We start from the raw sequence: 144,179 nt of genomic DNA on the forward strand, positions 1-144,179 counted from the left end.
CCCAGCTGTCAGCCCACCCCCCCTGCATTACCATATGTATGGCTCGCTCCCTCCTAATTATGCTAATCACCTGTCCGGCCCGGCACAGCGAAAAATGGGGATATTTAGCAGTCTGCTGCATGCGAGGCCGGGATGTGCATTCAGCCAGGCCTCAATGGGCTGATTTTTCCACGTTGCTGGCTTCATTCAGCTCCCTCTTTCCCCCCAAAAAACCCTATTCAAGTCAACTGGGCTCTGCCAGCAACAAAGAAGAAGAAGAAGAAGAAGAAGAAAACTGGGGGGTTGGGGGGTGGAGGTTTTTTGGTTGAGGGTGTGGGGGGGGGAGGGGGCGGTCCGACTGCACTCGCGCTCCAGCGTTCGGCCGTCGAGCGAAATGATAAATCAATTGGTGTGAGAAACAACAAAAAAAGAAGAGGGGGGGCGGAGGTGGAGGGGTGTGGGCTGGAAGGGGGGTTTATGGGATAGAGACAAGATTTTGTTTCAACAGATTTGAAACAGTAGCTTTCTTTTTTTACCCCCCTCCCCCCCCTCCTCCATTCCCGTGTGTGCGACAGGCCTTTCCTGTAGCAGGTCGGAGACTAGACGCGCTGCGGTTCGTACGCGTTGTGGTTCGTACGCGTTGTGGTTCGTATGCGCTGCGGTTCGTACATGCTGCTCATATCACCTCATCACACACAGAGGACACTGGGCAACAACAACAACAGCAGCAACAGCAACAGCAGCTGTTGGCCAGGGCCTTTCCGTGTGTTTGCATGTTCTCCCTGTGCCCGCGTGGGGTTCCTCCAGGTACTGCAGGTTCCTCTCGCAATAGAAAGTCATGCAGGTCAGGACATTTACGGGGCATTTCTGCACAAGAGCATGCAATGCTCAGTCAACCTGCCCATTAAAAATGAAGTCTAATAAATAAAACAACCACACGAGACCGCATTCTCCACCTCCTAATTGCTGCTACAGCAACTGGTTTCCACAGGTCAACAGAGTGGTCTTACACAATATTATGGTAGGAGAGCACGGAAGCAAGGTCTCACCACCCCAGATCTCTTACTATGCCTGGCCAACAGTGCGGTCTCTTACCATCAGCACAACAGCGTGGTCTCTTACCATCAGCACAACAGCGTGGTCTCTTACCATCAGCACAACAGTGCGGTCTCTTACCATCAGCACAACAGCGTGGTCTCTTACCATCAGCACAACAGCGTGGTCCCTTACCATCAGCACAACAGCGTGGTCTCTTACCATCAGCACAACAGCGCGGTCTCTTACCATCAGCACAACAGCGCGGTCTCTTACCATCAGCACAACAGTGTGGTCTCTTACCATCAGCACAACAGCGTGGTCTCTTACCATCAGGACAACAGTGTGGTCTCTTACCATCAGGACAACAGTGTGGTCTCTTACCATCAGCACAACAGTGTGGCCTCTTACCATCAGGACAACAGTGTGGTCTCTTACCATCAGCACAACAGTGCGGTCTCTTACCATCAGCACAACAGTGTGGTCTCTTAATATATTATAAGACAGTACTGTGGTCTCCCACTATCAGGACAGCAGCACGGTGTCTCACTAGTACAGGACAGGAGAGGCGGTCTCCCATTATAAGGACAGCAGTATGGACTCACTATAGGATAGCAGGATATGGTGGCATTACCAGCAGAGTGCTCTCATTATTCGGAGATCCCCCTTGGCATAGCCACACTCACCTCCCTCACATGGCCAAATCAACAAAAGGTTACACAAGTAGAAAAAAAAATGTTGATACGTTTAAAGGTCTACATTTGCTGGATTCCTGTTTAAACCAATATGCTACCTCAACTATAGTCAAGATGTGCTTTTAAAGACAAAGATTCAAAAGCAGCCACACAGCCATACTGTGGCCAGTATAAGTCAGGGAAATCACAGAAAGGCACCATATGATGGGTAGTACAGAGCAGACAGCTTCAAATGCACTAAGAGATACAATGATAAGGCGTTTCACTGAATCTTTAAAAAAGACAAATAATCTATAAAATAAAAACAGGCAAAATACGATGTGAATGTGTCACTGTCGAGATGTCAAATCTTATAAGTTCCAGTGCTGTTGGAATATGTTCGCTCAGTGTCGCAAAGTTTACGTTTAGAAAAGCATATTTTAGAAAATAAATTCAAAGTGAGACCAAATGGCGCTTTTCTCTTCCGCTCTTAGCAAAGCATTTTGAGGAATGTCAATTTGTCAGTTTGTCAGTTTGTCAGTTTGCCTTTCAGCACGCACACAAGCAGACGCCTATGTTATCACTCGAGAGCAGACCAAAAAACTAACTATGTCCATATCACAACCCCACTCAACTGTCAAAACCGGCACTGGAAGAGCACCAACACTTTTAAACATGAGCCTATGACAATCACCGCAAAAGGGAATGATTACAACATATTTCAGTAACTGTTCAAAAGGCCAGCTCCTTCCCTTAGTAATTTTCCATGGTGCCTCAGCATTCACTGTTATTTTAGTCAAGCACATCACTAGCCACCTATGGAGTACCCAGGTGAGCCCTGGACATGATAAGGACCCCAAGGACAGTTGTGTTTATGTGCTTGGTACATGTGCTGTTTCTCTCTGCAGATTGCATACGTTTTTCTTCAGTTACTGTGTGTTGTGCTTGCAGCAAATTGTAAGTATTTAATATTTTGTACTCATTGTTGGCAGTGTAACTATTTTGTGATCTGTAAGCAATGCTGCTTGCATTAGTTCATTCACTAATGACGTAATGTTGTTTAGCATTAGCAATAGCATTAGAAGCTAACATTATATATGCTTTTGTATGGTTATAGTCTTAGTAATAGGCAGCATTGCAATGAGCATTACTGCTAGCATGCTATTGTTAGGTTTTCTTTGGTGTTAGCATTAGCATTTCGGTTAGCATGCTAACTAGGTTGTTGCAACATGTTCATTACACTTAATCTGTGTTACATTTGCACTTAGTTTTCTTTCTGGGACTGACAGCTGGGGTGTTAAACTTCGTTCTCTGTTTGAAGAACCACGCACACAAACTGCTTAATTGGGACATGCCATTTACTGATCACAGCACACACTGACTGACTTGTTTGGACATCATCCACTGCATTCTGTTCTTATTGGACAATCTGTCCTGTATATAAACCTCCCCTCTCATACAGTCCTGTTTATAAATCTCCACTCCACACTCAGCCATATGCTTCCTTAAAAAGAAAATCACAACAACAAAACTGTTAGATCTGTGTAAAAGTGTTAAGATGATAAAGTGTTAAAAAATGCCAAGGTTTTCTGCACAGTTCAGCTTTAGGACCAGGACTCAGCCAGTCTGCAGCGCTAATCCACGAAGAGATCCAAAACAGGAATAACAGTAAAACTACTATGCTCTCCCTCCCCCCCGCCCGCAGAGCCAGGGAAAGGGAGAAGGAAGAGGGGAGGGAGGGAGGGAGGGAGGGAGGGAGGGGCCGGGAGACCACCCTGCTGTCCTGGCAGAGGAGAGTGTTTACCCTGAGTGTGCAGCTCAGTCATACATCTGGCACTTCTGGGAGAGACTCCCAGGAGGGGGGAGGCGGAGAGACCTTCCGCAGTCAGCCAGGAGGCTGGGGGGGGGGGGGTGGAGTCAGAGGGTTAGGGGGTTAGGGGGCAGACGGACGGAGTGCTGGAAGAGACCGCTCGTTTGCTCGACGTGCTCTGGTTTCCCAAAACAGACAGACCGCCTGACCCCACCGAGACGAGGGACACGAACGCAATACCCCACCCGGGAGCTACGGCAACCGCTGCCCCGCGGAGCAGCGACTGACCCTGATTTACCCACGGCTGGCCATGGCTGGCCATGCCGCTTTTACACAACGCAGCTCTGTACTTATGCTAGCTACCACACACACACGCACGCGCACGCACATACACATGCACGCACACATACACACACACACACACACACACACACACACACACAGAAACATGCACGCACGCACACACACACAGATGCACACATGTGCACACACACACACACACACACACAGACACATGCACGCACACACACACACACAGATGCACACACACACACACACACACACACACACACACAGCCAGCAGTATGCTAGCATGCATCCATATATCTTAGGGACCTCTTGCTGTGGTTAAATACGCTGGAATTCCAACAATTAAGCAGAATTGGGAGTACAACAGCAGCCAATCCAGAAAAACCAAAAACAAAGAAGAACGTTTGTTTTTATAGGACCTTTAAAAAGTAGCACATTTCCTTTTTCCATCGGATATGAAACAAACAATCAGACCATTCAGTGATGACTCTGCTGTATTTCTGCTTTCTAAACTTTATTTCTCCAGGCACGGGGGGGTGGGGGAAATATGTATTGGGGAAACTCTCTCAGCCAGTTTCCCCAGTACATCAAACCCAGGTATAATTCAATCAGCTCCCAGCCTCCCTCAATCTAGACTGCAGCACAAGTAGCCATGCTCTACAGAGACACTCCATACACCCACACACATAGTGTGCATGTGTGTGTGTGTGTGTGTATGTGTGTGTATGTGTGTGTGTGTGTGTGTGTGTGTGTGTGTGTGTATGTGTGTGTATGTGTGTGTGTGTGTGTGTGTGTGTGTGTGTGTGTATATACAGTGTAGGGATGGGCACTTAACCGAAACAGCCAATGTCTGAAACGTTTTTTTATTATTTTTTTATCCCACATTACAGCATTATAATTATCTTAACTTTTATAAGAACATTTATAAAAACATTCTATATTTTGATTGAAGTTGGGGTAGCCTACAGCAGTGGGGTCATAGAATTTCAGAACAGCCAAATTAACATTGCGGCACCACCAACTCCAAAACATAGCAGAGTAGGTCATGGCAACATTTTGAATAGGATAATCTTCAAAAACCTTGCTGTAAAATATGCAGAATCAAACTTAGTTTGCCTATAATATACTATATACATATAATGCGCAGCAAAAGCATCATTACAAATCTCTAGATAAACGAAAATGATAGCGATCCTCTAAATGAAAGTTAAACCCGAGTGTGATTCAACCAGAAAAGAGCATATTGCACAGCTTGTATGATTAGACAATAAGGACACATGCCTCTTAATTTTGTTAAACAAAATAAAGGCGACCATATTTCTTAAAACCAGCTGAAAACCACAAACCTGTGACTTCCCTTTCATCACTTTCAAAAAAAACAAGTCACGTAGCCTGATACTAGGCAACTATGTCTACCAGTAGCCAAGCTGTTGTTCTGTGCCATTCCTCAGCTAGTGCCTGTTGTCTTTTGTGCAACCATCAATTAATTTGAATGAAATTCAAGTAATTTTTGTCTTCCCCAAGTTTTTCCTGAAATGATGCCCCTGTTGTGCAGTAACATATCGAATGTGCTTATACTGAATTGTATTGTTTTGTCTGTGGTCCAGCCTATTGAACCCTACTTGTACAGCCTATTACCAGGGTTCTAAAGTTTAACTGGTTAATCGATTCGCCAGTTAACCGCAACATGAAAAAACTGAACATGCCCATCCCCAGTAGAGTGTGTGTTTGGAGGAAAAGATGGGACTCAGCCATCCTTTCCCCAAACCACCAAACCACTGCGTTCCAAGCTGGGGCCTGTATCGCAAAGCAGGTTAGCCAGATAACTGCACGACTAAAACCCGGAACAGGCCATTTCACTTCAGTCCATGTTCCAGATTTGGGAGTGGGGTTCTGGGTGTTACTCAGTGTGGTTATCCAGCTAAGTCAGTAATCCTGCATTGTGATACAGGCCCCAGGTCATCGAACACCCTGGATGGTGAGAGGCCTGTGGCAGGCCGGGCAGGAAGACCTCAGTAGGGGCACGGCAGAGAGACCTTGTCAGCTGTGCGATTCAAACTTCTTCTTTTTTAAGCCATTTTCAAAGAGCTGATTTACAAAGCCATGGAGCAGAAGGTCGGGTTTCTGCACCCCGAGTTACCAAACGGGAGCCTGACTCAACGAACGGAAATATGTTACAATATCATCTCAGGCTTTCTCTGGGTTACTTGGTGAACACCAACAAGTATTTTCTTTCCCCAACTGGAACCATTTGTATTTAGTAACAGACAAGGCAGAGGAGCTGCTATTGCCCCCAGGAGCAAAGGTACCGAATCCAAATTCCGGTAATGTTGCGAGAACATTTTGCGTTAGCTGGGCAAGGTAACCGATTCGACCATCTTTCCAGGCATTTACACAGAACTGGCCTTTTTAACCCTTTAAAGAAACCATGAAAGACGCCACCGCATGAAAGCACATTGTTTGGAGGAGAACGGAAAATTGACAAGACAGTTGATGGACACACGCGCTCACTGGTACACGATGACGTAAAATCTTAATTAAAATCGTTTTCCAGGAAGTGGATGAAAAAATAAATAAATAAAAAACTTTGGTGTGAAAATACTCGGGTATTACAATTTTATTAACTTTATGGAATATATACTTTAAGAAGTGTTGGTATGGTAATGAAGAATTTTCTAAATTGATTTCAGCTTGTCTTTAAGGTGTAAGATCACAAAATATATGATGAGAACTTGAATACAAAGCATTTGAGTTTTCAAACAATGACTTTCAAAAAATATTCCAATAAAACCTACTCTTCAATGGGTTAATCAGGAGGAAGCAGTCGGAACGCAGCAGAAACATCTACAGTGTTGACGTTAACGCTAAAAGACGGCGTCTGCTTTCTCTCCTTGCCTTAACAAGGGCAGAGTGTGAGATCTCCAGCGCACTCCTTCAAACGCGCCGATGAACGGGACGCGTTGAACGGGCATCTTCTGGCCTGTTCCTGGCACCGGCCCTCCCCATAAGTAAGCACAACGTCCCAAACACCTTTTACTCCACTTCCTGTGATCAAGTGCAGTTTACATTCCGGGTGTACGGCTGGTCAACTGAGCGATTTTGTCTAGACGGGTTAAAGCTCTCCATCTGGACCGCCTGAAACATTTTCCTCGGAATCCCCACGCCTGGAACTTTTCGTAAAATCCCAGACCTATCCCGGCCCAAAAATGTGCCATTATTCAATCGCCATCACTGCCCCCACCCCACTTACTCCTACAACTAAAGCACAGCACTTCTCACCTTCACCTTACTCTTACAGTCAAAAACACACACCACCTTCCTCTTACTCTCAAACTGGATAATAAGACACAGTGGGGGGAAGAAAAAAACTAATGGCGGAGCAGGGCTCCACTGCCATAGGGATCATTTGGAGGTCAGCGCCAAAGGGAGAGGAAAAGAGAGAAGAAGGGAGGGAGAGACAGAGAGCGAGACGAGTCCAAACTAAACATAAACATGTTTCCTGGAGGAAGCTGGGGTGTAAGTGGGACGAGGCCAGTGAAGCGCACCTCCCGGCACAGACACACCAACCAGCCCAAATCTAACCCTCTGCAGTGCAGTCTGAATCCAAACACACCAACCAGCCCAAATCTAACCCTCTGCAGCGCAGTCTGAATCCAAACACACCAACCAGCCCTAATCTAACCCTCTGCAGTGCAGTCTGAATCCAAACACACCAACCAGCCCAAATCTAACCCTCTGCAGTGCAGTCTGAATCCAAACACACCACCAGCCCAAATCTAACCCTCTGCAGCGCAGTCTGAATCCAAACACACCAACCAGCCCTAATCTAACCCTCTGCAGTGCAGTCTGAATCCAAACACACCAACCAGCCCAAATCTAACCCTCTGCAGTGCAGTCTGAATCCAAACACACCAACCAGCCCTAATCTAACCCTCTGCAGTGCAGTCTGAATCCAAACACACCACCAGCCCTAATCTAACCCTCTGCAGCGCAGTCTGAATCCAAACACACCAACCAGCCCTAATCTAACCCTCTGCAGTGCAGTCTGAATCCAAACACACCAACCAGCCCTAATCTAACCCTCTGCAGTGCAGTCTGAATCCAAACACACCACCAGCCCAAATCTAACCCTCTGCAGCGCAGTCTGAATCCAAACACACCAACCAGCCCTAATCTAACCCTCTGCAGTGCAGTCTGAATCCAAACACACCAACCAGCCCAAATCTAACCCTCTGCAGTGCAGTCTGAATCCAAACACACCAACCAGCCCTAATCTAACCCTCTGCAGTGCAGTCTGAATCCAAACACACCACCAGCCCTAATCTAACCCTCTGCAGCGCAGTCTGAATCCAAACACACCATCAGCCCAAATCTAACCCACTGCAGTACAGTCTGAATCCCGACAAACCAACCAGCACTAATCTAACCCTCTGCAGTGCAGTCTGAATCTCAACAAACCAACCCCGTTCCCCCACCAGAGAACTCTATACTCTACCTCCATGCCTGGGAAACATGCTGGGGTGTGTGTGTGTGTGTGTGTGTGTGTGTGTGTGTGTGTGTGTGTGTGTGTGTGTGAGAGCACAGTTTCATGGGTGTGTGTTTGTGTGTACATGTGTCCATCTATGTGTGTGCATCTGAAACACACACACAAGCAGAAGAGACATTCATAGGCCTATAGAGAGCAAATGATTACAAACATACGTTTCAATGTTTGTATTTCTTCATACTGTAAAAAGTAGACCAAAATACTAAATACAAAACCGATACATATTAGCATATTTTATAAAGAGCAAAGCTCTTGAGGAACGAAAATATCAAACAGTCTCTTTTTACTGCCCAATAATGCGCTATCCAGGCAAAACAGAGAAAGCACGAGGTGTGGTTAAGGTTCATTTATGCGGCGTCCAAATCCTGGACCGGAACTCCGTAATCTCCCCTCTCCGTCAGGAACACACACACACACCCCTGACTCCCACACCGCGGGGGGAAGGGGGACCTGGCTGGGGCATCTCTGCGTCCAACACTGGCAACCCTACGTGCTCTTTTGCGCCTGCGCACCAGGCGAATTAACACACGCTCTCTCACGGAGGTTTCAAACGTGCAACGGTAATCTAGCAAAACCTTCAGTCCCACGCCACATTGCATTTTCTTTCATTATTATTTTCCCCCCAAAAGCAACCAATATAAACTCGCCATTTCCACTCCGAATAAAGCTGAAAAAGAACACTTGCCAAGTGAGTAAAAAAAAAAAAATATGCTCAATTCATGCACGTGCTGTTGTTAACTAGTCCAACTAGTACTCCAGTACCGCTTTACAAGCTCGATCAAAGCCAGAAAACTTAATTGGCCCCTCCCTAGAAAAAAAAAACTCCCCCCACAGTCTGTTTACTTTTCTCCATAAAAGTATTTATTTTATAAAAATGTCCCAACCTCTGATGTACATTTCAACAAACGCAGAGTGCGTAATAATCTACTTTTGTAAACATGCCTTTCAGTCAGTACTTCAATTTTTTTCTCTTTACCCAGAGACAAATCTTTTTTGGAAAGTTGAAAGTCGTCCAAAACAGGACCACACACAGTTAGAGCTGCGCGGATCAGATTCAACTGCTGGGGGCAGGCAAGCAAGCAGGCACGCACACACACACACACACACACACACACACACGCACACACGCACACACAAATGGCGGCATTGACAGAATTTCCTTTAATAAGACATACCCTCATTTATGCAATAAAAATATGCAACAAACAATCACCAAATGAAAACTATTCCGACTTGCTTCCCCAGTCGACCCTCTCGCATTCACCTTGAATGTTCACAGGAGAGCAACGCAAAAAAAGAATCGCAGTAAATTCTTTTCAAGTTTGACCTGGCCCTTTGCCAGACTTCTATACAATAAACAATCCCTCCAGCTTCCAGCTTGCCTGGATGACCCCCCTCCCTCCCTCGCCTCCCCGCACTTGGATTATTCTTGAAAGAAAAGCAAATGTCTTAAAAGTAAAAGCGGAAAAATAAATAAAGGAGCCTCTTACCTTCCACCCAAAGCTTCTCCACATCGGTCTCTAGATTAGCTGCCCTCAAACCAACAGCGAAAGCTCCGAATATCAAGAGGCCGACAACGAAAAACTTTCCACAGTTCCTTTGTATGTAACATCCCAGTCTAAATAAGAGTCTTTGAAATGTTGCTCTTAGCCACAGCGGTGCCTTTCTCCCGGTCGCGTTCCCCTGCGACGAAACAAAACAAAAGTCCAACCGTTACTGGTGTAAATATTCACTTGATGCGTCAAATGTTGGCATTTAATTTAAATGTACAAGCAACGCCTTGCTACGGACTCGTACGTTTTATTTAGGGCTAAGTGCGTTTCGGGGTTAATTGTTCAAACACAGGCCACTAAAACACGAATTGCCAGTCGAAATGTGAAAGAAAAGTATTGGCATTCAGAATGACAGCTATAACGGGTGGGCTAATGTTTTTTATGGCTGGGATTTCGGGTTTACGTTTAACTGCGCTCGGAACATATCCTATAGCCTAACTGCTCGTGCTTATTTCCACAAAAATACATGCTTTTCGGAATAAAATTTAAAAAAAGTTAGAAGTGTACATTGTGTTCTTTATACTCGCTCATGAGGAAGGCAACATCTCATTTTTAGGTTTCCCCTAAAAGGGGACGTGGACCTCCTACGTGGACAGGGTGGGGGGGAAGGATGGTTAGCTGGCTAACTACACACGAAGCGGTCTCGGAAGGAGGCTACGGTGCTTTGCCGATTCTAACCACATGAGAACTATCCCATCGTGTAGAGCTATCACGGTTATGTTACAGTGTCGCATATCGCGTGTTCAGGACCGGACGGGATCACAGCCGAAATTAAACGCTAAAGTCCACGTGGTTTCGAGAGCCGCTAGCCCTCAAATTCATTTCCATAGAGCTGAGAGACCCTGTGTGATCTGAATTGCGAACGGGGGCAGCCATCACAGAGGGAGTTACGACAATATTTGTGAACGGAAGAGGGCAGCCACATGGATTTTTGCTTTAGCAGAGGGAGAGGGGAGGTAAACTACTCCCCAAATGAAGATACTATCTTTATATTTTTAAGAAAAGTTTAGCTGCAACAATCCCGCATGCCCAGAAACGGTGAAAACATGTTTTAAAGAATTTTGAGACACCGCCGAAATGCGAACAAGTCCTCGGCAAACAATACCGTTCGAAACCCGGGGAGAAACGACAACACTGTTTACTACTGCAATCTGCACATCAGATTGTTTTTTGCACCTTAAATTAATTTACGCATGGAAAATTAAGCACAATGCGTGGTGAAACGACCCGATCTTAAACTGGTGAGAATGGCAAATACATGCTATATCACATATTTGTTTTTAGAACGCGTAACTAGTTGTAAGTAGTGCTCGCAAGACGGTCTTCCCCCTCCCCGTGCCTTATGTAGCTATCCCGTTACCTAGCGACTTGACGAAGTTGGTCTGTTTCAGGCTAGCTACATTCACGTGCTCATTATTCCATGAAAAGATGTCAAAGAACAGGCACCTGTGATATTTGCTCCAATGCAAAAGCTGCATCACAATAACTCGGCCGTTGCAAATATTCCAGATCCGTTGCCGTTGAGCGATAGTTCCCCCTGTTCCTCCGAGTTATCCTCGGCCGATCGGGGTGCCTGTTTTCCTGCTCCGAGGAGTCATTAACAGCCGAGGCCATGTTGAGGAGACTGGGCTGTGTGTTTTGCTATCCACGATCTTATATTCCTCCGTTTTTTGATATTCCAGGGCGACAAGTTTTGACTCTCGGTGATCTCAATCCCGCGAAGTACTTCATATTCCTGTTTAGTACGGCGAGTCGAAGTCTGCGCCTTCCATCGCAACATTTCGCGATCCGTGGTTCTCCGCTGCTTCCAACATTCACTGTTTTTTCCTCAAGAATGTTTCTTTTAAAAGACAAAGGGAGAAATAGGCTCTCCTTGTACTAAACGGCAGCTTCGACCGATAGGTTGCTGTATCATTCTGCGTGCTATATAGTCGTCCTCAGGCCGCGGGACTCGGCGAGCTCCGAGATTCAATAGCTGAGAAAAAAGAACTCTCTCCATTTGGAGACAGAGGAGGAGGGGTAAGGCAGAAAAGAATCGAAATCCCGCCTCCAGGGCTGTCAGATGGCCGCAGTTTCTTGCATCTGATTGGTTCCAGAAGGGCAAAAATTACTCAGCAAACACGACTATTATTAGCTGCTTAGCAACAGCTCACCAAAGTAGAGAGACCACCCAAGCAGAGAGCTCTGTTGTGCACCTCAAACTTCAGGGGAGCCTTAAAGTAGCCCGGCCCTCTCTCGCTTTAGCGCGCGACTCGAGTGGAATTGTAGTTTTCCTTTTCATTTTCAGCACGATCTTCTCACCGAGTTTTTTTCCCCCTCTTCTGCTCCAAAGCCGAAATTGCATTTCATTTTGGCCACTGGGTCAAAACGGGCTACAGGAATTCCTGGACTGCAGTTCCACCCCCCACCCACCCTACTCTCTCTCTCTTTCGCTCTCTCACTTCTTAAAAAAAAAAGGAATTGTGGTCGCCTGGCCTCGGGTTTCACTGAGTTTGGAGGAGGTCCCAGTCGAGTCCTCCGTCTTAACACAAATGACAGCTTTGGTGGATAACAGGAGAGAAAGTGTCCATTTTTACGTCGAATAGTTTTTTCCTTTTTTATGATCTCATTGACAATGTGCTACCTAATGCTATTTTTTTAACGTAGGCTTATTATATAGTATTATATATTATATATTATATATATATATATATATATATATATATATATATATATATATATATATTATATTGCCATAATATTGCCTAATCATTTAGCCTGTTTTATCGGCATTTATACATTTATTTTCTCACAATTTATAAGAACCAAATTACAAATAAACCCGAACTAGAACTACCAAAATAACATTTGAAATGATCCCTTAGATGCATGAACATTAGAACGGGTGTTCACTGTGTTATGGTGGAATACACAATATTGGAGGTATCTGATTGTGATTTAACAAGGAACATTTTACTGTATACATTCGCTGAACGCACACTGCACTGTTGACCGCAGATTTTATCCCATATCATTTATTGGTGTCTCGAAAAAGCCAACATTAGAATTTTGAATTTTTCTGTGGCGACTATAAACAACACTAAAATGTAATGCTAAAATGTAGCCTTTTGTTATGTTGTGTTATTTTGAAATGATTTAATTATGATGATTGTGGTGGTGGTGATTCTTATTATTCTTATTCTTATTATTATTATCACCTAGTAGACGAACGCTATAGCTCAAAATGTTCATGTCTCCTGGTCCGATTACTCGTGATGCCTGTCTCCTTACTGAACTGCACGCAGAGGTAGTTGTGGGAGGCGACCATATATGTTAAAGGAGCGCCACCTAGATAAAGAAACTGTATTGCAGGGTAAGATCAAACCATTTTTACCGCACTCGGCTGTCCGAGCGCATTGACCAATGTGATTTAACATTTTATTTTACAAATATGTTTTTAGTTATGCCACCCCTGCTTAATATGTCATTCGCCGACTACAAATTGCAACGTGTATTTCGATGGCTGATGTCTACTATGCGCGCACAGCGAGGGAACATTCCTTACGATTATTTTATGCATATTAAGGATTAAAGTAGCCTACACTTGCAATACAATGAGTCCACGTCTTTTTGTTTTGTTTTTCTATAAAAGCTAGTTGTTCTATTACACTCAAATAAAGAGGAACAAAGAGGCTTGGGCATGAAATACACCATGCTTAGAGTATGAACGAGCTTATGCTTTGGGAATCTTAACTAAATTATAGTGAATATTTTTGATAATGGCCACTGAACCTACATTGTCAAAACGTAAGCCTATTTTTAGGCTTTATGCTAATGCATACCTAGCGATTATGTTGTAAAAACAAACGAAGCAGACATTATAGCTGTGTATTACACACAAGAAAATAGCCTGGTTTAGACCTGAAGTGACCACACACACATAGGTCATCAAAGTTAATCACTGCTTTCCAAGTTTTCAGAGTGGTAAACTACGGAAAATGAAATTCCACATAAGCAGGTCACTGCTCGGAGTGCCACATGCTCAGTGTAAACCTTTTCTCTTTGTTATATTATTATTATTATTATTATTATTATTATTATTATTATTATTATGTATTTATTGGCAGTACAAGAGATATATTTTTAAGGGGTATTAACTTTGGTAATGTAGCCTACTTTCTAACGGAATTCACCACCGAATATGGACGGTTTGCGTCATAGTTGTCCCACAGTGGTGCGTCATTGCAAGGGGTAATCGGGGCAATTTGTTTCCAAGTAAAACAAAACCTTTTTTGTGCTGGCCTATGTGAATTTCTTAGGATTGGTTCCGTTGTTCGTATCAATTTGTCTGACAGGATACCATCATCGTTGTTACTGATGGACTGATGATTCATACACAGTCCTTCGGAGATTTGACAGGCATTCCCAAGGAGGCCTCTATGGTTGGCTGACGTTATTTTATCAACTGGTACCTACAACAGTAATATATCTCTATAGATGTATAAAACCGATGTGGAAATGTGTTTCTTCGTAAATCGTTAATAAACGTGAATAATTCATGAATTGGCTACATTTCCATAAGAAGGGGTTTATAACATTGTACTGCCTGAGTCTAGCCACGACAAACCTATTTAGGTCACAAAACTAAAACGAACGAACTTGGGGTTCATCGTTCCTGAGAAAACACAGAATGTTTGCTGTGGTCTCCAACTGACAACCACCTGCTTGTGTGGAGGCAAGCTCAGACAAAATACAATTTACTGCAATTGACAGTACTCTGCAATGGGCTATGAGGTTGTTTGCGCTGATCCAGGATGATCGGGCAATGAATACGGGTAATGTCAACGTAGCCTAAAGTCCAATATGCCTGCAACGTTCATTAGTTCATTAGGAGCCAAATAATGGGTACAGTGGCGAAATGGCACGGCAGAACGTCGAGATGTTCCTAATGGTGGTGGACCCATAGAGACTAAACCGAAACAAAAAGGCAATGCATGTTTCCCTTTGTTGCAGTGTTTATCACGCGACGGAAGAGCCCCAGGAGACAGCAGTGTACGGACAAGTAGCCCTGCGTTGGAAATATCCTTCGTGACCCCGAACAACTCCGCATGCTCTTCTGTGGACGCCCCACTACTTGCCCCCGGAGTGCCAAAAGGGATTTTTAACAAATGACAAGGATACGCAACAGAGAACCGTCCCCTGCTCATCCCTATTCTTGCCGTAATATTGATATGACGAGCGTCGGAAGGACATAACGGACTGTCACTGGCAGTACAGACGAATACATCAATTCGCAACTCTCAAACCATAGGCTATATTTTTCTGGAACATTGAACTCACATCTCCACGCTTGTCTTTTTATTTGAATTTTTCGAAAAGAAAGTGTGATGGATCACACCGTTTTGCGAATAAAGTATAAGTCAACCGTCACATTTCCTATATGTATAGGAATGTACATGTATCTATATTTAATACACACGACATGCATGGAATGATAGCGTACAACAGCGATAGAAGATATAACGATTGCTGTTATTATACGTCTAGTTTAATAGTCTGTTTCAATAATGTGGACCCGGTTACATGTTTACGATGTCGGAGCTCTCTTTTAGGATGATTTTAGTTTGCCTTAGTTTGGCTCTGAGACATGAATCTGCACTTCTGCACGGTTTCGCTTTAATTTTATTAGATAGCTGCATTGTGCGTAGTTATCAAGCGAAATGCATGTTAAATTCCTGTCTGGAGTTCCTTTGTAACGCAAATTCCATTTTATAATAATGTATATGTGCATACACATCGATGTACATTAGCTGAAAAGGCAAGTCTAAACATCTTTCGGATCTGTAGGTGAAATGTTGTCACTATACCGAAAATATAACCGCGTGATTATTTCTTTATTTACAGTGCAAATTAATCAACATTTTCAGTTTCCACATCAATGTAAATGTGCCAGAGTTAGCCAATGTGAGAAGTCTTATCCTAAAGCCTACGCATCCGACCAAATTGGCACGGGTAGGCTACTATTTGAGAAATAAAATAATGCCATTCCATTATATGTGCAGACTAGCAAGATCATTGTTGCCCGTCACAACGTGTTACTTGTAATAACAACGCAATTAGTTATAGCAGCCACTAACTGAATTAGCTATATCGTTCTGCACAGGCGCGGTTGCGTTGCCAAGATATTATACCTGGAATATCAAGTCGTTTGTCCTATCGTAGCTCGCTGGTCACTTACCATCTTCGTCTGTCCGGGGTAATCTGGAAGTATGAAAAATGTGAAGTATCCGCCCCGCTTTCGGAGGGTTGTCACTTACGATAAAGAAGAAACGATTGACTTTTTTTTAAGATAAAACGGGACTTGGCGCGCTATAATCCTCCTCGGTTGCAGGCATTCTGCTAAGTGTTGGAAGGGTTCACAATTACATGCCTGTATTAAGCAGCTCCATCGTGTCCACGTGGGTGGTCCGATTCTCAATAGGCAGGACCTCTCGGCACCACGTGACTGCCCTAAAACTTTAAACACCCGTCCTCCCCACCCCCCTCGCCACCACCACCCACCCCGTGAACTACAGAAGAAAAGATATGTATACCAGTCCAGCGCATTATACTTGTAACAGGAAAAGTAAACACGATGAACATCAGCTAAAATTTCAGATGGAGTTAAAACTTGCATGTCGGCTTCTTTGCTGTAACTTAACCCAACGCAGGCAGCAGCTGGGTGCTTGGAGCTGAAAGTTATAACTATGTTATATCCGTTCTGGCACTTTGCTATCTTGCAATGAGTAAGCCCTTTAATCAAGTTGCACAGTTATTAAATAATCCAGTTATGCAGACAGTTCATTTCCTTGCTGTCTCTCAACTCTTTAGGTACGACTCAATTAAAATGTGTTTTATATTTTAATTACACACGGGAAAACCAGCCATTATAATCCCTTGACAGTAGCCTAGGTGTAACCTCGATTTAGGGAACCGAAATGTTATTTGGGAGTTTTTATCTCTCTAAAATATGGGTTATTGTTTCGATGCATTCTAAAAATCGGCTCGACATGTGTCAATGCTCACCAGCGTTTAATTCAGGTATTAACGTCACCAAACCAAAGTGTGGCGCTTCAACACGTTTCGATGTTGTCTTTCCTAGTTTTCATTCAATCGGGCGAGTCCTCGCACCCAGCTGTCTCTAACTTACTGAAATCTTGTCTTCGTTCTGTCACGTAGGCCTACGAGTATTGGTCTTCGCTCCTCTGAAGGACCCGCTAGGGTGTAGAGTCTGTCAGAGAGGCGTCACAGCCCTGTCTCATTATTTATGATGCCAATAGCAGTGTCTTGTTATTTCTGTATTTTCACTTTATATAAAGCGGGGTCGAGTCAGATTTGTGGGAACTTGACCAGGGCACCTGGGTTAACAGCATGAAATAGCACTTTGGATTAAGATGTTGGCTGTAGGATGCACTTTGTAGGCTATAGCAGTGGTTTTCAGCAGGGGGCCCGGGGTCCAAAAGGGGATGATAGGGAATTATTGAAAAGTTTGCTCCCACAACGGCAAGACATAATAATTATTTAGCTAAACAAATAACACAAAATAAGTAACAAATAACACAAAACAAATTAATGGTTTAGAAATTTACCTCCCTGTTGATGTCACATTGTCATGTTTGCTATGCATGGGGAAAAGGAAACAGATAAAGATTTTTTACATTGCGAGTATTGGACGATCATCCCATCAAGTGTTGGCGGGCCAAATATATCCCTTCAATTTTGTTTAACCTTTTTTTATTTATAAGGGTAAAATTCTGACTGCATGTCGGAAATAGCCAGTGTGCATTAGTTTCAGTATCACAATCTTTGGCTCCATTCAGAAAAGGGCAAACGGATGCTATTATGCGAGACAAATTCTGCACATAATTTTCCCATGATCCCTTCATTGAAAGAGCAGTGTTGTGCACTTGATTAGACAAAGGTGTTTCTGCATCAAAACAGGTGGCAGTCCCTTACTCACCATATTGTACAACATCGTATCACACTTTTGCTGGCATGGCAGCAATGAAGTAACGTTTTGAAACATGGAAAATGCAGTTCTCGCGGTTTGTTACAGATGGTTTCATGTGGGCAGTGCCTGGTTCAGCAATGTATTCCATCAAACCCCCCCCCACTTTGGATTCAAAGCGCTATCACTTTGAGTTCAGATTGCCTTGTGGCCAACACTTGGGCACCTTATAGGAGATGACAAATGTTGCTTTAACAGGATAATTCCCTCACTCATATTTTCAGCCTGCTGGCTTCTTGCCAGAGGTAAAAATCCCTGGCCTTGGGTTTGATATTTATGATTTGCAGGTGGGTGAGAGATTTCATTTAGCTGATGCCAGGGCAGATAGACTTTCTCAAGCCTGACACATGCTCGTCTTGCCTGTTCAAAAAAAAGCAATTTTGCTTGTGACTGTCTTAACAGTTCAATCTGGTTTTAAGAGGAATAGCCATGCTGATCATGTTAAACAGAATGATTTGCTGATGAAGAATGCATATTTCATAAAAATAGGCCCAGGTCGGTTATTTGGAAACATCTCTTTTGATTCTCTCAATGTCTACCATTTATCCTTGTCCTCCGATTAAGTGCTTTTAGAATCTTCACGGGTTTCCTTGACAACCAGTACTATCTCTCCCTCTCAGGGATTCTCTCAACTCACCAGATGTCCAGCTCCTGCGTTCCTTACGTCCTCTCTGCTTCTCGGATACAGGAGCTTCCTGTTAGTAACTGGTGCTGTTTAACACTCCAGAAAATCCCAATTCCACAGTATTGAACAACCGCTTAATGCATTTTCAGAGAATGGAATCAAATTGGAACGTCCCAGCCAAAAACAATTTTCTCACAATGTTGCTGGAATGTTCTGAAAGTTACAGTTATGACATTGCCACTGCATGGCAGCAATATTGTGAGAACACTTTGCTTTAGCTGGGTTTGGGCTTGTAGGAAGGATGAATGTCAAGCCATGTACCTGTTGGCTATGTAGAATCTGTGGCAGAGTTCAGTGGTCTTCCCTGCGTTGGTAATGCTGAGGCAAGGGATCAAAGTGGGTCATCATATCCAGGATAATTCAACGGCCACCATTCAATGACTTACCTGTGTAAACAGAGACAACCGTGTCATGCTAGTCTCTACCTACAACATTTGAAGTTAATCAGCTGGATGTCCACTGGGGAAGGTGCAACAGCTGGGCTTCCTCACTGTACTGTACTGGGGGGAGCAAGGAGACGGGGGCGGGTGGGGGGGGACCTTGTGTTCAAGGAAACACGAGGAAGAAAACAAGAATGAAGAAAGAGCACACCTCTTTATTGAAAACAAATGCATTGAAAAGCTAATTAAGTAAGAATGTAGGGTGGGTACAGAGGAGGGGAGAGAGCAGAGAAGAGAGAAGCTTAGCGGCGAATTCAGACGAGCCTCCGCTATGAAAAAAAAAAAAAAAAAGGAGGTCACATGATGTTGTTGCTCACCCAGGCACAAGTGTGGCTTATAAAAGCCTCATTCAGTTGCTTTCAGAAGCGCGTCATGCTAAGAGACATGCGGATGCACACAGTCAAATGCTCAGTCTTAATTCAACTCTTACAGGGTGCATATTGTCCCTACATTGGTTACATACTGGACTCATATGTACTCTGTAAGAGCTGAATTAACACCGGACACTTTTTTTGCTATAAGCTTGGGGGGGGGGGGGGTCTTTTCCCCCCCCCCCAAAAAAAACACCCTGTCATCATTATCATCTGTATATACCGATCTGTCAATCGGAGCAAAGTGAGGAGTGCGGTTTGTTATTAGTAACTGCTTAAAATGTGGGGTGTGAACCTTCAGACCTTCAGGCCGTATATGGAGCAGAATCTTGGGGTGGGTGGGTGGTGGTAACATAGGTTGTGATTATTTTCATTGGCCATACAAGTGTGGAACCATCTCCAGTTCCCCCTTCCTAAATAAAAGCTCTTTAGTTCTGTAGGATCGGCCCGTGCTATGGACATTCACATACCTATACACTCACTGAGCGCTTTATTAGGTATTTAATAGACACATTTTTTTAGACTTCTACTGCTGTAGCCTATCCACTTGGAGTTATGATGTGTTGTGTGTTCAGAGATGCTCTTCTGCATACCACTGTTGTAATGTGTGGTTATTTGCCTTACTGTCACCTTCCTGTCAGCTTTTACCAGTCTGGCCGTTCTCCTCTGACGTCTGTCATTTACAAGGTGTTTCTGTCTGCAGAACTGCTGCTCACTGGATTTTTTTTTGTTTTTTTGCACCATTCTTTGCAAACTCTAGACTAGTGTGCGTGAAAATATCAGTTGTTTCTGAGATAATTAAACTACCCTGTCTGTCACCAACAATCATTCCACGGTCAAAGTCACTTAGATCACATTTTTCCCCATTCTGATGGTTGATGTGAACATTAACTGAAGCTCCTGACCCGTATCTACATGACTGATTTCACTGCCACACAATTGGCTGATTAGAGAATCACATGAATAAGTAGGTGTAATAAATTAAAAATGTTCCTAATAAAGTGGTAGGTGAGTATAGGGCGTGAATGTACACTCAGTGATCACTTTATTAGGTAGACCTGTACTCCAGCATCTTAATGCAAATATTTAATCACTGCACTCCACCAGCACTGTTTCAGCAATTCGTGAATTGAAATTCGATCACTTTTGTCTAATAATGTCTGTTTAGTCCTCTCAAGGCTGTGTGTAATCACACTGGGCCTGTTTGACAGTTCCCAATCACACAGAGTTTACTCCTCTCTGTTTTCTCTGAGAGAGAGAGAGGGGGAGAGAGGGAAAGAGGAGAGGGAGAGAGAGAGAGGGAGAGAGAGGGAGAGGGAGAGGGAGAGGAGTGAGGAACGAATCCACAATAGGGACTAAAAAACAAACACCAAAACAAGCAATGAAAAGCAGTCCAGTTCTCAAACTGTGTGAATGTGGTGAGTGTGCGTGTGTATATCTGTGCGCACCTGTGTTTGTGTGTAAAACATCTGTTTGTTTATGTGACCGTGCATGTGTGTGTGAGTTTGTAGGTGTGCGCATGTGTTTTTACTGTATACTCATGAGTATTTTTATGCATCTGTGTGCGTGCATGTGTATATGTAAGCAAGACTGTGTGTCTGTGTGTTTGTGTGGTCAACCATCTGTGTTTATGAACTGTATATATGTGTGTGTGTGTATGTGTCTGTGTGTGTGTGTGCATATGTGGTGGTGAATCGGTGTGTATGTATATGCATATCTGTGTACACACATTTATATTCAATTACATTTTATTTCGATAGTGCCATTTAAAGAATGCTGTCCCACAGACGCTTTACAGAGAAGCAGAATGGCAAACAGGAAAGGGGCACAGCAAATACTCTCCTGGGGAGGGATCCCATCCTCCGCTGGCTGGAAAGATGTAAAGGAAGGATGGATAAAACAGAAATGTAGCAAGCAATAAAAAGGGTTGAACAAGTTACAGTTAAAGTGGGAAAACTAGCTAGAAAAGGGCTTTAGAGGGGCAGGGTGATGCAGTTGTAGCCTCTGGATGTGACAGGACAGGGGCATGAACCAGGGGAGGAACAGGGCTGCAGCAGGCCATGACCTCAGAGCGGGGGGTATGTGTATGTGAATGTGTCCGTGCGAATGACCAAACTGAACACGGTCCTAATATGGTCCCAATAGCCGAATAGCATTAACTACAGCGCTTTAGGACTGACAATGGCCGAAAGGGGTGGGGATTTGAAGACGAGGGTGTGACCTACTGTAGCCTTGGACGGCAGAACCATATTTTCTTGGATGTAAATCCCTGCCCTCTAACGTTAACAGGAAACGCGCACGGCTTTGAACGCGTACACGTGACATTTGACAAACAAATACAGCGATACAATATGGATGCTGTTTCCCTGGGAAGTTTTGGCCGGGGTTGTGCGTGGCTCCGTTCTGCCAAATGCCATAAAGAGGAGGGAATGTGGCTTTCCAGGACTAAATGTGTATTCCTGTTTTATTTACATCTGCGCTCGAACACTGTGTTCAACAGATTCCCCTGCAGGAGTGAGCGGACGGAGCCAAGTGTCCGAACGCCAGCGTACGGAAGATCCTCAGCCAGTAAATCATTTATATTTCAGCATTTAGCTGAAGCTCTCTTCCAGAAATCCGCTAAATGGCTAAATATAAATGTTTTATACATTGAATTATATTTTCACATGTATTTTCAAATATATTTAAATGAAGTTACTCTACTCAAGGGTACAGTGGCTATGGCAATCTCTGAGTGAAAAGCCACCTTTCCTAACTGTTTACATCGCCACCATCTGAACGTAGAACCGTCAAAGCCTGATTTAAAAAGTGACTGTACGTACAGGGGCTGTTGAGCGGCTAGTTCTACCACACAGCCTGGAAACAAATCTTCACCGTCTTGGTACACGGTGTTGGTAGTTGTGTGGTGGTGTGACATTGGCTCAGGCGGTAAGAGCAGTCGTCGGAGGGTTGCCGGTTCGATCCTGCTCTGGGTGTGTCGAAGTGTCCCTGAGCAAGACACCTCACCCCAAATGCTCCTGACGAGCTAGTTGGGGCCTTGCATGGCAGTCAATTGCTGTTGGTGTGTGAGTACAGTGCTTTGGATAATATCACTATACAGGTAGTCGTCAACTTACGACCGTAATTGGTTCCGACCGACCGGTCGTAAGTGGAACTGGTCGTTAATCGGCCTATGTTATAATTACCTTACATATATTATACTGGCCAATGATATTTTAAGGATATTATTATAACTTTAAGTCATATTTTATCAATATTTCCTTTGTTCATTATTGTTATAACCATTGCATCGTCAGTCTTAGTACTGTTATCATCTTTTTACATATTTTAACAGCGTTCTTTTTGTCCATTATTGTTATAACCAATATACGTACTGTACAGTATCATCTTTCTACACATATAAAAATTCACCCTTTTTCAGACATTTTTCTTCCGACATTGTTCAACCTTTTTTGAGTTAGTCAATTTAACAATCTTTTTATCTTTCTTTAGATACTATCATATTCACCTCCAGCCTCCAGCTTCTGGCAGCGCCAGCCGAAACTGTTGTACCGCGCAGTCGCAGTCGCAAAGGCGAACGGTCGTAAGTCGACGACTACCTGTATGAATGGCAACCATTTAACATTTACCATGTAGTGTCACTCAGGGAGGGAGGTTTTGGTTAGCGGGTGTGTCTCTCTCTGTGTGTTTGGTTAGCGGGGGGGTCTCTCTCTCTTCGTTTGGTTAGCGGGGGTCTCTCTCTGTGCATTTGGTTAGCAGGGGGGTCTCGCTCTGTGCGTTTGGTTAGCGGGGGGGTCTCTCTCTGTGTGTTTGGTTAGCGGGGGTCTCTCTCTGTGTTTGGTTAGCGGGGGGGTCTCTCTCTGTGTTTGGTTAGCGGGGGGTCTCTCTGTGTGTGTTTGGTTAGCGGGGGTCTCTCTCTGTGTGTTTGGTTAGCAGGGGGGTCTCTCTCTGTGCGTTTGGTTAGCGGGGGTCTCTCTCTGTGTTTGGTTAGCGGGGGTCTCTCTCTCTGTGTTTGGTTAGCGGGGGGGTCTCTCTCTGTGTGTTTGGTTAGCGGGGGTCTCTCTCTCTGTGTTTGGTTAGCAGGGGGGTCTCTCTCTGTGCGTTTGGTTAGCGGGGGTCTCTCTCTGTGTTTGGTAAGCGGGGGTCTCTCTCTCTGTGTTTGGTTAGCGGGGGGGTCTCTCTCTGTGTGTTTGGTTAGCGGGGGTCTCTCTGTGTTTGGTTAGCAGGGGGGTCTCTCTGTGTGTTTGGTTAGCGGGGGTCTCTCTCTGTGCGTTTGGTTAGCAGGGGGGTCTCTCTCTGTGCGTTTGGTTAGCGGGGGGGTCTCTCTCTGTGCGTTTGGTTAGCGGGGGGGGTCTCTCTCTGTGTGTTTGGTTAGCGGGGGTCTCTCTCTGTGCGTTTGGTTAGCGGGGGGGGGGGTCTCTCTCTGCCCTGGCTACTCCAGCTGTGGTGCTGGAGAGAGTGTGCAGTGAAATAAAAGTGGCTTATTTCAGGAAAACTCACTCGCGATATAAAACGCAAGATGCAAGAAAAAAAAGTCTTCCCTCCCCCCAGATCCCCTGAAGAGGAAATGAGGAAATAACCAGTGAGAGGGATGGGGAACAAAAATTAAAAGCCCTCCCCCTTTTTTAAGACCCTGTGTAAAACTAAAACAAATTTTTACCTCCCGCATCTGTACAGTACATGTTGTGGCACACTGGAGATGGATTCCCCTGCCTATGGAGAGTAAAAGTAGCCCTGTAAAAAAAAATCCCTGAATTCCTCACCCTCTTTTAAGTCTGTCCAAAGCCAGTCCGGTCCAGGTGACCCTGTGTGACTTTCTAATTCAATTAGAAAAGTCCCAGATAAGACTATTCACTATTGTCATTTCCCTCTACAGTCGTGGAATCTGTGAATACCGCACGTGGGCGTGTTAAGATGAAGGCCTGCAGCGGCCCAACCCCTAACCCCATCACCTGTCTCTTACTTTGCCTCCCTAAGAGTTACTTCAAAGATTGCATAAAATGGTGTCCATCTTCATTTATTCTTTGCCTACGGCACAGGTTGATTGTGGGTAAATGTACCTCAATACTATTTGTTAAGTTACTGCAAAAATACTTTATAAAGTTTGACAGTGTACTGAACCAGAAGATGTTCAGCGTTTAATCTGCTTTGATGGAGTGTTCAAATAGATAGACAGAATTTATTGGAGTAAAACTATTTGACCCAATTGGACACATACATAATTATTAGGTATTCATACAACTTTTTTTAGTTTCTTGTTTTCTGGTGCTGTAGCCTATCTACTTAGAGGTTTGATACATTGTGAAAATGCTCTTCTGCATACCACTGTTGTAATGTCTGTGTTATTTGCATTACTGTCACCTTTCTGTCAGCTTTGACCAGTCTGGCCCTTCTCTGATCTCTCTCATTAACAACATGTTTTTGCCCACGCAACTGCTGCTCTCAGGACGTTTTTCGTTTTTCGCATCAGTCTCTGCAAAGTCTTGAGACTCTTGGGTGTGAAAATCCCAGGAGATCAGCAGCTTCTAAGATACTCAAACCACCCTGTCAGTGATGTCATGGTCGAAAATCTAATTTTTCTCCCATTCTGATGGTTGATGTGAACATTAACTGAACCTCCTGACCCATATCTGCATGATTTCGTGCATTGCACTGCTGCCACACGATTGGCTGATTAGATACAGTGGTGTGAAAAAGTGTTTGACCCCCTCCTGATTTCTTTTTTTTTTTTTTTTTTTGCATGTTTGTCACACTTAAATGTTTCAGATCATCAAACAAATTTAAATATTAGTCAAAGACAACACAAGTAAACACAAAATGCAGTTTTTAAATTTTATTATTTATAATATTTCATTATTAAGGGAGAAAAAAAATCCAAACCTACATGGCCCTATGTGAAAAAGTGATTGCCCCCTAAACATAATAACTGGTTGGGCCACCCTTAGCAGCAACAACTGCAATCAAGTGTTTGCGATAACTTGCAATGAGTCTCTTACAGCGCTGTGGAGGAATTGTGGCCCACTCATCTTTGCAGAATTGTTGTAATTCAGCCACATTGGAGGGTTTTCGAGCATGAACCACCTTTTTAAGGTCATGCCACAGCATCTCAATAGGATTCAGGTCAGGACTTTGACTAGGCCACTCCAAAGTCTTCATTTTGTTTTTCTTCAGCCATTCAGAGGTGGACTTGCTGGTGTGTTTTGGATCATTGTCCTGCTGCAGAACCCAAGTTCGTTTCAGCTTGAGGTCACGAACAGATGGCCGGACATTCTCCTTCAGGATTTTTTGGTAGACAGCAGAATTCATGGTTCCATTTATCACAGCAAGTCTTCCAGGTCCTGAAGCAGCAAAACAGCCCCAGACCATCACACTACCACCACCATATTTTACTGTTGGTATGATGTTCTTTTTCTGAAATGCAGTGTTACTTTTACGCCAGATGTAATGGGACACACAGCTTCCAAAAAGTTCAACTTTTGTCTCGTCAGACCACAGAGTATTTTCCCAAAAGTCTTGGGGAACATCAAGATGTTTTCTGGCAAAATTGAGACGAGCCTTAATGTTCTTTTTGCTCAGCAGTGGTTTTCGTCTTGGAACTCTGCCATGCAGGCCATTTTTGCCCAGTCTCTTTCTTATGGTGGAGTCATGAACACTGACCTTAACTGATGCAAGTGAGGCCTGCAGTTCTTTGGATGTTGTTGTGGGGTCTTTTGTGACCTCTTGGATGAGTCGTCGCTGCGCTCTTGGGGCCGGCCACTCCTGGGAAGGTTCACCACTGTTCCATGTTTTCGCCATTTGTGGATAATGGCTCTCACTGTGGTTCGCTGGAGTCCCAAAGCTTTAGAAATAGCTTTATAACCTTTTCCAGACTGATAGATCTCAATTACTTTCTTTCTCATTTGTTCCTGAATTTCTTTAGATCTCGGCTTGATGTCTAGCTTTTGAGGATCATTTGGTCTTCTTCACTTTGTCAGGCAGGTCCTATTTAAGTTATTTCTTGATTGAGAACAGGTGTGGCAGTAATTAGGCCTGGGTGTGGCTGGAGAAATTGAACTCAGGTTTGATAAACCACAGTTAAGTTATGTTTTAACAGGGGGGGCAATCACTTTTTCACGCAAGGCCATGTAGGTTTGGATTTTTTTTCTCCCTTAATAATAAAAACCTTCATTTACAAACTGCATTTCGTGTTTACTTGTGTTGTCTTTGACTAATATTTAAATTTGTTTGATGATCTGAAACATTTAAGTGTGACAAACATGCAAAAAAATAAGAAATCAGGAAGGGGGCAAACACTTTTTCACACCACTGTAATTGCATGAATAAGTAGGTGTACAGGTGTTCCTAATACGGTGCTCAGTGAGCGTATAAACACTGTTGATGTTCAATGTTGGTGTATCAACATGACTGGCTGAAGATTTTTTTACAGGCAAGTCATGTTGACCTTGATTGGTGGTAACCACATTTGAAAAAACAAGCTATCACATATTTTATATTTTAAAAAGTAAGCCACACATGCAAGTAGACAATACTTAGCTACATAACTCCCTGAGATAAGAATATCTGATATTAAATCTAATCTCACATTATTCTCTGTGGTAGTTAAAATGGCTGACTGTGACATAGCACAGTGTAGGTACATGGTGCTTCAATGCAGCCTTGGACCCATTCCAGGGCTTTGTTTACGCGAGCGGTCTTTTCAGATTACAGTGGGCTGTAGTGCTAAAGGTTATTGTTGAGAATGGAATTCAGCATCGTAAACCTGGAGCCTAAACATTTCAGACAAAAAAAAAATAGACAAAGCCCCTAAAAGCTGCTGAAGCAAAAAAAACAAAAAAACCCGGTGTAATCTGTACACAGTATCTCCAGAGAACGAGATCCCAAGACACAATTCGACACCAGAAAAAAAGAAGAGAAAGTATCTTGTTTCTATGTCTCAAAATGTACGATTACTTCCAAATAATTGTGTTTATGTGTTAATACCCTAACCCTAACCCTAATGGTGAAGTAATGACATTTTAACAGGTTTTTAATAAAAAATGTTTAAAGACTACAAAGACCCCAAACTGAAATTTAGTGTTTTTGCAAGTGGTTGTCTCTCATGCAGTTGAAGTTAAAACTTGCTGTCGAAGGCCCGAGAAGTTGAGTGTCTGGCAATGTACTTCATTCACTAACATAATCACCCCGGAGTTCAGTCAGTATAATTTCTGTGTGATCCAAATGGAATTTAACTGTTGTGTACATGTAAATACGCCGGCACTTCAGGGTTTGTGACTGGCAGTAGTGTAATCACAGCCGGCCTTGTCCTTTCATTTACTGTGCCCACATTTACTGGGCTTGTGGAAGGGCACACGATTGGCCAACATTTAGCCTGGGGCGGGAGAAGCTTCAGTCTGCTGCATATTCCATCCCTCACTGCCCAACAGCGCCTCCTGTGGTCAAACCGGCACCTGCAGCTAGTAATGCGGTACGGTTTAGGACTTTGCCAGACCTTACCCTTTCTGATGAATGTGGTGGTCCTGCAGCTCACTAGGCCTCAAAGCGGCAGGAGAAAAGAAAATTTGGTGTACGAAAAGCTTTTTTTAATAAAAAAAAGAAACAGAAAAGCAGCAAGCATGAAATAAAGACGCAAGAGAAAGAAAGAAGCCTAAAACTTTAACCCTTGACCCCTCCAAACCCCAAAACTCTCTCAACCTATTAATCTACTTCTGAGAATTATCAGGAGCTAAGAGCAGAACAGAACAACAAGTGATAAATAAAATGAGGTCAACAACTCCTTGTTGGCGGTGCTGGGTGGAGGCACCTTGATTTTCAGAGATGGCGGGAAGGGAAGGGGGGAGTAATTACTGAATGAAGAGAACGTGTGCCAGGTTTTCAACAGACGGATATCGAGAGGCTGAAATCACCGTAAACCAGTCACACCACAAACTAGCCCAGAGCCATCACAAAACTGCTAAAAAATTCCTCTCATTTGTTGAAAACACGTTGCCTCTCTGGAGTGGTGGGGTGGGGGGGAGAGGAAGGGAGGGGGGGGGGGTGAGGGATAGCATAAACACAGCTGGCTGTAATATAACTTCATTTATTGACTGGATCTTAATTATTGTTTGCCCTAGCGTCAGTTGCCAAAATCAGTTTATATATACAGAAATATCCACATGTTTGGCGGGTGACGGGCGAGCTGGGCCTTGCGTTGATTACGAATCATATTTAAAAATGTTTAAATACAGTTAGGCAGGTATTGGTGATATCTGAGCGCCTGGATTGAAAGAGTTGCTCTGATTAAGATGAATGAACTTCAGTGCATGATGACATGGTTTTCGTACACCACCCTGTATCTGCGTCCAAAGGATTTTTTGTTGCAATGCCCAGCATATCACTCAGGACCTAGAAAACCTGTTAATCATGTAAAATACCCCTATACGTTCCCTCAAGTAGTTTGTATTAACCCAAAGTGGAACATTTCATCATGTTTACATGCTGTGTACACGGGATATGTCAGGACGTATACACTCAGAAAGACAGAGAGAAGGGTGGAGAGAGGGAGTTATAGAATGAAAGAGAATGTGGAGGAGAGAAAAAGGGAAACAGAGGACATTTCTGATGTCATTTTGACTGACGTTCACAAATATGACGCTTGTTTGTTGCAGTACTTTCAGCTGTGTGTTTGCATTGGAAAAAGGGATATTGGGAATATGCCAACAGAATTTGTTGAATTTTGTTGTGCTGAGAGACAGACTATGGCTGGAACTCACATCTGTTCAGTATATAGAATATCTGTGCCTTATTGATCATATTAGCACAAATATTCTCATCTGCCCCAACCCCTTGACTCCTTTTACCTGCTTCCTGTTAATTAATTTCACATGTAATCAATTAGCATGCTCGTAGATTAAACACTGAGGCCGCAAATGAAGCATGCTAATAAACCGCTAACAGGCCCTTTTATTGACCACATGCCAGCATTTCAATAATTACTTTCACACACTAGCAGACGGATGACATGTATTTAGCAAAGTCAGAAATGGCGAAGGATGCTGTGTAAGGGTTTTGCTGCATAATTCTCATGAGTAGTAATTAATGTGTTATTAAGTTCTTATAACTTCTGTATGAATGGTTGATTAATGGCTTATTGTCAGCCCTATTAAAATAGCATGAACAATTAGCCGCTAAGTCACTGCAGGCAGTATGTTCAATATATAGAAGACATGTTTACACCTTTAGCCAAACTATGTTATGTAGGAAGATATCTGATTCATTTGACAGGGGTGGGGTTTTTGACATAAAACCCCACAAGGGGTAAATGAAGAGTAACAGGCAGTAGGTCTGCTCCGGTTTCAAACTGCGGCCCTCACCCGCCTATCCCCAAAAAAGAGCTACAGCTAGCCTGCTGCGCTAAAGACCAAAGCTCCCCCAACCAAGGGAACATACAGCACATTTATTGGCTCTCCCAGCAGTGATGTCACAGTCTACAGAAAAGCCAAACCGATCACTGTAAAAAAAGAACCTCTTACATGTGCCATGTCACCTTGTTTAAAATGACTTTCTCTCGGAGGAAAGGGAAATTATTCCAGAAGTTCTGTTTCTTGTGATGTCTGATTCCCTTAGCAGATCTCCCTCCCTCCCTCTCTCTCACTCTCTCTCTCTCTCTCTCTCTCTCCTCCTCCTCATCCATCTCTCTGCCACCTGTGTTGAATTATGCAGTACATGAAATTGTCAGTGTTCTTAAAGCAAATGACTGTCGACATATGTGGCCTGCCAGTATGAGTTGCCTATGACTACTAACAGCTAAAGTTCCTGTGTGTGTGCGTATGTGTTTGTGTGCGCGTCTGCATGCATGAGTGTGTGTGCGTATGTGTGTGCTTGAGTGTATGTCTGTGCATGCGTGAGGGCATGTGTGTGTCTGTGTATATGTGTGCATGCGTGAGTCCATGTGTGTGTGTCTGTGTATATGTGAGTGCATGTGTGTGTGCCGGTGTATATGTGAGTGCGTGTGTGTGTGTCTGTGTATATGTGAGTGCATGTGTGTGTGCCGGTGTATATGTGAGTGCATGTGTGTGTGTCTGTGTATATGTGAGTGCCTGTGTGTGTGTCTGTGTATATGTGAGTGCATGTGTGAGTGCATGTGTGTGTGTGTGCGTGTATGCATGTGTGAGTGTGTATGTTTGTGCATGTGTTTCTGAGTATATATGTGTGTTTGTGTGTATGCGTTTGTCTGTGTGCATGCGTGTGTGAGTATGTATATGCATGCCTGTGTGTATGTGTGTGCATGTGAGTATGTTTATGTGTGTGCATGCATGCCTGTGTTTGTGTGTGCATGTGTGTATGTATGTGTGCATGTGAGTATGTGTATGTATGTGTATGCATGCCTGTGCGTCTGTTTGTGTGTGTGTGTGAAGATGCGTATGTATGTGTATGCATGCCAGTGTGTGTGCATGTGTGTGTGTATATGTGTATGCATGCCTCTGTGTGTGTTTTTGTGTGTATGTGTATGCATGACTACAAAGACCCACATGTGTGTGTGAATGTGTGTGCGCGTATGAGTGTGAGTGTGTGTGAGCATTTGTGTGCGAGTGTGTGTGTGTGTGTGTATGAGCATTTGTGTGCGAGTGTGTGTGAGCATTTGTGTGCGAGTGTGTGTGTGTGTGTGTATGAGTGTGAGTGTGTGTGAGCATTTGTGTGCGAGTGTGTGTGTGTGTGTATGAGTGTGAGTGTGTGTGAGCATTTGTGTGTGAGTGTGTGTGTGTGTGTATGTATGAGTGTGAGTGTGTGTGAGCATTTGTGTGCGAGTGTGTGTGTGTGTGTATGAGTGTGAGTGTGTGTGAGCATTTGTGTGTGTGTGTGTGTGTATGAGTGTGAGTGTGTGTGTGTGTGTGTATGAATTTCCACCTTCAGCTATGACCACAAAGCGCATGTGAAACTCTAGATTATAATTGTATTTATATCCACTCATATCGTTTATCACTTCTCACAGAAAAACCATGGGGGATTTTCGGGAAAAGCTTGAGGGTGCTGTCCTATGGCTGCATATCTACACGTTTTGTTTCATAATTAAACAGAATTATCCGTGACTAAGTGCATTCTGGCTCATTAAGGTGTCTGACACAGCCCACCGGGAGCAAGTGAAACAATCACTCAATCATCAAAAAATGTATTTGTTGTGGTGTGCTTAACTATTGTATCTGAGCAACACGTTTTTCTCAGCAAACAAAGGCAAGTGGAGCAGCCAGCTGGATGGAAAGACCCCAATGACAGAAGCACTGCATCCCTGCCTTGTGCAGGTACACCTACTGTGCTCAAAAAAACCAATAGTTGGATCTATCTCATAAAATTAAGGAGTTTGCACACAATATTATTAACTGACTTCAGCTTGTATTACTTGTATTAAGGACTTAATCAGTTGGAGTCAGTAGTACATGACTGCAGTATTAGTACACCACTCTCCAATAATGTTTCAATGTAAATCCAATGATGCTTTTAAAAATTATTATTATTAATATTATTTTGTTAGTTATCCATGTATTTATTAAAATTTTTTGTTATTTACAATTATTATTATTATTTTAATGGTTTTCTTTTTCTTTTCTTTTTTTTTTTACTATTCTTTTCTTTTTGATATACATATAAGTAATATTTTATTTTTTGATGATGTCCAACTGCCTGTTTTTGTGTTTGGCCCAGCACATTTTCTTAAAGTTTGTATACAAAAATCAAAAACAAAAAAACAAATCCAAAGATTTTTTTGAGCGTGTCTTTTTTGAGCAAATCGCACGGATGGTGCTTTCTAGAAGCGCCAGTCCGATCCAATCTGTCTTTCAGATGAGGCAGTTAAACCCAGGTCCTGACTCGCGGTTGTCATCCTGAGATCCCGCCAAAATCACAAACCGGCCTCTTTCAGCCTGGCGATAAACATCCCTGCGTTTCATCATAAACGGCATGATGATCAGGAGAAATGTTTCCTCCATCAAGGCTGGCTTCAATCAGGACAAATCAGGAACAGTACAAAATGACGAAGACCGTTCATTGATAGAGATATCATAGCCTGTGTCCCCGAAATGAATGAAGTAGCAGATAGATAAATAGCAATATAAACACAGCGCCAACCAAAACAAACTTTCCCCAGCGCGACCCCCCACAATGCAACAGGGCACTCGGCGTGAGCCATCTGTCGTCGGCCCGCCGCGTGCGAGAACGACAGACAGAAAGCTGGTGCTCATTATCCTCCATCTGAGTCCGCACAGACGCTTCGGAGGAGCGGAGAGAACGAGAGCGAAAACACCCTCGTATTTGTGCAGGGACCTTCATTCCTCAAACTATTTACTTTCCCCCAGATAGCGAGCCTAACCGTGCTTGTTCCCGATGTGAGCCACTAGCGTCCAGCCCAACGCCGCTATCCTTTCCCCTGCCGGGAAAAACAACGAAGAAAAAAGAAAAAACGTGTAAACATTGAAAAACACGCACGTGAATATGGAAGTCTCCTCAGAATCGCTGATGCCTCAGTTAGACGAATGGGTTTCCTGATCGGGTTCTGTGAAAACAGCAAAGTCTGAATTACCGCGCGAGTCTGCGCTGGTGACATCGCGAACTATAAGTGCCTGGTGCGTCTGTCCTCTAACAACGAATGAGAGGGGAAGCGGAGAGGGACGGATGAATGATTGCTTCTCTGGTGATTTAGAGAGCGCGCTGGCAATTTGGAAGGAGCTCCCTAGGGTAAGGCTGCGAGCCGAAGTGAGAGGCGTACGTGAAAGAACTTGATAAACCACACACGCAAAACAAGCCGACTACTGGAAAAAGGACCACCGTGATGGCTGAAGGATATTTGCAGTCTTTGAAATGTTGAATGGAAATTGTCGGTTGTCACATCCATGTTTTCTACTAGAGGTCAGTTATGAATTAGACCTATGATGTCACAGTGGGGTTACCCTTGATGACAAAAACTAGCAAAAATCTAGACTTACTTTTTCTTTTCCTGATTAATCCAAATCGGAAAGGAAAGACTTTTCCACTTCTAATGTCGGTTACTAATGTCACATAATGTCACATTTTAACATTAAATAGTTACATGTGAAAAGAAAATGTTAACGTGTGAGCTTGACATTTGCACGTGTGATTGGCTTTTTTCAAGTGTAAATTAAAATTTCCACAAATGCGAAAAACTGAAAGTCAAATGAAATCAGAGGCAATTATACATTTTGGGGTGTGAATGACAATTTTCATATGTAAAAAAATTTGCGACTTCAAATAGCATAGGTTACGCTTTTCTACCCTCATTCTATAAGTGGGAACATTTTTTGATGATGTACTCTCCACATGTTGGGTGTTCCAGCCCTGTTCACATGTGGTTTCTGTACTCATGTGGTTTTTGAACGATTTTTTTTCTCAAGCATGACATTGTGTTACAAACAGAAAAAATATTGGGCAAAAAATTGGGTAACGCTATTTTACCGCCTTTTTAATGACCTAGCATTGACTGGGTAAGTACAGTACACTGCTACTTGTGTAATTATTAGGCGACTACTTTCAGTGGTAAGTACTCATTTTGGTGGTAAGCACAATGAAACAAAGTGAGTACCATATGCAAGTACTACTAAATATGTTTTAAAGCCCGTTTTATAGTACTTACCTTTGAAATCGAAACAGTTACCTAATAAGTACCTGGTATTAACCCAGTAAGTACTAGGTAATTAACGTGTTATTAAAGTGTCACCAAAAAATAGAATTGAAAATAGATGATGTGTTACTGGCATCCCTTTGCTTGATGATACTGTGAAATGTTGCTGCCTGTGCTCCACGGTGTATGAACCCCGTGCAGACAGCGGTGTTTGTGGTTTTGCTGTGGTGTGTTCGTGGCTGTGGTGTGTTCGTGGCGGTGGTGTGTTCGTGGCTGTGGTGTGTTCGTGGCTGTGGTGTGTTTGTGGCGGTGGTGTGTTCGTGGCTGTGGTGTGTTCGTGGCTGTGGTGTGTTTGTGGCGGTGGTGTGTTCGTGGCGGTGGTGTGTTTCTGTTTGTGGCGGTGGTGTGTTTGTGGCGGTGGTGTGTTTGTGGCGGTGGTGTGTTTGTGGCGGTGGTGTGTTCGTGGCGGTGGTGTGTTTCTGTTTGTGGTGTGTTCGTGGCTGTGGTGTGTTCGTGGCTGTGGTGTGTTCGTGGCGGTGGTGTGTTCGTGGCGGTGGTGTGTTTGTGGCGGTGGTGTGTTTCTGTTTGTGGCGGTGGTGTGTTTGTGGCGGTGGTGTGTTTGTGGCGGTGGTGTGTTCGTGGCGGTGGTGTGTTCGTGGCGGTGGTGTGTTCGTGGCTGTGGTGTGTTCGTGGTGGTGGTGTGTTTGTGGCGGACGTGGCCCGGAATTCCTGCAGTCTAGTGCCTCAAGGACGTGCCCCCTCACCATCTCCAAATTCAGTCCTCTGCTCGTGGGCTCCACGGTCCCATGGCCCATTTTTTTCTCCCCGTTTTATGTTGTTTTACTCTGTTTTTATAATCGTATTCTCTGTACCATTTTGGAGGAATTTCAATAGTTGCAGAACCAAATTAATCACTACTGGCTTCCCTTGCATGCAAGCCAATGTTACAATATTACGTATTTTTGGGAATTTTAGGAATTCTACTGACTGAAATACGTTAACTTTCCAAACCTTGCTCCAACCGTTCCTGTGATTGCAACTAAGGTCAGCTCACTGTAAGTTATCATTAGCTTACAACCAACTTGGCCGGTCATTGCTCTGTTTATTTGACTAACAACTTACATATATAAAATATATTGTAATTTACAATCCGCGTATGAACCTTATTCTCTCACGGCTGGAAAGTTTGACCAGGCGGGAAGAAATGGCGGCGCTCCAAATGGGCCCGGGAGCAGCGGGGTGTTCTGGAGCACGGAGTGGTGGGGTGTTCTGGAGCACGGAGCGGCGGGGTGTTCTGGAGCACGGAGCGTCGGAGTGTTCTGGAGCACGGAGCGGCGGGGTGTTCTGGAGCACAGAGCATCAGAGTGTTCTGGAGCACGGAGCGGCGGGGTGTTCTGGAGCACAGAGCGTCGGAGTGTTCTGGAGCACGGAGCGGCTGGGTGTTCCGGAGCATGGAGCGGCTGGGTGTTCCGGAGCACGGAGCGGCGGGGTGTTCTGGAGCACAGAGCATCAGAGTGTTCTGGAGCACGGAGCGGCGGGGTGTTCTGGAGCACAGAGCGTCGGAGTGTTCTGGAGCACGGAGCGGCTGGGTGTTCCGGAGCATGGAGCGGCTGGGTGTTCCGGAGCACGGAGCGGCGGGAAGGACCCTCCGCGAGACGCTTCCCGCTGCGCGCGGAATGCCACCTCATGGTGAAAGAATGCGGCTTCCCGTCACCAGGGAGAAATAACCAGCAGGATCGGAAGGGGAACGTCGCTTTGTTGCTTCTTTCATCCTTCCGTGACGATTCCAAGCATGTTTTCCAAAATGGGAGAGGAAACATGCACGCGAGGCACACGCACAAACATGCACACACACACACACACGGACCCCCAGCTCCCAAAAGCAGATCTGCACACCCTTGCGGACAGGGAGGTGATAGCTACCTGTTGGAAGCACTAGGTCGTGTGCCGCGCAATCACGTCACATACTGGTGGATGGGTCCAGGCAATGTGTGGAAACCCAGCAGTCTTAATTTCAGTGTTTCATCTTCTGACCTTTGACCCCCCCCTACACAAACAGCAACATGCGTGCACTGACGTACTGCAGCGACGCATGCCCCATGTGTGAGCTCATTTCCTGTCCTGTCATAGACAGGTTAACACTGAGAGAGAGAGAGAGAAGGAGAGAGAGAGAGGGGGTGAGCAAGAGGGTGAGTGAGGGGGAGAGCAAGAGGGAGAGAGAGAGAGAGAGAGAGAGGGAGAGCGGGAGAGAGAGGAGTGAGAGAGAGAGGGAGAGATCAACACATTGATCACCTCTTGACTGACAGGCTCTCTTGTGTGGCTCTCCTCTCCCAGACAAACCCCTGTCTGCCCGCCTGTGAAGCAGACCTGAAGCTAACAGACGACAGTCTGAGGATGACCGGTCTGGACGCAGTCAGAATGGAAAAACACAGATACAGACAGAAGGAAAGAGAGAAAGAGGGATGACAGAAGGCCTGTTTATCTGAACTATGTAAACTCCTCTCATGCTTTTAATCAGTGAGGCGCACGCAGAAACGACATCAAAGCGCTGACACTATACTGTGCAGACACGGCACAAACACGTGTGTCTCCCACACACACTTCATCTGTGAAGCACTTTGGGGTGCGTGGTTTGTACAAAAAGGGCACTAAATGCAACAGTAAATGTTTTCTTTTGTTGTACTCTGAAATCAACAATTTAGTGGCAAAGATACATGACTAGGATGCGGAAGGTTGGTGGTTCAAGCCCCGGTGTAGCCATGATAAAATCCATGCATCTGTTGGGCCCTTGAGCAAGGCCCTTTACCGGGGTTGTCCCCTGCTTAGTCTAATCAACTGTAAGTCACATTGGATAAAAGCGCCAGCTAAATAACTGTAATGTAAAATATTTTCTGTTATCGGAATACGTTACTATTTCATTGCCACAGAGTGTAAGATAAAAAAATCATTGAGCCATCCATCAGTCCACTAAGCAACAGAGGAGGATTGTGGGTAATGGCCTTAACTATCTACCTGTTCCCTGCTCAACACCAAACAACTTGAAATCCTGACTCTAGCCAACATCCTAGCTTAACTAGATTTTAAAACAACAACATAAAATTAACCCAGAATGATGCAATTCATTTGCTGATGGTTTTGTTGTTTCTCTATGCAGGGCTGAGATTTGCCTGCAGACAGGCAAGGTGAAGCCACGTATGAACACGATCCTGAGCTTCACTAATGGATGAGTCCTGGATGAGACAAGTCTGACTAGGAAACGTGGTGGGATTTGGTTGTGAAATCACATATATCTGACGTACTGTAGCAGAAAGAGAGAGAGAGAGTGAGAGCGAGAGAAAGAAAGAAAGAGAGTGAGAGTCTCTTTGCAAATGAGACATCAGGGCTGGCCCGGGGTTAGTAACCTGACGGCCAAGGAAAACACATCCCTCATCTCCACTCCAACAATCTTCATACTTCTATGTCTGGCCAATGAAAAAGTGTTGTTTGCCCGAATCCACGAGTGGCGTTAAATTCGGAGGGGTGACAGCTGACCCCACACCACAGTTGCTGACCCTTTGCTGACATAGCATTTGGGGACCCCGCCCCCCACTCTTATGAGGTGTGTTTACCAATCGGGAGACCCCCCCCCCCCCCCCCCCTCCCCTCACAGCAGGTGCTGGCCAGAGGACGACTGTTGGTTGCCTAGCGCCCCAGAGCTCAGCCGAGCCAGGCCCCCTTCAGCTCAAACTGTTATCGGCCAATCAGATGCCTTCGCTATGTTTTCAGATTAGGTTTTTTCATTGCGAACTGCTGAGCTATCGAGTGTGTGCTGACAGACTCAAGGGCGGGATGACCGTTTCGCTCACCAGTGACCCCTGCTGGTCAACCGAGCACCCAGCGGAGAGAGAGAGAAAACTGCAAGATAAATTTGTAGAAAACCTGTAGAGTTTCCTGCGCTATACATTAACCCAGACATGCATAAATATTTTTTCTGTTTTGCTTTTTTTATTCATTAATTTATCCACGTCACAGTTTACCCCAGTGCATCATGGTACCTTGGATGTCCAGAGGAATTCTGGGGTATCCATGGGCATGGCCACATGGCTGGTTGGCTTATGTCTTGCCATGGGCGGAAGTTTATGAAGGAAGAATCTTTGGCAAAATCTGTGCCATGTATGTCTGTAAAGGGTCTGAGTATGGAAAGTTTTGGTACTCCCGGGTTAGGAACATGGAGAATAAGGGGGAAATAGACATGGATAAGCCCTGGTGAGGAACAGGACAGGAAACGGCTCTGAGCCACTCACAGCTAAAGGAGCTAATGGCTGAGTAAGCAGACTCTGAGGGAGTAGTGTTGAGTTACAGCTGCCTGCCTATGTGTGTGTGTGTGTGTGTGTTTGTGTATGTGTGTGTCTTTGTCTGTGTGTACGTACATGTGTGTGTGTGTGTGTGTGTGTAGGTGCATGTGTCATTGTGTGGATGCATGAGTCTCTATCCAGCATTGATTTGTAAAACCACAGTTGGTAGTGCACTACCTGATGGGATTGCCTGAATTGCTTCAGCGGAAAAAAACGAACATATTTGGCTGAATACTGCATGAACGGTAAACGGGGTGCAGTTCAATTGCTCCCCAAATGGTTGATACGGTCTCTAGAGCAGCAAATATCTGAGTCAGACAGGCTGCCCAAGCTTATTTGAATAATAAGCGCGGTAATTTCTAACTGTCAAACATGTCGTTTCCAGCCTGGAGCCTTAGCAGCATGTGGCCAGGCGGTTAGCGGTTAGCGCGCACGCAGCGATACGTGAACCATGCAAAAAATAAACATTTTTTTTTTGGGACTCGTGTTTGTTCAGCAGATGTCGGTGCAGTACCCAGCATGCTCTGTTGTACTACCAGATTCTTTTTTTTCTTTTTTCTAATTTCGGTAATATATTTTTGTAACAGGACAGTTTTCCACCTGGGAGTCGACCTCATACCTGAAGGAGGTGTGGCACTCAAGTTCATACCAGGGGTGGGTTTCGAAAAGGTCAGAGGTCAACAGTGAAGTTACACAGACCTAGTTTCTCTACCTCTGCAATATCTGGTTGAATACTAATAATTTAAAGACTGTGTTTTGACTGGATGCCGGCCTTTTTTACGCACTGCATACATGTATTGTTTGTGTTTCCATTCGCAAAAAGTGTACTTAACTGCAAATACAATAAATAGAGTATAATGCTGTACTGTAGATTATGATGTGTAATAAAATCTGAATAAGTGAATGATAACTGTTTGAGTCATAGCAGTGGAGCATATTGTAACCAATGCCAGTCTTAATATCCAGTACCTATGGGCCATAATCTTGAATCCATTGATAACATTGAGTAATACAGATACCTGATTTGTAATGTGACTGGTGTCCAGACCTGGGTCAAATCCGTAATTGTTTTGGATTCAAATACTTTTCTGTGCTCAATTGATCTTGCCTGACACAACTGAGCCTACCATGAGGACCAGAAGGCGGGGTTTGGACTTTACTTAATCAATTCCATTGCACCAGACAAGCTCAGTACATTGAGAAGTACTTGAGTCGAAAACAATTACGTATTTACCCCAGGTCTGCCGGTGTCTGTGCTTTTAATACATGTGAGTTGTAGCAAGCTCCTTTCTGCGCAAAGGGGTACTGTGGCACATTGGCTTGGTTTGCAGGAATGAAGCAGGGCAATCCGGGGACCATGCCTGCTGATTAAGTAGGCACACACCTGGACTACGTTGCGAATCAGTCAAGGAGACCATAAGGTGTGCTTCTCTCCACAGTAGACGGCTGAGACAGGACAGGAACACGGAGGAGAGGAGAGCGAGCCGAGACCCGAGAGTGCCGAAAGCGCTGAAAAGCGAGCAGTCGGGTTATTTACTTTGCTTTGTTATTTTGGTTTGTTATTTTTGCCCAGAACCTGTGAGTGGGGAAGGGCAAAGCCTTTTTGTTTATTTTTGTTTGAGCATCCCTCCAGCTTCGACTAAAAGTAAATAAAACGCTGGTGCAATCCGGCCTTTCCATATCACCCAGCGTCCAGCTCTTCTGTCACGGTGTGTGACAGGTACATACGCTGCACAGCTGCTCTCTGTGCCTTACGTGCGGTGGGGCATGTGTCCAGGTCAATGTCAATGCATGTGACTCTGTCCATGGGTGTGTGTGGCAGCATTTCCCTGTGAGCTATCAAAGGCAACTTTGGGAAGGAGGAGGGGGGGGGTCGCTATCCGTGACACAGGGCCCAGAGGAACATCTGAAAAACCAAACAAAGCCAAACACTTCACTCCGAGCGCAGATCATCCAAACACGCCGCAAGTGGAAGGCATTAAGCCGGCTGCAGGGACACGAGGAGATGAAACGGTGTTTATTCCAAGGCTCGGCTTGTTTTGAGGTGCAGTATACAAGAGGGGAATTTTTTTTCTATTTATTATTGTTTGCGTCCAAATGGAGCTGATGTTTTCGGGCCTTCGAAGATTTTTGTTTGAATGAAATTCCAGCCTCAGGTAGTGTAGGTAACAGAGTTGTAAATCACCATGGAAACATGGTGTTTAGGCAATTTGGTAATTTTCTGGGCAGTGACCAGAAAAACCTGGCAGCCGCTACGGCTATTTGCTCATCGAAATGGCACTGAAGGCAAACGTCATTAGGGCAATCACTGGGACAAAATGGTGGCCGTAGCTGTTATGGCAAAGTGGTAATTATCAGAGTCATTACATTACATTACATTACATTATTGGTATTTGGCAGACGCTCTTATCTGGAGCGACGTACAGCGAAGTGAAGGCAACGTGGCGATGGAGGCAATGTGACAATCAACAGAATGACATTGTGACCACCAGGGTGTCATGGAAACCACAGCTCCCCATTCCAGCCCGTGTAATTGATTGCAATCTGCCAGCTGTGTTGTATGAGAAGCAGAATCATTTCTCAATCTATTCCAGTCTATCCACCACTATTCCACAGCCATTCCACAATCTTTCGACAGCCATTCCACAATCATTCCACAGCCATTCCACTACACATTTATACAATATTAATAAAAACATCTTCATTGTGTCACAATATACAGTATATTGAATTACAGTGGTATACGCACATGTGTGTCCCCCGGTGTACATCCTACCGTTACTCCCCCAATCCCTTCCCAGACCCCCCCCCCCCAAACCCAAGTTCCCTCCCTCTCACCAGGTGCAAAGAACCCTACAGAGATGCCCAGGGAAGACATGAGGATAAATAAACGGGGAGACAAACAGACATGGACATACAACGAAAATGACATAATGACACACAGAAAAAACAAGAAACATGAGTGATATGATGAAATGTATACAGTAAATGCATGTGTACTGTTGTTGTGAGAGTTCTCTGAGTTTATGAGAGCAGTAAAAAGGAAAAGAAGTGGGAAAGAAAGCAAATAAATTTGAATAAAGAAAAACAGAAGAAGGGGTTGTGTTAAATTTTTAAGGAGAATGGAATGAGGAGCAATACATTATGTTCGGAGATGCATGAAGGGGGCATTTTTGTGTTTGTGGGATTTGTGTCCGGCTGTTATTGTAAGTTTGTCATGTGATTTTTATGTTTTCCATGTTCTAATGTATTTTTATATTTCTAAATGTACGCTTTGGCTATATTTACAGGTGTATTTCATGTCAATAAAGGATTTGAGAGAGAGGTAGGGAATGAGGGAGAGAGAGAGAGAGAGAGACGTTAAAGCAAACAGGGAAAGTAACACTTGTTTAGTGGGAAGTTGTTATGTGTGAAAATGAGAATGTAATCGCAGCCTATGCCAGTGCCAGTCACATATTAGATATGAAAGCAAGGCTGTGCCCCCGTACACAAGTAAAGGCAAACGAGCTCTGTATTGTGCCGGAATCTTCTTTTCTGGAAGCCCAGGAAGAGTGAGATCACCCCGGAACGCACCCACGGAGAGGGGGGGGGGGGGGGGGGGGGCTGGACCACACACACAGCCGAGTACACTGCTTTTTAAATACAACGCAATCAGGCTCAGGCCTGGCCCTCCGTATCTTTGTTTAACAAGTTCTCTCTTCTTCTCTTCTCCCCCTCTCCTTCATACTCCCCACGCGCTGTTTGTTTTAACATGCCGAAGTGAACTTTTAGGACCCTGTCACAAAGTATAATATTTGTACCCACATCACCCCCGCCCGACCCCCCCCGACCCCCACCTCCGCCCACGCAGATGTTGGGTTCTCTTGACCCCCTTCAAGACATCACACCCCAAGTAAACTGCTGTCGTCGGTCTGTCAGTGCAGGGCTTAACAGATACTGAAGCAATTTAAAGATATTCCTTTTTGTCTTTAAAGCGAGCCACAGTCAGGTTTATGCCACCTCAGAATTGGAGGAAATAAATGCAGCGATTGCACTCAGCCAGTCTGCAAGTTAAGGTGAGGCCCTCCAGTGGCCAAACTGGAACTGCACAATCCAGCCAATTTAAGTTGATGCAGTGAGGTATTTGTGTTGCGGCGAGATTTGTTTACTGTTTTACACGCCTTTTCTGTGCCTTGAAAAGCACTGAAATAGTCACATTCTCCACAAAGGCAGTGTCTTGCTGTGGCAGTGTTTCAGTGTACAGACTCACAGGCTGGTGTTTAATTGATGAAATTTAAGACCAGGGGATTGTGGGAAGATGTGAGTAGTAGCCACAGTACAAACAGTGAAAGCAGGTAACAGTAATTGGTAGGCCACTAGATAGAGCACTTCTATCCTAGGGACCAAGTCGAAACAAATGTAAAAAGAAAAAAGAAATCATTAATCAATCTATCAGAAAATGAAATCTATTTTGCATCTCACTGATTTTCCAATCAGATTTTCAGTAAAGTTCAGTGATCCTGCAGTCAGATTCTTAGGAAAGTTCAGTGATTCTGCGGTCAGATTTTCAGTAAAGTTCACTGATTTTCCAGTCAGATTTTCGCTAACATTAACCAATTTTCCAGGTAGATTTTCAGTATACTTCACTGATTTTCCAATCAGATTTTCAGCAAAGTTCACTGATTTTCCAGTCAGATTTTCAGTAAAGTTAATTGATTTTGCAGTCAGTAAAGTTAACTGATTTCTCAGTGCGGTTGTAAGGACAGTGCAGTGACTTTGCAGTGCGGTTGTAAGGACAGTGCAGTGACTTTGCAGCGGGGTGGCAGTGAGGGTGTGGATGTGCCAGGGAGTCTGCGTTACGTCCAAAGTCTTACAGTACAGCTCTGTGTGTGGGATTTCTCCTGACAATGGGCAGACCACACAGAGAGGAAAAAGAGGGAGGGATAGGGAGGGAGGAGATAAAATGGGGGGAGTAAGAGAAGAGAGAAGGAGTGGGGGGGGGGAAGCCTAATGAAGGAACACCTGTTCTGAGAAGTGGCCCATTAGAGCAGTGGTGAAAGGGGAAGTACGTGGGCCCCAGAGAAAGGGCGGGGTCACTGAGGACAGAGCAGGTGGGGAAACACCAGGACGGCCCCCCACAACCACTAATTATTACCTGTCTATTATACACACACCATTTCCACCCGCAAGCATCAGCTTCACATTACTAGGGGAAATTACACATTGCCGTTACTCTCTCGCTCTTTCTCTCTCTCTCCCTGTCTCTATCTGTGTGTGTGTGTGTGTGTGTGTGCGTGTGGGTGTATATGTGTGTCTATGTGAGAGAGACATACAGTATGTATTGTGTACATGCACGGGTAAGTGTGCTTATGTGTGTATATGTCTTGCATGTGTGTGGGTGTGTGTATGTGTGTCTGTGTGTGCGCGCGTGTGTATGTGTGTGTGCATGTGTGTGTATGTGTATGCATGTGCGTGTGTGTGTGCATATGTGTGTGCATGTGTATGTGTGTGCATGTATGTGCGTGTGTGTGTGTATGTATGTGTGTGTGTGTGCGTGTGTGTGTGTGTGTGCATGTGCGTGTGCATAAACACCAGCTCAGATGGACTGGTCATGTCATCCGCATGCCTGACTCATCACCTCCCAAAACAAGTCCTATACTCCCAGCTTCTCAAAGGAAAACGTGCCCCGGGATGTCAAAAGAAAAGGTACAAGGACATCATCAAAGTGAACATCAAAAAGAGCCACATAGACCTCAGCACCTGGGAGGACACAGCAACAGGGCGACCTGGAGAAAACCTGTCTGCGAAGGGTTCTATATAACAAAGATCTCCGCCGTGCTTCTGAGGACAAGCGTAGACTCAGAAAGGAGAGAGTTTCTGCCAAAAAGGCCCAAACCAAAACTAAACCCACGACCACCACCACTCACCCCTGCCCACACTGCACCAAAATATGTGGCTCCAGGACCGGCCTCTTCGCCCACCTGAAGACCCGCAAAGACCAAGAAGGAGAACAGTCATACTCGACCCCGAGTGACCGCCGGTGATGCGTGTGTGTGTGTGTGTGTGTGTGTGTGTGTGTGAATTGGGGCCGAAAGCTTGTGAAAGCTCTTTAGTTAATTATACCCCACAAGAGCTGAAACACCGGGATAAAGCAGTGATGAGAGCTGAAAGCAATCAAAGATTTATTTATTTATTTATTCTACAGACCTGACATGTATATTAATACTTAAAATAATTTAACCCTTTAGATGCCATTCATATTTTTATGGCAGACTAGTGAAATTCAAAATACAAGACTAGTGTAGATCACAGATTCTCATGTAAAATTTCAACATAACCAAAAAAAAGAAAAGACCAACACAATGAATAATAGAACATTGCACAGTATTCACGTCATCTCAGAGTAGGAGCGCTGATCTAGGAACAGGTTTGCCCACCCATATCCTCACCTTGCCCATCATGAGCTAAAAGGCAAAACAGATCCCATTAATGGCATTTGGCAGACGCTCTTATCCAGAGCGACGTACAGTTGATTAGACTAAGCAGGAGACAATCCTCCCCTGGAGCAATGCTGGGTTAAGGGCCTTGCTCAAGGGCCCAATGGCTGTGCGGATCTTATTGTGGCTACACTGGGATTCGAACCACCGACCTTGCGGGTCCCAGGCATTTACCTTAACCACTACACTACAGGCCGCCGATTCCCAGAGCAGGGTGCTTTATGGATATAGGCTCTGTTCAAAGGCTGGCCATGTGCAAGTTCAGCTTGAGCTGCGCTGGTCTGCACTGACGTGCTTTAATCCCGGTGATGTGATGCTACATGTGATGTTAAAGCTCTTGGAAATTCACTAAAGCACCAGTCGCGCTGCGGTTTTCCGCTGCAGTGAGATCCGAGGATGGATGAGTGACCCAATGACTCACACGCGCCATCTGGGAATTCTGGGATCTCGTAAATAAAAAGGTACAAACCGGGATGGAAATTATGACATGAACCATGCTAATAATAAACCAAGCTACAGACCATAATATAAACCATGGTTCAAATTAAACAGTCAATAATTCAATTGGGTCGAGGGGGTTAGCAACTAGCTATTACATTTCAAAGATTAGCTATTAGCACACTTCTTTTCTGTCATATGGGTGAATCCACCAGATGGGCAGACTTAAAATCAATAGTTCTGAAGCCAATTGTAATTGGACGTAATTTGAACACTGTAATTTGACGCATCATCTGAAAAGTCATTAAGGGTGTGCCCATGTAAAATATTGTGCAAGGGGCCTTTCTGTACTGCAATGCAGAACCATAACGTTTGTCACTATCCAGAACCTTCTGTGGAAGAACTGCAGGAGCTGAGTATCTGGTGAAATCAGCAGCCATTTTAGGTCTTGGAAACACTGTGTGCTGAGCCTTTAGCCAATAAGTGACTTAAGTTAAGCACTTAAGTGCAGGAACACATCAAGAACCAGCAGAAACAAGGGTCCTCCAGGATTTGAGATCCTTGGTCTGAAGAGCCTGTGTACTAACCTTCTTGTTTATACTAATAATGCACATAAGATAACAAAATTATTTATCAAGAATGTAAATAAATGTAACTTGCAGACATGTCTCTGATCAAATTTCCCTTCTGAAAGCAATAAAGGAGCTGTTTAAAATATAGAATACCCAGCAGGATTTACTTTTTTAGTGACACTAATAATAAACCAACTGACACACATTGACACCATATTGCTGTGACTGAAATAACTATCATATTACATACGCATCCATGCACATCCTTTCTTAGCTTTCAAAGGCCTAGACACAGACATTTTCATTTTGTTACTTCAACAGAGAGGGAAAAGGAAGGACAGGAACAAACAGTGTGTGTGTGCGAGCGAGACAGAGAGCGAGAGAAAGAGCAAGCACAGACCTTCCCGAATGTTTCTATAAACTCGAAGAGGTGAAAGGTCACGGGGGCCTCCTCAGCTGTCTGTTTATTTGTTCTTCACTCTCGGATTCCTATCCCAGAGTCCTTCGCGACTTCAATTCAGCTGACGGCCCGTTCCCCCGCTTCCCTGGCGCTAAACGGGACGCTCCCTCGCCGGGATGTTTCCCCACACTCCGGCCGGGTCACGGCAGCAGTGTGGCGCAGAGCGACCAGGAGCACCGGCCTCGCGTTCCTGGCGGAGGCTTCCGGAGCCGGTCCGGCACGGTGAGATTTTCCAGCCCGGACCGTTCCTCCCCGGGTTGTGTACTTTTCCAGAGCTGACATTTCTGAGCGGGAGAAAGTAATGTGTGTTAAATGGACCGTGCTGAAGCCTGGAATGGCTGGAACTCTCTGGCGTCCCCGTGAGCGCGCCCGCTAATGCAAGCCCCTGGGCTGGAGGCAGAATAGTTTCCAACCCCGCTACCGCCATTTTCTTAAATCCTTAAAATGTTACAGTACAGAAACATTTCACTCAAACAGTGGGGTTGCAGTGCGGATTTGTGATGTCTAAACGCATTTGGGGTCAGTTTCATCGATTGGCTAAAATAGCATACACGTGGCATTGAATGACTGCTCTTTGAAAATAAACCACATAAACCTAGAAATGTGGTGGCCTTTCTGTGACACCTCTACAACTCTACAATTTTTTTAAAACATTAAAAAGCAAGGAAATCAGACATTGCTGTGAAAACAGATCAGGCGCACAGAACAAAGTAGTCTCAAGTTGGGTGCTACTTGAGGTCTAAACTTCCCTTTAGCATCCCCAGTGGACGTCTGATTTCAGAACTGCAGCAAAGCATACCTGTGAGAACGTAATCTTCCATCTGCAAAAAAGTGCTCAGAGAAGTATTTGCCATGAGACTGGGTAGGAAATAAAAGTGAGCAAGAATAGACCCTTCGGGGTACTGCTAACGGCTTGCGGCTAATGGCTAGCGGCCCTGGGAGCAGGCTCAAGCAGCCGTGTAGTTCTCCAGGGATAAAGACGTCCTCCATTCAGGCAAATTACTCTAATGCCAGGGTGCCCCCCCCCCAGTCGCCCCCAGGGCTACACTGTGGTATATTATGGGGTGTTCCCCCACTTCTGTGTCCCATACAATAACGGGAGAGGGGGGGGGGGGTGCACCAGTTTGGCTGTGGGGCTTTTGTTTACCGCTGACTCAGCTGGTTCATCTCAGGGCCAAAAAGAGGCCCGGCCACAGCCTGAGAAATGGACATCAAAAACCCCTGAGAAACAATGGCCTGCTCTGTGGGGAGCTGCCGGGTAATGAGCGGGCGGTGAGCTCGGATGTGAATACGTCGTCTCAACGTTTCCGTCCTTCTGCTGAGCGAAGGGGGTGAGCCTCCCCAAATTCGGGTCAGCTTTGGGCCCTTGGCCCGGCCCCTGGGTGTGGTGAAGCGCTCTGGCTCTGATTCATAGTAAGCCCCCGCCCCCCCCCCCTTTCCGCCCGTTCCCATGGCGATGGACTCCCATGCCCAGTCCCCTTTGCAAGAAGAGGCGGGACTATGAGGGCATTCCGAATGCCTCCCTCCTTCCTGTCCCGCTACCCCATCCCCTGTCCTCCGATCGGAGCGCTGTTAGCAGTGATTTTTTTGTTCTGTGTGGCTCAAGGAGAGATTTCAATCTCCTCCCGCTCGTGGATCAGGGCTCCATAACTGACTCTCTCTCTCAAAAAAAAAAAAGCTGGAGCAAATTCAAAGTGGCTTGGAAGACGTTCAAGTTTTGTACAACTTCATTAAAAATCCCGCCAGCTCCCTTTCCGATGGGCCTCAGCGGGTGAAACAACAGTGTTATTCCTGTCGCTCTATTCCAGTAGTGACAAGCAATCATCTGCATCACTGCAAAACCACTGCGCACTAATATTCCCATAATGGTTTACAGTACATGTTGGCGGACTTGCTTTGGAAATAGTTTTGTCTGAGTTGTGTGAGCCTTGAAACAAAAGCCAGTAAAGACGTTTCATAACAGGAACTATTATAAAGTGACATAAATATGCATTTAGATGATCACACAATTCAGACTGGCTGGTGGTAGAGTGAGGGGGGTCAGCATATTAAGATTATAATTGTCTGTTTTCCTTTACACCTATCTATTCATATATAAGCTTTATATAGTCAATGTAGTCACATTGAGATTGACTCCTCTTTTGTGAGTGAGGCCTGGACCATGGAAGGAAAAATGAGAACCCGGTGGAACCCATGGAAGAGCGTGCATTCTCCAGGGAGAAAGGATCTGGCTGGCTAGGACTCCATCACAGAACCTCCATCTTGTGAGGCGCCAATTACTGCTGACCTTCACTCACCGTGCACTTTATTAGGTATTTATTAGACTTATTTTTTAGACTTCCACTGCTGTAGCCTAACCACTTAGAGTTATGATGCGTTGTGTGTTCAGAGATGCTCTTCTGCAAACCACAGTTGTAATGTGTGGTTATTTGTGTTACTCTCACCTTCCTGTCAGCTTTGACCAGTCTGGCCATTCTCCTCTGACGTCTCTCATTAACAAGATGTTTCTGTCTGCAGAACTGCAGCTCACTGGATTTTTTTGTGTTTTTTACACCACGCAGTCTAGAGACGAGTGTGTGTGAAAATCCCAAGTGATCAGCCGTGTCATTCCACGGTCAAAGTCACTTAGATCAAATCTTTCCCCCATTCTGATGGTTGATGTGAATGGTAACTGAAGCTTCTGACTATGCATTATACTGCTGCCACACATTACATTACATTAATGGCATTTGGCAGACGCTCTTATCCAGAGCGACGTACAACAAAGTGCATACCCATAACCAGGGATAAGTGCGCTGAAAGACCCTAGAGGGAAGTACAATTTCAACTGCTACCTGCACAACAAAGATAAGGGCCTATTAGATTTTTTAAACAAACAAACAAACAAACAAACAGACAAACAACGCAAAAGTATGACCAAACCCCTTAACTAGCCAAACACTGCTTACCTAGCCAAACTAAAAATACTGATACACAAAAAAGTCAATCACAGAAAGACAACAATTAAGGTTCACAGGGAGGTAGGGAGGGACGGGGAGAGGTGCTGCTTGAAGAGGTGTGTCTTCATTTTGCGCTTGAAGGTGGGAAGAGATTCTACAGTTCTGACCTCAACGGGGAGTTTGTTCCACCACCATGGAGCCAAAACAGACAGTAGTCGTGAGCGTGAGGTGGAAGTTCGGAGAGGGGGAGGTGCCAAGCGGCCTGTGGAGGCTGAACGAAGAGGTCTGGCAGGGGTGTAGGGTCTGATGATTTTTTGTAGGTAGGCTGGGGAAGACCCCTTAACTGCTTGGAAGGCTAGCACCAATGTTTTGAATTTGATGCGAGCCATGACAGGCAGCCAGTGGAGGGAAGTAACCAGGGGGGTGACATGTGAGTATTTAGCAAGGTTGAAGACGAGCTCCTGCATTCTGGATAAGTTGGAGGGGTCTGATGGCGGACGCTGGGAGGCTAGCCAAGAGGGAATTGCAGTAGTCCAGGCGGGACAGAACTATTGCTTGGACCAGGAGCTGGGTCGAGTAGGGGGTGAGAAAGGGGCGGATTTTCCGTATGTTGAATAGGAGGAATCTGCATGACCGGGTCACCGCCGCAATGTTCTCAGAAAGGGACAGTCTGCTGTCCATTACCACGCCGAGGTTCCTTGCACTGGGTGATGGCGTGAGTATGGTATCCCCTTGGGAAATGGAGAGATCCAGATGGGGGGAGGTAGGCAGGGATGAATATAATTTCAGTCTTACCTGGGTTGAGCTTTAGATGGTGGTTGTCCATCCAGCTCCGGATGTCACTCACACAATTGGCTGATTAGAGAATGGCATGATTAAGTAGGTGTAATAAAGTAAAAATGTTCTGAATAAAGTGCTCAGTGATGAGAAAGCTCTACGTTCTGTGCAAAAGTCTTAGACACATGTAATAGAAGTCCATAAAGTGAAGACTCTTTCAAAAAAATAAAACAGTTTCTAAACATCAAAAAATTAACTGTAAAGAACAGTTAAAAATTGAATCAATTGTGACCACCCTTCGCTTTTAAACCTGCATCAGTTCTACTAGGTACACTGTCCTGCAGTTTTATAAGAAAATCAGCTGGTAGAATTGGAGATTGGAGAACTATATTTAAGTGATACCTGGACACAGCCTTTTCATTAAGGGCAGCCATTCTCTCTGCAGCCAGTTGACATTCGACCCCTCAAGTAACTGGCACTTGACAAGACAAACCAAAATATATACAGGTATACGATCATAATAGGGGCGGCCTGTAGCGTAGTGGTTAAGGTAAATGACTGGGACACGCAAGGTTGGTGGTTCTAATCCTGGTGTAGCCACAATAATATCCGCACAGCCGTTGGGCCCTTGAGCAAGGCCCTTAACCCTGCATTGCTCCATCGGAGGATTGTCTTAGTCTAATCAACTGTACGTTGCTCTGGATAAGAGCGTCTGCCAAATGCCAATAATGTAATGTAATGTAATAGTATAATAGCCACACGTCCTGAATGTGACAAGAAAAAAACACACTGGGCCTTTTGTTTTCACAGTTGTCCGCGGCACTAACAGTCAAACTCGAGCTGAAGCGCCCACAGTATCCGTGGAGCTGCTGCCTATGACTGTCGGGGGTACAAAAAAGAAAAACAGCCCCTCCCGATGAAACCGTTGGCTGAGACGCAGAGGCCGAGGCAGAGAACATGTGTAAAACCGGCCGGCTTAAATCGCCCGGCGTTTACGGCCGCAGCGGCTGTTTATTCACCAGATCTGCACAGAGAAAGCCGGCCCCCAGAGACGCATGGGTCATTGGGAGAGTGAAATGCACAGCACGCTCTCCACAAACATTGTCTTCATCATTATTATTATTTGTTGTAGTAGTTGTAGCAGTTGTAGTACAATATTTACAATTGAAAATAGTGAGAAAAAAAAAAGATGAAAAGATAATTATAATCTTTTCAAGATTTAATTTTACAGCAGTTATAACAGTGTAATAGAGAGTAATATCAGTGCTATAAAAACACATACCTTTCATAAGAAGTTAAGAAAAAACCCCACTTGTCCTATAGCTTATAAGCAGGTAAGCTTAACCCTTTAAGGTGCGAGATCACAAATACCTGACTAGAATATTCTAAGCGGAACACTCTAATTCTGATGTAAGAATCACTATCGATATTCGAAAGCGTTGAGTTCTGGAACACCAACTTGGAATGTTGAGAAAACAAAAGTCCACTCTTCAAAGGGTTATCCCTTGTGTTGTCTTAAGGGTCAAAAGTGACCCGCCACTATGTTTAACAGGAGAGAAAACCCCCTAAATGTTTTTTTTTTTTCAACTTGAAATTTGATGACAAAGTTTGTGATGAGTGACTGGTTGTTTCTTTATGCAAAATAGATTTTACATCTTTCCAATTCAATTAAGCTGCTTTATTTTAGGGGTTCGGTGAAGACGGGTCGGTTTTTGCCCTCAGGACACGGGAGTATACAGAATGTTAAGACTACACAAGGGTTAAAGAGGAGGCCAACCGAGAAAGGGCCAGAATGACTCACGTCTCAAACAAAGATGTCTCGCTGCTCTGCAAAGGGCAGCATTCAATCCTTTTTTATTTCTCGCATTCTTTCTCTTTCTTTTTTGCAAACACCGCAGAACACTGACGATTTAAGATTGCTTAACCCCCCCACCCCACCCCCATCCCCTCCAGTTCACCCCTCCCCCAACTCAATGCACAGAGCTCCAGAGGAAGTCAAGCGCTCCGGCATGGTACACTGCCATTCAAAAATTGAACTTTGTGTTCCTGTTTTCTCAGCACCAAGGATTTATAGGGCAGCTGCCACAGATAAAGAAGCCCCCAAACACTGGTGTCCAAGCGTTTCCACGTGCTGGGCCGGATAACACACTTGTTCTGCCACTGAACCGTGGGCATTTCCAAACCCTGGAGGCTGAAGGAAACACACCTTGGTGCATAGACTGGATCTGTGTTGTATAGTCATTATCAAGTTGTCCAATTTTTATTATGAACAAAAAAAGATGTTGTATCGAGTGTTGTGTCTATGTATATAAGTATGCTCAATGCTAAATGACATATTCTGTGACCAGATAAATAAAAGTTGGGGGGTGGAATTGAGGATGGATTGAGCCTCCAAGCATATGCAGCCCCTACTTGAACTGGATGTTTCAGCTCACTGGACGTTTCAGCTCACTGGACGTTTCAGCTCACTGGACGTTTCAGCTCACTGGACATTTCAGCTCACTGGACGTTTCAGCTCACTGGACGTTTCAGCTCACTGGACACTTCAGCTGGAGCCGTTTCAGCCGTGGAGTCCATGTGCTGTCCCGAGTGCGCCATGTGCTGTCCCAAGCCACAGTTAGCAGGGCAGCCGTGACATAACTGTTAAATTCTCATCACACAGTACACCCTGGGCACTGGCTCATCTGGCCTGGACGCCAGGCCTGTTTAAGTGTGTTTTCCCGAATAAACTGCTGAGGCATGTATTTTATTAATGTAAAAAAAACATTCAAACATTAAGATCAAGAGCAGTGGTATCTTGACCCTGACAAGGAACTAGGATCTGTAGGACTGATGGCCTGATTTTGGTGGAGTCGAGCTTAGCTGTGAAGTATGGCGGAAGCAAGACTGTGGAAGTCCCACAGTGGAAGTCACTTCAGTCTGGAGAGCTGCAGTGTCTGCTGATTTTCAGTGTGTTTCAACGCTTAAGTGTTTCATTTAAGTCAGTGATTGGCTTAACATGCTTTGTTTATGAGGTCTAAATCAGTTTCTGATTGAAAGTAAACCAGAAAAATCTGCAGCTCAACCCCTCTGAGTCAAAAGGTTCAGGCAGTGAAAACACCAGTACTGCTGCTTTGTTCCTCTCTGTTAAACTTAATTTGATTATTTTTTTAGTTTTATTTTACCTGTGGTCATACACATTTCTGAATATGGAGATGATGAGCACATCACTGTCCTGTTACGGGTGATGAAGAAGTCATGCTGAAGCCAAAAAAACAGAATTCAATTTTAAAGATACACTCAGTGAGCACTTTATAAAGTAGACCTGTACACCAGCTACAGCAGCAGAAGACCAATAAGTTAAAAGATGCTTATGTATTTCATTTATTTAGTTCTATTCTATTTGTGATATTCATTATATGTGTTTGTGACAATTGACAAAAGTCATTCTTGTAATAATAATAATAATAATAATAATAATAATAATAATAATAATAATAATAAATCTCATGAGAGAATGGGATCACAATTAGTCTACAAATTAAGTGCAGCATAATTCCTAATTAATATAATTAACGGGTTGCTAGATATTCATAGCATCAGTATGTTTTAAGCAAGGAGATTGGTTTTAGCCCTTTGAACAGAGGGTTTTTTGAGAATTATTTTTTATTCGAAGTCACTGTTCTAGAACTCCATTAGTCATTGCTTTAGTTAAGAACATTCTCATCACATTCTTTTTTTTGCGTTGTAGAAAGTGTCTATTCATTTACCAGATACATTTACTCCGTCCATTCCATAGAAGGGGACCAGGGATTGACATCTCTCCTGAAGCTCGCAAGCTCCAGTGGTAACCAGAGGTATTGCAGTCTCTTAAACTTCTGGTGCCAAAAAGCAAATTTCCCCATTGCAGTCCCTTAAAAAATATGAATTATATTTACTATTTTGGAGAATACTGAAATTTATTCACACTGAAATTTTTTTCTGAGCAGCACCGAAGACTTTTTTTTACATTCATATTCATCCGTTCTCGTTTCGGTACGCATTGCGCATGCTCTGTTAAAAAAAAAAACCCATAGTCAAACATGGCAGCCTCCCTGAACTGGCTTCATGCGCCAATGAGCAGCTTCCATCGGAATCATTGAACACTGTTCAGTGATAGGAATCTATGGGGCTGGTAAAGCGGAAGCTGTCTCTAGTTCTTAGCCAGATAGCAAACGTTAGCTAGGTATTTTAAAACTCGTTGCTGGCAACAATTCTATATTAAGGGGCTGTGTATTTTATTTCTAATATCTTATCTGTGGCTTAATCAGTTGTGTTGCTTCGCTGGCTATCGCCCTAGTTTCGTTTCTCAATCATAGTGAGCTAGAAAAGTGGATTAGCTAATATGGCACGTGAAAGGGTCGACATTGTTTACAGTATAAGTCAGTAAGTACATCTAGCGAGCTACATTCACAAGTATCAAAGGTACATTTGCTTGCACGTGAGCACACGTTTGCAAAGCTGCATTTTATGATATCTAACTGAACTAAGGGAACTGCTTGAAACTCGCTAACGTTATCAACAGTACTGTCTTTAGAGATTATTGGTGATCAGAGTTACAGCTAATTTATCTAAATTGGCTCGTACGTTATCAGAGGTTCGCACTTTTAAACAGAATATTTCCAAGCTGATGATGAATCCCGAGTTTTGGAATGGCAACAGAATCTACGGCCGGGTCTGACGCGCAAGGTTTGATACTTTTTTATACGTCACGTTGATGAAAAAAAATAAACTTGTCTGCTAGCATTGATTTCTGACACGGGTCTCATGAGTGCTACTCAAACACAGAGTAACACATTGGTCTACAGTGCTCCTATTTTAGAAGGGTATGCCATTTCCAAATTGCTCCTGGAAATTAATGCGTGCTAGCTAACTAAACAAATTGGGATGCATTAGCGCGCTCCTAAACTTCGCGCACGTCAGAGAGAATACACTGATGCAATTCCAGCTCTTAGTGTTCTCTGATATGACTGTATGAACACATTTATATTTAGGATTTTCTGTCAATTTCTCCATGTAAATTGTTTATCCAGCTGTCAAGTTAGACTGACCGCCTGTGGACAGCAATTTTCAGGTCATACCACCACAAACTTTCAAAGAGATTTTATGTCTTTGGCAAGCTAGTCCATTCCAGAATACTGACCTTGATTTTTAAGACAGTCGTTGTCGTTTTTACCACGTACTTTTGGGTCTTTGTCCTGTTGGACATTATTTATACAGTCTATGGTTGGAACACGAATCTTTGCCATCACTGCAAGACTGTTTTAGACAGAAACCGTCCCTACTCCAGGATTTGCCTGTTCTGTCCTTGATTGAAACAAGCTTCCCAGTCCCGCCTGCAGAAAAGTAACTCCTTAGCATTATGCCAGTCGGGCTAGCGTTACATTGGCGGATTGGTTTGTACCAGACATGGCACTTTGTTTTCAGGTCGATAAATGAATTAATATACCGTGTTCCTGTTTCTCCCAGAGGCCACATGGCACATTGGTGACAGATGTTTGGCTCCTCACCCAAGGGACAAGCGTTTTTGTGAAGCCACTGTCCAGCGGCTGGCCGTCACAGAGCTCGGGCTGCCCGGGGCCCTGGTGAGGTTTACCTGCCATTACGATGACGAAGACGACGATGAAGAGGACAAACATTTTCCCTTGTCAGAACTCCGGAAGGCTGCAACTACTTTGTACGAGAAACCCCTTTTCCACAACACCCAGTCGCTGCCCAGTGCCTCGGTGCCATACGCGCTTTCCGGCAATGATGCGAGCATTCCGTATACCATCAACCGGTATCTACGGGACTACCAGCGAGAGGGAGCCAAATTCATCTATCGCAGTTATGCCCGTGGCACGGGGTGCATTCTGGGAGATGACATGGGCCTTGGAAAAACAATACAGGCAAGTTTAGCTGCTGGATTAAATATTATTTGCTTCTAGGGGGAGAACAGGTCGAAGGTGATTGAATTTAACAACATTTAGTTGTAGTTTACAGATTACAGTTCCATGCGATTTTTGAACTGATATGGCTCTTCTTTTTGTAAAAACGACTACAGGTGATTGCATTCCTGGCTGCAGCGCTACGCAAAACTGGGACGTGGCAGGACATCGAGAACAATGCCCCCCAGTTCTTACTGTCCCAGGCGTCGTCAGAGAAGCGCAAAACCCAAAAGGTATATCTCATCCAATCTTAACAGAAGCCGTGTCCTGCGATTCTTACTCAGCTCAAAATGTAGTTTCTTTTAAGCATCCACTTACAAAGCTGGATATTACACTGAAATTATTCTGGCACTAGTTTGTTGCCCAAGGATACAGTAAAAGTGACCACGGCTGGGATTTGGACCTCTGAGTTTGAGCCCTGGTTGCAGGTGTTCCTGGTTGTGGCCCCCCTCTCGGTGCTCTACAACTGGAAGGACGAGCTGGACACTTGGGGCCACTTCCAGAGCCTCATCGTGCACGGGGCCAGGAAGGACGAGGAGTTCGCCCGCCTGCGAAGGGCCCGGTGCGAGGTCGCCCTGACGACCTACGAGACCCTCCGCCTCTGCCTGGAGCAGTTCAACAGGTGACTCCGCCCCCACGTACGTCACGGCACTGCCGTGTCAGACTCGCTACCAAGACTTCCACGGTTTGCCTTCTTATTTCTGTACGCAGGAGTTAGGTTGGTAACGGCAATGAGTTATGTTCTTTCTCTCTTTAGGAACAATATTACATTACAGAATTGGCAGGAAGGGCAGCTAAAAACAAACAAACATTCAAGTCAGAGTGTAATTCTTGTGGTCAGGCAGCCTAACACACTTGCCTACATAGTAACCACTCTAGTCTACATAACAAGAGTAATTTTGCAAAGAGTCCAGTTATCTATTAATTCACTGAGGATTCCGATGTAGACATTTGTGAACGTTGATGATAATTTGAGGTTACTATTACTTCAGTTAGCTACAAACATTTGAATCTTCAGATGTTTGAGTGATCCATCTGAGTCCTTATTTGCCGAGCAGCATACTTCATCAAAATAATCTTGGATACTTCGACCAAGTGGAACGATGAGCAACCCAGGGGTTGGGGCCTTCAGCCACATGTTGAACCATCACGTCTCTGCTTGTGCATTCGTGAGCTCTCGCTCCCCTGGCTGAATGTTCAACGGCTTCCTGCAGCATCGACTGGTCAGCGGTGATTGTGGACGAGGCCCACAAGATTAAAAACCCCAACTCCCAGATCACCCAGGCCATGAAGGGGATGAGGTGCAAGGTTCGAGTGGGCCTGACCGGAACCATCCTGCAGAATAACCTGGAGGAGCTGTGGTGTGTCATGGACTGGTAGGCCATCGATATTATTCCAATGAAATTAGGGCAGGGCCTGCAAAACCCTGGCCCTGTGAGGCCCACAGTGCTGCTTATTTCCTGTCCTGGAGGACCGCAGTTCTTGCAGGGCTACTCAACCCTGGTATTTGTGTATTTGTTGTAATTTTGTCGTGTCTAGGAAACGACAGAGTCCAAATCTTCAATTTGTCGAAAAACATCTTCGCGAGGGAAAAGACGACACCAGGCAGCAAGATCTTCAGGAAAATCAGACTTTATTAGCAGACGTGCATAAAGCCGGATCAGCTCTCCAGAACTGAACCCCGACTGGCATTTGTACACCCATTTTATACACAGTTACTCCACCTACAACTCCTCCTCAAACCTCATTCTGGCAAATCACCCACACTTTTCTTATCGTAACTCCTCCCAACGCTCCTCCCACAACGTCATTGTGGCAAATTGCCAACGGTCCTTATGCTCTGCCAAGTCTGTACAAAGTTCAGGGCATTCTGCCAACTACGTGTCCTCACTTCACCCCGCACCTGCTCTTGGCAAACTACCAGACCTCAGAAAGTTCTGGATGCCCTCCCTCTAACACGTCATCCATACACGTCACTCTGTATCTTTCGCTTTTATAAGACGAACTAAGCAGCAGGAATCATTGAAAATATACAGACAAACTAAACATTTCATTAATATTCACTTCTAATATAATTTTCTAATCTACAGACATACTAAACATTTGATTAATTATTCTCTTCTAAGGGAGTAAATGTACGTAGCATTCTTTGCTCTCATTTCAACAGTTTTCACTGTGGTTTCTTGCGTTTTCATGAGCTCAGCTATAATTAATGTTCTAGGTCAAATAGATACACTCCTGGCATAAAACATCGAGAGTCCCGGAGAAATCAGCTGTATAGTCATATCTTGCTCTGCCCGTGTCCTTGACAGTTTGGTCTACACAGTTCAAGACGGCCCCCCCCCCTGCCAGCTGGCTGGGCTCACTGTGTAATCCTAGCACAATTTAGCAGTTAATCAGTTTGAAACTATACAGGGTACATATCATACTTTAATACAGATATATTGATAAACTTTTAGCACACATCGTCGAGAGTTTTGGAGGAACCAGCCTGCTCACTAAGGCGGAGTCTGATTTTGACTTGTGATTGGTTATCATGCTTTTAGGAGGGAGATCTTTCATTCTGTGAATTTTCCCCCTACATTCCCCCCTTTCGGGGTCAAAACCTATGGCCCCGAATATCTCCCTTGGCCAATGCACCATACTAAGTTGGGTTCCTGCACATCCCCTGCTGCTATAGCAGCATCCAATTGCCTCAGACTCCTCAATATAACGGCGTTTCCATGGTTCCTCCAACACTCTCTGCACAAGTGCATCCCGCGTAATTTGATTGGCCATAGCCGTATCACAGCTGTATGTATTATCCTAAGTGACTCAACTATTAAAATTATCACACACTTCTTTTAATTTTGTTAACATGTTGATTCGTAGCACAAGGAATTGCCATAGTCCATGTAACAGGTGGGCTCCTGGATCCAACCAGTGGATGTGGTCTGCACGTCCCTCCACTGGTGAGCTGGCTTGATCTTCCAACCAGTGGATGTGGTCTGCACGTCCCTCCACTGGTGAGCCGGCTTGCAATTCTCGTACTGGGTCCGCTGGGGCACTGTTGGTGCTTCTGGCACTCCCAGCTGTAAGCTGGAATAAAGTGACCCTAAAAAACCAAAACCAAAATAACAACATACAACCCAGAAAAAACACTAGGCACGGAAATAAAGAACCATGAGACGCAGCTCAGGAAAAAACACAAACCAAAATACAAATACCGGGGACAACGTCCCTCACCCACAAGCTCACATGAGCAAGAAAATAAAAAGAGACAAAGAACCTTTAGGAAGGCGTCTGGTTCTATGTGTTACTACTCTAAGTTCACCAAGTTTACTTTTATTTTTACTTTGATTATCTACTCCAATTAGAATCAGATAAATACCAGCTATCATAAATACTACCACTACCAGCATCATCAAAAGTGCGCTGATTCTGCTGCCCTGTCCACTGATTGGTTTGCCCACCATTCCCTGGCCCTCCCTTCATTTGGTTCCCACCCATTTGTAGTTCCCCCCCTTGTATATTACCTTGCATGGCCACTGGGTGAGGGATGCCGGAGAAGTTGTAGACCACCGCTGGCGGGGCGCCATCGGGCTGCTCCATGGTTCGGGTGTGGGGGGTGCTTTGGTTCTTTGGCTTCCAGCTCCTTCAGCTGCACAGTAGTTTTCTTTGAATGTCTTTTGCTTGATCTTCCAGCTTTTTTCCATCTTTTCGCTGTCTCTCTTCAGCATGCGCCACATGATCCACAAACTCCCTGTGTGTCATGGTGTTCAGTCCCACCACCTCATCGAGGCGGCACCCCACTCCTGGTGACATCCCCTCCCGTATGGCTTTACGGCATTATGGGATCTGTTTGTGCGTCCCTTTCGGTTATCAGCCTCCACCTGCGCAGCACGTACATTGTCAAATGGCCCACTGTCCACTGCTGTAGGTTTGCATCTGGGCTCTGACAACGCCAGCCTGCTCGAATATATCCAGCATTGTTTCCATCCCCACAACCTTCCCCAGGAGAGCCTTCAGGCCCCCGACAGCCAAGATTCGGCCGCTCATCTCCTTCTCCAGCACCCTGAACCAGTGGCTCACTCCATTCTGTAACTCAGGGAGATTTGTTATTACATGTTGCATGCCCTGAGTGGACCAGGGAATGTATCGAGGTACAGCAACCCTAATTAATAATGGCCCTACTATTTTGGGGAGCTCCTCCTTATCGCGAAACCGTATGGGTTTCTGTGCTGTTCTTGTTTTATTTTTAAAAAATTATAGTTCTGTATCACCCAGCTAAGTCCCTCTGCACCTGTTTTGACCCCCCTTCTCCACACTCCTCCTTCCCAAGGCCACACGTCATACGGAGGCGGAGTCGCCTCTTCGCTTCAGTTTCTACCCGCCGCCATTACGCTCTCCTTCTCCTCCGCATATTTTTCTTATCAAACGGCCATTTTGCCACCATTTTCTTAGTTCTTTTTTTGTTTCCACTTATCGGAGATAGTTTCTATCTCCTGTATACATTTAAGATACACCCCCGCTATTATCTCAATTGCCGTTTTCTTTCCCTTTTTCATTTTCATATACTGCCCATAATACTTTTATATTATTATCTATTTATTTATATTTTTTTCCGCCTATTATTATCTATATTATTATGTCTTTAACCTTTATTTTCCCTATTATTATCTATATTATTATATATTTTATCTTTATTTTTCCGCCAGAGCCTGTATTTTCTCCCGTTAATACTTTTATTCACTCTTTGCGTTTCTTATCTTACACATACATAAATAACGATTTTTACCTCCGTTGTCTCAATACAACGTTATATCCGCACAAGCCTTCGAAGCATCAGCACAGCGTAACAGTATTTTCTCTTACATCACAGCAATTTTTCTCTTACATCACACCTTGAGGTAACTACCTAGATATAGCTTGCAGGATCCCCTTTTTGGGTTTCTTTCCTTCCAAGTCTCTGGCACCTCTTATCACATAACTTAAAATCGTTAGCAGCAACAATATAACTTCAGTCCGCAGTATCAATATACTTTTTAGACTTAATACAAGTTCTGCTAAAAAAACATTTTCCAACACAATTAATAAATTCCCACACCGTTTACTCACAGTTCACCTCGCGCACTTTTCCTGAAAAGTTTGCTACGTTTTTCCCCTTAATTTAGTTGCCGGGTTAGTTATACGAGAGAATGTTGCCTCCGGCGTCCGGGAGGGGAGATCAGAGTCCTTGAATACTTTCATTCCCTGATAAGCTGCAGCTGCAGCCTATCAAAAAGTACTCTCCGCCCTGGTCTCCAGTCGCCGGGAGCTTCTCTTTCTCTTTCGTATCCCGGACGAGCCCCCAAATGTCGTGTCTAGGAAACGACAGAGTCCAAATCTTCAATTTGTCGAAAAACATCTTCGCGAGGGAAAAGACGACACCAGGCAGCAAGATCTTCAGGAAAATCAGACTTTATTAGCAGACGTGCATAAAGCCGGATCAGCTCTCCAGAACTGAACCCCGACTGGCATTTGTACACCCATTTTATACACAGTTACTCCACCTACAACTCCTCCTCAAACCTCATTCTGGCAAATCACCCACACTTTTCTTATCGTAACTCCTCCCAACGCTCCTCCCACAACGTCATTGTGGCAAATTGCCAACGGTCCTTATGCTCTGCCAAGTCTGTACAAAGTTCAGGGCATTCTGCCAACTACGTGTCCTCACTTCACCCCGCACCTGCTCTTGGCAAACTACCAGACCTCAGAAAGTTCTGGATGCCCTCCCTCTAACACGTCATCCATACACGTCACTCTGTATCTTTCGCTTTTATAAGACGAACTAAGCAGCAGGAATCATTGAAAATATACAGACAAACTAAACATTTCATTAATATTCACTTCTAATATAATTTTCTAATCTACCGACATACTAAACATTTGATTAATTATTCTCTTCTAAGGGAGTAAATGTACGTAGCATTCTTTGCTCTCATTTCAACAGTTTTCACTGTGGTTTCTTGCGTTTTCATGAGCTCAGCTATAATTAATGTTCTAGGTCAAATAGATACACTCCTGGCATAAAACATCGAGAGTCCCGGAGAAATCAGCTGTATAGTCATATCTTGCTCTGCCCGTGTCCTTGACAGTTTGGTCTACACAGTTCAAGACGGCCCCCCCCCCTGCCAGCTGGCTGGGCTCACTGTGTAATCCTAGCACAATTTAGCAGTTAATCAGTTTGAAACTATACAGGGTACATATCATACTTTAATACAGATATATTGATAAACTTTTAGCACACATCGTCGAGAGTTTTGGAGGAACCAGCCTGCTCACTAAGGCGGAGTCTGATTTTGACTTGTGATTGGTTATCATGCTTTTAGGAGGGAGATCTTTCATTCTGTGAATTTTCCCCCTACAATTTCTAAACCTAATTTCAGTTGAACTGGTTCACAACCTGATAGTCTTGATAGCTGAAGAGCTGGAACCTTGGTTCAGGAGTCCTCCTTTTGAGCTGAGGTTTTGAACTTTGTGACCAGGTTAGGAGTGACTGTCAGTTGAATCAATATGAACTGAAATTCAGGTATGTAATGCTCTGTGAGGATTTCTTCTCCAAATAAAGAAATGTCAGTTAATTTCACTAACTAACCAAATGGAAATGGAATTTAAGTAATTCCTTCTCTTTCACTGGGATTTTGTGGTTTTAACAGGGCTGTCCCCGGCTGCCTGGGCTCGCTGGGTCATTTTAAGACCCGGTTTGCCGACCCGATCGAGCTCGGACAGAAGCACAGCAACACCAAGCGGGCCCTGGCCTCCGGCCGCCGGGCGGTGGAGCTGCTGGCCCGCAGGCTGTCGCGCTGCTTCCTCCGCAGGACCAAAGGGCTCATCAGCGACCAGCTCCCCAGGAAAGACGACAGGGTGAGCCCTTTCACACTGGCCTCTGCGTTTGCCCTTGGGCTTTTACCCAGCGGCCTGTTGTCCGCAGCGGGGTTTACGTTTGTGCGTGTTGTTATGTTTGTACGTGTTACACTTGTATGTGTTTTTGTTATGCTTGTACGTGTTACGCTTGTACGTGTTTCTGTTACGCTTGTACGTGTTTTTGTTACGCTTGTACGCGTTATGTTTGTATGTGTTATAATGTTTGTATGTGTTATGTTCGTGTTGTTATGCTTGTACCTGCTGTTATGTTTGTATGTGTTGTTACATTTGTACATGTTACACTTGTATGTGTTGTTACGCTTGTATATGTTTCGCTTGTACATGTTTTTGTTATGCTTGTACGTGTTTCTGTTACGCTTGTACGTGTTATGTTTGTATGCGTTGTTACGTTTGTATGTGTTGTAATCTTTGTACGCGTTATGTTTGTAAGTGTTGTTACACTTGTACCTGCTGTTATGTTTGTATGTGTTGTTACATTTGTACGTGTTACACTTGTGTTGTCACGCTTGTATGTGTTGTTATATTTGTACGTGCTGTTACGTTTGTACATGTTCCATGTGTATGTGTTGTTGCTACGCTTGTATGTGTTGTTGTTACACTTGTACGTGTTATGTTTGTATGCGTTATGTTTGTATGTGTTGTTACGTTTGTATGTGTTGTTACATTTTTATGTGTTGTTACATTTGTACATGTTACATGTGTATGTGTTGTTGTTACGCTTGTACTGAGACGGGTGCGTGGGGGTTGGACGCAAAATGCACGACTCAGAAACAATAGTAATATAAAGACCCCTCAGGGCTTTATTCGGGACGAATCCCAGGAGAGTAGTCAACACAAGCAAAGTCCATACACGTAGATCCAGCCAAACAAAAAGTAAACAAACAAAAAGCACGGTGCCGAGGGAAGAGGCAAACTCGTAGTCGGTAGACGTGCAGGGAGGTCCGGTAGCAGGAGAGCTGTCAGCGGGGCAGATGAACAGACGGACAGACGGACGGCAGGCAGAGGCGTAGTCGTGGACGAAGCGGGAGTCGAAACCAGGAAACAATCAGCGAAGCAAAAGTACAAAAACGGTAGGCAAGGACGAAGTCAAAAAACAAACGATGGTCACAAAACAGAAATCAGTAAACAATGGTCGGTAAACAGGCGTGGATCGTAACGTGTAATCAAACAGTAAATAATGCTCAAGAGTTGCGTGGTAAACAGAGGCAGACAATTTCGCGAAGAACAGTTGCGCGACTGGGCTATAAATGCGGGTGTAGACAGGTGTAGACAATTAGTTAGAGCGTAGCAAGGAAATGGAAAACAGGTGCGATGGATGACAAGTTTAACAAGGAGATTAGTAATCGTTAGTAATAAACCTATCCTGCCCTAGCATTAGTAAATTAGTAAATGACATGCACGAGAAACGTAAGGTAACATGAACACATGATTAGTCTTGTTAGTTTCTACCCAATCCTGATCTAGCGTTAGTCGTTTTAGTAAATAGACAAATGGAAATAATTAGGGAGTGAATGACAGAAGGAGCGAGAGAGAAAAGGCGGAACGCAAGGTTTGCGGAAAAGTGTATGCATAAACAACGACCAGTTAACGTAACAATAAACATAAATCAAAACATAATACAAAACGAAACTAAGACGATAACCATTCAACATAACAAGGTAATATCATCGTAACGAAACATAACTAGACATGACGAGAAAATAAATCGTAACATGAAATAAACTAAACAACATGACGAACCTAGACTAACATAATACATAAGACACTACGTGACTAAGACAACATGAATAAACATAAAACATGGCGAGACAGACCTGAAACGTGACATGTACGTGTTGTTGTTACGCTTGTACGTGTTGTTGTTACGCTTGTACGTGTTGTTGTTACGCTTGTACGTGTTGTTGTTATGTTTGTATGTGTTGTCCAGCTCTTCAGCTGGGAATGTGGTGAAGCCTGAAACAAAAAGGTGAAGATGCTTGTGGTGCTGGTGCCATAATTCCTCTCTCTTTCTCTCTCTCTGTCTCTCTCTCTCCTACCATCTGTCTCTCTGTTCTGTCTGTCTCTGTCCCTTGTCTCTCCTTCACCCCTCTGTCTTCCCTGTTTTCTCTCTCTGTTCATTCGCCCCCCGGTAGGTGGTGTACTGCTCGATGACGGAGTTCCAGGAGGCCGTATACCGTGCGGTGTTGGACAGTGAGGACGTCAGCCTCATGCTGCGCAGCGGAGAAAAGTGCGCCTGCTCCAGCGGCCGACTGCGGAAGAAGTGCTGCTTCAAGGTTTTTACACGTCATTCAAATTTAAATGTTTACATGTAGTTATTAAAATGCAGTCATTTACATGTAGTCATGTACATTCATGTACTTATGTTTTAGTCAGTAAAATGTAGTAATTTACATATAAACATGTTGTTACAAAAAACTTTTTTCAGTTGGATGAAACATTGATGCTGATTTTAATACTGATGTTGATAGTGATGTAGATTCTGGTACTGATGTTGATGCTGGTACTGATGTTGATGCTGATGCTGGTGTTGATGTTGATGCTGATGTTGATGCTGATTTTAATACTGATGTTGATAGTGATGTAGATTTTGATGCTGGTGTTGATGCTGATGCTGATGTTGATGCTGATGTTGATGCTGGTGTTGATGTTGATGTTGGTGTTGATGCTGATTTTAATACTGATGTTAATAGTGATGTAGATTCTGGTACTGATGTTGATGCTGGTGTTGATGCTGATGTTGTAGTCAACCTGTATGAGAGAACTGGCTCTGTGGCTTTCTCCCCTGGGTAGAAGAACTCAAAGGGTGTGCCTGTGAGATTCCTCTACTTCAGCTATCTGGCCATACTGAGGAAGCTCTCCAATCATGTGGCTCTGCTGCAGCCTACAGGAGGCAGCAGCAAGAAGCAGGTCAGTGTATCCCTCCTTTTTCAGCCATACGAACCTGGGCTTGCATCTATGAGGAACTGTTGGCTAAGGTACTTCACCTGAATTGCTTCAGTAGATGTCCAGCTACAGGAAAGAGCATCGTTAGACACCTAAAATGTATGTTGTACGTCGTTGTACGTCGCTCTGGATAAGAGCGTCTGCTGAATGCCTTGTAATGTAATATGTAAGTGTAGATCATCAGGATCCATAGACAATGAAAGTAAAGGAGGTAAAAAAAAGAAGAAGCTTGGTTACTCACTCACTCGCCCTTCCACTGTCTTTACCTTGAAGGAGCAGTACGTAAACGAGATCTGTGAAAAGGTCTTCCAGAAGTTTCCGGAATTCGTGCAGCGACAGCGGGAGGCGGCGTTTGAGGCGATGTCAGACCCTGTGTACAGCGGGAAAATGAAGGTATGGAGCGACACATCTGCGCATTCACACGCTCCCCACCTGCACTGTAGTCTGCAGTGCCTCAGTTATAACTCCCCACCTGCGCTGTAGTCTGCAGTGCCTCAGTTATAACTCCCCACCTGCGCTGTAGTCTGCAGTGTCTCAGTTATAACTCCCCACCTGCACTGTAGTCAGCAGTGCCTCAGTTATAACTCCCCACCTGCGCTGTAGTCTGCAGGGCCTCAGTTATAACTCCCCACCTGTGCTGTAGTCTGCAGTGCCTCAGTTATAACTCCCCACCTGCACTGTAGTCTGCAGTGTCTTGGGTTCAGAGATTTTAGGGTTTCAGCTACTGTGGAGATTCAGTAATTGCGGTCTGGAGTGATGCAAATGTTTCGGAGGCATTCTAATGATTTCCGCAGATGGACAGCTTCTGAGAGTGCTGTGTTGCATGGTGCCCTGAAGGCTCATGTTCCCACCTGATTCTCTCTCTCTGACTTTCTCTCTCTGCCCCTCTCTATCTCTTTTTTCTCTCTCCTTCTTGCTCCCTTTCTCTCTCTCTCCTTCTTGCTCCCTTTCTCTCTCTCTCTCTCTCCCCCCCCTCCTCTCTCTCTCTCTTTCTCTCTCAGGTTCTGCAGAAACTCCTGAAGCACTTTGTGAAAAATAAGGACAAGGTGCTTCTCTTCTCTCTCTCCACCAAGGTGAGTGCTCCAACCGTGACCTCTGACCTTTAACTGCCCCCTGTCTGCGCATTTCTCATGAGAGACTGGGTCATGATGAGAGCAGGGATGTGGGTCAGGATGAGAGCAGGGATGTGGGTCAGGATGAGAGCAGGGATGTGGGTCAGGATGAGAGCAGGGATGTGGGTCAGGATGAGAGCAGGGATGTGGGTCATGATGAGAGCAGGGATGTGGGTTATCTTTTTTTTACCCACCAGCTCCTGGACATCCTGGAGAGCCACTGCATGGCGGAGGGGGTGGAGTTCAGTCGGCTGGACGGGAACACCAAAGCCAAGGAGCGAGTGAAAATCGTCCGGGAGTTCAACAGCTCTCCGGACATCAACCTCTGCCTGGTGTCCACCATGTGAGGAAACGACCCAGACAAAAACACCCCCAAACACAGCCACATTTCCTGGCAAGCTTCTGTTAACTGTACTAGGTGATAGAGGAAGTCTGTCAGATGAATGAACTTGAAACCCGTTTACAGACACCTTGTTCTGATGTCACAATTTCCAGCATGTTGACCAGGCTTTGCTTCTAGGGATTCTAACATTTTGCTTCCCTCTACCCAGGGCTGGTGGACTTGGCCTGAATTTTGTGGGGGCGAATATTGTGGTGCTGTTTGACCCCACCTGGAACCCAGCCAATGACCTGCAAGCTATCGACAGGTGGGCACTTTTCCATTTACCTGTACGCCTGCGTTTCCCGTGTAAGAAAAGAGCGCAAATGTCACATGAGTAGTATTACAAGTGTAGACTGGCAATAATGATCCCATCACTATAGTAGGTGTCATAACAGTGCCATGATGCCTTGCATTAGTATTACAGTTTGAGTAATAACGACTCCAAAATGATGCCATAATTGTGCATTTGTTTTACTGTTGGAGAGTAGCAATGGTCTCCTTAGGGTGCCTTAACATAATGGTGTGTTAGAATTACAGTTGGGGAGTATTGCAGTATGTAATTACAGTATGGTGCCGTAAAGGTGCTATAATGGTGTGATAATGGTGACATAATGGGGCTTTAGTATTACTTAAAGGTACAATAGGTAATTTCAGACTTCTAACGGTCAAGAGAGGAATTGCAGCAACAAACACCCTCAAACCACAACCACTGTTTATCCCTCCCCCTAGCACTGATGTTGAAACTCCAATTAGAAACAATGAGATTGAATTATTGTACCGCTATACAATGTTTTGGTACAGAGTGTCAGTCCGTCAACTGCATATTTTGAAACCCGAATTTAAGGAGCATAAATGCAGGCGGAGGGTGAGTCTTGTCAGTGAGCCTTTTTCAATGATGGAAAGGGACTTGCAATGGTGTTGTAACAATGTTTTAACACAAAAATCTGACCTATTGTACCTTTAATCTAGGTATCAGTATGTTGCCTCCCTCTGTGTATGACGGTTTTTCAGCGAGTTTTCCTCCGTGTCGTGACTCAGGGCATATCGCATTGGCCAGTGCAGGGACGTGACAGTGTTCAGGCTCATATCTCTGGGCAGTGTTGAGGAGGTGATCTACCTGCGGCAGGTCTATAAGCAGGTACGTGTTCAGGTTCGACGCATCTCCAGATTTGACGCATAACGGATTTTCTTCTGTAGCTAATGGCTGTGTATGTAATCACCGCACAGAAAGAAAATCACTGTTATCACTGTTCTGGTTATATGCCTTCATAGCAACTACTTACACTGCCAGGATTAGATTTTACAAATAAAAGCGGGAACTTTTCATTTGAGTCCATAATAAGAGCATGTATTTGCAAGTCTACATCATAACCTTAGTGAAGGCTGTCCTTCAGGGCCGTGGAGAATTTGTTGTAGAAATGTCATGTTTGCAACAGTGTACAGCTTGTTTCCGTGATGGCTGGTGGGTCCACTGTCTTTTCTTCTAACCGCTTAGTCTTGTTCGATTTTCACGAATATTTGTGTGCGTATGCCCAGTCACGGGTTCACTCCTGCACCGCTGCAAAATACTGTTATCAGAGAAACGGCTATCTGCTGCAGCTGTGGCTCATGAGTTTTCAGAAAGAGTGTCCGGATGAATAAAACCGTTGGGGCAAATAGAATAATTAAGAGCGGAAACTGTCTACCTCGCTGTCCTGCTTCTGGCTCCCTGTCTGTCTGTTCTGTTGTGTGGTGTGGACGGGCCGGTGGCTCGGCAGGCTGGGCTGAGCCCATCTAAGCCCGATTTCTGTGTTTTTCCTTCTCTGAACCAAAGCAACTGCAGTCCTCGGTGGTGGGGAAGGAACACGCCAGGCGCTACTTCGAAGCCGTGCAGGGCTCCGACGACCACCGGGGGGAGCTGTTCGGGATCCGCAACCTCTTCCGCCTGCAGACCAGTGGTACCTGCCTCACCAGGCAGATCCTGGAGGTAACGGCTGGCTAACTCTGGCTTAACCAGGCAGATCCTGGAGGTAATAGCTGGCTAACTCTGGCCTAACCAGGCAGATCCTGGAGCTAACAGCTGGCTAACTCTGGCTTAACCAGGCAGATCCTGGAGCTAACAGCTGGCTAACTCTGGCCTAACCAGGCAGATCCTGGAGGTAACAGCTGGCTAACTCTGGCCTAACCAGGCAGATCCTGGAGGTAACAGTTGGCTAGCTCTGGCCTAACCAGTCAGATCCTGGAGGGTAAACCTGGTTGAAACCTGCCTAACCAGGCCAACAGCTCCTGTAACTCCTCCAGGAAACACCACAGATTATTCTGTCTCGCCAGATACTCAGTCTCTGAATACGGACCCCATTATATGGGCTGCTTATGGTATGTATTAAGGATCAGCAAAATTAGAGAAAGAAAATGCATTGCAATATCTAAACATACCAGTCTAAACATTTCTATGTATTCCTAAAAAATATTTGTAATTATAGTGTTATGTACGGTCCAGAGAACCCAGACGCAGACCACAGGATAATCCAAAAGAGTAGTTTTAATGTCCAGAAGTCACAAGCCAAGAGATCCAAAACACAGCCAAAAACGAAAAGCAAAAGAATAGTCGAAAAAACAAGCGAGAGGTCAAAATCCAGAAAATCACAGGGCGAAGGTACAGCAGGGCAAAAGCAAAGTCGAAGTCAAGGCAAAGGGGTGTCTTTCAAGAATCTCTATAACAAGGCTTACAAACAATCGGCACTTATCAAGATCAACGTTCTGACAACGAAGCGTACTGGGACTGAGGTTTAAGTACAAGAGGGAAGGTAACAATCTAGGCGGAGCAGAGAAAAAGGTGGGTTAAACAAATGGACAACAGGTGGGGAAACACAATAGGGTAATAATATAATAACGGGAGGGAGACGCAAACGCGGACTGGATGCACGAAACAAACATGTAAAACATACGGCTCCGGATTAGGGAGTAGACATTTGCATAGTTAGAAGACGTAGTGATAGTTAGAGACAGGTGCGAACACTTCGCTGAAACTAAACGAGTAATCAGGGATAGCATAGGGAGGCGGAGTTATAGAACAGTGCAGAAATACTAAGAGATAGCGTTAGTGAATTAGTTTCGTGAATATTTCTAAACTACCCAATAAAAGTGATTGTTAGTTAGTTAGTTAGACAGACAGTAAGTGTATTAATCGGATTAGTACTGTACAAAACCTAGATTAGTAGTAGTTAGTAAGAATCGTGCTTTACAACATTTAACTATCAAGAAAAAGCAGGAAGTAAGAATCGAGAGTTTAGAAAAAATGTTGAACCCTGAAAACTACCGTAACGCCCGAATAGTGGGGCACGCAGACAGGGGAGTGGCTAGACTGGTAAACATTCAGACGTAGACATAACAGGGGAGGACAATGAGAACTGTAATGGGAAAACATAAACCAGGTACTATGAGAAATGAATAATAAACAAGAATAAACATGAAAACATACAGAACAAATACAGAAACATTACATATAGTGTGTGTGTGTGTGTGTGTGTGTGTGTGTGCGTGCGTGTGTGTGTTCCAGAGGGAGGGTCATGTGGAGGCAGGGATGCTGACGGCCAGGACATGTACTGGAGCGGAGGAGGAGAACGTGAGTGACTAATCTCAGAGACCCATTCTGTCTCTCCCTCTCTCTCTGTATCTCTTTCGCAGCCCTGAGCCTTTCCCATCCTCTCTCTCATCCCTTCCTTCCCATGTGAAAGATGTGATCCCTCAAACGCCCCCTCCCTCTCGCATGACACTAACCCAAACACATGGACGTGGCTTAACCTCCCCCCCGCACACTGCATAGACCAGACTGCAGGGGAGCTCTGCTGCCTCTGTTCACAGTGTGGACGGCCCTCATAAGGGCGGCTTGTCTGGCCCGTGTGTCAGCCCTTCTGCAGTTTTGTGTGTAAAACCGCGCTTCCTGCCCACCGCATGCTGTGCAGACAGATGATTATGATTATGTTGATTCAGAAGATTATGTTGAATTGTTTAACCCGTGAGACGCCACTACACTTCCGGCAGATTAGTCACAGGAAAATCTTTTCACTAACACTCATTAAAAAAGCTGTTTATTATGTGAATGCTCATTTTGGTTTGCAGCATTTGTTCTAATTCCCAAGGATCTATAGGTGTACTGTCAGATGTTATCTGCATTAAGATATATTAGAATATGTTCAAAATAAAAAGTTAAAATAGAATATGTACATGAGCCAGGCCTGGTATTGTAGACTGTTCTTTTGAACTGGAGATCTACAGTATGTGGCCTTCCAGGACTGAAGTTTGAGATCTCTGCGGCCTTGCATGACTGGAGTTTGAGATCTCTGTGGCCTTCCAGGACTGAAGTTTGAGATCTCTGTGGCCTTGCATGACTGGAGATCTCTCCAGACTGTGAGTAAATGGTGAGCTTTGATGGGCTGAATGGTCTTCTCTCATCTTGACGTTTTCTCATGTTCTCTCAGACGCCCGAGGAGCAGCCGGGGGTGTTGGAGCAGGGGGCGGGCCCTGTCGCGGGGACAGCCATGGCGATTCTGGACTTCAGCAGCGGCAGCGAGGGGGAGGACGGTGATGAGGAAGGGCGAGGGCGCGGCGGGAGGAGGCGAGTGGCGGATCAGGGCCCCGCCCCCAGCGGTCCCGCCCACCCGCGCCTCAGCCTACTCCAGCACGGCTTCTCCAGACTCCTCCTGGGGGGCGGGGCTGGCCGGGGCGGTGAGGGCCACAGCCAGGAGGAGTTTGGGGGGCGGAACGATGACCCGCCCCTCAGACGACCGGCCGCCGACCAGGGGCAGGACTGCATTATGTCAAGCGACTCAGACAGGGAGGGGGTGGAGGGAGGGGCGGGACCTGACCAGAGGGGGCGTCCCGAGACCAGGGGGATGCCTTCCTCCTCCTCCTCCTCCTCCTCCTCGGAGGGGTATGGGAAGCACAGGAAAAGGAGAAAGCGGGGCGGTCAGGACGGGGATGCTTCACAAAGCGACGGGTCCCCCTCAAACCGGGCCGGGGAGTCGAAACAGAGCCCCCGCAGGGCTGACTACGACACAGACGAGTCCGGCTGCATCGAGCCGCTGAAACCCGTCGCCACGGCGACCAGGCGGAGCGCCCCGCACGTCCGGTTCAGGAAGTCGCCCGACATCCAGAGCTTCACCTCGTCTGAGGACGACCTTCCCGCCCAAACGGCGCGGCGGGGGTGTGGGCGGAGCCACTTCACCGCGCTGAAGAGCCCCCGCTGTCCGGACCCGCCCCCGTCACCGGGGCAACGGTCCGGGGCCGCCGCCGGAACCATCGACAGATTGCTGGGTACTTTTATGTTACTGACGACCCCTGAAATGGTTGTTGATTTTGGGCGATTTTTGATCAGCACTGAAAATCAAACATCTACCTAAAATCAAACAATCACGTGATCACGTCCCATGACCCACAGACACGCCTATGAAAATGCACATTTCACACGCTTGCATACACGCCTATGAAAATGTACATTTCACACGCTTGCATACACGCCTATGAAAATGTACATTTCACACGCTTGCATACACGCCTATGAAAACGCACATTTCACACGCTTGCATACACGCCTATGAAAACGCACATTTCACACGCTTGCATACACGCCTATGAAAACGCACATTTCACACGCTTGCATACACATGTGCATATATGGTACGCTCATGCACACGTGCCAACAGCCGACAGCCTACCAGCTGTGACTGTGTAGTGTAATCACCTGTAAGTCGCTTTGGCTAAAAAGTACTTCTCTACTCGCAACCAAGTGTGAAAAGTAGCCCGATTCGGCATGAAAACCGCAAACCTGACTGACCTGACAAACTGTGGCCGCATGACCTTTATGGTTCTTCAAGTGCGGTTGGAGAGTAAACACAAGTGCGCTATGGGAACCGTTTTAGCTCCTACATGGCGACGCAGGTAAACTTGATGTTCATGGGCCCATGGAGCCCAAAAAGCCCCTTTAGGAAACACAGTCAGTGGGTGACGGGCACCTGGTGTGTGTGTTTCTCCAGTCTGTGGGCAGGCTGAAGAGGGTGTGGTTGTGTTGGGTTTCAGGCGGGGTGTGTGAGGTGGCGTACACGCACTCCAACCAGCGCGTGGTGGGGGCCAGCAGGGCCGAGGACCGCATCAGCCGAGCCGCCCTACGGCACGTCTTCCAGTGCAGGAAGTACTCGCAGGTCACAGCCAATCAGCTCCTGGACAGCATGGAGGTAACGTGCCGTCGGCCGATCGGCTCCTGTACAGCATGGAGGGTAACATGCTTCCAGCCAATGAGGTGCTGAGCAACATTGATGCTGCATTGTACCAACCAATGAGCTGCTGCATAGAGCAGAAATCTAAAACTGTGTTTCAGAAATTCTGAAGTCATTAATTGGCTAAGGAGTCCATGCAGCTTTATTCCAAGTCCTAGTGTCAAGTTCTAAACTGCTTGTGTGTGTGTGTGTGTGTGTGTGTGTGTGTGTGTGTGTTTGTGTGTTTGTGTGTGTGTTTGTTTGTTCCAGGTCCTTTCAGAACACACGCAGTCCCTCTCTCCTCCAGAGCAGACAGGTTCGGGGGGGCGGAGAGAGGGGGCCCGTGACGGACAGCGCGTGGAACACCCAGTCACACACACCCTGAGGGCGATCCGCCACACCCAAAACACCACCGTCATCATGGGAGAGACGCCCAGCGCCATCTGCAGGTGAGTGCTGGGTCTGCACTTCACTGCTCAACACACTGTCCACAGATGAAAAAGCTTGTTGTTATTGATAACAATGCTTGATTATTATTAAATATACACTTCATACATTTTAGTTTTTTTTTTTTTATAGAAGTAAAGCAAATGACTTTTTTCTCTGTTTCTATGTTCATTTTTGGAACTTCCATTCGGTGTGTTTCTCTTTAAAGTTTTTAACAGACGGTTGGGCCGGCCTCAACTGAGGTTTGACACTGAGGTTTGGTATAGCATTTAGGGCACACATGCATACACACACATGCACACACGCACACGCACACACAAACAAGCACACATACACAGACACACACACACAGAAACACAGACACACACATACGCACGCACACATACACACACAAATGGACATTCCAAATAAGGGAGGGGAAAACAATTGAGGGAAAAGCATATAAAATAAATAAATATGCGCATAAAAAGTTAGCAGCTGTGGAACATGCCCTGTAATTAGCCGGTGGTGAGAATGTAAGGGAGCGTGTTTAAAAAACCGCAAACGGGCCCGGGAGGAAAGGCCAGGTTTCCAGGGCGCAGAAGCACCTCCAGAGCGCAGCGCCCCCACCTGGCCTTTGAGAGTCGGGCCCACCTCAGAGTATGGCCCCCTGCTTCTCCATTTCCTTAGCCTCCCCTCCCCACCGCCCTCCTCGTGATCGGCACCCTGGACTCCCGACCACAGGACCGCCAGAGCCTGCTTCCCGAAAAACGCCTGCAGTAGGGGAACTCCAAACCCCCCCGCCCCCCCGTCACCCCTTTTACCCCCTCCACACCCCATGCCATCGCTCGCTTTCCCAGCATCCTGCAGTTTAATGAGAAACCCAAAGCAGAACATGTATTAACCCTGCCAGTCCCAAGACTGCCCGTATGGCACTCAAGCGTACCTACCCTAACTACCCTAAAATCCCAGGCAGTAAGAGCAGTCGTCTGGTAGTCGGAGGGTTGCCGGTTCGATCCCCCGCCCGGGCTGTGTCGAAGTGTCCCTGAGCAAGACACCTAACCCCCAAATGCTCCTGACGAGCTGGTCGGTGCCTTGCATGGCAGCCAATCGCCGTCGGTGTGTGAGTGTGTGTATGAATGGGTGAATGGAGAAGCATCAATTGTACAGCGCTTTGGATAAAGGCGCTATATAAATGCCTGCCATTTACCATTTACTTGTTTTGAGCCCCTATCACATTTGTTTCATTGGAGAAATCCACTTGGGATTTCAAAGGAACTGCCCTCCTGCCCAGGTTTTGGTTACCCAGTCTCATGGCCAATACTTTTTTGCAGAAGTACAGTTACGTTCTCGCAGGGACACTGCTGCAGTTTTGAAATCAATAATAACGTTTGGGACAAAGACCCTGCATGTATTTATTTGCCTCTGTACTCCACAGTTCGAGATTTGTAAGAAAAGAAAATCACGTGGTTAAAGAGCGCATTGTCAGAATTTAAGACAGGACATTGACAAGGTGTACTTTAACCACATGTGATTTTTGTTTTGGAGTATGGAGGCAAATAAATAAATGACATTACATTATTGCTATTTGGCAGACACTCTTATCCAGAGCAACGTACTGCTGATTAGACTAAGCAGGAGACAATCCTCCCCTGGAGCAATGCAGGGTTAAGGGCCTTGCTCAAGGGCCCAACTGCTGTGCGGACCTTATTGTGGCTAACACCGACTGGGATTAGAACCACGGACCTTGCGTGTCCCAGTCATTTACCTTAACCACTACGCTACAGGCCGCCCTAAATGATGAGTCTTTGTCCCAAACATTATGGAGGGCACGATATATGCCTTGAGAAGGTATGCATTACTGAGCCTGTGTATAGCACTTTTCTTCTTTCACTGAAAATGTGGAAGGGTTAGTTTGGATGACATGCATGGGTCAGGTGGACAGGCCTCTCCCTGATTGGTGGGCTCCCGTCCTGCAGGAAGCAGCTGGAGAACATGGCGTGCTTCTTCCAAGCTGCGTCAGCGGCGGACTTCGCCCGGGGCGTACTGAGGAGCACGTCAGCACAGCGACAGGCCCGGCTGGGGCTCTTCTACCGCAGCCAGAACCCGGCGCTCGGTGCGTTCCTGGACCGGATGCTTCCGGAACCACTGACACCACAGCAGGATCCGGGGGACCCGGCACCTGGGCCTTCCTCGTCGTCCTCCTCTGCGGGGGGGAAGAGGAGGCCCGGTTCTGGAAAGTTCCACCGAGCGGCTGCATCCGATATTCGCGCCAAGGTCCCGGTCCCGTACCCGGCAGAACCGAGTCATGATGAGGGCAGGGTCGGGGGAGAGGTGTCTGGGCGTCCCCCACCCCAAAAAGGGTCGCTTCTCCCCCAGAGAGAGACTGAGATCGCAGGGCCCGGCCCCAAAGCCAGTCCCGGGCCCTCGGCACAGCCGGGTCAGTGGATGGAGTCCACGGGGACCAGGCGGGGGAAGCCCGAATCTCTGACTGACCTGATAGGGGACACCTCTGTGCTGGACGACCTGTTTAGACCCCAGGCCAAAGCTACGGCCGCCACCTCCGGGCAGCTCCCGGCCCCAGCCCAGAGGAAGGCCCGCCGCAAAGACTTCTGGGACATCCTGAACGACGGGGACGAGGAGAGCCTCAACCGGCTGGCAGATCTGTCCCGGGCGGAGAAGATCTGTCGCCACGCAGGGGGGGCTGCGACCACCAAGCCCAAAAGTGAAGCTGCCAACCACGACGGCGCTCAGCTCTGGAAAAAGAACGAAAACTTTCTGTGGAAGAGATGAGGTGAGGGAGAGGGAGAGAGGGAGAGAGAGAGGGGGGGAGAGAGAGTGCGAGAGAGAGTGCGAGAGTGAGAGAGAGGGAGGGAGAGAGAGAGAATCCCTAAAAGTGGACACGGATTCCCGTTATTTTTAGCGGATCTCATAAAATCATTTGAAGAGCTTTAATAACCGTTTATGGCACCAGTAAGATCGCTGACACACATTTCCATCAGTTTTCAGAACAAGGTCCTTCTTCCATGTGATACCTCATTATAGTCTAGTCACAAGGCCGCAGAGCTGACTCCTCCCATTACTGCATACATCAAGCATCAGAAGCAGGGCTGCAGAAATAAGGCATTGATAAGTGTTTATTTTTCTCCCTCCGACATTACAGTCCATTTCAATGGAGCAATGTGCGTCCATTACCTGCTGCTAGTATCCTGTAGCACAGTGTTATGATGTGTTGCCATAGTGATATTTTAAAGGGTGTGTGTGAAAATATTATGGGTGCAGTATTTCCTTCCTTGGAAGTTTTTAACCCCAAAAGAGTCCAGAATTGACATCGTCATTAAACCGACGCGCATGCCTTGTAGCAGACTCGGGCACATTGGTAAAACCGAAAGGATACACCTGTGCGTAAGGCGGGAACACTTAAATGTCGCATAGTAAATGCCTTGTATCATGGTCTTCAGTTACAATTAAATTCTTAATGCATCATATAAAATTTTTTTTAGCGGTATCACCCATATCTAGGAAACGGCTACACTGACGGTGATTTTAAAAATGCCTACACAAATAATTCATGCATTTAATCCAAATAATCTCAAGTGAAAAAAGTGTGACGGTGCTCTTTTGAGGAGTTAATCGATGATGTGTGAACATTCATTCATTCATTCATTATCCAAACCCGCTTATCCTGAACAGGGGGGGTGGAGCCTATCCCAGCATACATTGGGCGAAAGGCAGGAATACACCCTGGACAGGTCGCCAGTCCATCGCAGTACACACACACACACACACACACACACACACACACGGGGGCAATTTATACTCTCCAATCAGCCTAACCTGCATATCTTTGGACTGTGGGAGGAAACCGGAGTACCCGGAGGAAACCCACGCAGACACAGGGAGAACATGCAAACTCCGCACAGAGAGGCCCCGGCCGACGGGGTTTTTAACCCAGGACCTCCTTGCTGTGAGGCGGCAGTGCTACCCACTGCACCATCCGTGCCGCCGATGTGTGAACAACACACCCCAAATATGATAGTGAGCTCTGCTCACTATATACTTGCTTTGGTTGGCACTTCCATTCAAAGTAGTTAAACCAATTGTGCCAATTGTGATCTAAGTGACTTTGACCATGAGAGAGGTCAGAGGAGAAGGGCCAGACTGGTCAAAGCTGACAGGAAGGTGACATTTACGCAAATAACCACACATTACAACAGTGGTTTGCAGAAGAGCATCTCTGAACACACAATGCATCATAACTCTTTGAGTGGATAGGCTACAGTAATAGAAGTCTAAAAAAAAAAAGTAATAAATACCGTATAAAGTGATCACTGAGAGTATATTTTTGAATGAATCAAAAACCTAATAGTGTTTGGTACACTGACACAATGATGGTACCCTGGGACAATGATGAAAGGTGTTGCTGTCTATTGCTACCAGTAACACATAAGAGTCACAGCAACAAGCCTTTAGAATATGCTAGTCTGCTGTTGTAAACACATGAAGGTAGGTTCATTTTCTTGCCTGTTCAAACTAATTTTGGTCCAGTTCTAGCCTTTTATTGATATTTCTGTGGCCGCCGAGCCAAACGTGATTAATGTTCAGGGGCAGTTATGATAAAGAAAATATTTACACATTTTATCGCTTAATGGTATTGGGTGGTATTTGGATTCCCCATGTTTGAAACGAGATTAGTTAGAATTCTGTCAATATTGTTTCAGTCTGAATCATACCCAGTGAACATGGCACATATGGATCAATTAGGATTTTATTCAAATAGGTACACGCTAAAAAATGCTAGGTCGTTTCTGTAAACACATTGCTGGGTTGACATGCTGGGTCATAATTCTCGGTTGTTTTGGTTCGCTCGTTCCCCTACCCAGCTGGTGGGTCATTCTTCCGGCCTTTGTCGCTCCAGTGCCGAGCAGAGCTGGGGACTTGAGACTTCAACTCGAGTCGGACTCCAGTTACAAAAATGAGGACTTGTGACTTGAGTTGGACTAACTGCTATAAGACTCGACTCGACTTGAGACTTGACTCGGACTTGTGCCAAAAGACTTAAACAGAAGACAGAAGAATACTCTCAGACAATATTAATAATCTAACACGAACGTTTTCTCAGAACAGCGACGTTCGTTAACTGCTTCGCGCACCGCTTTCTGTGACTCTTCCTTCTGCAGTGTTTATTTGGTACCCGTGGTAACTGCTAGGGGAGCAGGGGGCCGTGTGGTTGCGTTTAAAGCAATACAACACTTTAGTGGAAACAGCATCCTTACCTCGATATGAGTTCATAAACTGCTACTCATCTTCATCAACTGCTGCTCTTGTGCTCCATAAATTGCCAAAGTCATACCGTAGCCTACATTTACACGAACCCCATGAACGTGGAACCGTATAGAATAAAACTAAATAAGCCCGGGGACCAATTTTTACTTTCTATTTAACTTTATTCTAGAGAATTGAATGCCGTTACCCATTAAAATGTAATAAGTCCCCTAAAAATACACATAATAAACGGTCTACATGAAATAAAAATTTTTTATATACACAGCCTACAGATTTCGCCTGGAAGTCCTTAATCGCCACGGTTAGTTAATACAGCAAAACTCTTAGGCTTCTTGGTTTGCAACAATTAGGGTGAATTGGGCCACCTTTTGGCTAATCGTGTTTCACACAATAAAAATAGCTATAGACACAATGTTCCTACCTGTATTATAAGGATCAGAGACGTATGGTGTCGTCCTGCATGTTATGGCTTCCACAGTTTCATGGATTATGACATTGTTACATTGTTTGTCATAACTGTCAAGATAGTTTATGTATGGCATTTCCTTATGCTCATGGTAGTGTCATAAAGTACCTGACCGTTTATAACAGCCTTCAGCTCGCAACAGGGCCTAAATTTGGCAGGTGACATAACATCGGTCATAACATTTACCTAAAAAAGTGATGACAGTGTTAAGTCATTTGACATGAACTGACATCAGCTGCTACCAAAATGAGATTTCATATCAGTTTGAAAATGTGAGGTGAATAAATGGCGAAATGGCGCCACCTGGCTGTGTGGGGGTATACAAGTTTCCCTGCGTTTTAAAAGACCCCAATAGATTTTGTAAAGTGCTAAGGACTGATAGGGGACTGAAGATTGATCAAATCAATATGTGACTGTTGGATTGTTACTAAGCCAAATGTTCTCTTCAAAGTTGCCATAGCTTCTTAAGCCTTTTCCCTCTCTCTCTCCATCTCTCTGCATCCCCCTCTCTCTCTTGCCATACCATAGTCATGTTCCCCAAATCTGGTGGTACCTGGTGAGTAAAGTAGCCAGCTAGGGGTGTTGGCAGTGGGGAGACAAAATATTTTGTTGAAAAAAATACAATTAAAATAAATATATGTCTCAAAGTATCCGGCCAAACAGAGGTGTGTAGTCGGCCATTTTGCTGACAGCTGAGAAATGAGCAAGAAATGACCCAGAGTCAATATTTTTATTGGATAATTTTATTGGTAAAATGTAACTATCATGTAACTTTTATTCTAGAGCCCCCCCCCCCCCCCCCCATTCTCAGAACTGACTGCCATCATGCAACCTTAATACCATTATAAATAATTAGAAGTAAATATGTATAGGATGATGTATAAGGAAATATACTGGATAAAAACACACAATATGAATACGTCATTAAAAAAATGGATTTCAAGTGAGGATAGTGTGAACCTGTCTTACTAGGGGCAGATGTCATGGTTATGCTATTATTCAAACACTGGCCAATGTGTGGAAATGAGAGGCAGACAGACAGAATAATCAGAGAGAAGAGAAATGTTGAGATTAGGGTCAAGCCGCTGAAAGTATGAAAAAATAAAATGGTCAAGTGTAAAAATCGGTGACTTTTACTCCTACATCCTACAACAATGACATGGACAAAAGGCGTAACAGAAACCAAGGAAGTATTGCATAAAAAATATTGGATTAGGTCAATCTGAGTTAGAGTTTTAATCCCAATTAAGGGTCTGAGTAACTTTTAAAGCCTGCAGAACGCCTTCTCAGACGCCATCGGAGAAACCCGTACTACTCCGTCAGTCTGCCCACGGGTTGGAACAGGATGATCAGCGTGCCACTGTTTCTGTTTAAACAGATGTTCTGTCAGGGCCCAGGCATGTTGCTGCTCCTGTCTCCTCTCCAATGGCCTGGTGCAGGTGGGCGTGGCCATCTTGGGCGTGAAATCTGCCTGGTAGGTGGTCATGTGGTGGAAGGGTCCGGTGGGCCTGACTAACTCCTCCCGCTGACGGATGGGGGGGCGCTTCTGAACACCCCAGGGCAGGTAGTCGTGGGAGAAGGAGGTCTGAACACCCCAGGGCAGGTAGTCGAGGGAGTAGGAGGTCTGAACACCCCAGGGCAGGTAGTCGTAGCCCCTCCCCCCTGGGTCCCCTGAGGGCGGAGCCCAAGTCAAATGGGGCAATGTTGATGGGAGCATAGATGACCCTCTGCAGTTTGGACAGACATGGCCTTTTTGCAATACACTGCATATATTTGGGGTTGAGATAAAAAGCTAAACAAAAAGTTCAAAATTTCTTTTTTTTTTTGTATTTTCTTTATACCTAGATATGTTAAACTACTTCGAACATAATACCTTTGGTATCAGACCACCCAGTTTTTAGGTGAGCGAAAGAACTCACCTAAAACAGACACCTGGAACAGAAAATATTTAAGTTAATGAAAGTAAGTAACACGTAATATTTGGTAGCATATCGCTTGTTTGCAATAACTGCATCAAGCCTATTCCTCCCACTCAAATAGGGAGGAACTTCATCATGCAGCAAGATAATGACCCAATACACACTTCCAACACAACTCACTGCCAACACAACAAAGGACTTCATTCGGGAGAAAAAGTGGAAGGTTTTAGACCGGCCAAGTCAATCACCAGACCTTAACCCAATTGAGCATGCATTTCACCTCCTGAAGAGGTGAAAACAAACAACAAACAAACAACTACTGAAAGTGGTTTCAGTAAAAGCCTGGAAAAGCATCACAAAAGAAGAATGCAATAGTTTGGTGATGGGTCAATGGGTCGCAGGCTTGATGCAGTTATTGCAAGCAAGGGATAAGGGCGGCCTGTAGCGTAGTGGTTAAGCTAAATGACAAAAGTCAGTAGTTCTAATCCAGGTGTAAACACAATAAGATCCGCACAGCCGTTGGGCCCTTGAGCAAGGCCCTTAACCCTGCATTGCTCCAGGGGAGGATTGTCTCCTGCTTAGTCTGATCAACTGTATGTTGCTCTGGATAAGAGCATCTGCCAAATGCCAATAATGTAATATGCTACCAAATATTTAGTGTTGTTTACTTTCATTTACTTAAATACTCTCTGTTCTAATACTTTTTCTCTCCTAAAAATGGGGTGGTCTGATACCAAAGGTGCTATGTTCTAAGTAGTTTAATACATCTAGGTGTACATACCAGGAAATAAAAGCTCACATTCTGAACTCCTGTCGTGTATTCATCTTTTCATCTCAACGCCAATAGTATTCAATGTATTGCAAAAACAAAGGAATTGGCCTTGCTGTTCCAATACTTTTGGAGGGGACTGTATTTAATTGAAATGACTAGTCAGAACGAAAGTGGAGATACCTCAAGTTTGAGTTAAGAAGACAAGTTATAATTAAAATAAATATCTGGAATAGTCAAAAATGAATGATAGATTTTTTTAATTTGAGGTTGCATGCAACGTAATGGTAAAGTGCGTCAATGTGAAAACGCAATCAGAGATATCTTATGTTAGCATTTTGACGAGTCACAGATTGATTAATTCCAGCTATCTGTAATAAATGTTGAAATGGAGAGAACTCACGTTTGTTGTACGTCGCTCTGGATAAGAGCGTCTGCTAAATGCCACGTAATGTAATGTAATGTAATGTGAAAGCCTCGCGGGCGACACTGCTCACCGCCTTGCTTACGGGCTTGGGGGGCACGTTGTTGGACAGACGTGGCATGGAAAAGAGGACACAGGTTTATATCAGGCTGCACAACTGCTTTCCCTGTTCTCTCCCAGCAGCGCTCAGCCCCTTTCTTCAAACGAAAATACAAGTTATCTGCAAGTGCATTTTTGGCTCGTCAAAATACTCATTTAAGATGTCTCTAATTACAATAGCATGTATAAGATTGACGTCAATTAAATTAACGTCCAATTAAAGATATATATACGGGAACCTCCAATTAAAGGTAGGCTATAGCTACAATTCAGTTTTGACTGCCTAAAACGTGAATTCCAGATATGCTATCTCTGTTTGAATTAGTTATAATTAGTTGTATCTCAAATTTGAGATATCTACACTTTAGTTTTTCTCCAGTTCAAGATATGTACAACTGTATTTCGACTAATAATATCTTAGTTTCAGATATCAACATATATCTTTAATCATGAGGAATTAACGATGGGCCTATATTTAATTGCAATTACGACTAGTCAGAACGAAAGTGGAGATATCTCAAATTTGAGTTAAAACTTGTTATAATTGAAATAGATATCTGGAATTCAAGTTTTAGATAGATTGGAGGTTTCATTTAACTTAAGGGCAATCAGTGGCTAACACACAAACAGAGGTCGACAATGGAATGGTCATTGTGACGATTAGGTCTAACTGTTCCTGTCAAAATTTGATCCCTTCATACACAATACTGACATTCTGCGGTGTTGGGTGATTGTAGACTTCGATGTTAAATTGTAATGCAAGTTTTTCTGAGTAGTTCCATATAGATCTGTTCCAGAGATGGTTCTTCTGGCACGATTCAGTAAACCCACCGTGAATGTTATGTGCATACACATTAAATTAGGCCTATTGATCTATTATTACGGTGCTTTGGTATTTCTACTAAATGCCGTAGTAAGTTGCCCGCATTCCGATTGTGAACGAATGTCAGCTGTGAGTTTCAAAGCCGAAGCGCCTACGGCCTGGCCTACTTTGAGTCCTGGCTTAGTTAATGTGCACATTCACTCTTCGCTACTTCTGTCAAGTTCAACAAGTCGCTACATAATAACGCGCCTGCCTTTGCAGTCAACAATTGAGTCTTTGTTCAGGCATAGACAGAGTAAAAGCGCTTCCCATACCGGGAGTCAAACCCAGGCCGCCTGGGTGAAAACCAGGAATCCTAACCGCTAGACCATATGGGAAACATAGTAGAGGTGTGAATGGGAAGGGCCACAATTGTCTAGATTACTCAATTTAATAGCAATATATAACAAATGGGTGTGTCGAAGGTGATGTTGACAAGATTCTGTATAGGATGCCCTTTTTGTAACACGAATGCAGCGAGTTACAGTGATGCAGCAGAAGACAGGCTATGACATGGGTCAATGAAGCCAAAATGAGGGACCGAATCAAACCGTAAAATGTGTTATACAATCGCATTATCATAATGTAGTTTATGAAACAAGTAATTAATTTTCAATTAGCGTGATAAAGACCTTGTGGGGCTAATAGCTACTTTGGTCCAGTCGTTGGTCAGGTTCAAGTGCGCATGCATAATACTTTTGCTTCATGGCTTTTCGTGATAAAGGTGCGTAAGCTATTGCTTTGCCTTGCTGATTTGTGAAAAGGTGCACAACACGTCACACCCAGAAAAGAACAGTAAACTGGGTTTATTGTGTGGCTACTTTGTTCGTGTTTTTTACTTATATTTCAAGAGCAATTTTTCACAGAGAGCGATAAGCCGTTCTGTCATTCGGCCAGCGCACATGTGGTTGCAGTAAGAGAGCGGGATGAATGGTTCCTAGCATTGTGCATACCTTGGGCCGGCCCCAATGACTAACTGAACCACTGACGGCGCTTCAAAGCTTTTCCACCAGGGGGAGCTCCCACGTAACATATGGACGAAAACGATGTTAAAAAAGATGTGACATGCATTTTTAAATCGTGGAATTAAAGCATTTGTATTTAGCAGTGAATTCAATCCATTTAAATGTACTGCCTTAGTCACTAAACGTCATAAAACTGTCATGGATAGAAATATCAGCATTGCCTACTTACTTAACATTTAGTAGAGATAGGGATCAGCCACATTTTGAGATAAGATTTGAAAGTCTGTGATAAGTGATGTTCGCTCAGTAATATAATATTTTTAGAGGAGGTGGGTCCCTATGTGAGTGGGGTTGTATGTAAAATGTAATGTAATGGTTGGTTGGCACACTGATAATGTGATAATCCATGCATTATTCATATTAAAAATGATTACATCTAATTATATACAAATCCACGTGTGAGTGGGGCTCTGAGCACAGTACTGTAGATACTGTCCCGTTAGTCTCAGAGACACACACACACACACACACACGCACACACACACACACAATGTATATGTTCTGCACCCAGTGTGGAAGATCATGTAAACCCTTCAGAGTTCCTCCAGTTTAACACGGGCCTGGGAGTTGCAGGGCACTTGAATTCTCATCCTCTTGTCAGGTTGCGATGGAAATATCCACCCGTGTCTTGAGGCAACCCCAGTCAGGAAAACACTTGATATTAGATCCAATTATAAAGGTCTTTATTACTGCAGAAAGAGTACACCATACTAAAAATCATTATTTACAGTGATCTTCACAGTTACTTTATACCTTGTGCAAACTTGGCAAGAACTTCATTCAGTGAAACCTGCTCTCTTCCTCCTCATTGCAAGGCCTTGGAGTGGGAACTTCCGGGCCTGCCCATCTGGCTCAAACTGGCCATCCCGTTCCATAAGCGATGTTGATTAGAACCGAGAACATCACGTACAGTTGTGTTCAAGAAAACAGTATCAGTAGCCTGATGAACCACTGGTATTAGTAGTGTGAGATTTCTGCATGGCAATTACTTTACTTGTAGATGTTGTCGTGTAATAGAAAAACAACAGACCCAACTCTCATGACATGCACGCTGCTTGTTCTGAGTAATTGACTCATTCATTGAAAGGGGCGTGTTCAAAATAATAGCACTGTGGAGTTCAATTCGAGAATTCATTCATTATCTGGAAAAACAGGTGTCATTAATTGGCTGGTTTGAGCAAAACATTCAAATGAATCCTCACTTTTTACACTTGTCATGCCAAAAATGCATTTTGAATTTGAAAATTGAGTGCAGTGTTGCCCATATTATTCTAATATACAGTGTTGAAATAGCAGTGTGTTGAAAAAAATGTATAAAGTGCACATTTTTTCAGAGCTTTTAGTTCAATATTTTAAATGTTGTGGAAACATTACACATTCAATTCCAAATCTACTCAATTGGGTAATAATTGATTTAAAATAACATAACGTGGTAATCGTGATTGTCTTTGTTAACACGCATTACATTACATAGCATTATTGGCATTTGGCAGACGCTCTTATCCAGAGCGACATACAACAAAGTGCATACCCATAACCAGGGATAAGTGCGCTGAAAGTCCCTAGAGGGAAGTACAATTTCAACTGCTACCTGTACAACAAAGATAAGGACGAGGGCCAATTTTTTTTTTGAACAAAGAAACAAACAGAGCAAAAGTGACCAAAGTTACCTATCCAAACACTGCTTACCTAGCCAACTAAAAATACCGATACACAAAGCAAGTCACAGACAACAATTAAGGTTCACAGGGAGGTAGGGAGGGATGGGGAGAGGTGCTGCTTGAAGAGGTGTGTCTTCAGCTTGCTCTTGAAGGTGGGGAGAGATTCTACAGTTCTGACCTTAACGGGGAGTTCGTTCCACCACCATGGAGCCAGAACTGACAGTAGTCGTGAGCGTGAGGTGGAGGTTCGGAGAGGGGGAGGTGCCAAGCGGCCTGTGGAGGCTGAACGAAGAATGCATACGTTAAATAACACACATGTTAAATAACCCTTACAAAGGGTAGAGAAACGACCTGAACCTGGTGCCATCGTTTCCAGGCCCCTGAGTGACATTTCCATTCGCATCACTTTGAAGAGGACTCATCTCGTTCTCATTCCTGGCGTTCCCATCAGGAGGCGCAGTGTTCTGAGGACTCATCCTGTCCCGTCTTCAGCAACACAAATAAATAGCAAATCATCTTTGGGAACATGCACACACTCCCCTCTGATTGGTTAATGTAGAGTTCAGTACGGTTCAGTTAGTCCAGATGGAGTTAACAGCAGTTGGAATAAGCAAAGTAAGAGGGTACACCTGTGAAATCCATGATGGATTAAAATATTAAGTCGGCTCAAACTTGTGAACTCGTTCCCGGCGTTCCCATCAGGAGGCAGACCCGTCCTTTTGCACCTTTTGAGCCAAAATTTTCTGTTAACTGACATATAAATAGCAAATCATCTTTGGCAACATGCACACACTCCCTTCCGATTGGTTAACGTAGAGTTCAGTACAGTTTAGTTAGTTAACGGCAGTTGGAATACGCAAAGCAAGAGGGTACATCTGTGAAATTCATGCTAGCGCCGATAAAGTTTGACGTCATTGGACTATTGAATGGAATCCAGTACAACCTTTAAACAGAAAGCTCTTCACACAAGGAATAATCCGGCCCTGTTGGTCTGCGTGAGAGCCGAGTAGCTATGCTCCTGTGGCCTCTGCAAGCTTTTTCTTCCTGCCTTACTTAGCTGTTGCACCAGGGGGTGCACAACGTACCTTAGATTTAGCTTTGTGACCACTCCATAAGACACACTTGTTCTATCCCGTACATGAGCATGGTAAAATCTTCAGGAAACGCTTGCATACTGTGGCTGTAGCAGGTGCATATGCTTGATCTCAAATCTCAGATGAACATATGACGGATTAAAATATTAAGTCTGCACAAAGTTGTGAAACGGAGGGGCTCCCTGCATTAAACTGACAGTTTCACTTGTAGAAGAGACTACGGCACAGCTGCACCAGCTTAGCAGGACACACACAAGCGGCCAGTTCAGCCATTAAGAGCTGGTGTTGTCATGAAACCCAGGGTCGGATTCCGCCCTCTTCACCCACCCCTGATCCATACACTACATATAGTACACACCGTTACACCAAATGTACACACTTACACCCCGCAATTCAGTTTAACAATCATTTTTGGAAACCACGTACCTTTTTCCATACTTCCATACGATGATACCGGCAGCGACGACGATAATGATAACGATAAGGACACCGATAACGACACGGATGTCAACACCTATGAGCACAAGAACGATCAGTGAGACACCTTTGTCAACAGGGAATCATAAGAATCATAACTCAGGGTTCAGTGCAAAAAGGCATGTTCAGCAGACAGATTCCTTCCTTCAGTTTCCTTTCCTTTCACTCAGAACTCACCAGAGTTCCTGGTGTCTGGGGTCATAGTGTTGGCAGCTGTGTTCACCAATGGGGCTGTGTAACAAATACAAATGACACAAATAAAAACTCTGTACATGCTGTCCCAACCGCGTAGAAAGCAGAGAGGGTTATAGATAAAGATCTACAGACAGCCTCTATGGTGCCCCAAAATGATCTCTATGTGTGAGTGCATGTCAATCACCCTGCAAGGCTACACTATCATTAGGCCACAGTATGAGTGATAATCAGCATGCCGGGTCTGATCTTCCAGCTCACAGAGAGCGCTTACCGGGGAGAGACAGGTCAGTGCAGACTGCAGAAGAGGTCATAAATGGTAAATGGTTAGCATTTGATCTCTATGTGTATGCATTTATATAGAGACATCACACACACACACACACACACACACACACACACACACACACACAAGCCAGCTTATCGGGAGCATTTGAGGGTTAGGCGTTTCGCTCAGACAATTCAACACACCCAGGTGGGATCAAACCCTCTGACTGCCAGACCACTGCTCTTACCTGCTGAGCCAATGTCGCCCCGGTCATGATCACACAACTGACATATGACCGCACACACGCCCACAACCCTACACACAGTCCGACAGATGGGGAAACCACATTAAATTAAATCTCCCTTCATGAAAGTCGTTGCAATGATTGCAAAAAAATGAAATAAACTGAGGGAAAAAATGAATAAATAACAGAAATGCAATTTCAGCTGCCTGGGGCATTTTGAATGATGAACAATGTATGAATAGTTCTGCATTCTCGATTTTTACAACAGAATCATCTGCCAGCTTCCCATATCCTACTGTCCCACCATCTCAACTCTACTCCACAACAGCAGAACACACAAACTGGATCAAGTGCAGGGATACTCACATACAATCTCGGAGGGGATAGCCTTCATGTCACCTGAAAGGCTATCATTCCCTTCAAAGGTAATGGGCTTGTCAGACTGTACCACAAGGCTTCTGTCCGTCAGCTGACATGGCTCATCTAGCTTCAGGTTGTCCTTGCTGCAGTGTTTGATTCCCAACGTTCTGTTCAGCCATGTGCAGTTATCACCTATGCATATTTTGAGGCGGTGTGCTGCACATTGTGGGTCCCGGCAGAGTACACACTTCCCTGAGACACGGAAACAGAGAAGGGGTTCACGTGTTGACACGAGTGAAAAGAGCAGGGTTCCCATCAGTCATGACAGGACATCCAAGACCAAACCATTTAGGGGTAAATGGTAAATGGTTGGATCGAACCGACAACCATCCGACTGCCAGACGACTGCTCTTACCTCCGGAGCCAATGTAACCACGTGTGTGAGGGTGGGCACTGGTGGAGGTCGTCCCTGTTAAAAACAATTAAATTAGTTAAATTAGACAAAATGGAGATTAGACTAAATGGAATGAGTGTTCTGAACTAACATCTCACACCTCACACTCAAACCCATACATTCTGTGAGCAGTAAATGTTCATGAGAAGTCCAATATTTTGATGAGAATAAGACAAAAGCAATCAATGCAAGTTACAGAATTCCAGAGTAATCATGACAGTTTAATGGGAGCAGAATGACCAAATTCCTTTTTTTAAATTTTTATGCAATCGATTTATGCATGAGATCAGCGTTTATGCTTTTAAAACGGCACTTCCATGGCTTTACCCTAACCAATGACAGTGCGGCATCATCACCATAGTAACATGCATGGAAATAATTGACTGGAGACGCACAATCCGGCTAATAAAAAAGCATGCCAAACCACCACACAGGGCAGGCCATGTTAATACCTTTAATTTAATTCATTAAAAAGGTATTAATGAATTCAATTCATTTCCATAGTACTTATTTGTCTCCATTAACGGAGGTAACATCACTTGTGAATATAACATAAGTAGCCCATAAAGTCATATTAGCGATCACCTCATAGTCTTGGCTTACAACACACACACACCTTTTCCCACCAGAGGGAGCTAGGGCTACGTAAGTACGTACTGCAGGCCAGGTTTACTGACAGAGATGAAGTTTAGTCCTGGGCTAAATTGAGCTTTGTACAGAGGATCTCCATTCAAAATAGAAATGAGTCTAGGACTAGGCTCAATCTGTCTGTGAAACTGGCTGCTTGTGTCCTTGTGCAGTTAAGAACTCTTCTTGGAGGGAGAAGGATTACACATGCACTTGTAAATCGCTTTGGATTAAAAGCATCTGCCAAATGACTAAAATTGAATGTCAATGTACACATACTTGCATGGATCGGATTGGATTGGAACAGGATCAGGATGGTGATGTCTGTACAAAAATAAAAGTTGTATTGGAATGTCAGTCATTGAGAATCATTATTGATATGCATGCCTACCCACAAACAGCAAACAACATTCAGACAAAATACACTTGAAATGTCCTGTGCACTTGCTTACAGATTGAAAAAAACTACCAAAATAAATAAAACGTGCAAAAAAAGAAAAAAAACCTCACAATATCTTGTTGCTATTTTGAAGCTGAAGCCCTGCAGGTGAAACGGGGGCGGAGTGCGTTGGGTGTTTGCAGGATCTCCAGGTTTTTCATTCCGCCTCTTCCTGGAGGACTGCCCCGCAGTCCCGTCTGTGGGGGTGGCAGGGAGCATAACTTCCGTTTGCAGGACCTCCATACCCTCTAGAGGCGAAGGCTGTGACCCAGGCTCTGACTGGGAGTTTTCCAGAGCTTCCTGGACCCCCGATTGCACGTCTTCAGCCTCCGTCTCCTCAGCTTCAGCCTCCGTCTCCTCAGCTTCACCCTCCTCAGCTTCACCCTCCGTCTCCTCAGCTTCACCCTCCTCAGCTTCACCCTCCTCCTCCTCAGCTTCAGCCTCTGGTTCAGGACAGCTGTGTGACGGGCCGGACCAGGGCCTGGGTCCCTCACCGCTGAGTTTTAGGAGACAGATAAAAATAAAATTTCAGACACCACACAAAACTATTTATTTACACAATGCTGCAGTAGCCTATCCACTTAGTTATGATGCGTTGTGTGTTCAGAGATGCTCTTCTGTAAACCACTGCTGTAATGTGTGGTTATTTGTGTTACTGTCACCTTCCTGTCAGCTTTGACTCGTGTGGCCCTTCTCCTCTGACCCCTCTCATTAACAACACATTTCTGCCTGCAGAACTGCTACATTCTCTGCAATCTCTCAGGAGAAGTCACTTCGATCACTCCCCCCCCCCCCCCCCCCCCCATTCTGTCATTTGGTCTGAAAAACAGCTGAACCTCTTGACCACTTCAGCATGCTTTTATGGATTCAGTTGCTGCCACATGATAGGCTAATTAAATACTTGCATTAACAAGCTGGTATACAGGTCTACATAATAAAGTTGTCAATGACTGTAGGAGCCTCAGAGGAGAATATAAAGTTTAATCAGGTTCAAGATGAGTAATCCAGTGACACTATTGGTCGGTGGGAAAATTTTCGGCGTTTCATTCATATTTCTGCCGCCCCTTAACCCTTTCAGTCCCAAGTGCCATATGGCACTCTCGACTTTATACCTTTTCAACCAATCAGAATGACTGCCATACTATCGTTTTGAGCCCCTATAAAAACCTTACTGTTGGGAATATTCGTCTCCCGTTGTGGAATCAAATTTGAACTGGCAAAGTAACACATTGAGGACCACTTCTCAACTGAAAAGCTTTATTGCAAAGCGCGAAGGGAAATTCACAAGGGACGTGTCCGACAAGCCTTCCGTCTGAAAGTGAGGGTTTAAGTAGCCCAGTTAGGGGAGTGACAAATTTAATGAATGACCATTCCCAGGAAAGAATTACATCGTACCCAGACTCCCTGCTAATGGTGGAAGCACCTCGCTGAGATGTGGTTTTGGGAATTTACAATTCTAGCAATATTCAAACAAATTGAACCCTTTATGTGATCAACTGTCCCTACGGGTGGGAGGGCTAGTGTAGAGTGTGTGTGTGTCTGTGTTCAAAGGTGAATGTAAAGCAAAAATGGAATCAGAGCAAAACAGTCAATGATATATTATAAATCTAAACTGAAAGGCTCAAACCTATTATTCCCCCATTTTGTACTGGTGGTGGGTTTGCATCCTAACCACCACTGTTTACTGCCATAAGAGCATAGCAGGTCATTCAAAGTAATAATTACTATAACACCAAGCTATCACGTGCTGGAACAGAATTGTTAACGGTGACATCAGGAGCACCTAGAATAGAGGAGATAGTGGTAGAACTAAGGTTAATGCAGTAGAAAGGGTTAGGTATGGTTAATATTTGCTCTACTATTTGTTGTGACTCAATTAAAGTGGTGTAAAGCACTCACTAACAGCAGAGCACTGGTCTTGAGAAAAGTCTGTGCTTGCTATGGTCAGTGATTATGTACTTGGAGCACACAGGACAGTTACAGGACACCCCAGATGGTCTCACCGTCGTGGCAGGGTCGATAGGGACCCCGCCCCGACTGCTGTGTCTCCTCACGACCTGCTGACCGCACTCGACCTGGTTCAAGTGACGCAGGTCACCTATCGAAGCTGCCATCTCCACTAAACTTTGATTTCTTTTTTTAATTTACATTTCCAAGCAAATACTGGAGCAAAACAGTGATTACCTTCCGAGTATCATGCAAAATAGAAGCAAGATTGTGAGTGGTTCGGTTAGAAAGCAGTTGTCCTTTTTGTCACCTCTAAAGTACCTGTTGCCAATACAAAATTTTTGCACCAATCGAAAGTGCAGTATCTGCTCTTCAATCTACTAGAGTTTCGTAGTTGTACTGCTGAATTTCCCGGAGATACTCAGGTTTTTTACTTTGCAATATCTGCAAAAATGCACTGTGAAACCAAGGCAGAGTGCAGTAACTGCGCTAAGTTTGCCTTGGTTTCACCATGATTAATGTGAGATACTGCAGTTTCCCTTTGTTTTAGGACCAACTTTGAAAACAAGGCTGCTAGTTACTGCTTCTTTCTCGGTGATATGTCAAGGTCATTGACATTGTTGAAAAGCTCTGAAAGAAGAATAAAAACTGAATGAAAATTTCTCAAAGATGGCACTTTCCTGTGGCCAAAAGTTAGTAGATCTTGCATTAAACCGTGGGACACACAAATGTTATCACTTTACAGGTATAATGAGTAAATTTCTTATGTCTTGGTTCCTCGAATCGCAGCAGCAATGGTAATAAATACAAGATATACAACATAGTATAATAGAATGTCAATCTACAATATGCTTGAAATTCACTATACTCTCATCTAATCAATCAGACACTTGTTAATTAAGTATAATTTGATGTTTAAACTTGACGAAAGACAAACACAAAAAGCATTTTTGCAGATACTGCACCTTGGCTTTGTAGGACCAAATAATAATACTGCAGTAAAACAAAGGCAAAGTGCATTATAGCCTGTAAATCTGTCAAATTTAGCCTGAATGTCAATCTACAATATGCTTGAAGTTCACGTCACTCTCATCTAATCAATCAGACAATTGGTAGTTAAATATAATTGTATGCTTAAACTTGGCGAAAGAAAAACACAAAAAGTTGTTTTTCTCATTTTGGCATTTTTGCAGATACTGCTCTTTGGCTTTGTAGGGCAGAATAGTTTGTCGGCATCATACATTATCTCGAATAACCTTTACTATTCACATTTAAACAAACAACTGCTTTTTAAATAAGGACAATGTAAACAAACACAAACTATTTATATGCTCATTGTACTGCCTGTTCCTATCCAGTGCAGTTGCAAGCTTGTGAAACTGCTCACTGTTTCACGTCCTGCTAAAGCCTGCAGGGTTGGTGCACATTCTGGTCCAGTACATCAGAAATGTGTCCACATGGAGACACAAGAGAGAACTGGCTCCCAGGAGCCAGAAGGGTCGACAGGGATTATTGTGCCCCAAGATGTGCCTGGTTAGCTAAAGTAAAAACTTCCAAAAAGACAAAACATGTAGTGTTGTGCGGCAACGTTTCATTAAGTCACCCGTTCGGCGAATATTTTCTTACTAGAACACTACGAAAAGACGGCAGGCTCTGTCCCGTTTGTCACTGTCAAACGGTGCATGTTGTGGTTTGAGGGTGTTTGTTGCTGCAATTCCTTTCTTGACCGTTAGATGTCCGAATTGTACCTTTAAATCAGAGGTCGGCAACCCTGGTCCTGGAGAGCCGCAGGGTGTGCTGGCTTTCGTCTCCACCTTAAAATAAGCAACCGATTCAGACCCAAGAAACCAGGTGAGGTGAGTTAACTGTGCAATCAACGGCTTTCATTGATCAATTAATGCCAAGTAACAACGAAAGCCAGCACACCCTGCGGCTCTCCAGGACCAGGGTTGCCGACCCCTGCTTTAAATGATTAACGAACTGCAGCACACAGCAGCATATTCCAATAGCAAGTATTACCAAGAAAACACTTGTGGAAATATATAAAATGACTGCTGCTTTCAGCCATTGCAATATATTTTTCGAAATACAATGCTGAGGAGCACATTCACAATATATTGCCATATACATATATATAAGCCCGTTTAATAAAATATAATAATTAAGCGGTTACCTTACCCAATTTCCGGCACAGGGTATCCTACAGCCTCACTCTTCTCTCCTTGTACTTCTTGTTCTGCAATAAAAGATTAGATAAATCGGAATCCACTGTCGCGGCTGTTGGAATTCCCGGCGCGCCACGAGAGCCGCAAACTTTGGCTTTGGCAGAACGCTTCTCGCGTAACTGGCTACTCGGACACAAACCGCCTTTGTTATCCATCAGAACCGTCAAAAGTTTGTTGCGAGGTGCCTGCTTGCAGTCACTCCCACGTGGTAATGACGCTGGGCTTTTGGTTCAGCAAAAGAAATGTGATTGGAACTGGGTGGAACTGGGTGGAACTGGGTGGAGGGAGGGCCAGGTCTCTGACGTTCCAGGTGTCCGGTAACAACGGCGTATAATTTGTTAGGCTTGCATGAAACAGCACAGCATTTTTCTTCGGCAAAAACTGTTCTTGAGATTTTATACTAAAAAAATGTTGACGAAGAAAATTTATTTTGCGATTCCTACGTATAAATAGAGGACTTATTTTCAATATATATATTCAAATGTAATGTCAGGAACCTGGCCGTGTGACGTGCCGGGTTTGGGGGGCGTGACGCAGCTGTCGTGTTTGTCTAATGAAGCCGTGCTGAAAAGAAGCGAGAGAGAGAGTTAGAGAGAGAGAGAGAGAGAGAGAGAGAGAGAGAGAGAGGTCTGTCATAAAAACATTTCCTTTTGATGAGAGGTGGAGTGATATAGACAGTTTACATACACGAGTCTCCCTGGTGTGGAGAGAGAGAGAGAGCTAAGGAACGACGCAGCGAGACTTTACTCACCCTGACTAGGGCGGAGGGAACTGCGATTCTCCCACGCGGCTCTCCCCACGTGTACAGCATAGTGGTTCGGGGCGCAGCTCAGCTGCCCTGAGACTATTGCACAGCTGGAGACAGCAGATTGTTTAAGGGGATGGGTTTTCTTTTTCTTTTTTTTTTTGTCTTGGGATGTAGAGGCCCAGCACAGCGGTGGGGGCCAACTACATCCCCTCCTTATCAAAGTGACCACATGCTCACCACATAGTGAACTTAAGGAGATATGTCTGACACCACTGGATTCCAGGAACAACCACAATGGAGCCGTACCAAGGGAGGGGAGTCCCAGTAGCACTAGGTGACTCTACAAATAGACTGCTGTGTTCCGGCTTTCATTACAGCCTTCCTTTCCCTGTACTCAGCATCCTTTTTGTGTTGTTTTATTAAAGGTAGCAAGTCAGAGCCGATACATCCAGTAACGCCAGTACTGATGCTGCTGTGGCTCCCTTGAAAATCAGGTCCCAGTATGTGTCTTGGTAGTTCCCCTTTATTCCTGAAGGCCCCTTAAGATAGTTGTGAATTCTCAGAACCAATCCCTTCTCACCTGCATTTATTTTAATAATCTGTGATTTTAATTGTTGCTCTTTTTCTTCGAACCTTAAAATGTCAATTCCCTGGTTATGGGTATGCACTTTGTTGTACGTCGCTCTTGATAAGAGCGTCTACCAAATGCCATTAACGTAATGTAATGTAATGTAATTTCAGGTAATGAATACTGGTTGTACAAATTCTGCGTATGGATCTTCTAAATTTAGTTCTATTTTGTTTTTTATATAATATAATCTCCTGCCCCCAATGTCAATTGGATAGTTTACCTGAACACAGAATGAATTGCTTGGTGGTATATCTTTTGTGTATATCTCAACAATCTCTGTTGAGATACTGTTTTCAAGAGGTTTTGTCTACCACAGTGGTGACACATTCACACCCTCTCACACACTCTTTCATGTCATTCAGGGAGCATAAAAACAGGGGGAAGATGTGGTTTCTCCCTGATAACAGCAACCACTCTCTCACTGATAACTCACCCCCTATCTAAAGCTACATAAAAAAATCCAGATCAGACACTTAACATTAGATCCTGTCGCTGTCGGCTTATTACCCAGATTCTGAAAAGTTTTTGAGGTCAGCAGGTCAGGCAAGCGGGACTGACGATGTTTTGTGAACACCTAAGAGGAGGTATACACTGAGTAAGTGGGCTACATCTGTGAGGAATGGGGAGTGCAGGTGTGGCTGTTTTGTTGCACCTGGGTTAGGTGTTACTATACTCTCACACAAGAGCTGTGTAAGGGCAGTGTAAGGGCAGGCTTTTACTGGTAAGAGCAAGCATACATAGCAAAGGGTCTCTGTTTATTAATGTGTATGCCCCTAAAATAGACAGGTAGAGAGTAAATCTCTTTGAATAGGTGAGGCAGGAGGGCGCCAGTTTAAGTCCTGAGGTATTTATGGTTGTAGTGGGGGACTAGAGCTGCACTTTGGACTTCAGAAGATATAGGAGTGGGGTTGAGTCACATCTTGGACCTGTGCGAGTCCTAAAAAATATAGTGCAAGCCAGCACATTGGATTGGACACATTTGGTTACAGCACATACTGGAAGTTTAATGTAAAACTTCTGGATGATGCCTCCTTTTGTTCTAGCTGTGGGGAATTTTGGGCCAGGAGGAGGCTGAGGAAGGTGGAATTTGATTATATTAGTCAATGATGACACCGGTAAGGCCCATATAAGACATTTCTGCCAGCAGTATACGTCAGCAGAATGGAGGAGGGTGCTAGCAGGTTTGGAGCAGCATCAGGGACATTGAAAGTGAGCTAGTGCGGAGAGACAGGGCGGGACTCCAGCAGAATCTGGTTGAGCTGTGCAGGGATATGGGTGTTTTTATAGCATAAAGCGAATGGGGCTCTAGTAAGAGCTAGAATGCTGAGGGAAATGGATGCCCCCAGCTCTTGTTTCTTTGGGCTGGAGAAGAGGACGTGTAAAAAAAAACGAATGCATTGTTTACGGTCGCCTAATCAGTACTTATCAGAGAGCTTCCTCTGCCAGAGTTAACTGGGGTAAGAGTGAGGCAGTACAGTGTGGCCAGTGGGGACAGGACATGCCTCCTCAATTACCACAAGGTCTTCAGTGGAACCAAATAGGGTTTAAGCTTCTAGGGGTATATCTGGCAGCAGAGCAGTGGGTTAAGAAAAACTGGGAAGGGATGGTCCAGGCTGTTGAGACTAAGCTCTCAAAATGGCTGCTTTCAGAAATGTCTCCGTCACTTCCTGGTTCTTCGATGGCCAGATTGTGCTTGAGTCCTTATATGGCCACTTCCTGGCTGCAATGTGAGTGTGCAGCAGGGAAACGGACTGGAAACGCTTAGTCACTCAGACTGCTTGTCAAACGATTGTCTTTTCAGTTCAAGGCTACATGATGACCTCAAAAACAGACATATAAACACAACAAAACTACTTGTCACCATTTTAATAAATTCCGAAGGTCTCAAAAAAAAAAAGTTACATCTGTCCTACGGTACTACGATGATAAAAAAATTTAAAAAAGAATAATAATAATAATAATAATAATAATAATAATAATAATAATAATAATAAAAAATAAAGAAAGAAAGAAATAAAGAAATAATAAAAAAGTTACCAACCAGGGGATGCCAGGGGAACAAGAGAAAGAGGTGCCAGTCCTGCCCTGATGACAAGGACAGAAAAACCAGCACCACTTGTCACAGATTTGAGAAATACATCTGCAAGGAGCACACTCAAACAATCACATACTGTGACTCATGCATGTGAACACACACACACACACACACACACATATACACACACATACACACACACACTCAGACTCACACACATATACACACACACACTCAGACTCACACTCACACACACACACTCACTCACTCACACTCACACACACATACACACACATATTCACACTCACACACACTCACTCACACATATATACACACATACACACACACCCACACACACTCAGACTCACACACACTCACACTCACACTCAGACACACACACACACACACACACACACACACACACACACACGCACTCACACACATACACACACTCACACACACAAACACACACATATACACACTCACACACGCACACATACACACACACCATCTTGTCCCAGTTCAATGTTCAATTTGAATGTGTTATTTTGAACACACACACACACACACACACACACACACACACACAATCTTGTTCATGATCATGTTCAATTTGCTATTTTGAACAAAATAAAGTTTGGTTTCATGAAAAATAAAGGACTTTTGACCTTTCTTCTAATATAGATCTATACGGGTCGATTTTGACCTGTAGCACCACAGATGTCACTATGGTTGAAAATATGAAGTTCTAAAAAACCCACAAGCAATTTATTATAGAAAGTCTGTTCTAATATTAGTCTATTATAATAATTATTACCCGTTGTCTTCACTATAGGAAATATAATGAGTGAATTTAAACCTTTTTTTAACTGAAAACAAGTGGTCTTGGGACCATAAAAATACAATTTAAAGCACTGATTATGACTAAATAATATTGTTAGCTATGGTTATGAATGCATAATAAGGTTATAAAAAATAAGTATTAAAAAAAACAATATTTGATGATAATCATTGTTTTTTTTGGTGTTTTGGGCTGAGATAAATCATGGGTCAAATTTGATCCGCAACAAAAAAGGGTGTGAGCAACTTTCTAACACATTAGGAAGGTTAAGCAACAAGTGCCAAAACCAAAACAAAATAAAGGGGAAAACCCAAAAAAAACAATGAATGTCGGTGTGAGTGATTCCTATCCTTATCACACGTTTATTAAAGTAGAGTGAAGAGAGATGGTTTTTAAAAGATCTTTTAGAAGAGTGCAAGGCCACTGTTATGTATGCATTTTCAAACAATTTAACTGTCCATTTCCCTTATGTTATATTCCCTGAGCCAGGGTTGTAACAGCCACAAAGTTATAATAATGAAACTGTGAAAATCGGTCAAACAGGATCAGTGCAAATGAGCACTAGATTTCTTTTGTGTGGAAAAAGGGAACCAAGCTCCCCGGCGATTCGCCAAACCAAACTTCCTTGCAGTTCCTCCCACTCGCAGGGCCAGGAAGTGACTTCTCGATAAGAGCCATTCATGTAATGTAATGTAATGTAACGTAGATAGCTCTCCACGCAGCTGTCTGTAATCGGCCATGATCTGCCAGACTCTAGAATTTGCAGAGAATAATTTAAAAAACCTTCCAGTGAGCAGAAATGCCTTGTTAATGACAGAGGTCAGAGGAGAATGGCCAGACTGGTCGAAGCTGACAGCAAGGTGACAGTAACGCAAATAACCAGTGGTTTGCAGAAGAGCATCTCTGAACACACAACGTGTCAAACCTCTAAGTGGATAGGATACAGCAGCAGAAGACCAATACTTCAAAAAAATAAGTCAAATAAATACTTAATAAAGTGCTCACCGAGTGTATATAAAAGTGGCCAGAATTATGTAAAAAAAATATACACAGTACTTATGTTCTCTCTATGTTTCATTTAATGAAACATACTAATCAACATCTATGATTTTTACAGACCTTTTGCATATGGGTCTTACTTCTGCGGGACCCAAAAACTAAAATGTGTTCTATCCAAAATAAAACGTGAATATACCAGTCTGGCCTAACCCGATATACCAGTCCTGTTTCTGTTGCAATTACATTTTACGTGTAGAGGATGCTTTTATCCGGTGCGACTTTCACGTTTATATAGGGTTACCACACCTCCAATTTGAGTCTACAACCTTGGACTTCCAAGCCTGGTTCCCTCACCATTATGCTACATTGCCAGCTGCAGTATTAGCTTGGTCTGCACAAACAGCGTCATAAATGATACCCAGTCCAACTGAAAGTAATGGGGGAGGGAGGGGGGGGCACATACCACCAGGGTGATCTTGGTGCAGAGCTTCTTCTGGGCGGCGGTGAGCATGGCGAGGGCTCCAGCTGCAGCCCTCTGGAGCTTGTCGTCGTCCTCGCTGCACAGGAGAACCAGCAGTTTCAGCTTGTCGTTGCCGTCCTCCATGTACCTCTCCTGAACCTGGTCGGGGCGGTGCATGGTCACACAATGAGAACCGCATTGGGTCCGTAGAACACACATTACATTAATTTGGCAGCAGCCCGTATCATGAAACCAGAACAAGAAAAACACGCTCACAGGCATGTAGCTGCATCCAGCTGTATAACTCCTCCTATTGCCTGGATAGACAGCCGTCTGTCTGTGATATTGAAGTGGTGTGCCTATTGCGTGATGTTGAAGTGCTGTGCCTATTGTGTGATGTTGAAGTGATTTACCTGTTTCGTGATGTTGAAGTGATTTACTTGTTTTGTGATGTTGAAGTGATTTACCTGTTGCGTGAAAGTGCTATTCTTATTGAAGTGCTGTGCCTTTTAAGCTGTGTGGGCCTCCTGCTTCAGGATATCTGGACATGTGACAGAACAACTCCAAACGAAGGCAACATGCCCACAGCCTCACAGTTACAGTGTCACTACAGTAAGTGTTCCTATGCAAATTGTCCTATGTTGGCATTGTAGCCAGAGGCTAAATCAGCTGCCGTTCACCTCTTTGCACACCACCAGGTTGCACATGCACTCCGTGGCTGCCTGTCGGATCTGGTTGTGTTCCTCAAACATGTAGTTCTCTATATCTGGTAGAGCCTTCTCCTTCAAAATCTTCACCCTGTAATTCAGTGCCAGAGCTCGGTGTTCATTCAATTATCTGTGAAACATAAGAAACTAACCCAAGCCTACTTGCAGTTTTGGGCTGTAAAACCCAGTTTAAAAAATGAGGATGCTTGCGATTAACAGTTATTAACACCAGCCCAGTGTTGTTTAGCTGACAGCAGTTATTAACACCAGCCCAGTGTTGTTTAGCTGACAGTAGTTATTAACACCAGCCCAGTGTTGTTTATCTGACAGTAGTTATTAACACCAGTCAAGTGTTTAGCTGAAGGGAGACACTGATCATAACTCACCTCAGTTTGTCATTCAGTCCAGCCAGGTTAGTGAGGCTCATAAGAGCCTCGTAGTTCTGTATACCATCTCTGTCGGGGTGAAGCAAACTGACGAGCGGTCGAACCACTTCATAAATCTGAGTGCATGTGTTTGGGGAAAGGGGTGGAGGGGTATAAGAGGGGAACAAAAGATTATTAAAAGTCTTCATTTAACTGTTGCAATTGTATAATTGTACAGTTGTATACTGAACTGTATAGAAAAAGAGAGAAGGGACAACAGTAGCTACAAATGGCAAGTGAACAAAAAACGTAATTATACTGAAGCAATCTGAATTAAATGGAATTTCTTTTGCGTGTAAGTGAACGAGGGTAAACTAAACGCAGTGAGTAATAATTATTTTCAGGTTAAAATCTGTGTGTGTCTGTAATAACTGAGATTAAAGCTGTCCCTAAACCATCACGGCACAATGTAAGTCTTGGCTGAGCAGAAGATTCTTTCAGATAGAGGCAGTGCATGAACAGAATGGGAGGTAGCTGGTCTGCTTGTTCATTGAATTTACATACTCTGAAAAGACACTAGTCTACTGATAAATGTACTGAGAAACAAATGTGCAAAAGTCATGGTTTTGCAATAGCATGAGAAAACAATTACCTAATAACTAGCGAAATATTAGACAGGTTATGCTGTTATTTTAAGGAGGCCCGCCTTAACTATCAACCACTGTGGGAGATGGGGAAGCTCTGAATAGCTGCTAGACTACTGCACTTTCCTGCTGCATGAGGCAGACTGCCTGGGAGAGGAAGTAAGATTCAGTTCACTGGCGCACATTGGTGAGTCATGCTGTTTTTACATTCTTCTTACATTATACACATGCTCCATTCTCAGCACAAATGTCAAAATGTTTTTAAAAATCACCCACAGTTTATGGAATAGATAGTCTGTGCTAAGATCCAGCAACATTCACTCTGCATCCAGGGGTCTGTATCACAGAGTAGGGTGACTGGGTTTGCTGGATAACTACACTTAGTAAAACCTGGAAATCTCCCAAATCTGGAACACGGACTGAAGTTAAAAGAGCTGTTCAGGATTTTACTTAGTGCAGTTATCCATCTAACTCAGTAATCTTGTTTGTGATACAGGTTTGTGGTTGTCTCTCCCACATCCCTGAGAGAGAGAGAGAGCCAATCAAGTCAAGGCATTGCAGTGTTATCTGGCCCTTAAAATACAGTACACCATGGCAGATTACCTGACCACAGTGACTGTAAAAAATTGCGTACCACCTCGACAAAGTACAGACTCATACTACAGCCTGGCCATTGAGACAGGTCCCCACCACAAATCATGGCTACCAGCACTGCTCTCTGAGGGAGCTGCAGGTGAACAATATAAAAAGACCTGAAATCCGAGGTGTGTGTGTGAGAGAGAAGTTTGACTGTGTGAGGGAGACTGTATGTAAAGCGTGAGAGAAAAGGTGTGTGTGTATATGTGTGTCCTCCAGCATATGTGTATGTGTGTGTGTGTGTGTGTGTGTGTGTATATATATGTGTGTCCTCTGCAGCTGTTCTCAGGATGTGTCATGGTAATCTAGTTCACGCGCAGGCATCTCTCCATAAGCAAACTGTGATGATTGGCCCAGATATGTGGAGTGACCCATAATGTGGTAGCCCTGCCCATTCTCAGTTTGGTATCTCCTGTGTGACCTTACATGACCTCTTCCACACGCTGTTTCCAAACCATGAGGAGAAAGTAAGCAGGGACAGGTAGCATCCTGAACCCAGCTTCCATTACCTACATATACCTGTTTCCTGTGTGTGAGTGTGTGCGCGTGTGTGTGTGTATACACTTCTGCCTTCTGCTTGTGGTGCATGAAGAATGCTGCTCTTTGCTGCATGAAACATCATGTAGGCATGGCAACAAATACTACACACAATAATGAAGTGAATATAGCATAAAAGGTCGATGAGACAGATGAGAGGAAAAGTAGAGACAGGTGTGGCAGGCAGGGAGGGGCTGCAGCCGGAACCTTCTCACTGCTGGAGTAGTCAACATAACCTACCCTTTCTCCAGGGAAGGCCATTTCAGGGTTGGAAACGGCGGCGATTTTGGCCAAGACGTGGGAGGCTCGGATTTTGCCGGCCTCTGTCCCTTCCAGTGCCAGCGGAATGAGTGCCTGTGTGAGAGATTACACTTGTACTTGCAAATCGCTTTGGATTAAACGCGTCTGCCAAATGACACAAATGTAAAATGTTAATTATATTTCAGCCATGCGGGTGAGGAATGCGCAGGTTAGGCAGGTTCTGCAGAAAATCCCCAGAGACAACCATGCGCAGAGCAATGTCCTGAGGGGTTTCTAATTGGACAGCAAACAGCAGCACTGTTGCTGTTTATCCTAATAAATAAACACAACAGCGACAGCTCACCTGACTACACCTCAGCCACTGTCCAAGAACTCCAAGAATCTTTTAACTCTATGCAGGGTAGGCTGCTTTTAGGGATCTTAAACTGGATTTAAAGTCAGATAGAGCTATGCATTTCTCCAGGTCAGGCTCACAGCCTGCTGCTGCCTACCACTCCACCACTGATGGGAAGTTTTTTTAACAAGGTGTCTACTTATAAATACCTCAGAGTCTAGCTGGATGAAAAGCTTACTTTTAAAACACACATTGACAACCTTGTCAAAATGCTAAAGATATCATTTAGCTTTTATGCTCCCTGGTCCTGTATATCAAATACCAAACTGGATCACGCCATCCCCGTGGGCCATTTTAAAAACATTTTAAAAAAGGTCTGCAGCTGTTTTACTTGAGATTGTATGAATGTGTAATTTGTGCTGTGCCTTTGTATTGTAGGGAATTTTATGTTGTAATCTGCTTGCTCCTCCCTTGTAAAGAGATAACCATCTCAATGGGACTCACCTGATTAAATAAAGGAGAAATAAATCTAAGTTAATGGGCAAATTATTATTGTTGTGCAGGCTGTTTAATCCTTCAAAGAGTAGGGTTTTTATAATGTTTTGGAATGTTAGTGTTCTTCAGGGGTTAAATGGCGACGTGCTTTCTGGCACCCAGAGTATGGTGCGGGGGACTTCCGGGCAGGGCCAGAGAGTGGTGCTGGAGATCTGGCTGAGTGGAAAATGTGAGCCTTTCAAAAACTCAAAGACACTCACTTTACCACCTCCTTGAGCAACAATGGTCCCCCACCCTGTACGAAAGGAGTAAGATAAACAAATAGCAGCAACATCAGCAGATAATCTTATGGCATAATGAGCAAGTAAATCACCCTTTTAAGTCAGTCCTTTGTGGAAGAGACTGTTGCCTTAGTCACTCCCAGGAAAAGGCTAGCTTTAAAAATGTTTTTTAACCATGTGAAAGGCTGTCTGCCTGCTGGGAGAGAGACAAAGAAAGATTCTTCTCAACACTTAATACAGAAAGTGTTCTAATAGGAATAAGGATTATGCTGTCTCAAAGCCACCTCGCACATCCCCTCCCAGTCCTTGGATATCTGACACCCTCCGTACCTCCAGGGCCAGCCTCCGCACAGCGGAGAGGAAGTGGGGGAAATCCAGAGACGCTTCAGACCTCACGACTTACCAGTCTCTCCTGGCGGCATTCTCTTCCACTGTCACTGTCGCCAAAGCAAAATACTTTCAAACACAAATTCAGAACTCCGGTTCTAACCCCCGGAAACTTTTCTCTATTTTCTCCTCTCTCCTCAATGCACCGCCTCCTCCTCCTCAGTCCTCCTTTGCTGCTTATGACTTTGCTGATTTCTTCGATAAGAAGGTCACAGTCATCCGTAGATCCTTTACAACCACCGCCCCCCTCACTGTGCCCATCCCCCCCTCTAGGCCCATCCCTTCCCCCTTACAGATTCTGATGTTTCTCAACTCCTGCTCTGCCACCTCTCTACAACCTGTGCCCTTGACCCTATCCCCTCTTCTCTTCTCCAAACTATCACACCTGACATTCTCCCATTTGTCACCTCCCTTGTCAACTCCTCCCTGTCTTCCGGCTGTTTTCCGGCATCCTCCAAGAGGGCCCACATCACTCCGCTGCTAAAAAAGCCTACTCTGGATCCCTCCATCATCCAGAACTACCGCCCGGTATCTCTTCTTCCTTTCCTTTCTAAAACTATAGAACTTCTACTCAACTTTCTTCTTTCTTTTCTAACAACAACCTGCTAGACCCCCATCAGTCTGGCTTCAGATCGGGCCACTCGACAGAGACTGCGCTCCTCTCAGTCAGTGAGTCACTCCATGCCGCACGAGCAGCCTCCCTCTCCTCTGTCCTCATTCTTCTAGATCTCTCTGCTGCCTTCGACACTGTGGATCACTCCATCCTCCCGTCTGCCCTGTCAGCAACGGGCATCTGTGGCACAGCCCTGGACTGGATTGAGTCCTACCTCTCTGGTCGCTCCTTCCAGGTTGCCTGGGCTGGTTCGGTATCGACACCTCGGCCCCTCGCCACAGGAGTTCCCCAGGGCTCAGTCCTAGGCCCGCTTCTTTTTTCTCTTTACACTCGCTCCCTTGGCCCTGTGATCACTGCACATGGGCTATCCTACCACTGCTACGCGGACGATACCCGTCTCGTTCCCGCCGTCTGATACGCAGGTTTCAGCCCGTATCTCTGCTTGCCTGAGGGACATCCAGAGCTGGATGGACAACCACCATCTAAAGCTCAACCCAGGCAAGACTGAAATGATATTCATCCCTGCTAAAACCTCACCCCCCTGCTTACTTCCCTCCACTGGCTGCCTGTCATGGCTCGCATCAAATTCAAAACATTGGTGCTAGCCTTCCAAGCAGTTAAAGGGTCTTCCCCAGCTTATCTACAAAAAATCATCAGACCCTACACCCCTGCCAGACCTCTTCGTTCAGCCTCCACAGGCCGCTTGGCACCTCCCCCTCTCCGAACCTCCACCTCACGCTCACGACTACTGTCTGTTCTGGCTCCACGGTGGTGGAACGAACTCCCCGTTGAGGTCAGAACTGTAGAATCTCTCCCCACCTTCAAGCGCAAGCTGAAGACACACCTCTTCAAGCAGCACCTCTCCCCGTCCCTCCCTACCTCCCTGTGAACCTTAATTGTTGTCTCTGTGACTTGCTTTGTGTATCGGTATTTTTAGTTGGCTAGGTAAGCAGTGTTTGGATAGTTAACTTTGGTGACTTTTGCTCTGTTTCTTTGTTTCTTTGGTCTCAAAAAAAAAGGCCCTCGTCCTTATCTTTGTTGTACAGGTAGCAGTTGAAATTGTACTTCCCTCTAGGGTCTTTCAGCGAACTTATCCCTGGTTATGGGTATGCACTTTGTTGTACGTTGCTCTGGATAAGAGCGTCTGCCAAATGCCAATAATGTAATGTAATGTAATGTTATAATAAAAGGTTATCTTTAATCATGTGATTATCTGTATGTTAACACACATTGTCAATTAAGAATCAATTAAGAAAATTACCCTTACACATATATAGTGTACACATTTCTACATTATTTCCTATTGAGACAGAGGCAGAAGGGTTCATATATTACTGTTACTTGAGCTTCTATGAAGCCATAGAGAAGCTAACAGGTCTGGTAATATGTGGGTATATGTTACATAGCTACTTTTGGTTTATGTTCCTAGAAGAGTGTGTGCAAAAGTGTGTGTGTGTGTGTGTGTGTATGTGAGTGACATCCTGCCACTGGGCAGTTTTTATAGCCCATTTCAGAGACAAACACAGACTTTATCCTGGCCGCTCAGTGTCAACCTCTCAATCACAAAGTCCTGAGTCCTCACACAAATGATAAGCGATTCCTTCCGTTGTGCCCGTGTGAGAGTGTGTGCTGCTGTGGCTCTGTGTGCTGCAGGTTCAAATCCCAGGTGGAGGCACAGCCGCTACACCCTCCAGCAAAGTTACATAACCTGAAATCCTTCATCAAATGCCTAAATAAACAAATGGTGTTATGTGATTTAACAGATTATCTCCCTCACCTAGCAAGCATCTCCTTAGTCTGGTTGGTGAGGACGGAGTGGTCCGCTTTGACCATGCAGGTGAGTGCGGAGATGACCCCAGCCCTCTCTCTCTCTCTCCATCTCTCTGCATCCCCCTTTCTCTCTTGCCATACCATAGTAGTGTTCCCCAAATCTGGTGGTACCTGGTGAGTAAAGTAGCCAGCTAGGGGTGTTGGCAGTGGGGAGACAAAATATTTTTTTGACATAATTTTAGCTGAAAAAATACAATTAAAATAAATATATGTCTTAAAATATCCGGCTAAACAGAGGGGTGTAGTCGGCCATGTGCAGCTTGCAAGAAATGACCCAGAGTCAATATTTTTATTGGATAATGTTATTGGTAAAATGTAACATCAGTGACATGATACAGATTATGTATCATGTAACTTTTATTCAAGACCCCCCCCCCCCCATTCTCAGAACTGACTGCCATCATGCAACCTTAATACCATTAGAAATAATTAGAAGTAAATATGTATAGGATGATGTATAAGGAAATATACTGGATGTATCAGGAAATATACTGGATAAAAACACCATATGAATACGTCATTAAAAAAATGGATTTCAATTGAGGATAGTGTGAACCTGTCTTACTAGGGGCAGATATCATGGTTATGCTATTATTCAAACACTGGCCAATGTGTGGAAATGAGAGAGGCAGACAGACAGAATAATCAGACATAAGAGAAATGTTGAGATTAGGGTCAAGCCGCTGAAAGTAAGAAGAAATAAAATGATCATGTGTAAAAATCGGTGACTTTTACTCCTACACCAGCGGTTCTCAAACTGTCATCTGCACACCACTGGTGGTCCGTCAACGATTCCAAGTGGTCTGCGAGTTGATTTCCTGATTTTTTAAAAGCCTAGCATATGGATTTTGCCTAATACACTCACCGAGCACTTTATTAGGAACATTTTTACTTTATGACACTCAGGCATTCATGCGGTTATCTATTCAGCCAATTGTGTGGCAGCAGTGCAATGCATACGGTCATGTAGATAGGGGTCAGGAGCTTCAGTAAATGTCACATCAAAAATCAGAATGTGGAGAACATGTGATCTCAGTGATTTCAACCGTGGCATGATTGTTGGTGATGGAAGGGCTGTTTTTAGTATTTCTGTAACTGTTGATCTCCTGGGATTTTCACGCACAACAGTCTCTAGAGTTTGCAGAGAATGGTGCGAAAAACACAAAAATATCCAGTGAGCAGCAGTTCTGCAGGCAGAAATGTGTTGTTAATGAGAGGTGTGAGGAGAAGGGCCAGACTGGTCAAAGCTGACAGGAAGGTGACAGTAACACAAATAACCACACATTACAACAGTGGTATGTAGAAGAGAATCTCTGAATGCACAACGCGTCAAACCTATAAGTGCATAGGCTACTGCAGCAGAAGACTTAATAAGTCTAATAAAGATCTCACTGAGTGTATATTACATTTACATTAATGGCATTTGGCAGATGCTCTTATCCAGAGCGACATACAGTTGATTCAACTAAGCAGGAGACAATCCTCCCCTGGAGCAATGCAGGGTTAAGGGCCTTGGTTAACGGCCTTGCTCAAGGGCCCAACAGCTGTGCGGATTTTATGGTGGCTACACCAGGGATCAAACCACTGACCTTGCATGTCCCAGTCATTTACCTGAACCACTACGCTACAGGCCACCCCTCATCATCAACAATATTATATTATCAAATGACAACAATGACGAGGACAAAAGGCATAACAGAAACCTACCAAGGAAGTGTTGCATATGAAATATTGGATTAGGTCAATCTGAGTTTGAGTTTTAATCCCAATTAAGGGTCTGAGTAACTTTTAAAGCCTGCAGAACGCCTTCTCAGACGCCATCGGAGAAACCAGTACTACTCCGTCAGTCTGCCCCCGGGTTACAACAGGACGATCAGCGCGCCACTGTTTCTGTTTAAACAGATGTTTTGTCAGGGCCCAGGCGTGTTGCTGGTCCTGTCTCCTCTCCAATGGCCTGGTGCAGGTGGGCGTGGCCATCTTGGGCGTGAAATCTGTCTGGTAGGTGGTCATGTGGTGGAAGGGTCCGGTGGGCCTGATTAACTCCTCCCACTGATGGATGGGGGGGCGCGTCTGAACACCCCAGGGCAGGTAGTCGCGGGAGTAGGAGGTCTGAACACCCCCGGCCAGGTAGTCGAGGGAGTAGGAGGTCTGAACACCCCAGGGCAGGTAGTCGCGGGAGTAGGAGGTCTGAACACCCCAGGGCAGGTAGTCGTGGGAGAAGGAGGTCTGAACGCCCCAGGGCAGGTAGTCGTGGGAGTAGGAGGTCTGAACACGCCAGGGCAGGTAGTCGTGGGAGTAGGAGGTCTGAACACCCCAGGGCAGGTAGTCACGGGAGTAGGAGGTCTGAACGCCCCAGGGCAGGTAGTCGTGAGAGTAGGAGGTCTGAACACCCCAGGGCAGGTAGTCGAGGGAGTAGGAGGTGAGGAAATCCATACCCACCTTGGGTGGGTCGTAGGCTTGGCAGGTGTGCTGGTAGACCTGAAGGAGGCCTGATACTGGGTGCAGTGGGTGAAGGCCTCGCGGGCGACACTGCTCACCGCCATGCTTATGGGCTTGGGGGGAGAGCTGGGCCCCTCCCCCCTGGGTCCCCTGAGGGCAGAGCCCAAGTCAAATGGGGCAACGTTGTTGGGGGAATAGATGACCCCCTGCAGTTTGGACAGACGTGGCCTTTTTGCAATACACTGCATATATTTGGGGTTGAGATAAAAAGATAAACAGGAGACAAGAGTTCAAAATTTTAGATTGTATTTTCTTTATACCTAGATATGTTAAACTACTTCGAACATAACACCTTTGGTATCAGACCACCCAGTTTTTAGGTGAGCAAAAGAACTCACCTAAAACAGACACCTGGAACAGAAAATATTTAAGTTAATGAAAGTAAGTAACACGTAATTTTTGGTAGCATATCGCTTGCTTGCAATAACTGCATCAAGCCTATTCCTCCCGCTCAAATAGGGAGGAACTTCATCATGCAGCAAGATAATGACCCAATACACACTTCCAACACAACACACTGCCAACACAACAAAGGACTTCATTTGGGAGAAAAAGTGGAAGGTTTTAGACAGGCCAAGTCAATCACCAGACCTTAACCCAATTGAGCATGCATTTCACCTCCTGAAGAGGTGAAAACAGACAACAAACAAACAACAACTGAAAGCGGTTTCAGTAAAAGCCTGGAAAAGCATCACAAAAAAAGAATGCAATAGTTTGGTGATGGGTCAATGGGTCGCAGGCTTGATGCAGTTATTGCAAGCAAGGGATAAGGGCGGCCTGTAGCGTAGTGGTTAAGCTAAATGACTGGGACACGCAAGGTCAGTAGTTCTAATCCCGGTGTAGCCACAATAAGATCCGCACAGCCGTTGGGCCTTAACCCTGTATTGCTCCAGGGGAGGATTGTCTCCTGCTTAGTCTAATCAACTGTACGTTGCTCTGGATATGATCAGATGCCAATAATGTAATATGCTACCAAATATTGTGTTGTTTACTTTCATTTACTGAAATACTCTCTGTTCTAATACTTTTGCTCACCTAAAAATGGGGTGGTCTGATACCAAAGGTGCTATGTTCTAAGTAGTTTAATACATCTAGGTGTACATACCAGCTCACATTCTGAACTCCTGTCGTGTATTCATCTTTTCATCTTAACGCCAATTGTATTCAATGTATTGCAAAAACAAAGGAATTGGCCTTGCTGTTCCAATACTTTGGGGATTGTATTTAATTGAAATGACTAGTCTGAATACCTCAATTCAGATACCTCAAGTTTGAGTTAAGAATATCTGGAATTGATATCTGGAATAGTCAAAAATTTCTTTAATTTGAGGTTGCATACAACGTAATGGTAAAGTCCGTCAATGTGAAAACGCAATCAGATATCTTATGTTAGCATTTTGACGAGTAACAGGCTAAATAAATTCCAGCTATCTGTAATAAATGTTAAAATGGAGAGAACTCACTTGAAAGCCTCGCGGGTGACACTGCTCACCGCCTTGCTTACGGGCTTAGGGGCGCAGCAGAGCTGGGCCCCTCCCCCCTGGGTCCCCTGAGGGCGGAGCCCAAGTCAAATGGGGCAACGTTGTTGGGGGCATAGATGACCCCCTGCAGTTTGGATAGATGTGGCATGGAAAAGAGGACACAGGTTTATATCATGCTGCACAACTGCTTTCCCTGTTCTCTCCCTCCAGCTCACAGCCCCTTTCTTCAAACGAAAATACAAGTTATCTGCAAGTGCATTTTGGCTCATCAAAATACTAATTTAAGATGTCTCTAATTGCATTAGCACGTATAAGATTGATGTCACTCCAATTAAAGATATATATATATGGGAACTTCCAATTAAAGGTAGGCTATATCTACAATTCAGTTTTGACTGTCTAAAATGTGAATTCCAGATAGGCTATCTCTGTTTGAATTAGTTATGATATCTCGAATTTGAGTTACGACTAATCTACACTTTAGTTTTTCTCCAGTTCAAGATATGTACAACTGTATTTCGACTAATATTATCTTAGTTTCAGATATCAACAATGAGTATTTAGATATATCTTTAATCATGAGGAATTAATGATAGGCCTATATTTAATTGCAATTACGACTTGTCAGAACGATTGGAGATATCTCAAATTTGAGTAAAGACTTGTTATAATTTAAATAGATATCTGGAATTCACGTTTTAGATAGATTTGAGATTTAGGTTAAATGAATTCGAGATATCTGGTAGGCTAATCTGGTCGCTCAATTAAATGTTAAAACGGAGAGAACTCACGTGAAGGGACGGGCAGCGCAAATACTCTGAATAGCCATGGCTTTCTGTTTGCTCCGACATCGAAAGTTCCAGACGAAATATGCGAATATTTTCCCCAAGTGTCGTAAATATATTGCGGAACTTTATTAAATATTCTGCTTTACGTTGTGATGCAATGGAAATCAGTCGCTAACACACAAACAGAGATCGACAATGGAATGGTCATTGTGACGATTAGGTCTAACTGGCTGTCAAAATTCGATCCCTTCATACACAATACTGACATTCTGCGGTGTTGGGTGATTGTACACTTCGAGATTAAATTGTAATGTGAGTTTTTCTGAGTAGTTCCATATAGATCTGTTCCAGAGATGGTTCTTCTGGGACGATTCAGTAAACCCACCGTGAATGTTATGTGCATACACATTAAATTAGGCCTATTGATCTATTATTATGGTGCTTTGGTATTTCTACTAAATGCCGTAGTAAGTTCCGATTCCGCATTCCAATTGTGAACGAATGTCAGCTGTGAGTTTCAAAGCCGAAGCGTCTATGGCCTGGCCTACTTCTTGAGTCCTGGCTTGGTTAATGTGCACATTCACATTGTGAAAGAGTAGCCTTCATTAAATTAGGCTACTTCTGTCAAGTTCAACAAGTCGCTACATAACGCGCCCGCCTTTGCAGTCTTTGAGTCTTTGTTCAGGCATAGACAATCATTCCCATACCAGGAGTTGAACCCGGGCCGCCTGGGTGAAAACCAGGAATCCTAACCGCTTGAACATATGGGAAATTTACCACATGCCTAAATTGGAAGGGCCACAATTGTCTAGATTACTGTGATGAATGGAGTTTATCTGCCACACCCACGTAGTTTACCTGCTATGCCCACGTAGCCTAATTCAGCACACCTGACTGGACTAATTGCCCTGCAAGACAGCAGGACTGTTTTTAATAAAAGCGGGGCTCCGTTGTGAGGTGGGCGGTGTGTGCGCTGGGACTGCAGACGGCTAAGGGCTCTGCCGTTTCCGAAAAGTGGCTGCGAAGATTATAAGATGTGATCAGAGACTGAATTCTGCGGGGCGCCAGATACAGTGCATCCGGAAAGTATTCACAGCGCTTCACTTTTCCCACATTTTGTTATGTTACAGCCTTATTCCAAAATTGAATAAATTCTTTTTTTTCCTCAAAATTATACACACAACACCCCATAATGACAACATGAAAGACGTTTTTTTGAAAATGTATTAAAAATAAAAAAACTAAGAAATCACATGTACATAAGTATTCACAGCCTTTGCCATGAAGCTCAAAATTGAGCTCAGGTGCATCCTGCTTCCACTGATCAACCTTGAGATGTTTCTACAGCTTAATTGGAGTCCACCTGTGGTAAATTCAGTTGATTGGACATGATTATATAGATAGGCACACACCTGTCTATATAAGGTCCCACAGTTGACAGTGCATGTCAGAGCACAAACCAAGCATGAAGTCAAAGGAATTGTCTGTAGACTGCCAAGACAGGATTGTCTCGAGGCACAAATCTGGGGAAGGGTACAGAAAAGTTTCTGCTGCTTTGAAGGTCTCAATGAGCACAGTGGCCTCCATCATCTGTAAATGTAAGAAGTTCGGAACCACCAGGACTCTTCCTAGAGCTGGCCGCCCATCTAAACTGAGCAATCGGGGAGAAGGGCCTTAGTCAGGGAGGTGACCAAGAACCCGATGGTGACTCTGTCAGAGCTCAGGCGTTCCTCTGTGGAGAGAGGAGAACCTTCCAGAAGGACAACCATCTCTGCAGCAATCCACTAATCAGGCCTGTATGGTAGAGTGGCCAGACGAAAGCCACTCCTTAAGCCCAATTTATACCTCCTTGGCTCACGGCTCACAGTCATGAGCTCCGGGCATTTATACTCAATACACCGGCTCACTGACGCATCCTGTAGCTAACGTTAAATTATTATAGTAATAATAATATAATATAATAATATTAATGATTATAATTAACTAATAACAATAACTAATTAATTAATATTGTAACGGACTGAGTTCTGGTTAGTAACTGTTGCTGTTACTTTAAGAGACTGTTGATGACGTTGATGAGGGAGGGATTGTTTTGGGGTCAGGGGGGAGGAAGGGGAGGAACCCCGGAAGCGAGGGAGAGACTCGTGTGTTTTGAGCTGGGGTAAACTGTTCTTGTGTTTGGAAATATGCCGAGTGATTAAGGAGAATAAAGTGCGGTAATGAGAACCCTTCTGTCTGGTTTGTGACATGCTACACTGGTGTCAGAAGTAAAAATAAATAATAAGAAAGAAAGAAACGAAGCTACGAGGGAAGTACGCCTACACCGCTAACCTAAGCTAACCTAAGCTAACCTAACGCACTCAAAACCTCCCAAGCGGAGTCATGCTGCCCGGCGAGGTGAACAAGATCAAGCGGGAGGAGGAAAACAGCGCGTGGGGTCGATACACGGCTGCCTGGCAGGCGGAACACAGTGAGCGGAGCCGACACGAAACCGCCAAGGAGGCAGAGCGCAGAGAGCGGGTGAGGAGAATGACCGCTCAAATGGCTGCTGAGGCCGGGTTTAAACCGGCTGCCCACAGTATGGACGGACGTGCGGCGCGCAGGGGACCGCTGGCCGCAGGGAGCGATAACGTCATCGTGGCTCCTCTCTCAGTGAAGACCCCCAGGTACGATGGCAAGGCTGATTGGGAGGCTTTTCATGCACAATATGAACTGTTATCCCAGGCTAACAATTGGTCCAATGAAGCTAAGGCCCTCCAGCTTGCAATGTGCCTTTCTGGGGATGCGCTGTCGAGCCTGCTGTTACTGACCCCCGATGATAGGAGTGACTATGATGCTTTAGTGGGGGCATTAAAAAGGCGATTCGGACAATGTTCAGCAGCCAGCTTGCTCCGCTTCGAGCTGTGCAGTCGGAAGAGGCGGCCCGGGGAACCATTGAGAGACCTCGCCAACGAAGTGGAAGGGCTCGTTCACCGCGCCTATGCTCACATGCCCCCTTCCATCCTGAGTGAATTAGCTCGAGACCACTTCCTGCAGGCACTGCTGCTGAGTGACCTGCGTATCCAGACACTGTTGGCTCATCCTAAGTCTCTCCTGGAGGCATTGGAGTTGGCTTCGGAGAGGGAGATGCTGGGCGCTAGCCCCCCTACCGCTACGTTGGAGGACACACCCAGGGTGAGAGCTGCTGGTGTGTCAGCGAGGGGTGAAGCGGCACCGGCCTGGGCGGTGGAACTAACACAACTGGTGCGGGCTGCCTCGCTGAGTGGGCAACAGCGGCCATGGACGGGCGCGAGACTCTGCTGGCCTTGTGGAAAGCCCGGCCACCTGGCCAGAGAGTGCCCCAACACGGCTGAGAAACCGGGAAACGGGACGGGGAACGCATAACCGGGACGGTGCGACTCCCCGGGGCGGCGTCCCGACCCTGCACAGGCGGGGAGACAACACAACACGACCAGGTGGGGACATTGCAAACAGGTGCAAGTCGTTATGCTGGGCCGGACGGGGACAGGAAACTGCTGGTACGCCCCGGTGACATTTGGGGGGATATGCTGCTCCGCACTGGTTGACACGGGTTCATCAGCCACCCTGGTGAGACCCGACGCGGTGGGGAGCGGGACCACAGTCTTAACCACCACGGTGAGATTACAGACAGTCACTGGGGACCGGGCACCCATGGTGGGGGAGGCATTAGAGACTGTGGAGGTGGGGAGGGAGAGACTTCACTGCCCAATATGGGTAGCGGAACTAGAAGACTGCATATTGGGACTGGACGTGCTCGAAAAACTGGACTGCGTGATTAGCACCAAGAGGGGGACACTCACATTCCCAGACGGACACGTAGTGCAAATGACTAGACAACCCACCCAGCCGAAACGTTCCCCGGCCCCCACCGTTGCAGTCCTGGCAACCGAGGCAGCGGCCAACACGACTTCCGTCTGCATCCCGGATAGACACCCAATACTGCCCCATACCCCACCCACCACCACAGAGGCGCAACCGCACCCCACACCCGCTGCACCGACTGGTAGTGGGGGGGGAGAAGACGGAGAGAGGGTCTTGGTCGTGAGGGAGGTGTGGCAGGGGAACTGTGATGGACTGTCTCACGTTGAACAGGGCCTGCTGTGGCAGCTGTTATTAGAGTTTAAGGACAGTTTTTCCCTATCAGAGGATGACGTGGGCCAGACCCACCTAGCCCAACACAGTATCGACACTGGAGAGTGGAGACGCAAACAGGAAGAGGACGCTGACATCAGACCCGTGCTCACGTGGGTAGCGGCACAACACCAACCCCGGTTGGAAGAAATCGGCCTGTGTTCAAGGGCTACAAAGGGACTGTGGAGTATGTTTCCTAACCTGCGTCTATGTGACGGGGTACTGCAGAGGGGGTGGAAAGACGCGGCCACAGGGGAGACGCTGTGGCAGGTGGTCGTGCCCAGGGCCCTGCGGGAAACGGTGCTACAATCAGTCCACGGAGCCCCTGGATCTGGTCATTTCGGGGTCAGCAAAACGCTCCTCCGCCTTCGTCAGGGGTTCTACTGGGGCCAACATGGGCGGGACGTGGGGGATTACTGCCGCCGATGTGACAGCTGCACAGCACGTAAAGGCCCCACGGGCACATCTCACTGCCAACTCCAGCAGTTTCCGACAGGCTGTCCCATGGAGAGAGTGGGGATTGACGTGCTCGGGCCGTTTCCTCGCTCAGAGAAAGGTAACCGCTACATCCTCACTGCCATGGATTACTTCACTAAGTGGCCGGAGGCATACTGCCTGCCGGACCAAGAAGCAGAGACGATAGTAGATGCGCTGGTGGAGGGGATGTTCAGCAGACTGGGGGTCCCGGAGCTCATTCACACTGACCAAGGCAGAAACTTTGAATCCCGCGTGTTTGCGGCCATGTGCGAAAAGCTTGGCTCCCACAAGACTCGCACCACACCCCTCCACCCGCAAAGCGACGGACTAGTCGAAAGATTTAACCGCACGCTGGGACAGCAACTGGCCATAGTGACGGCTAAACACCAGCGAGACTGGGACGCGCATGTCCCCCTGGTGTTGATGGCGTACCGGTCTGCGACGCAAGACTCCACCTCCTGCTCCCCCGCCCTTCTCATGCTTGGCAGGGAGATTAGGACCCCGGCTGAGATGATGTTGGGCAGGCCGCCCGACCTCCCGGCGGACCCCCCGGGGCTTGAATATGCCCGGAAGCTGCAGGATCGATTGGAGTGTGCCCACGAGTTCGCCAGAAATCAGCTACGGAGCGCAGGGGCGAGACAGAAGAGAAATTACGACGTGCACACCAAGGGGCAGCATTTCACGGCCGGGGAGCTGGTCTGGGTTTACAACCCCCAGAGAAAGAAAGGCAGGTGCCCCAAACTGGACAGCAAGTGGATGGGGCCCTGCAGGGTCCTCGAGAGACTGGGCGAAGTCGTGTACAGGGTCCAGCTGCCAGCAAGAGGTAGGAGAGTCGCCCTGCATCGAGATAGACTGGCCCCCTACCGGGGCACGGGCACCCCCCCAGGAGAAGGGGGTGAACGGCGCGGTAACCGGGTTGACAACCCGACTCCCCCCCACCCCGCCCCACCCAATTCCCCCCCCCCCCCCCGATGGACTATCAACCCCCCGCCCCACCCCACCCAACTCCTCCCCTGATGGACCGTCACCCCCCCGCCCCTCCCCACCCAAATTTCCCCCCGATGGACTGTCGCCCACCCACCCCTCCCCGCCCAGGCGGGCCGGGAGGAGAGTAAGACCTCCAAGATACCTGAGAGACTTTGAGTGGTCACTCGGGGCGAGTGACTTTGTGGGGGGGAGGTAGTGTAACGGACTGAGTTCTGGTTAGTAGCTGTTGCTGTTACTTTAAGAGACTGTTGATGACGTTGATGAGGGAGGGATTGTTTTGGGGTCAGGGGGGAGGAAGGGGAGGAACCCCGGAAGCGAGGGAGAGACTCGTGTGTTTTGAGCTGGGGTAAACTGTTCTTGTGTTTGGAAATATGCCGAGTGATTAAGGAGAATAAAGTGCGGTAATGAGAACCCTTCTGTCTGGTTTGTGACATGCTACAATATTAATATAATACACTTTATTATAGTGTTAACGAACGTTAACGTTATTTAGATTTGAGCCTACATGTTGCGAAGGCTTCTCCAGGTATCCTTCACTCGTTTGACGTTTGGATTGCCTTCGGGGGTGCGGGTAACACCAAGTGTTTCGGAAATTTCGACCCATGAATTCATATTTCCTACCACATCTTTATAATCCTGACTGCTGGAGTCATATAGATTACGGTACTTCCTCACCTCCTCCGCCAGTCTCTCTTGAAAACCATTCATATTATTGACTCGGTTGACTCGGCTCCGATCAAAACACGGAACTTCTCGTCTCCTAGCAACACAGAACGCTCGTCCAGGCCAGTCAACTAATCAAAGCTATAAGACATGAATGACGCGGTGTGAGCCGCTAGAAATTTCAGGTGGTATGAGCCAAGACTTTTTGGCTCACAGACGTCATTTGAGACGTTCCAAATGACGTCTGTGAGCCACGGCTCATGCCTGTGAGCCGTGAGCCAAGGAGGTATAAATTGGGCTTAAGTAAAAGGCACATGGCAGTCCGCCTGGAGTTTGCCAAAAGGCACCTGAAAGACTCTCAGACCATGAGAAATGAAATTCTCTGGTCTGGTGAGACAAAGATTGAACTCTTTGGCGTGAATGCCAGGCGTCATGTTTGGAGGAAACCAGACACCGCTCATCACCTGGCCAATACCATCCCTACAGTGAAGCATGGTGGTGGCAGCATTATGCTGTGGGGATATTTTTCAGTGGCAGGAACTGGGAGACTAGTCAGGATTGAGGGAAAGATGAATCCAGCAATGTACAGAGACATCCTGGATGAAAACCTGCTCCAGAGCGCTCTTGACCTCAGACTGGGGAGACGGTTCATCTTTCAGCAGGACAAGGACCCTAAGCACACCACCAAGTGGCCTCAGGACAACTTTGTGAATGTCCTTGAGTGGCCCAGCCAGAGCCCAGACTTGAATCCGATTGAACATCTCTGGAGAGATCTGAAAATGGCTGTGCACCGACGCTCCCCATCCAACCTGATGGAGCTTTTGAGGTGCTGCAAAGAGGAATGGGCGAAACTGCCCAAAGATAGGTGTGCCAAGCTTGTGGCATCATATTCAAAAAGACTTGAGGCTGTAATTGCTGCCAAAGGTGCATCAACAAAGTATTGAGCAAAGGCTGTGAATATGTGATTTCTTATTTTTTTTATTTTTAATAAATTAGCAAAAATTTCAACAAACTTCTTTCATGTTGTCATTATGGGGTGTTGTGTGTAGAATTTTGAGGAAAAACATGAATTTATTCAATTTTAGAATAAGGCTGTAACATAACAAAATGTGGGAAAAGTGAAGCGCTGTGAATACTTTCTGGATGCACTGTAAATCTTGAAAAATGTATTCAGTTCATACAGTTTGAAGTGACTTTAAAGAGGAAAATGTCAACATTGCCTTTTTTTTAAAACAGATGAATATTCCATTTTTTTGCTTCCTGTAGAAGAATAACGCAGACTTGAAAAAAATTGCTCATAATTTGATTTGGAATTGAATGTGTAATGTTTCCACAACATTTAAAATATTGAACTAAAAGCTAAGAAAAAATGTGCACTTTATACATTTTTTTAACACTGCTATTTCAACACAACTGTATATATTAAAATAAATTAGAATAATATGGGCAACACTGCACTCAATTTTCAAATTCAAAATGCCTTTTTGGCATGACAAGTGCCGTTCAGAAATCAATTAGTGTAGGCTAATCAGGAACACCGTTTCGTAAGTCATAGTGTCAGTCTTAACAGACTTTGAGTTTATTGCAAATATTCTCAAACACAATAAATCACATGCAAGTCCAGAATCCATAAAATAACAACTTGCCAGAAACGCCTTCATGAACAATAACAAATTATCGTAGATAACAGCAAGTTAAGGATATCTTTTTCCTAAAGTGCGTTTTATTGTGAGACATTATTTTATTGCGTTTCATTTGGAGCAGCATTTCGGTAGGCTATCAAAAGATTTTCGCTTTGGTTTGGGATTTAATTTACTTTTGGACTGTTTGATTCTATTACTAAATGTTGGGACTGATGGGCACTGAAATCTGGGGGGTATTGGTTCACTGTTAAGTTTTATGTAGTTGAAAGAGTGTCGGGATTGCCACCCGTCTGTTTATTGCGAGCCAAGGCAGCCGCTTTCTTTCATTCATTGAACGTGCGCTGTGCTGTTAATACATGGAAACCTTACTGCGTAGCCAAGTAGCCTAAATTAAGTTAATTTTTTATTTTAATTAACTGATTTACTTATTCAATTTGTATGCTGGAATGCCTCGCGGCAACAATTGCGTTTAAATGTATACTGCTTCAGCCTTTGGCAAGCTACTCAGAAGGGGGCGGCAAGCGACTGGTAGCTTGAGAGCAACGTGTTGGGAGACCCATGGTGTAGGACTTTTCCTTGGCAACAGTATTAAACCAACCAACAACATTAAATATTAAGAAGAGCTCTTCCATTTCGTTGAGTTAAATCAAAACAATGTCTTCTAGTGCTCATGGACTGATAGCCCTACTGGTAGGCAATATTACCCCGGCTTGTATTAGGGGGCCGGCCTTTATTTGTCCGAATCGTCCGAATTAGGCCAATTATATGAACTAAGTATAAGGATTTTAATTAGTTAAATCGGCCTGTAGCATAGTGTTTAAGGTACGTGACTGGGACCGGTCGGTGGTTTGATCCCGGTGTGTTTTCTCCTTTTTCTGGATATATGCATGTGCAGAGCGCAACAAATGTATGCCCCCTTTGAATATTAATATTCCCAATGATCAATATTCAAAGACAATCCACCACTCTTCTCCTTACTACAGATTGTTTATTCATATCTCCCCCCTTCAAGTTACTGTCTATGCAGATACATGTTCTCAAAACATTCCAGCATGATGTATACGCAGGGGCCTGTGCAATTAACTGCGCGTCTGAGAAATCTATCTTATCTTGTTTTAAACTCCCTATTTCCAGGAAGATAATCCCCATGCTAGCTTCCGTCATGAGGTCTTATTTTTTGGGTTCTGCACGTTCTCAGGCACCAAGACAAGATAGTCCAGAACACACAGTTAATGGCCGTGGCCTTGGAGGCCCATGGTACAGACAGGGAGAGACATCTCCACTCACACAGTTACAGAAAATAATATTATAGCACAAAGCAAGTTATGGTACTTTAACAATTATGTATGATCTGGATCACTCCAGCATAAGCAACTAATAATAGGATAAGTATATTGTGGAGCTAAAACATGACCGCATGTACGGGGGCTCACATGAGAAATGAAACTTAAGAAAACAAAGGAAACAGTGACCCCTGAGACCACTCAGGGGCGTCAAACATAAATAAAAGGCACAATTCTTATCAAACATGACACCGATGGTCCCTGACCCTGGTGTCACACGGCCGATTCCCCATCCTTTCCAGGCCCCTGGGTGACATTTCCATTCGCATGACTTTGAAGAGGAATCTTCTCGTTCTCGTTCCCGGCGTTCCCATCAGGAGGCGCAGTGTTCTGAGGTCCCGTCCCGTCCCGTCTTCGGCAACACCTTTTGAACCTTAGGAAGAGCCAAAATGACATTTTCTGTAAACTGACAAATAAAAAGCAACTCATCATTGGGAACATGCACACACTCCCCTCTGATTGGTTAATGTAGAGTTCAGTACAGTTCAGTTAGTTAAAGGCAGTTGGAATAAGCAAAGCAAGAGGGTACATCTGTGAAATACATGCTGGTGCCAATAAAGTTTGACGTCATTGGACTATTGATTGGAATCCATGACAACCTTAAGACACAAAGCTCTTCACACACGGACTAATCCGGCCCTGTTGGTCTGCGCGAGAGCCGAGTAGCTATGCTCCTGTGGCCTCTGCAGGCTTTTGCGTCCTGCCTTACTTAGCTGTTGCACCAGGGGTGCACAATGTACCTTAGTTTTAGTTTTGTGACCGCTCCATAAGACACACTTGTTCTACCCCGTACATGAGCACGGTAAAATCTTTAGGAAACAAAAGTGTGACGTACTGAAGGTATACTTAGCTAAGAACGTTTCGAGAAACGCGCTGAAATGTTTAGGTAGAGCTTAAGGTACAACTTATGAACAACATAGCGTTAAAAAGGCTTCAGGAAATGCACCCCAGTCTCTGACCCTCACCCCCTACAAACTGGAGTCCCGCAGGGCTCAGTTCTTGGTCCTCTCCTCTTCTCTCTATATACCATGTCTCTTGGTTCTGTTATCTCTTCACATGGCTTTTCTTACCACACTCACGCCGATGACACTCAACTCTTTCTTTCCTTCCCCCCCAATACCCAGGTCACCACACAGATTTCTGCCTGCTTGGCTGATATCTCTGCGTGGATGACTTCCCACCACCTGAAACTTAACCATGGCAAGACTGAGATTCTCTACATCCCTGCTAAATCCTCTCCGACATTCAACCTCTCACTGATTGTTGATGACAAGACCATGAATCTTCGGGTGACTCTTAATAACAGCCTTACCCTGGCTCCACATGTATCCTCCACTGCCAGAACCTGCAGGTTCTTTCTGTATAATATACGCCGCATCCGTCATCTCCTGACGGAGAAAGCCACCCAGCTCCTAGTCCAGGCGCTTGCCGTTTCCCGCCTGGATTATTGCAACTCCCTCCTAGCCGGTCTCCCAGCTTGTGCCATCAAGCCCCTCCAGCTGGTACAGAATGCTGCAGCCCGCCTGATCACCAGTCAGCCCAGGTCGGCTCATGTCACCCCGCTCCTCAATGGCCTCCACTGGCTTCCTATTGCCGCAATCAAGGCCCTAGTGTTGGCATTTCAGGCTGCTGAGGGGACTGCCTCATCTTCCATACAATCCTTACTCACTCCCTACTCCCCAGCTAGACCATTCTGGTCTGCCAGCTCTGGTTGCCTTATGGTTCCCTCACTACGAGCACCTGGCGGTCGAGCTGCATGTTCACGCCTGTTTTCCATTTTCGTTCCTCAGAGGTGGAATGACTTGCCTACCACTGTGAGGACAGCAGAATCCCTCCCCCTATTTCGACACAGACTAAAAACACACCTTTCCAAACTTTACCTTAGTCCTCCCTCCTGATTCCTGATTCCTGACCCCACTCCCCCTTTTCCAATATCCCTTTTGTGTCAAAAAAAAGTTCACTTACAATGACTATTTTTGTTTAGAACAGTGCTTCATGTGTATTTTACTAGTTATGGATGTTATACTTTAGCTTGTGGAAGAACCTATGCGCTTGTAAATTGCTTTGGATTAAAAGCGTTTGTCAAATGACTAAAATCTAAATGTAAAATGTCTACACACAAACACATGTGTTCTCAGTCACTGCATTGATGGGAATTTGTAAACTACCAATTGCACGAAGGACCTTTGGGAGAACAAGTAGTGGGAAATTTAACTTGACTACTGTGTTGGGCTCAGAGAACGGAATTAAGTGTTTACTCGTTGGCGCTTTACGGAGGTATTGGACGGAATGTGCTTACTCCATTGCCTGAACATCCAAAGGAAAAAAAAGAAGAAGTTATTTTTTCTGGACGAAATTATAACAATGTAAGGCCACAAAGTTACTAACAAACAGTCATGCCCTCAGGGCATTTGCAGTTGCACTGCTTTAAAATAATAACTTACCGCTCTTACCAGTCTGGGAACCGCGACCTTGTGACCCTGCTTGGCACGGCTCTCTGCTCAGTCAGGTCCGTGAGAACACGTCCGTGCCTGGGGGCATTTTCAGTGGCTTCGATAGGCCTAATTGTATCCTAGTGTGCTATCCTATCAATAACATTTGTTTCAAATCGTCTGATGAATTCCTCAATGCCCCAGCATATGAAACAGTGTTTTTGTATATTTGAACTTCTTTGGCTTGTTTCTGCACATCAAGATTGGCGGTAGTGTGAGTTAAGGAACAACACTGCTGTTGTACCCTTGAGCACGGTGCTTAACCTGCCTGGCTTCAGCATGTATCCAGCTGTGGGGGATGCAGAAAGCTGTGTAAATTGCTCTGGATGAGAGCATCTGCTAAATGGCTGTAATGTAATGCTCACATTCTCCATATGTAGCACTCTGTTCTCTTCCACTATTACAGCATTTACTCATAGCATCATTGCCATATGCTTTCTCTCCCCTTACATTGCTGTGCCATATGTCCCATTCTTTGACATTATGGATCTGTACTGCTGTGATGTATTGTTTTTAACTCTGGATTGCTAAATCTCCTGTCTGCACAATACTGTTCACCATTGTAGGAATTTGGTAGACTTTAAGTAAAACTTTAATCCGATATTCAGGTTGACAACAATGTATTAATATAGCAAAAATAGTCTTTAATTACAGTATGAAGCAAACCGGGTAAAAGCAAGGCAGTTCAATTACAAAGTCATGTTAGAAAGGAATGAGCTTTTATGCCCCAAACCTCCTGAAGTAAAATTACATTTACATTTACATTTTTGTCATTTGGCAGACGCTTTTAATCCAAAGCCATTTACAAGTGCATAGGTTCTACCACAAGTCAAAGCATCATGTCCAGAACTAGGAAAATACACATGGACTGCTGTTCTAAACATATAGTCGTAATCATGAGTGCAATTTTTCTTGTTGTTTTTTTTTGGGCTGTACTCAGCATCCTTTTTGTGTTGTTTTATTAAAGGTAGCAAGTCAGAGCCGATACATCCAGTAACGCCAGTACTGATGCTGCTGTGGCTCCCTTGAAAATCAGGTCCCAGTATGTGTCTTGGTAGTTCCCCTTTATTCCTGAAGGCCCCTTAAGATAGTTGTGAATTCTCAGAACCAATCCCTTCTCACCTGCATTTATTTTAATAATCTGTGATTTTAATTGTTGCTCTTTTTCTTCGAACCTTAAAATGTCAATTCCCTGGTTATGGGTATGCACTTTGTTGTACGTCGCTCTTGATAAGAGCGTCTACCAAATGCCATTAACGTAATGTAATGTAATGTAATTTCAGGTAATGAATACTGGTTGTACAAATTCTGCGTATGGATCTTCTAAATTTAGTTCTATTTATTTTTTTATATAATATAATCTCCTGCCCCCAATGTCAATTGGATAGTTTACCTGAACACAGAATGAATTGATTGGTGGTATATCTTTTGTAGTTATTTGTATTCATGCAATATGTGTTGTTTCCTGTGAGTCTTTGTAATCCGATTTTACAATCTCTGTTGAGATGAAACAGTCTAAATTGGTTGAATTAATCCAGCCACTTCCTAAACTTGGTTTAAATCTATCACCTGAACACATGATTACATCTTTCCTGATGTCACAGCCTTCTAAGCTTTCAACTGCTACCATCCTTGGATGTTGCTCTTGCTAAATACAGTCATTATTCACCTTCCATTCACTTTGTTTCTGAACTAGCTCTTGTCCAATAACATCATAACAATAACATCAAAGGCTAGTTGCCTTTTCAAAAGCACGCCTTCCCCTCAACTACTCAGATCTGACTCTTTACCCCATTCCTTCTGAGTCTCAGTCCATTTCTCCATACCACCCTCAGGCTCCATACCGTCTCAACTACCTTGCTTGATACTCCATTTTGCAAATCCACCCAATGCAGTTGTTGTTTTCTGAACAATTATTTTGCAGGAAAATCATCCAAGCCATACCGTCATACTGTTTTCAAGAGGTTTTGTCTACCACAATGTGTCACATTCACACCCTCTCACACTCTTTCATGTCACTCAGGGAGCATAAAAACAGGGGGAAGATGTGGTTTCTCCCTGATAACAGCAACCACTCTCTCACTGATAACTCACCCCCTATCTAAAGCTACACAAAAAAATCCAGATCAGACACTTAACATTAGATCCTGTCGCTGTCGGCTTATTTCCCAGATTCTGAAAAGTTTTTGAGGTCAGCAGGTCAGGCAAGCAGGACTGACAATGTTTTGTGAACACCTAAGAGGAGGTATACACTGAGTAATTGGGCTACATCTGTGAGGAAAGGGGAGAAAGTGGAGAGTGGGCTTAACCACAAGTCATAGTACAAATCTGAGTGCAGGTGTGGCTGTTTTGTTGCACCTGGGTTAGGTCTTACTATACTCTCACACAAGAGCTGTGTAAGGGCAGTGTAAGGGCGGGCTTTTACTGGTAAGAGCAAGTATACATAGCAAAGGTTCTCTGTTTATTAATGTGTATGCCCCTAAAATAGACAGGGAGAGAGTAAATCTCTTTGAGTAGGTGAGGCAGGAGGGCGCCAGTTTAAGTCCTGAGGTATTTCTGGTTGTAGTGGGGGACTAGAACTGCACTTTGGACTTCAGAAGAGACAGGAGTGGGGTTGAGCCACATCTTGGACCTGTGCGAGTCCTAAAAAATAAAGTGCAAGCCAGCACATTGGTGGACACATGGATTGGACACATTTGGTTACAGCACATACTGGAAGTTTAATGTAAAACTTCTGGATGATGCCTCCTTTTGTTCTGGTTGTGGGGAATTTTGGGCCAGGAGGAGGCTGAGGAAGGCGGAATTTGATTATATTAGTCAATGGTGGGGCGGCACGGATGGCGCAGTGGGTAGCACTGCCGCCTCACAGCAAGGAGGTCCTGGGTTCGAATCCCCGTCGGCCGGGGCCTCTCTGTGCGGAGTTTGCATGTTCTCCCCGTGTCTGCGTGGGTTTCCTCCGGGTACTCCGGTTTCCTCCCACAGTCCAAAGACATGCAGGTTAGGCTGATTGGAGAGTCTAAATTGCCCGTAGGTATGAGTGTGTGAGTGTGTGAGTGAATGGTGTGTGTGCCCTGCGATGGACTGGCGACCTGTCCAGGGTGTATTCCTGCCTTTCGCCCAATGTATGCTGGGATAGGCTCCAGCCCCCTGCAACCCTGTTCAGGATAAGCGGGTTCAGATAATGGATGGATGGATGGATGGATAGTCAATGGTGGGACACCGGTAAGGCCCATATAAGACATTTCTGGAGGAGCGTGCTAGCAGGTTTGGAGATCAGCATCAGGGACATTGAAAGTGAGCTAGCGCAGAGAGACAGGGCAGGACTCCAGCAGAATCTGGTTGAGCTGTGCAGGGATATGGGTGTTTTTATAGCATAAAGCGAATGGGGCTCTAGTAAGAGCGAGAATGCTGAGGGAAATGGATGCCCCCAGCTCTTGTTTCTTTGGGCTGGAGAAGAGGACGTGTAAAAAAAAACGAATGCATTGTTTACGGTCGCCTAACGGTCACGTGACCTCTGTTGAAGCAGAAATGCGGGGTGAAGCCTTCCGTTTCTATTCCATGTTGTGTGGGGCATGTGATGATCTGTGCACTGAAACATTATTAGAGGGGCTCCCTGTGCTGACACAAACACAAAGGGCTGAACTGCACCCTCCCATAACATACGAGGAATTGTCAAAAGCAATATCCCAAATGGCTCCTGGACATGGATGTGCTTTGTGTTGTGCGTGAGTGTGTCGAAATGGGGGATCTACCTCTAAGCTGTCGACGTGTGGGGCTGTCCCTTTTGCCCAAAAAGGGTGACCTGTGTGAGCTAAAGAACTGGTGGCCTTCAGGCTTACTTTCTACCCATTTACAAGGCAATAGCAAAGTGTCTCACCAATCGACTTAAAAAACACATTTGTGCTGTGGTGCACAAGGGCCAGTCTTATGGTGAACCAGGGAGATCTATGCTGGATAACCTTTTTCTTATAAGAGACATTCTAGATCTGTTTGCTTGATGTGGCTTAAACTTTGGAGCCATTTCATTTGACCAGGAAAAAGCCTTTGATAAAGTTGATCATGTCTATCTGTTTAAAGTGCTGTCTGCCTTTGGTTTTGGGAAAAATTTTCTTTCTGTGCCTGGAATGTTGTACAGTGATGCTACCTGTCTCATAAAGTGTGTGTGTGTGTGTGTGTGTGTGGGGGGGGGGTGGTCTAAGTACACTGGTACTGGTCAGTTGGGGAATTGGCCAGGGCTGCCCATTGTCAGGACAGCTCTATACTCTGTCAACAGAGATGGTTTGAGGATATTCAAACCACTCTGCCAGACAGGGTGGTTTGAGTATCTCAGAAACTGCTGACCTCCTGGGATTTTCACACACAACAGTTTCGAGAATTTGCAGAGAATAATTAAATAATTAAATTATTTTTCTCAGTTAATCATCACGAATGACCTTGAAACCATAAAAGGCTTTACATGGAAATTTAAACCACACCTCTATTGTGTTTGCAGAAAAATAGATCACAGGGGGTTTGTGCACCTCAGGCAGGCCTTAATAAACCAGTTTACATGTCAGCTTTTGCAGACGACATTACAGTTCTGGTCAGGGATGTTAAGGCCTTAGCAGACAGTATCAGTACTTATCAGAGAGCTTCCTCTGCCAGAGTTAACTGGGGTAAGAGTGAGGCAGTACAGTGTGGCCAGTGGGGACAGGACATGCCTCCTCAATTACCACAAGGTCTTCAGTGGAACCAAATAGGGTTTAAGCTTCTAGGGGTATATCTGGCAGCAGAGCAGTGGGTTAATAAAAACTGGGAAGGGATGGTCCAGGCTTTTGAGACTAAGCTCTCAAAATGGCTGCTTTCAGAAATGTTTCCACCACTTCCTGGCTGCAATGTGAGTATGTAGCTCTGTCTCCACCACTTCCTGACTTCAGGCTTTCTTCGATGGCTAGGGAGGAAACGGGGACTGGAAACGCTTAGTCAAACGATTGTCTTTGTCACATTTCAATTTAAGATATGTTTTTTCAAGGCTACATGATAACCCCAAAAACAGCCACATTAACACAACAAAACAACTTGTCACCATTTTAATAAATTCTGAAAAATCTGTCCTACGGTACTACGATGATAAAATTTAATAATAATAATAATAATAATAATAATAATAATAATAATAATAATAATAATAATGATAATAATAAAAAAGAAATTATTAAAAAAGAAAAATAATAAAAAAGAAATTCTGATGATCATATTGGCCCTGGTCCATATCTTTGTATGGCAGGTAGCCATTGAAATTGTACTTCTCTCTCTGGTCTTTCAGTGCACTGCGAACCATTATTTTCTCACAGTCCCGCTGGCACCCCTCCCCCCACAGGAACTAAACCTTTCTCACAGAATATGGACACTGACACTGAAATTGAACTTGAACGTGCGCACACAGACACACATACACACCCTTTCTCTTTCTCTCGCTTTCTCTCGCTTTCTCTCTCTCTCTCTCTCTCTCTCTCTCTCTCTCACACAGATAAATAATTTATTTATGTCCACATAAATACGCATGTATGCAATGGACATAAATACTCTCAATGCAATCAGATGTTCTGAGTCAGTTACAGTACATAAGTGCCTAATTGGCAACCACATTATGCATACACCCTCTCCCTTTCTCTGGTGAATCCCCACATTGAAAAAGGACAGTGGCTTCTCCGGACCCCTGCTCCGCCAATTTCATGTGAGAGCTTCATGCTACACCCACACCAGCAACCCGCACAAGGAACCTGCCAGGGGATGCCAGGGGAACAAGAGAAAGAGGTGCCAGTCCTGCCCTGCCGTCAAGGACAGAAAACCAGCACCGCTTGCTACAGATGTGAGAAATACATCTGCAAGGAGCACACTCAAACAATCACATACTGTGACTCATGCATGTGAACACACACACACACACACACACATATACACACACATACACACTCAGACTCAGACTCACACACACACACACTCACTCACTCACACACACATATATACACACATACACACACACTCACACACACACTCAGACTCACACACGCTCAGACATACACTCACACACACACACATACACATACACTCACACACACATACACACATTCACACACACCCACACCCACACATATACACACACACACACAGACACACACTCACATACACACACACACACACACACACACCATTTTGTCCCAGTTCAATGTTCAATTTGAATGTGTTATTTTGAACACACACACACAATCTTGTTCATGATCATGTTCAATTTGCTATTTTGAACAAAATAAAGTTTGGTTTCATGAAAAATAAAGGACTTTTGACCTGTCTTCTAACATAGATCTATACGGGTCGATTTTGACCTGTAACACCACAGATGTCACTATGGTTACAAATATGAAGTTCTAAAAAACCCACAAGCAATTTATTATAGAAAGTCTTTTCTAATATTAGTCTATTATAATAATTATTACCTGTTGTCTTCACTATAGGAAATATAATGAGTGAATTTAAACCTTTTTTTAACTGGAAACGTGGTCTTGGGACCATAAAAATACAATTTAAATCACTGATTATGACTAAATAATATTGTTAGCTCTGGTTATGAATGCATAATAAGGTTATAAAAAATAAGTATTTGGTGTTTTGGGCTGAGATAAATCATGGGTCAAATTTGACCCGCAACAAAAAAGGGTGTGGGCAACTTTCTAACACATTAGGAAGGTTAAGCAGCAAGTTCCAAAACCAAAACAAAATAAAGGAGAAAACCCCAAAAAACAATGAATGTCGGTGTGCGTGATTGCTATCCGTATCACACGTTTATTAAAGTAGAGGGAAGAGAGATGGTTTTTAAAAGATCTTTTAGAAGAGTGCAAGGCCACTGTTATGTATGCATTTTCAAACAATTTAACTGTGTCCATTTCCCTTAGGTTATATTCCCTGAGCCGGGGTTGTAACAGCCACAATAATCAGCTGTAATAATCAGTCAATCCCTCAGGGCATTTGCTCAGAGAAACCTGTGCTCATGCTGCCACACCCTCTCACCCACTCACCCGCTCAAAACTCATCCCTGACCCACCTGTCTCAGACATAGGTGTTGTCCCACAAGCACTCAAACACTTCTCTTTTTTTGCAGAGCATACACTTAATTCAACACACACACCTTTCAAAATAAAAAACACCTTCAGAATGAGAAACAAAAATGTCTTTAAATAGTATCCAACACACAGAACAATAGCATATTTTTTTTCAACCATTCAAAGGCCTTCCTAACAAATAAGATAGAAAAGGAAAAAAATTAAAGTAAATACATTTGAGAGCTTATCGCATATGGATTTGTGAGTTGCAAAAGACCCATATTTGGCTTCACCTAGAAAAACATTCAGTCAGTCCAGATTCATTACACTTCCTGTTTTTAAGCGGGCCAATTTCCAGTGGAGATAACGGGCTTTGTGGTCTAACCACGGGGGATCAATTTGATGGGCAGCCGAGTTGTGGTACATTCCAGGAGTGAGGCAGCTGCTGGTTTCAGAGACGCCTCCATTTTAGCTGAATGGCTTGATGATACCGAGGTCCATGGCGCTGGTCAGACAGGAGCGGGCGACATCTATGACCTCCTGCCGCTTCGGGCTGTCCTCCTGCTTACCGATCACCGTCAGGATCTCCAGAATCTCACTCTCGATCAACTTTTTGGCCAGCTCCGGGTCAGCGTTCATCATGTTGTACACAATGACCAGGCCCCTGTGCTGGATCTGAATGTTGTCATGGAGACACAGCCTTTGCAGGATCTCCAGCCACTGGACTGTCTGTGGGGGGTGAGGAGGGCAGAGGAACACTTTGTCACTCATAGCATGTTGGTCTTAACCCTAGATTAACCCTGGTGCACAACATCAGCTCAATGGAAGGCAGCAAATGTGCAACCCCCAAGGTTATTTGCATAATGCCAGGCCTAAAATAAGGCAACAACTGTATCATAATAGGGTGAAGACAGGCATTCTTTTTAGAAGATGGAAGGCATTATTTTTCCTCAACGGAGGCAGGTTATTAAAATAGGGTCAATATTTTTTATACATGATCTAATCTGTGGATATGCCATATTAATAATGGCTTTTCTCAAGTCTTTGAAATAAGCAGAGGGCTTTGGTGATATTAAGATGAATTAAATGAGTGGACCCTTTCCAAAGAGACTCTTCACCCTCCACATGCAAAAGGTTTGTAAAAATCATTCACTGATTAGTGTAAGGGAGCAGGGGTGGGAGACCAAGAGCGACCGGGAAGGGATCACAAAGTTACCAACGATAAGTTGGATAACCACTGAAATAAGGGAGGGATATAATAACAGAAAGCGGGAGAGAGACTCCCTGGCGAAATGCCCACTGAAACAAAACCGGTCAAACAGGATGAGTGCAAATGAGCACTAGATTTTTTTGTGTGGAAAAAGGGAACCAAGCTCCCCGGCGATTCGCGAAACCAAACTTCCTTGCAGTTCCTCCCACTCAAAGGAAGAAAGGAAGTGACTTCTTGATAAGAGCCATTCATGTAATGTAATGTAATGTAACGTAGATAGCTCTCCACGCAGCTGTCTGTAATCGGCCATGATCTGCCAGACTCTAGAATTTGCAGAGAATAATTTTAAAAAACCTTCCAGTGAGCAGAAATGCCTTGTTAATGAGACAGGTCAGAGGAGAATGGCCAGACTGGTCGAAGCTGACAGCAAGGTGACAGTAACGCAAATAACCAGTGGTTTGCAGAAGAGCATCTCTGAACACACAACGTGTTAAACCTCTAAGTGGATAGGATACAGCAGCAGAAGACCAATACTTCAAAAAAATAAGTTGAATAAATACCTAATAAAGTGCTCACCGAGTGTATATAAAAGTGGCCAGAATTATGTAAAAAAATGTACACAGTACTTATGTTCTCTCTATGTTTCATTTAGTGAAACATACTAATCAATATCTATGATTTTTACAGACCTTTTGCATATGGGTCTTACTTCTGTGGGACCCAAAAACAAAAATGTGTTCTATCCAAAATAAAACGTGAATATACCAGTCTGCCCTAACCCGATATACCAGTCCTGTTTCTGTTGCAATTACATTTTACGTGTAGAGGATGCTTTTATCCGGTGCGACTTTCACGTTTATATAGGGTTACCACACCTCCAATTTGAGTCTACAACCTTGGACTTCCAAGCCTGGTTCTCTCACCATTATGCTACATTGTCAGCTGCAGTATTAGCTTGGTCTGCACAAACAGCGTCATAAATGATACCCAGTCCAACTGAAAGTAATGGGGGAGGGAGGGGGGGCACATACCACCAGGGTGATCTTGGTGCAGAGCTTCTTCTGGGCGGCGGTGAGCATGGCGAGGGCTCCAGCTGCAGCCCTCTGGAGCTTGTCGTCGTCCTCACTGCACAGGAGAACCAGCAGTTTCAGCTTGTCGTTGCCGTCCTCCATGTACCTCTCCTGAACCTGGTCGGGGCGGTGCATGGTCACACAATGAGAACCGCATTGGGTCCGTGGAACTACATTACATTAATTTGGCAGCAGCCCGTATCATGAAACCAGAACAAGAAAAACACGCTCACAGGCATCTAGCTGCATCCAGCTGTATAACTCCTCCTATTTCCTGGACAGACAGCCGCCTGTCTGTGATATTGAAGTGGTGTGCCTATTGTGTGATGTTGAAGTGCTGTGCCTATTGTGTGATGTTGAAGTGATTTACCTGTTTCGTGATGTTGAAGTGATTTACCTGTTTCGTGATGTTGAAGTGATTTACCTGTTGCGTTAAAGTGTATCGTATTGAAGTGCTGTGCCTTTTAAGCTGTGTGGGCCTCCTGCTTCAGGATATCTGCCCATGTCACAGAACAACTCCAAACGAAGGCAACATGCCCACAGCCTCACAGTTACAGTGTCACTACAGTAAGTGTTCCTATGCAAATTGTCCTATGTTGGCATTGTAGCCAGAGGCTAAATCAGCTGCCGTTCACCTCTTTGCACACCACCAGTTTGCACATGCACTCTGTGGCTGCCTGTTGGATCTGGTCATGCTCCTCAAACATGTAGTTCTCTATATCCGGCAGAGCCTTCTCCTTCAAAATCTTCACCCTGTAATTCAGTGACAGAGGTCGCTGTTCATTCAATTATCTGTGAAACATAAGAAACTCACCCAAGCCTACTTGCAGTTTTGGGCTTTAAAACCCAGTTTAAAAAATGAGGATGCTTGTTATTAACAGTTATTAACACCAGCCCACTGTTGTATAGCTGACAGAAGTTATTATTAACACCAGCCCAGTGTTGTTTATCTGACAGCAGTTATTAACACCAGCCCAGTGTTGTTTAGCTGACAGCAGTTATTAACACCAGCCCAGTGTTGTTTAGCTGACAGTAGTTATTAACACTAGTCGAGTATTTAGCTGAAGGGAGACACTGATCATAACTCACCTCAGTTTGTCATTCAGTCCAGCCAGGTTAGTGAGGCTCATGAGAGCCTCGTAGTTCTGTATACCATCTCTGTCTGGGTGAAGCAAACTGACGAGCGGGCGAACCACTTCATAAATCTGATTGCATGTGTTAGGGGAAAGGGGTGGAGGGGTATAAGAGGGGAACAAAAGATTATTAAAAGTCTTCATTTAACTGTTGTAATTGTATAATTGTACAGTTGTATACTGAACTGTACAGAAAAAGAGAGAAGGGACAACAGTAGCTACAAATGGCAAGTGAACAAAAAACGTAATTATACTGAAGCAATCTGAATTAAATGGAATTTCTTTTGCGTGTAAGTGACCGAGGGTAAACTAAACACAGTGAGTAAGATGAGGAAAATAATTATTTTCAGGTTAAAATCTGAGTGTGTCTGTAATAACTGAGATTAAAGCTAAACCATCACGGCACAATGTAAGTCTTGGCTGAGCAGAAGATTCTTTCAGATAGAGGCAGTGCATGAACAGAATGGGAGGTAACTGGTCTGCTTGTTCATTGAATTTACATACTCTGAAAAGACACTTGTCTACTGATAAATGTACTGAGAAACAGATGTGCAAAAGTCATGGTTTCGCAATAGTATGAGAAAACAATTACCTTAAAAACTAGTCAAATATTAGACAGGTTATGCTGTTATTTTAAGGAGGTCCGCCTTAACTATCAACCACTGTGGGAGATGGGGAAGCTCTGAATAGCTGCTAGACTACTGCGCTTTCCTACTGCACGAGGCAGTCTGCCTGGGAGAGGAAGTAAGATTCAGTTCACTGCCACACATTGCTGAGTCATGCTGTTTTGACTTTCTTCTTACATTATACACATGCTCCATGCTCAGCACCACAGTGATATTTCAAAATGTTTTTAAAAATCACCCACAGTTTAAGGAATAGATAGTCTGTGCTAAGATCCAGCAACATTCACTCTGCATCCAGGGGTCTGCATCACAGAGTAGGGTTACTGGGTTCGCTGGATAACTACACTTATGGGTGCAGTATTTCCTTCTTTGGAAGTTTTTAACCCCTAAAAAGTCCAGAATTGACATTGTGATTATTGTTGGTACATTGCAATAAGGGTTTTGTAAATATTTTATCAGTAACCTGGCTTGAGGTTATTATTGTCTTCTGTTCTTCACTCTTACACGTATTCACAAATAATTGAGAATTTGTAGGAGCAAATCACACATTTTGAAAGGGAAGATTTTAACAGTGAATGTTGTGTGACAAAAAAATCCATTTTGCGACGGATTACAGTGCTACCCACTGCACCATCCGTGCCACCGATGTGTGAACAACACACCCCAAATATGATAGTGAGCTCTGCTCACTATATACTTGCTTTGGTTGGCACTTCCATTCAAAGTAGTTAAACCAATTGTGCCAATTGTGATCTAAGTGACTTTGACCATGAGAGAGGTCAGAGGAGAAGGGCCAGACTGGTCAAAGCTGACAGGAAGGTGACATTTACGCAAATAACCACACATTACAACAGTGGATGGCAGAAGAGCATCTCTGAACACACAATGCATCATAGCTCTTTAAGTGGATAGGCTACAGTAATAGAAGTCAAAAAAAAAAAAAGTAATAAATACCTGATAAAGTGATCACTGAGAGTATATTTTTAAAAGAATCAAAAACCTAATAGTGTTTGGTTGTTCCCTGGTCTCCCCTATTTTTTGCACTAAGGGACAATTAATGTGTTGCTGTCTATTGCTACCAGTAACACATAGCACGAGTGTCACAGCAACAAGCCTTTAGAGTATGCTAGTCTGCTGTTGTAAACACATGAAGGTAGGTTCATTTTCTTGCCTGTTTAAACCAATTTTGGTCCAGTTCTAGCCTTTTATTGATATTTCTGTGGCCGCCGAGCCAAACGTGATTAATGTTCAGGGGCAGTTTTGATAAAGAAAATATTTTACACATTTTATCGCTTAATGGTATTGGGTGGTATTTGGATTCGCCATGTTTGAAACGAGATTAGTTAGAATTCTGTCAATATTGTTTCAATCTGAATCATACCCAGTGAACATGGCACATATGGATCAATTAGGATTTTATTCAAATAGGTACACGCTAAAAAATGCTTGGTCGTTTCTGTAAACACATTGCTGGGTTGACATGCTGGGTCATAATTCTCGGTTGTTTTGGTTCGCTCGTTCCCCTACCCAGCTGGTGGGTCATTCTTCCGGCCTTTGTCGCTCCAGTGCCAAGCAGAGCTGGGGACTTGAGACTTCAACTCGAATCGGACTCCAGTTACAAAAATGAGGACTTGTGACTTGAGTTGGACTAACTGCTATAAGACTCGACTTGAGACTTGACTCGGACTTGTGCCAAAAGACTTAAACAGAAGACAATACTGAATATACCAGTCTGCCCTAACCAGATATACCAGTCCTGTTTCTGTTGAAATTACATTTTACGTGTGGAGGATGCTGAAAGTTGGGGGAGGGAGGGGCACATACCACCAGGGTGATCTTGGTGCAGAGTTGGGCGGCGGTGAACATGGCGAAATTTTTCAAATATTAGACAGTGCATAGGCAGTGCATAAACAGAATGGGAGGTAGCTGGTCCGCTTGTTCATTGAATTTACATACTCTGAAAAGACACTCGTCTACTGATAAATGTACTGAGAAACAGATGTGCAAAAGTCATGGTTTCGCAATAGTATGAGAAAACAATTACCTTAAAAACTAGTCAAATATTAGACAGGTTATGCTGTTATTTTAAGGAGGCCCGCCTTAACTATCAACCACTGTGGGAGATGGGGAAGCTCTGAATAGCTGCTAGACTACTGCGCTTTCCTACTGCACGAGGCAGTCTGCCTGGGAGAAGAAATAAGATTCAGTTCACTGCCACACATTACTGAGTCATGCTGTTTTGACTTTCTTCTTACATTATACACATGCTCCATGCTCAGCACCACAGTGATATTTCAAAATGTTTTTAAAAATCACCCACAGTTTACGGAATAGATAGTCTGTGCTAAGATCCAGCAACATTCACTCTGCATCCAGGGGTCTGTATCACAGAGTAGGGTTACTGGGTTCGCTGGATAACTACACTTATGGGTGCAGTATTTCCTTCTTTGGAAGTTTTTAACCCCTAAAGAGTCCAGAATTGACATTGTGATTATTGTTGGTACGTTGCAATAATGGTTTTGTAAATATTTTATCAGTAACCTGGCTTGAGGTTATTATTGTCTTCTGTTCTTCACTCTTACACATATTCACAAAGAATTGAGAATTTGTAGCAGCAAATCACACATTTTGAAAGGGAAGATTTTAACAGTTAATATTGTGTGACAAAAAAATCTTTGTAGTGATACTCATTTTGCAACGGATTACGGTGCCTTTTGTAGTCATGTCATCACTGGTCCCAGTACCAAACCACAAAGCCAACAAGTGCACTTTGGCCGTTTTAATGGAAACACCGGAGCCCCTCTAAGCCGCGACGGAAAGACTTGAAGTGACGGAAGTGACAATGTCGCATAGTAAGTGACTTGTATCATGGTCTTCAGTTACAATTAAATTCTTAATGCATCATATTTTAAAAACATGTTTTAATTAATTAATTCTAAAAAAACATGCTTCTTGAAATAACCTGGATAATATGATGTTTCATTTGACACAGTAGCCTGTAACCCTTTTCACCAATTGAATACATCAATTTGTAAATATTGTCTGAATGGTAGGGAAGACCAACACGGGGCATGTTGAAACATGGGGATTTTGCATAATTTGCAGTTGGGTTTGTTTTCACATAGCCTATGTATTTTACCAACGTGCTTCTCATGTGTGAGTGGCAGGATGATTGGGAAACTTCATCAAGGCTTACTTAGATCAGGTTGAGAAGATCATACAACATAAAAACAATAATCACAATAACACCATCTTGGATACTAACATATTTATTGTTCCATTGATTGACGTTTTTGTCAAATGGCCAACCCCCATCAACAAGTCACACATGTTCCATAATTTCACATGCTAGTTATTATTCAAAAGCAGGCTGGATCCTAATTTATAAGCATGCTGAATAATAATAAAATATTTTGAGATTTTATTTAGATGCTCACTGATATAAAATGCCCTCTATTGTGTTGTCAGTGGTGTTTTCATAGTCTTCCTGAGAAATATTCTCTCAGATGAGAGATTCATTGGCACTCGTTCAAAGGAAGTCCTCTATTTAGAAAAAATGTTTTTGTTGTAAATCGTCAACATTTTTTGGCAAAAAATCTCAAGAACTGTTTGCGCGCCAGTGATGTAACTGGACATGTTTGGCTTTACTCTCCAGCCTGTGTTTCCCAGAAGGTGACGGGCACTCAAATTACACCGTTGAATGCAGAGACTGGTTTATGGACAGCCGCCCATCCAGGCGATCACAGATATCAGGGAACCTACCTTGGTTAGCCTGAGCGATATGAGGACAGCTCTGACTTTGCTAAATTACAGCATGGCTCCACCAATCACCATCAGCCATCATTTTAACATTCTCCCGTCTCCACTGCAGCCATTGCCATCATCAGTAAATCTGACAGCCTACTGTTGTGTTTTGCTAGCTCACTTTACATTGGATGTCAACAGCTATGATGTTTTCACCCATAGATTAAAGCGGTATCCCCTATATCTAGGAAACGGCTACACTGACGGTGATTTTAAAAATGCCTACACAAATAATTCATGCATTTAATCCAAATAATCTCAAGTGAAAAAAGTGTGACGGTGCTCTTTTGAGGAGTTAATCGTGAGTTAATTCATTATCCAAACCCGCTGGGGACTTGAGACTTCAAACCCGCTGGGGACTTGAGACTTCAACTCGAGTCGGACTCCAGTTACAAAAATGAGGACTTGTGACTAGAGTTGGACTAACTGCTATAAGACTCGACTCGACTTGAGACTTGACTCGGACTTGTGCCAAAAGACTTAAACAGAAGACAATACTCTCAGACAATATTAATAATCTAACACAAACGTTTTCTCAGAACAGCGACGTTCGTTAACTGCTTCGCGCACCGCTTTCTGTGACTCTTCCTTCTGCAGTGTTTATTTGGTACCCGTGGTAACTGCTAGGGGAGCAGGGGGCCGTGTGGTTGCGTTTAAAGCAATACAACACTTTAGTGGAAACTTACAGCATCCTTACCTCGATATGAGTTCATAAACTGCTACTCATCTTCATCAACTGCTGCTCTTGTGCTCCATAAATTGCCAAAGTCATACCGTAGCCTACATTTACACGAACCCCATGAACGTGGAACCGTATAAAATAAAACTAAATAAGCCCGGGGACCAATTTTTACTTTCTATTTAACTTTATTCTAGAGAATTGAATGCCGTTACCCATTAAAATGTAATAAGTCCCCTAAAAATACACATAATAAACGGTCTACATGAAATAAAAAAATTTTATATACACAGCCTACAGATTTCGTCTGGAAGTCCTTAATCGCCACGGTTAGTTAATACAGCAAAACTCTTAGGCTTCTTGGTTTGCAACCTAACCTTTTTTTTTTTTCATATGAAAAATCTAGTGTGTTTAACTTTTTTTTTTTTCATATGAAAAATCTAGTGTGTTTAACTTTTCCGTTGTGTAGCCACCTTGCATTTTACCTTCTTTCTTAACTTTAGTTGTTGTGATGCGTTGCGAAATACTAGTAATTCTACGCATGCAATTAGATTTCGTAAATGTTAATCCCCGAGACAAAAATGTCTAGAGCCGCCACTGCTCATGGGTATCGGGACCCCACATTCACCGAAAACTCAACCAATCTTGTTGACAGGCTTGTCGTGACAATTAGGGTGAATTGGGCCACCTTTTGGCTAATCGTGTTTCACACAATAAAAATAGCTATAGACACAATGTTCCTCCCTGTATTATAAGGATCAGAGATGTATGGTGTCGTCCTGCATGTTATGGCTTCCACAGTTTCATGGATTATGACATTGTTACATTGTTTGTCATAACTGTCAAGATAGTTTATGTATGGCATTTCCTTATGTTCATGGTAGTGTCATAAAGTACCTGACCGTTTATAACAGCCTTCAGCTCGCAACAGGGCCTAAATTTGGCAGGTGACATAACATCGGTCATAATATTTACCTAAAAAAGTGATGACAGTGTTAAGTCATTTGACATGAACTGACATCAGCTGCTACCAAAATGAGATTTCATATCAGTTTGAAAATGCGAGGTGAATAAGTGGTGAAACGGCGCCACCTGGCTGTGTGGGGGTATACAAGTTTCCCTGCGTTTTAAAAGACCCCAATAGATTTTGTAAAGTGCTAAGGACTGATAGGGGACTGAAGATTGATCAAATCAATATGTGACTGTTGGATTGTTACTAAGCCAAATGTTCTCTTCAAAGTTGCCATCGCTTCTTAAGCCTTTTCCCTCTCTCTCTCTCCATCTCTCTGCATCCCCCTCTCTCTCTTGCCATACCATCGTTGTGTTCCCCAAATCTGGTGGTACCTGGTGAGTAAAGTAGCCAGCTAGGGGTGTTGGCAGTGGGGAGACAAAATATTTTGTTGACATAATTTTAGCTAAAAAAATACAATTAAAATAAATATACGTCTCAAAGTATCCGGCCAAACAGAGGTGTGTAGTCGGCCATTTTGCTGACAGCTGAGAAATGAGCAAGAAATGACCCACAGTCAATATTTTTATTGGATAATTTTATTGGTAAAATGTAACTGTATCATGTAACTTTTATTCTAGACCCCCCCCCCCCCCCATTCTCAGAACTGACTGCCATTATGCAACCTTAATACCATTATAAATAATTAGAAGTAAATATGTAAAGGATGATGTATAAGGAAATATACTGGATAAAAACACACAATATGAATACGTCATTAAAAAAATGGATTTCAAGTGAGGATAGTGCGAACCTGTCTTACTAGGGGCAGATGTCATGGTTATGCTATTATTCAAACACTGGCCAATGTGTGGAAATGAGAGAGGCAGACAGACAGAATAATCAGAGATAAGAGAAATGTTGAGATTAGGGTCAAGCCACTGAAAGTAAGAAAAAATAAAATGGTCATGTGTAAAAATCGGTGACATTTACTCCTACACCAGCGGTTCTCAAACTGTCGTCTGCACACCACTGGTGGTCCGTGAATGATTCCAAGTGGTCTGCGAGTTGATTTACTGATTTTTTAAAAGCCTAGCATATGGATTTAGCCTAATACACTCACCGAGCACTTTATTAGGAACATTTTTACTTTATTACACTCAGGCATTCATGCGGTTATCTAATCAGCCAATTGTGTGGCAGCAGTGCAATGCATACGGTCATGTAGATAGGGGTCAGGAGCTTCAGTAAATGTCACATCAAAAATCAGAATGGGGAGAACATGTGATCTCAGTGATTTCAACCGTGGCATGATTGTTGGTGATGGAAGGGCTGTTTTTAGTATTTCTGTAACTGTTGATCTCCTGGGATTTTCACGCACAACAGTCTCTAGAGTTTGCAGAGAATGGTGCGAAAAACACAACAATATCCAGTGAGCAGCAGTTCTGCAGGCAGAAATGTGTTGTTAATGAGAGGTCTGAGGAGAAGGGCCAGACTGGTCAAAGCTGACAGGAAGGTGACAGTAACACAAATAACCACACATTACAACAGTGGTATGCAGAAGAGAATCTCTGAACGCACAAAGCGTCAAACCTATAAGTGCATAGGCTACTGCAGCAGAAGACTTAATAAGTCTAATAAAGATCTCACTGAGTGTATATTACATTTACATTAATGGCATTTGGCAGATGCTCTTATTCAGAGTGACATACAGTTGATTCAACTAAGCAGGGGACAATCCTCCCCTGGAGCAATGCAGGGTTAAGGGCCTTGGTTAAGGGCCTTGCTCAAGGGCCCAACAGCTGTGCAGATTTTGTGGTGGCTACACCAGGGATCAAACCACCGACCTTGCGTGTCCCAGTCATTTACCTGAACCACTACACTACAGGCCACCCCTCATCATCATCAATATTATACTATCAAATGACAACAATGACGAGGACAAAAGGCATAACAGAAACCTACCAAGGAAGTGTTGCATAAAAAATATTGGATTAGGTCAATCTGAGTGAGTTTTAATCCCAATTAGGGGTCTGAGTGACTTTTAAAGCCTGCAGAACGCCTTCTCAGACGCCATCGGAGAAACCCGTACTACTCCGTCAGTCTGCCCACGGGTTGGAACAGGATGATCAGCGCTCCACTGTTTCTGTTTAAACAGATGTTCTGTCAGGGCCCAGGCATGTTGCTGCTCCTGTCTCCTCTCCAATGGCCTGGTGCAGGTGGGCGTGGCCATCTTGGGCGTGAAATCTGCCTTGTAGGTGGTCATGTGGTGGAAGGGTCCGGTGGGCCTGACTAACTCCTCCCGCTGACGGATGGGGGGGCGCATCTGAACACCCCAGGGCAGGTAGTCGTGGGAGAAGGAGGTCTGAACACCCCAGGGCAGGTAGTCGAGGGAGTAGGAGGTGAGGAAATCCATACCCCCCTTGGGTGGGTCGTAGGCTTGGCAGGTGTGCTGGTAGACCTGAAGGAGGCCTGATACTGGGTGCAGTGGGTGAAGGCCTGCGGGCGACACTGCTCACCGCCTTGCTTATGGGCTTGGGGGGAGAGCTGGGCCCCTCACCCCTGGGTCCCCTGAGGGCGGAGCCCAAGTCAAATGGGGCAACGTTGTTGGGGGCATAGATGACCCTCTGCAGTTTGGACAGACATGGCCTTTTTGCAATACACTGCATATATTTGGAGTTGAGATAAAAAGCTAAACAAAAAGTTCAAATTTTTTTTTTTTTTTTGTATTTTCTTTATACCTAGATATGTTAAACTTCTTCGAACATAATACCTTTGGTATCAGACCACCCAGTTTTTAGGTGAGCGAAAGAACTCACCTAAAACAGACACCTGGAACAGAAAATATTTAAGTTAATGAAAGTAAGTAACACGTAATATTTGGTAGCATATCGCTTGTTTGCAATAACTGCATCAAGCCTATTCCTCCCACTCAAATAGGGAGGAACTTCATCATGCAGCAAGATAATGACCCAATACACACTTCCAACACAACTCACTGCCAACACAACAAAGGACTTCATTCGGGAGAAAAAGTGGAAGGTTTTAGACAGGCCAAGTCAATCACCAGACCTTAATCCAATTGAGCATGCATTTCACCTCCTGAAGAGGTGAAAACAAACAACAAACAAACAATTACTGAAAGTGGTTTCAGTAAAAGCCTGGAAAAGCATCACAAAAGAAGAATGCAATAGTTTGGTGATGGGTCAATGGGTCGCAGGCTTGATGCAGTTATTGCAAGCAAGGGATAAGGGCGGCCTGTAGCGTAGTGGTTAAGCTAAATGACTGGTGTCGTGAGCCACGGACCCCTTGCCGAGCTCAGACCTCACGTTCCCACGAGCAGTACCTCACCATGAGGTGTCTCGGGGACGAAATCAAGTACTCCGAACGTCCTGGAGCCCTGGTAAGTTCTACTGAACTTCCAGCCCAGTCTCGAAGTGAAGGGTGTGATGCAAATCTGGTAATCGATGTCCTGTATTCAAT

The 144,179-nt window shown here is 44.6% G+C and overlaps 5 protein-coding genes and 1 non-coding gene across 11 annotated transcripts in view; 1 reads left to right on the forward strand and 5 right to left on the reverse strand.

Moving 5' to 3' along the window:
- ptch1 (patched 1) overlaps positions 1 to 16,263 on the reverse strand; it is a 66,346-nt gene extending 50,083 nt beyond the window's left edge. For 3 of the 4 annotated variants that reach the window (XM_061260720.1, XM_061260718.1, XM_061260721.1), the window contains exons 1-2: positions 11,353 to 11,870; positions 9,844 to 10,036 (exon numbers count right to left, since the gene is read on the reverse strand). In XM_061260720.1, the coding sequence (XP_061116704.1) occupies positions 9,844 to 10,036; positions 11,353 to 11,520 (361 nt within the window). In that variant the 5' untranslated portion in view covers positions 11,521 to 11,870. Of the gene's footprint in view, positions 1 to 9,843; positions 10,037 to 11,352; positions 11,871 to 16,123 lie in introns of those variants that run through there. The other variant, XM_061260719.1, reaches the window with a different exon arrangement.
- A 37,921-nt stretch (positions 16,264 to 54,184) lies between these two features.
- On the forward strand, positions 54,185 to 77,770 carry ercc6l2 (excision repair cross-complementation group 6-like 2). The gene is made up of 19 exons (XM_061260595.1): positions 54,185 to 54,736; positions 55,517 to 55,935; positions 56,091 to 56,207; positions 56,403 to 56,596; positions 57,189 to 57,350; positions 62,655 to 62,862; positions 65,016 to 65,156; positions 65,674 to 65,790; positions 66,100 to 66,219; positions 66,828 to 66,899; positions 67,136 to 67,281; positions 67,490 to 67,585; positions 68,359 to 68,458; positions 69,134 to 69,286; positions 70,859 to 70,924; positions 71,781 to 72,615; positions 73,378 to 73,532; positions 73,824 to 74,002; positions 75,959 to 77,770. The coding sequence occupies exons 1-19, from the start codon at positions 54,700 to 54,702 to the stop codon at positions 76,770 to 76,772; spliced, it is 4,131 nt and encodes a 1,376-aa protein (XP_061116579.1). The 5' UTR covers positions 54,185 to 54,699; the 3' UTR covers positions 76,773 to 77,770.
- Positions 77,771 to 84,070: 6,300 nt separating this feature from the next.
- On the reverse strand, positions 84,071 to 84,142 carry trnae-uuc (transfer RNA glutamic acid (anticodon UUC)). The gene has a single exon. It is a non-coding gene; the product is annotated as a tRNA-Glu (tRNA).
- Positions 84,143 to 85,490: 1,348 nt separating this feature from the next.
- LOC133139928 (uncharacterized) lies at positions 85,491 to 100,795 on the reverse strand. 3 transcript variants are annotated; one of them, XM_061259419.1, is made up of 9 exons: positions 100,535 to 100,795; positions 94,771 to 94,828; positions 90,717 to 91,141; positions 90,486 to 90,530; positions 89,541 to 89,594; positions 89,132 to 89,377; positions 88,239 to 88,292; positions 88,011 to 88,098; positions 85,491 to 86,976 (listed from the first exon to the last, which is right to left on the reverse strand). In XM_061259419.1, exons 1-9 carry the CDS (start codon positions 100,728 to 100,730, stop codon positions 86,820 to 86,822), a joined length of 1,323 nt encoding a protein of 440 aa, XP_061115403.1. In that variant the 5' UTR covers positions 100,731 to 100,795; the 3' UTR covers positions 85,491 to 86,819. The 3 variants fall into 3 exon arrangements, 2 of the variants coding, with proteins under 2 accessions (XP_061115403.1, XP_061115402.1); XM_061259418.1 differs by having other exon boundaries at positions 86,834 to 87,215; XR_009709974.1 differs by lacking the exon at positions 85,491 to 86,976 and having other exon boundaries at positions 88,239 to 88,836.
- Positions 100,796 to 121,274: 20,479 nt separating this feature from the next.
- Positions 121,275 to 144,179, reverse strand: part of LOC133139930 (uncharacterized) — a 131,804-nt gene continuing 108,899 nt past the window's right edge. Inside the window, exon 11 of the mRNA XM_061259420.1 lies at positions 121,275 to 122,027. Within this exon, the coding sequence (XP_061115404.1) occupies positions 121,868 to 122,027 (160 nt within the window). The 3' untranslated portion in view covers positions 121,275 to 121,867. The remainder of the gene's footprint in view (positions 122,028 to 144,179) is intronic.
- LOC133139866 (protein unc-45 homolog B-like) lies at positions 131,070 to 133,618 on the reverse strand. The gene is made up of 2 exons (XM_061259312.1): positions 133,467 to 133,618; positions 131,070 to 131,954 (listed from the first exon to the last, which is right to left on the reverse strand). The coding sequence occupies exons 1-2, from the start codon at positions 133,605 to 133,607 to the stop codon at positions 131,694 to 131,696; spliced, it is 402 nt and encodes a 133-aa protein (XP_061115296.1). The 5' UTR covers positions 133,608 to 133,618; the 3' UTR covers positions 131,070 to 131,693.

Source organism: Conger conger, chromosome 11 (genome assembly GCF_963514075.1).
Source record: "Conger conger chromosome 11, fConCon1.1, whole genome shotgun sequence".
NCBI classification, from domain to species: domain Eukaryota; kingdom Metazoa; phylum Chordata; class Actinopteri; order Anguilliformes; family Congridae; genus Conger; species Conger conger.

Bases quoted from the DNA above. Each gene is read 5' to 3' on its own strand.
- ercc6l2 (XM_061260595.1), top strand. From the start codon at position 54,700: ATGGCAACAGAATCTACGGCCGGGTCTGACGCGCAAG. The intron at 55,936-56,090 runs GCAAGTTTAGCT...AAACGACTACAG, and splicing joins GCCTTGGAAAAACAATACAG to GTGATTGCATTCCTGGCTGC. The intron at 72,616-73,377 runs GTACTTTTATGT...GTTGGGTTTCAG, and splicing joins AACCATCGACAGATTGCTGG to GCGGGGTGTGTGAGGTGGCG.
- LOC133139928 (XM_061259418.1), bottom strand. From the start codon at position 100,730: ATGCGGTTCTCATTGTGTGACCATGCACCGCCCCGACCAGGTTCAGGA. The intron at 89,595-90,485 runs GTATGTGTACAT...TGTTTTTAACAG, and splicing joins ATCCAATCCGATCCATGCAA to GGACGACCTCCACCAGTGCC. The intron at 87,216-88,010 runs GTACGTGGTTTC...TTGGCTCAAAAG, and splicing joins GTATGGAAGTATGGAAAAAG to GTGCAAAAGGACGGGTCTGC.
- LOC133139866 (XM_061259312.1), bottom strand. From the start codon at position 133,607: ATGGAGGACGGCAACGACAAGCTGAAACTGCTGGTTCTCCTGTGCAGT. The intron at 131,955-133,466 runs GTATGTGCCCCC...CACCCCCCACAG, and splicing joins GCACCAAGATCACCCTGGTG to ACAGTCCAGTGGCTGGAGAT.